General features: G+C 47.4%; 1 protein-coding gene and 2 long non-coding RNA genes across 9 annotated transcripts; 2 read left to right on the forward strand and 1 right to left on the reverse strand.

Moving 5' to 3' along the window:
• The first annotated feature begins 3,377 nt into the window (after positions 1 to 3,377).
• On the forward strand, positions 3,378 to 81,275 carry PFKFB3 (6-phosphofructo-2-kinase/fructose-2,6-biphosphatase 3). 7 transcript variants are annotated; one of them, XR_004916588.2, is made up of 17 exons: positions 54,014 to 54,467; positions 61,812 to 61,937; positions 62,790 to 62,886; positions 63,548 to 63,614; positions 64,145 to 64,219; positions 64,586 to 64,642; positions 66,815 to 66,939; positions 67,629 to 67,836; positions 68,111 to 68,257; positions 68,419 to 68,523; positions 70,090 to 70,219; positions 70,921 to 70,983; positions 71,110 to 71,174; positions 73,005 to 73,178; positions 74,607 to 74,629; positions 76,115 to 77,141; positions 78,612 to 81,275. XR_004916588.2 is itself a non-coding variant. In XM_036090045.2 (17 exons), exons 1-16 carry the CDS (start codon positions 54,392 to 54,394, stop codon positions 77,129 to 77,131), a joined length of 1,581 nt encoding a protein of 526 aa, XP_035945938.1. In that variant the 5' UTR covers positions 54,014 to 54,391; the 3' UTR covers positions 77,132 to 77,141; positions 78,612 to 81,275. The 7 variants fall into 7 exon arrangements, 6 of the variants coding, with proteins under 6 accessions (XP_077931241.1, XP_035945938.1, XP_035945940.1 ...); XM_036090045.2 differs by having other exon boundaries at positions 77,089 to 77,141; XM_078075115.1 differs by lacking the exon at positions 54,014 to 54,467 and adding an exon at positions 3,378 to 3,500 and having other exon boundaries at positions 77,089 to 81,275.
• On the reverse strand, positions 49,657 to 53,890 carry LOC118534300 (uncharacterized). The gene is made up of 2 exons (XR_004916590.2): positions 53,587 to 53,890; positions 49,657 to 50,950 (listed from the first exon to the last, which is right to left on the reverse strand). It is a non-coding gene; the product is annotated as an uncharacterized LOC118534300 (long non-coding RNA).
• A 16,512-nt stretch (positions 81,276 to 97,787) lies between the features above and the next one.
• On the forward strand, positions 97,788 to 98,953 carry LOC118534295 (uncharacterized). Its single transcript, XR_013448495.1, has 2 exons — positions 97,788 to 98,241; positions 98,899 to 98,953. It is a non-coding gene; the product is annotated as an uncharacterized LOC118534295 (long non-coding RNA).
• The last annotated feature ends 44,037 nt before the right edge of the window (positions 98,954 to 142,990 follow it).

Genomic DNA, 142,990 nt, shown 5'->3' on the forward strand with positions numbered 1-142,990 from the left:
AGCCCCGGGTCTGATCGAGTTCCCAGGGGGCCCTCACCCCACAGCCCAGACCCACGCCCCTCTCTGGGTCTCTTAGTGCAGCCGTGACACCGGGAGAACTAGCAACATCCTTATTACCTGAGAAGCTTGCTTGCCATGCAAATTCTTGCACTGCGCCCTAGACTTAACTAGATAAGAAACTGCCTGGGAGGCCCAGCCACCTGTTACAAACCCTGCCCTCCAGCCCACTCTCCTGCCTGCAAGTTGGAGCACCTCTGTCCTCTGGACTCAGTGACCAGATGATGCTATTGATGGTGACCATTCTAAAGTGATGGTAGCTCACAGTTTCCCCTGTGGTTCCAGCCACGAGGAGAGATTTTCAGACACCACTTTGATGCGTTAAGAGCTCCTCAGAAGAGCGGGGTTAAATCAATAGTCATTAGACTGAGAACAGAAATGTCGGCGGACGAAGTTGGCAGTTTGGAGAGTAATGACGAAATGACTTCACTCTATGACTCACACTATATTGTTGACAGCACCTGGGAATATATTCTTGATTTCAAATCGTTTCACTTCTTGCCTCCACGTCGAAAACCAGAATGCCATGTCCCCCTACCTCAGCCCATTTTCCCAACCCGTACCAGGTCCTGGCTGCAATGAGCTCCTTCTTGAGCAAATCCAATTTTTCTTTTAATTTTTTTTTAAAGATTTTATTTATTTATTTTACAGACAGACACAGTGAGAGAGGGAACACAAGCAGGGGGGAGTGGGAGAGGGAGAAGCAGGCTTCCCGCTGAGCAGGGAGCCCAATGCGGGGCTCCATCCCAGGACCCCGGGATCGTGACCTGAGCCGAAGGCAGACGCTCAACGACTGAGCCACCCAGCTGCCCGCAAATCCAATTTTTCACGCCACTTGTTTCTCTCTTGTGCGAACTTGCCGGCGTCGTTCCCTCCCTTGTGCAGAGGACAAGCAGAAACACTCTTCAAGTTATGAAATGTCAACATCAACCCTCGCTGGCTGACTCTGATTGGGAGTGAAAGCACAAATGTCCCAGGATTATTAACAACACCCAACGTCTGAGAGGCTGCTCTCCAAAATGACAGAAACAAGACAGCAACGAGTCCCATGCTCTTGTTCCTCCATAGGATGACGCTCAAAGTGGAGAGATCAGGCTCCGGGGGTCCTAACTGGTTTTCCTCATAACGCTTCTGATACCAAATGTGTGGGGTTTCCACACCAACAGGCAGTTGTCTAGGTGTCCTGCCCTTCTGTTCAATTCTGACCTGACTCCCTGGAGTCAGCACAGACCCCACAGGGTAGGTAAGGGCTCAGTCCCACTAGACCGCCCCCCGCTTTAGATGCCAATACAGCTACTGTGTGCCCAGGTCCCCCCTCTTCTGTCCAACTTGGCTACAAAGTCTCCACAACTTTCCTTCTTTCGGGTTTGATAATTTGCTAGAACTGCTCCCAGAGCTCGGAAAAGTGCCTTATTTGTTATTATCAGTTTATTATAAAGGATAGGACTCAGGAAGAGCTGAACGGAAGAGATGCCTAGGACAAGGTAAAAGGGTAGAGGTGTGTGGACCTTCCATGCCCCGAGCACGCCTGGAAGCTCTCCCAACCCCGTCATTTAGGGGTTTTTGTGGAGGTTTCATTACGTTGGCATGACTGACCACTGGTGATCCGACTCAATTTCCAGCCCCTCTCCCATCCTTGGAGGTGGAGGGGTGGTGTTGAAAGTTCCAGCCCTCTAAGCATGATGTGGTCTTTCTGGCCACCAGCCCTAGCCTGAAGCTGCCTACGTGCCCCTGCCGCCACCAGTCCTTTCATGAGTGTGCACTCTCTTATCCCTGTGCAGATTCCAAGGGTCTTGGGAGTTGTGTGCCAGGAACTGGGGACAAAGACCAAATATGTATTTCTTACTGTATCACAATCAGCCACGTGAGTCCACAAGGTAGTAAAGCTGCCAAATACAAGGAAGAAAGGCCCACCCACCTCAAATTGCATGTCCTCTGGCTTCACTGTGACTCGCGGCTGGACAAGTCTGAGATGTGCAGTCTTGCACACTTTATCTGGCCTTAGATAAAATTTGCTTTCCTTGGCAAGTGAGTCCATGGAGTAAAGTGCAAGTCCACTGAGTGTTACAGTTGTGGCAGGGAAAAGAGCAGAGGGAGTTGACAATCTCTCAATCTGGCACCCCCCCATCCCTCACTTCCTGTTCCTCTTACACAGACTGACACCCCCACTCATGAGGCCTGTGGCACAGAAGCTGAGGTCTGAGAGCTCATGATCCCAATCTCCAGCCAGGCCCATGCAACAGTGTCTTTCCAGAAGGCTCTACCAGGGCCATGTCCCAAGCCAACGGACAATACCTCGTCTGAACTAACAATTCCTTCCTTCTCCCAGACATGGGCTCCCTTTGAATGTGGGGCAGGAGTTTGGACTACTACCCATAAAAGAGAGCAGGCCAGGAAACTGATTCTAAGAAATGATTAAAAACAGACAACCCTCTGGCTCTGACTTTTCAGTTCACCTGGTTGGCTTTTTTCACTACATAGAAAGTGGGGAAATTGCTATTTGCATGAGTGTCCTAAATATTAGATCAGGAGACTGTTCCTAACATCATTTCTTCAAATTGCAATGTAAAATAGCACTTTCCACAGGAATTAACTCTCAGCTAAACAGAAAGATGACCTGCCTTTGAGATACTTGATCCCATCAAATAATCAAGCATTTCTCAGGTGCTGGCCTTTACAGAGGCAAAATGAGTAGTAATGTGAGGAATGGCCTCCCTCCTCTCTCTAGGTTACAGTTCTTCAAGTCCCATTATTTTTATTATTTTTGACATATTTAACGACCTGTGTGTGAGGTGCTGTTCCAGGTTCCCGGGAAACAGCAATGACCAAAGGCGAAAAACAGAACGTTTGTCAGAGGTGGTAATTGCTGCGGGGAGTGGGGGGTGGGAGTAAAGCGGGGCAGGTGCCCAGGAGCGGGAAGGGTTTAGGGTTTTGAACGAGGGTGGCCAGGGAGGCTACCAGAGATGCACTTTGACGGGGTGCCTCCCTCCAGCCCTCATTTCATTTCAGTTCAAGCCAGCCAGCCACTTGAGCCGTCCCCCTGTGCCTGAGGACCGAAACATAAGCGCGGGGTAAAGTTCCCCAAAGCCTTCCGGGGAGGGCGGCCCCAAACCGCCCGAAGGAGCCGGCGAGGGGGCCCGAAGCCGCCCCTGCTCGGGAGGGGGTGGCCCGCGGCCCCGCGGCGCGCCGGCAGCGCAGGGGTTAAGCGGGTTCCGCCGGGCCCGCCCCGGAGGCTGCGCCGCCCGCCTCGCCGCGGTTCCTCCCTCCGGCTGTGACGCGCCCCGCTTTGCCCAAATATGTCCCTTCCCCGCCCCCCCACCCCGCCCTCGCCCGGCGCCCGCAGGCGCCCCCGAGCCGCGGGGCTGGCACTCGGACGTCGCCCGGCCTCGGAGTCCCGGGACAGCCCCGCGGGGCGCCCCCCTCCGCGATGCCCTTCAGGAAAGGTAGGCGCCGTCCCCGCGAGCCCACCGGCCCGGCCCTGGCCGCCCCCCGCGCCCGCACTGCCCCCCGCGCCCCCCGCGCCCCCCGCGCCCGCACTGCCCTCGGGCCCCCCCGCGCGCGCCGCCCCTGCCGCCGCCGCACGTGCCCACGCCGGTGCGAGTGGCGCGACTTGGAACCAACCCCCAGGCGCGCTGCGTTCAAGTTCGCGGTTCTGCTGGAGCAGGCTCGCGCGCGCGGACCCGCGGCCTGGGGGCCCTCGGGGGTGGCAGCTTCGCTGCGTGGACTCCCGACCGCGCACTCCGGCTGGGGGGGGGCGGCGGGGGGGCACGCCGGTGTGGAAGGCAGGTCTGTGTGCGAGTCCTGCCGCCGCGCTTCTCTGCCCCCCCCCCCGACTCTTGGGAAGTCATCTGACCACCCCGGAGCCTCAGGGTCTTCTTTGGCAAAATGGACAGGAATAGGGACGACTGCATGGGGACTGGTGGGACGGTGCACGGAAAAGCAAACAGACGTGAGGTGAGGTGGGCCTGGCCTAGGAAGGTGCCCTCCAGCAAGACCTTCCCTCGCCGGGCCCCCTGCGTGGAGTGCCCCACCTGGCCCTCCTGCAGGCATTCAGGCTCCTTCACTGGGGCCTTCCGCCCTGCAGGGGGTGGTGGGTCGCACAGGGCCTGTCAGCAAGCCCAGATGCTCCTATGGCCCCCTGCCCCGAAAGGGGACCCCCCCCCCCCAGCTGTTGTATTGGGCCTCATTTTATGGGCAGAGTGATGGAGGCCCTGATGCTCCCAAGTCACTGCAGGGCTCGCTGGAATGCTAGCCCGGGACAGAGAGGAAGACTCAATTTCACTTTGCAATCAGAGCTATCTGACTCCTTCCCTGTTTGTTCAGCCTGGGAGGGGCTTGGGCTCCGGTGACCCACTGTCACTTAAAACCCAAGGCTTCTGCACCCCCACCTGGGTACGGTGGCCTGGTGAGAAGTAAGTGAGAGGAGGCCTCCACCCCTCCCGGGTGCCTGGGACTGAGCTGTGTGGCTCTCTCCCCGTTCCCTCCGTCCCTGTCCTCTTGCCCTCTCTTCCCTTCCCTCATAACTCAGATTAATAGGTTAATGCTGTGGTTGCCCGTGCTGCCCTATTGGCCTTTGTCCCTTAAACAGAGGTTGCTAAGATGCCACTTCAAGCTCCTGGTTGTGAAGGTGGATGGTTGGCACTCCTTGTTCTTTGGGGGATGGTGAGAAGTGAGGTGACCGCTTCTGAGAGCCGTCCTCAGTCAGCTGATGACGTTTAGTCCCATGGTTGCTGTCCTCAGTGTCTCCATGATTCCCGATGTAACACTGTGCCCTCGTCTGGAGGTTCCCTCAGCTCTCCTCACCTGACCGCGTTTAGCTGCAGCGGGAATAGGGGTGTATGTGCTGAGTTCACCCCTTCTTCCTGCTTGTTTCCTTGTGGTCTCTGGTGGCAAACTCCGCGAAGGCAAGGATGCCTGTCAGCTTGTCCCAGCACTTGTTGCAGGGGGTGGGGGGTGGGGGTGGGGGGAGAGGAGCAGAGGGGCTTATGCATCAAGGATGAAATAAATACCTGTGCTGCTAGATTTCACTTGATGATTGACAGATCAGGACAAAACATTTGCAAACTACTAAACGTTAAGCTTTTTTTCTTTTCCTTTTTTTTTTTTTTTAAATCTGAAGAGAACATTGTTGCACGAAGGGAAAATGCCATTCCTCCATTCTGTGGATGCCAATTCCTGAAGGTCCCAGGATGTGAGGAACAGACCTAGCTGGGTTTTCTGGAAGCTTTGGTGGTAAACCAGGGCAGAGACTCTGGAGGGCTTCGAGTCCTGGGCAGGGCTTCTCTACTTTATTGAGTTGTGATCTCCTATTTAGAAGGGAGCACGTGTGGGAATTGCAGGGAGACCCGGTTTGTTCAGTATGGTGATGGGACATCATCTGGAGCTGCCGCCGTGACGGGGCCTCAGCACTCTATCCCTGGAACTGTCCAGGTGGTGGGGACTTCAGTGCAGATACTCTTTTATGTCTTTTTGGACTTTGAGCCATCTGAATATATTTACTATACAAAAAAAGTAATTTAAAAAATAGGAAAAGACTTCCCTGCTCTTTGCCCCCCTCACCAAGATGAACAGAAACCAGATGGAGAAGGACTTCCTTCTAGCTAAGCTCTAGAAGGTTACCGCACCGCTCATTCCCTTCCCGTGCTGTTTCTGTGTCCTGACAGGTAAGACTTTGGGATCAGCTTGGTCAGAGGCCTGGCGAAAAACATGGGGCATGCTCACGTGTATGGGGCAAGCTGAGAAAAGGTTAAGAAAGGGACTATTACAAAGGTTTGGGCAGGGTGTAGGAAAGGCACAGAAGAGAGTGTGGAACCCCAGGCATTACCACCCCAGGCCTAAAGGGCCGTGGAGCCTGTGGCCTGATCGGAGCTGACCCTCCCTTAAGGATTCAGGCAGCTCGTAGCCTTCCAGAGAACAAACTGGGAGAATCAGCACCCCTGGCCCTCCCTCCCTCTGACCTCAAGGCATTGGCCCATTGGTGTCCTTGTAGGTCCACGTGCTGGCAGGTGGATCTGGTGAGACAAACAGACAACCAGCTTAGTATTTTAGGTATTGGTCCTGTGTCTTGAGTGTGGGAGGAACGCAGCTGATGTCTCCTGAATGCAGAGTTCGGAGACTGCATGCTGCATCATTCATTTAATCATTCATTCATTCGTTTGTTCATTCGTTCATTCATTCATTCTCTAGATTGAGTGCTTGCTAGGCACCAGGAACACGGACGCCGCTAGTTGAATAAGATCTGGCAGTTCCCTCCCTGTAGTTAGACCTCCATGGTCTGCCTCCCCAACATGGTCCATGGTGCTACAGTAAGTCAGGCAGAAAGCCCCGAGCATGAATGGATGAACAGACGTGACTGAGACCGGCCCGGGCAGCAGCTGACAGTGACCTTCCCCGCACTGGGCAGGTGGGGATGAAACGCGAACTCTCACTTCTTTTCTTGGTCGGTTCCAGGGTGACGGTGGCCGTGGTGTGGGAACAGGGTTGGGTCCTCTGCCACGTGGCTGGAAGAAGTAGGTCTGGAGAAGTCAGCCTTGAGGTTGGTTTGAGTCAGAGGAGGAAATGTGCTGCCGTGAGAACAAGAGGGGGGCGGGCAGGAAGAGCTTCGGCCAGACACCGGGAGGAAGGCCAGGATGGCTGGTGAAAGCTGGGATGAGCTGCGGAGGAAGGCTGGGGGAGTTCTCCCTCTGGAGGCCTTCCCAGGTAGGAGAGGTCAGCCCTTCTCCTGGGATTTGCGTGTGGCTCTGCTCAGAGGCCAGGGTCTCAACGAAATTCTCAAGGGCCCTTTCTGGTCAACAAGTCTGTAACGCTGTCTTCAGAGAGCAGGGTCCCAAGTATTCTAGCACCCTCCCCCACCTTCAGAGGGGACAGGTGGAGGTTCTGCCTGACAGAAACCAAACTAACGTTACCGAGCACCCCCCACACCCCAAGTGCCTTCTGTGTGTGCACTTACCTCCCAACTACCCTCTGATGCCCGTGGCATCGTGTCCATTGTAAAGATGAAGGACATGCGGCTCACGGGGATTATGCAGCTTGTCTAGGTTCCCTCATCAAGCTGTGCGCTCAGCAGGGCTGGGACGCAGACCCCTGCCTCGTGCCTTTCCAGCACGGCCCATGATGGGACCGGAGAGGAGGGGACCCAGGATATGACTGGCACCAGGCAGGAATCACAGAGTATGACAAGTCCGCCGTTAGGAACCAGCTACTTCTTTCACGTGGGCAATGAGCAGAGAGAGACGAAGGTGCCTGACTCGTCTGGATCTTTGAGAGATGGATGCATGCAGGTGGGCCTGCCCAGGAAAACCCCCGCCTCTGCCTCTTTTCAGGCGGCCCCAGGACACTGCTGTCATGGGTGCTGATCCCATAACCCCGGCTGGTGTCATGGAGCTGAGGGGTCAGCCAGATGACAGGCCACGGCTGCGTGCCGGGTACTGAGTTTCAGGGATGCTGAGGGAACAGAAGCGAAAGCCAAGTACCACCGTCGCAAGGGATGCAGGCCCTTCGGAACTCCTGCAATTCAGCCCCTGGGGTTGCGATTTGCTAACCAGGGTCAGCATTTTTGGACCTTAAACCCAGGACCTCTCCTTCTTTTCTCTCCACTTCCCCAGTGGCCGTGCAGAGAGCAGATCCTGAAAAGACAGTCTCCAGGAGGGGCTGGGCACCCACCCTGCACTCTGGGTGTCTGCGTCCGCAGGCTGGGTTGTGGGGCGCGTTCTCCTGCCCCGGGGCCCAGCAACTTACTGGATGAGATTAGGGCTCCTGGGCCATTTCAGAGTTCTGTCCCTGGTGTGACTGCAGCATGCTCCCTGAGGAAGGAGACCCGGGGATGGTGTGTATGAAAATGCCATGGCCCGGGAGCTCGGGGACCAGATAGTGACAGGCCCACCTGTGTCAGGCGCTGGCTGGGTTATCTCAAGCCACTTAAGAGCGTATGGCCTCAGTTTACCCATTTGGAAAAGAAGGTGTGAACTAAGATTCCCTCCAAATCTGACTCAATTTCCTCTAATCATTTGTCACATAGACACTGAGTGTCCCGAACTGCTTGGCCAAGCTGGCTGCAGGGGGCGGAAGAGATCCCCTCTGTGCCTTTGTTCCCAAACGCTGTGCCGGGCACCCTGGCCTGGTCCCCACCAGTGTCTCCAGGAGAGAGGCTACGTTTTAGGCAAGTGGCAAATGACGAGGTCATGGCCCTGTGTTCTCTGGGCTCGGTGTTCCTTCAGCTTTGACTTCGAGAATGAAATTTGTGCCAAAAGGAAGTTGGTGTCGGAGTCTAATTTCTTGAATGTGCATTAGACCCATCTGTCCTATGAAGTCAGTCTGGAAGTCCCTGTCCATCATAATCGTGGGTCTGCTGTTCCTTCAAGTAGCTCCAGGGCTAAGAACTTCTTGCTGATCTTCCCAGAGTCTAGAGTGAGCATCAGTAACAGGCCCTCCAGTGTGGAAGTTTAGGTAGGTCCGTGCCCTACACTGTGTTGACAATCAGTTTGTCAGAAGGAGAGCTTCCCTCATCCCCCGGTGTCCTTGGCCAGATGGAACAAGCAGGCATTCCAGAAGTGTGGTCCCCTGACCTGGCTTTTCTCCCTTGACGTGCAGGGTGCTGAGCTGTGCTGATGCTTTTTGAGGAAACAACTGTGTTCTTCCTTAGGGCCGAACTGCTGTGGTATTTTTACTGTCTTGCTTGATGTACTGAATCCCGGCAACAGGTTGGATTCAGGAAGCCTCCCCCTGAGGCTGCAGAAGTCACTCTCAAGGCTTGGGGACCTGGCTCAGCCCTGCCACGGGAAGACCAAAGTTTCATCAGTCAGTGGGGACAAATGGGAGCTCAGGGAGGTACCCCAAGGAAGTGTGGGCTTCGAAGCAGGAAGACAGAAAGAGAAAGATCTTGGCCAGGAGAAAGATGCATTTTGTTGCCGACAGACTATGGACAGCCTGGGGCCTCGGCACAATGCCCACATGACTCTTCGGGTGACCAGAGGCCGGCTGGGAGTTATGGGTACAGAAGCATTGTTTCCCTATGGAAAAGACCAGACCCCATGGCTCTTCTTCCTGGCCACACATTTGGATTAACCAGGGAACTTTTAAAAAAGTCTGATGCACCAGAAATTCTGATGTCATAGTTTGGGTTGATGCTTGGACAGACATTTTCCTAAAACAGTACTTCTCCCAGAATATATAGCACACTGTGATATTTTGTCGTCTGTTCCATTTCATTAAAAAGGACTCTGGTCTGCTTTCAGGAAATTGATTTCAAGGCCACTAATGGGGAGTAACCCATAGTCTTGAAAGTACCGTTCTTGCGTGACTGACAGCTCAAACTGCGGAGGCTGGGAAGCTGTAAGCCGCATTTCCCAGACTCCCTTGCAGCTAGGGCTCTGAGCGTGATTTAGGGTCTTCCGCAAGATCTGAGTGGTCATGCTCCAGGCTTCTGGCAGGTACTGCTGTGGAGGCGTCCGGCCTCTCATGGGGGCTTTCTGAACCAGGCAGCCTCAGGAGGAAGCAGTGAATCTGGATGAAGGGATGGAGGCCCCACGCACAATCAGTCATCTGCAAGGGCCACATTTCCCTGGGGACATTCACAAAATAACCATTTGGGGGAAACCCTAAGAAAGGGAGGGTTATAGGCTCAGTAGCTGAGGACGTTTAGTAGAAAAGGCAAGAAACACAGCTGGATGCCAGCCGGCTGCCCCTGCCTGCTGGTACCTCTCCTAGCCGGTGGTGTTACTTCAGTCACTTCCGTACGCCCTTCAGTCATTTGGCAAACGTCTGTTCAGCACCCAGTGGACCAGGTGTAGGTGAAGAGCTGAGGGTACCTATGGTGGTCACCATAGGCAAAACTGCCTGCCTCTGTGGGACTTGCATTCCAACGGGGGTAGACAGACAGTAAACAGATAAGTGAGTAAATACAGAGTGTGCCCAGTGGGCTGAGTGCTCTGGAGAAAAATGAAGCAGGAAAGAGGAGGAGGAGGGAGATGGGGGCAAGCGGCTGTTAACTAGGATGGTCACCACAGGGTGACATTTGGGTAGAGACTGAAGGGAGTGAGGAGTGGACCGTGCGCTATGTTAGGAGAGTGTTCTAGCAGGGGGAAGTGTAGGTGCAAAGGTCCTGTGGCCACAGTGGGCTGAGTGTTGGAGAAACATATGGAAGCCAGTGAGGCTGGAGCCGAGTGAGTGTAGGACACCATTCAGAAGGGTAGCAGGGCAGATCCTGTAAATCAAGGCTACTCTGAGGTCTTGGCCTCTTCCTTGGGGTGGGATAGGAAGCCCTTGGAGGGTTTAAGGAGAGGTGTGGCATGAATTAACTTTGTATGATGAGCCATACATGCAGCACGTGGCTGCCTTCCTGAGACTGGACTGTGGGGTCACAAGGGTGAATCAGGGAGACCAGGTGGGAGTCTGTTGGGTGAGTGGTGATGTTGGGTGAGGTCAGGGTGGGGAGGGGCAGGCGGGTGTAAGTGGTTAGATCCTGAATATATTTAGGAGACACAGACCACAGGTTTGTGGGGGATTGGGTGGAGGGGAGGAGAAAGAGTGAGTCACGGAGGACTCCTACGCCCGCTCTAGGTGACCGGGAGAGGTGCCGAGAACACTGGTTGTTTTCCTAAGGACTGTGTGGCCAGCAGGGGTGGGGGCTCGGCTGGGCTCCATGGAGTAACTGTGTTGAGTAGTGGATCTCCCCAGGCAGTGGTTTCAGTTTGTATCCATGGTTCTAGAGGCTGGGGACTCAGCAAGGAACCTTCTAGAAAGATCTATTATGCTCTGGGCCGACTGCAGGACAGATACTTTAAGAACAAACTGGCTTTCAGAATCAGGGTTGATTATTATTGCCACACATAAGGGATTCCTCACGTTTTGATGTGTTTTACCTGTGGATGCTGAGCATGGATACGGTCCAAGCTGGTAGAAAGGCATGTGGTGGGTTTTTCTTGTTGCCAGGGTTTCTGTGTCAGGGGTACCCAATTGCCGGTTAATTTCTGTCCCTTCTTCGGTTTCCTTAGCCTGTGAAGGGCTCCATTGTAGGGCAGGGGAAAACTCCACTCCAGAAAGGCTTCCTGAACAAACAGCCCAGCCACCAGCTGGCTAACTTAGCTTCTGGGCCGGGCCACCAACTCAGCCTGGTTTGCCCCAGATTTCCCATGTTCAGCATGGAAAATCGTGAGAACCAGCAACCCCCTCGGTCCCAGGACGGTTGATCACCCCACCTACCTCCAGCCAACCCTGTGCCACAGGCTCGCTGGCCTCATTCAGAGAAATAGGTTTTAAAACCTCATTAATGTTTGAATAACAAAAGGGAAGAATCCAAGCAGATGTTATGGTCCTGGGCCATAGACTTGAAACTACGGGAGATCCATTTCAAAGCAGTTCTGCCAACAGACGTATAAGAAAATCAAAACAAGAATTTTGTCATCGACTTGCCGCCTCATAATAGCGGGAAAGCAGTCTGAGTCTGCAGATTGGCCGGTTTCTGTGTGAAAAACCTAAAACCTGAATGTCACACTTTTATAATAAAAAAGCGAGTCAGTCAGCATTCACTTGACCATGAATCGTGTTTGCTGAACATGAATGGAGAACAGCAACATGGAACCTACTTCAAGCCAAAACCATGTTTTGTGCAAATCCTGGATTGTATCAGAGCTTTTCACTTGAAGTCATTTGAATGAAGCAAAAGGTCATGTTGTCACTGCGGCTTTATAGGACATTTAACCTTATAAAACTTCAAAAAAATTCATTTTGGAGTGCCTCCCAATAGGTAATAAGTGGCATGACAATAAAATCATAATCCACGCGACAGAAGAACCAACTGTCCCGGGAGGTGAGACAGTCCTTTTTTGTCTGTGGCTATGTTCCTTTCTCTGCCTTCTGTTAGAAGAACCAGGGTTGGTGTTTTTGTTTTTCTCATATTTTTTAAAAATTTAAAGGCAATTAATTAACATATATTATTAGTTTCAGAGGTGGAGGTCTGTGATTCATCAGTCTTATATAATACCCAGTGCTCATTACAACACATACCCTCCCCAGTGTCTGTCGTCTAGTTACCCCATCCCCCAACCCCCCTTCCTCTCCAGCAACCCTCAGTTTGTTTCCTATGATTAAGAGTCTCTTATGGCTTGTCTCCCTCTCTGGTTTTGTCTTGTTTTATTTTTTCCTCTTTTCCCCTATGACCCTCTGCCTTGTTTCTTAAATCCCACATATCAGTGAGGTCATATAATAGTCTTTCTCTGATTGACTTATTTTCCTTAGCATAATACCTTCTAGTTCCATCCACGTCATTGCAAGTGGCAAGATTTCATTTTTTTGATGGCTGCGTAATATTCCATTGTATATATATATACCACATCTTCTCTATCCATTCATCTGTCGATGGACATCTTGGCTCTTTCCACAGTTTGGCTATTGTGGACATTGCTGCCATAAACATTGGGGTCCACGTACCCCTTCGGATCCCTACATTTGTATCTTTGGGGTAAATACCCAGTAGTGCAATTGCTGGGTCATAGGGTAGCTCTATTTTCAATTTTTTGAGGAACCTCCATACGGTTCTCCAGAGTGGCTGCACCAGCTTGCATCCCCACCAACAGTGTAGGAGGGTTCCCCTTTCTCCGCATCCCCGCCAATATCTGTTGTTTCCTGACTTATTAATTTTAGCCATTCTGACTGGTGTGAGGTGGTATCGCATTGTGGTTTTGATTTGGATTTCCTGGATGCCGAGCGATGTTGAACACTTTTTTTATGCATCTATTTGGATGTTTTCTTTGCAGAAAATTGTCTGTTCATGTCTTATGCCCATTTGTTAGGAAGAACCAAATGACTGGCAACACCTTTTTAAAAAATCAGGTAGTGTGGAACGTAAGATAAGGAAATAAAGACATTGAATCTCTTCAGGGACCAGCGAAGTGCAGATGGAGACCACAGTGGGAGACACAATTTTACCCCTACTTGGTTGGCAGAAGGGAAGAAATCTGCCGGTGTAAGGTGTTGGAGAGAGTGGGGGTCAGAAGCGTTTCTGATACATCGTCAGGGGTGTGTAAATTTTGCAAGTGTCCAGGAAACAGTTTGGAATTATCTTGGAAAGGTGGGATTCACATCCCCTGTAACCAGGTGTGTCCTTCCTGGGCATGTCCCTGACAGGAACTTGTGCACAGGCGACGTTCGCCGCCAGAGGAATGGCTCGCAACAGCCGACTGCGCACGCGCGGGAGGGAGGGCGCGCGGTCTTGCGCTGCGGTGCCGCGTGGTGTTTGCCGGCCGGCGGTCTCCATGCGCCCTGCACGGAGAGACAGCGGAATTCGATGTTGTCACGGCCGTTTAAAAAGATGGCAAGACATGAGATGCAGCACAGTACTTTATTTTTTTATTTTTTAAAGATTTTATTTATTTATTTGAGACAGAATGAGAGAGAGAGAGAGAGCACATGAGAGGGGGGAGGGTCAGAGGGAGAAGCAGACTCCCCGCCGAGCAGGGAGCCCGATGCGGGACTCGATCCAGGGACTCCAGGATCATGATCCCAGCCGAAGGCAGTCACTTAACCAACTGAGCCACCCAGGCGCCCCAGCAGCACAGTACTTTTTAAATAAAGTTAAAACGCCTAAAACGAAACAATATGCTTTTAAGCAATACGTACATAACAAACCAGTATTTCTTTTATGAAGTTCAGGGTAATGGTTGCTTCTGTTTGGAGGGAGGCAGGAGCAGGGACGGGGAGCATATATATAGATGTAACATAGCGTAAGAAGCTCGGATGTCAATGGGCTGATGGATTTCTGCTTGTCTGTTACATCGCTTCAACAGATGGTGTAAAACAGGACCACATTCAGGGATCAACGATGGGTGTAAGAGATGGACCGGGGATTATGATGAACCCAAATCTCTGTGCCTGGGGCCCAGAGAGCAAGGAAGAAGAGAAGGAATTGCTCCTCCTACGTGTTAAGGAGATCAGCAGTTCCCAAAGCTGTGTTTTCATCGTTCGTAAAATAGTTGTAAGGCAATTCGAATGCCCTTGCCCACGGTAGTGAGCGGCTTCTGAATGAAATGCTGTGAGAAGAGTATGGGAAATCTCCGTTGTCAAAGTAGAACATAAAATTGTATTTTTATTTTTATTTTTTATTTTTTTTTTTTTTTTTAAAGATTTTATTTATTTATTTGAGAGAGCGAGAATGAGAGAGAGAGAGAGCATATGAGAGGGAGGAGGGTCAGAGGGAGAAGCAGACTCCCTGCCGAGCAGGGAGCCCGATGCGGGACTCGATCCCGGGACTCCAGGATCATGACCTGAGCCGAAGGCAGTCGCTTAACCAACTGAGCCACCCAGGCGCCCAATAAAATTGTATTTTTAAATTTTAATTGCTCGTTTCTATAATTACCAATGACATTTAAGTTTTAACAGAGAAATGAAATTATTTAGAGTCCATGTCAAGTAGTAGGTACTTTTAAATATTAGGTCCTTAAAGGTAGGGACCCAGATTGGATAGATAAGAGACAGACAGACGGACATTGACTGTAAATGCTGGAGTGGAGCCTGGGCATTAGCGTGGCAATTGGCCAAATGCATTTGGTGTCTGTATTGTATTCAAGTTCATTTGATGGTTGTATTGTAGTTGCACGGTAGGAAAGCATCTTTGCTTTTAGGTAATACACATCGAAGTATTAAGAAATGGGGCAAGTTTTATCTTCATGGTTCAGAAAAAAAATAGTATGAATTTTTAAAAACTTAATTTATGTACTATCTTGTATATGTAAAATATATATTTAAAAAACGTAATAACATACCGAGAGAATGATAAAGCAGATGTGGCAAACTGTTAGTGTGAATTGGTGAGTCTGGGTGAGGGATACACGGGAAATGCTTTGTGCCACTTGAAGTTTTTCTGCAAGGTTGAAATTATGTCAAAAGGAGAAGTTAAATCAGAATGAGAGATGCTTGGTCACCTCTCCACCCTCATTGCCTAATCCTGTCCCCTGGTTCCTTTTGCCCCATCCTTCCGTCCTTCAAGGTGCCAGGTCATGGCTTGGGGCCATGTTCACTCTGCCTGGAATATTCCTCCCTCAGAGCTTTGCACGGCTGCTTCCTGCAAAGCATTAGCTGATTCTCACTTCCTCACAGAAGCCTTCCCTGACCACCCAGCTAAGAGCCCTCACCCTGTCCCATCCCTCTCTCCTCAGCTTTCCTCACCCCACGGCTTCTGAGGGTACAGGCAAGAGCACTTTTTATAGATTCATAGACTTATGACCCAGCACTTCTGCTCCTAGGTGTCTACCCAAGAGAAACGAAAATATGTCCACACAAAAAGATACACATGGATTTTCAGAACAGCGTTACTCATAATACCCCTAAAGTAGAAACCACCCAATGGCCATCAACTGATCGATAAATAAAATATGGTATATCCATACAATGAAATATTGTTCAGTAAATAAAAAGGAATCCTATATCTACAAAGCAGACGAGTCTTGAAAGACATGCTCAGTGAAAAAGCTATTCACAGAAGATGGTATGATTTCGTTTATATTTAATGTCCAAAAAAAGCAAATCTGTAGAAATAAGAAAGTAAATTTGTGGTTGCCTACAGGTTGAGGAGGAGGGATGTGGAGGTGTGACAGCTAAAGAGTTCTTTTGGGGTAATAGAAAGGTTCTAAAATTGGGATGTTTACACGACTCTGTGAATATATAAAAAACATTAGATTGCGCAGTTTTAAATGGGTTGACATATCTCAATAAAGCAGTTCCAGAAAACAAACAAAAGGAATTCATCATCCTCCACGGCAGCTGGTTGCTCAGCCTTCGAGAAGCAAGGCTTTTGTCCCCATTTTCTGGAGAAGCAGAAAGATAGAAAGATTTTACAAACTTTGTCAAGGTGGATGGATGACCAGGAGGAAGGGCTGAGGCTGGGACCTAGGTTGCAGGCTCCCTCAACTTCTGCCTGGTGCATTGGGGTCCTTGTCCTTCTTCCGGGGGGGGGCCCAACTTTGGGGGCAGTGGTGACCATGGTTCCCTACCTGAGAGCTGCCCCAAAGCATCACAGAGACCTTAGACAATATTAGAGATGTGCTGGGCAGAGACCTGTTTTCTGGTCCCGTGACGCCTCTCCTTGTCATGTGGCTGTGAACTGGTCACCTCACCTCTCTGGACCTTCATTCTCCCATCTATAAAATCAAAGAATTAACTGGAGTATCTCTTCCAGCTCTTGCATTCTATGATTCTAGAGATTCTCTTTCATCTGTTGTACCATAATTATTGTTTTTAAAAATATACATTTGATTTTTAGCCCCCAAATGGGTGTAGTCATGATTCTTAAGTTAATTTGTGATACATCTAAGTGTTTTTAGTTATCTCAATGGGTCTTAAAAAGCCAAGTTGAATTAATAGCCCTTCTTCATCCCCTCCACAAAACGTGGGTAAGCCTGAGCTCTGGACGAGCCTATGTTGCCAACTTGGGCAAATCATGGCAAGCCAATCTCCTACCATAACATGGCGTATCTCTGCCATGCTCTGGGGTCACTAAATCTTTTGTCCTTAGTGAGTCCAGAAAAGTGGTTCACAGCAAGACCTATGTCACTCTTCTTTTTGTTACTGGCTTACATTTTACATCTCTTTAAAGCTGGGGCGTAGCATATATATAGTAAGTGTACAAATTCCAGGTGGTTTTTATACATATGTGTACATCCGTGTAACCCAATGCCTGACCAAGCTATAGAACATTTCCAGTACCCCCAGAAGGGCTTCTCAGCAGAAACCACTATGCAGACTTCTCTCATTATGAATAAATTCTGCTCATTCTTGGAATTCATATAGATGTATTGTACATTATGTTTTTTGTTTTTTGTTTTTTTACATTATGTATCTTTTGAATGTGGCTTCTTTCCCTCAACATCCCAACTGGATTTTTTCCATGTTGTTATGCATAGAAATCCTTAGTTCATCCTCATTGCTATGTAGTATTCTATTGTGAGAATAGTTGACGTCTTGTCCCTTTGTTTCCTTTTTTTAATTTTTAAATTTTTTTATTTAAAAAATTTTAATCCCAATATAAGTAACACAGTGTTATATTATTTTCAGATGTACAATTAGTGATTCAACACATCATGTCCCTTCTATTGTTGATGGGCCTTTGGGTCATTTCTGGTTTGGGTTATAATGTTCAGAACCACCATGAACATTCTATTTGTACCTGTCTTTTGGTTGGTAAAAGCACCCATTTTGGAATTGCGGGGTTGAAGTGGAATGGTAGCTTTAGCTCCTAAATCAGCCTTGCTCTGGATGATTTTCTGCTCTGTAAACTAGAGACTGTATTATCTATCTGTCTTCCTCAGGAAAAGTTTACCTTCTCGAGATTTTTTTCCCCTTCACACCTTCCTGACCATGTCTTTGCCCCTGAAAACACTGTTTCCCAATTCTTTCCGTTAACTGTCTCATTGCACACTTTTCCCTGTGCACACCCCTCGCCCCCCCAGCTGTGCTCTTCTCATCAGCTCCCTCCTTGGTATGTTTGTGCCGTATCTTCAAGGCCCCCCCTCAAACCACAGTCTGCCTTGAAGTCTTCAAGCCGGAGGGAATCATGATTCTTGTGCTATAATTTGTGTTCATTCTGTCTCCCCAACTTGACCATAAACTCCCTGGGCCAGCCTCGTGCCTGGTAGATGATTGAAGACTGTATGTTCGGGTGATTCATTTATGGGAACATTAATACTTCCGTGCACATAAGATTCCTCAAAGAATATCATTCTCTGACTTGAGGTTGCTTAATTCTCCATTCTTGATGAAAATTTCAAAGTGCATTAGAATCTTATACTATTTCCTTACAACGATCATATCAAAGGTGATCCTTTGATCAGGGGAGCCTGGTCTGCTGAGGAAGGAATAGAAGGTGTGGGGCACCTGGGTGGCTCAATCGGTTGAGTGTCTGCCTTCGGCTCAGGTCATGATCTTGGGGTCCTGAGATTGAGCCCCGCATCGGGCTCCTTGCTCAGTGGGGAGCCTGCTTCTCCCTCTGCCTGCTGCTCGCCCTGCTTGTGCTCTCTCTCTCTGTCAAATAAGTAAATTAAATCTTTTTTTTTTTTTTTTAAAAAAAAGGAATAGAAGATGTGCAGCTTTTCCATACTGGCTCATGGAACTTTTGGCCTTTAGGTCTCTAGGTGTAGTTGAACGTGTAAAATTGTTCAGGTGACTTATTTTGGGGTGCTTTAATTTCATTCTCCAGTGCACCCTTCCTTCATCCCTCCCCCTTCTAACAAGGCACACACTTATTTTTCCAAAGGAGACTACTTTTGGTTCCATGCTGCTTTCTCCACCTTGCTTCGATTGTGTCCTGAGTTATTCTAGTTGGGAATATCCTCCCTCACGATCCCCTAGGGTGTCGGGTGGACATTAAAAATGAAACAGAACCTCTGAGAGGGTGGCCCTGGACTATGCAAGGTACCAGCGTTCAGCGGTGGCGGATCTCCCCTAGAAGGTGTGAGAACCACTGCTGACGCTTTGCCCACTTCCTGTAACAGAAGGAGACACCGAATGCTTAACTTACAGCCAGAAACGCATCGTAGCCGAACTGGCCAAAGGGAGGCCTCGATTTCAGGAGACCTCTCTGACCCACTGAGCCTCCCAATAACCAATGCCCATCATGTTCTTTGATTTGAAACAGAAGTTGCAGAATCTGCCCTCCTTCTTGAAGTCGGTCACTAAAGTGCCCCCTTGCTGAGCCATGTGGCGGTCTCAGGCACTTGCTGTGTGTGTCCACCAGCCTCTGAGCTGCCCTGCTCCGGAGACATGCCTTGTAAGCAGATGGGAAATATTTGTCGGCACCAAACGTTGGATAAAACACCTGGGACGTAGGGACTCACTTGCCACAAACTTGTCCCTTTAATTTCGTATGTATTTTTTTGTGTGTATCTACACGAACATACCAACCTTGACTTGTGTTTGCCTGATGACACAGAAATGCAGTTTCTTGGTCCACCGAGCACTGATTGTGTGTTAGGAAGGTAAACGTGTGCAAGGATAGCTAGAGACTCTTGCCTGGGGAAGTTTTCATTTCTGTCTCTTTCTACTTTAAAGAATGTCAAGCCTTCAGAAAAGTTGGCATAGTGAACAACCTCCATCCCCTAGATTCACCAACTGTTGCATTTCACCATCTTAGTTTCTCAATTGATTTTGTTGATGTTGAACCATCTGGGAAGGAACTGCAGACATCATGACATTTCATCCCTAAATGCTTCAGCATGTTCTTCCCAAGAACAAGAGCATTCTCTTAAATTATCACCATACAGTTATCATCCTAGTTGGAAACTTAGCAGGGACACAAGACCATTACCTAGTTGCCAGTCCATATTTGAATGGTCTCAGTAGTATCTTTTATAGATTTTTTTTTCTTTTTGCATGTAGGATCCAATCAAGTGTCACACATTTATCTAGAAGTCTCTTTTGATCTCGAAGAGTTCTGTAGCCTTAGTTAGTGTTATTTTAATGATACTGATATTTGTGAAGACCCTGGCCACTTCTTTTGCAGGAAGCCCCTTAACTTGCAATTGCCTGATTGTTTTCTTATTCAACCTGTTTGGCAAGAAAACTGCGTAGATGCTGTGTGTCCTTCTTACTGACATTACATCAACAGACTAGGGGGTCAGCTTGTCCCTTTAATAGTGACGTTAAATGACTCTGGTCATTTGTTTGGGCTACTCATAAAGATTACTTTTCCCCTTCCAATTACAGATGTACCTGTGGAGTATCCTTTGGGATCACTCACAAAGTGTGAATCAAGTACTCTGTTCCCAATCATCTTTTATGCAGTGGTTTCAGCATGTATTGGTGATTCTTGACTGAAACACTGATTATGGTGGCTAAAAATGGCAAATTTACATTTCTGTTGTCCTCTTGACATTTATTAGTTGGCCTTCTTTTGTAAAGAGGAGCCTTCCTGCCCACCCTCCCCTTTGAAATAGATTTCATTTCATTATTATTAATAGTAGGAATAGTATCAATATAGATTCAGGGATTTTAAAAATTATTATTGCATGCATTATAATCTATTCCTGACATTATTCATTTTGATGCTCAGATTGTCCCAATTTTGGATAAGAGCCCTTTCAAGCTGGTTGCCATGTCCTTTTGGCACATCCTCCTTGGTTTGTGAGCTCTACCTTATATTTTGGGACAACCAGATGTTCCAGGCTCAGGCACTTCCCCAAGGAGCCCTGGTGAGGTTTAGTGGAGAGTGATAGTTGGAAACCAAGGTCTGGGCTCTGGTGTGCTCGTTGTTCCTGGGGTAGCATCATTTCTAGGGCCTTTCCAATTGACAGAGCTAGGAAACAGAAGTTTTTTAAGATCCTAAGTCCACATTGCTCTTATTCCAGTCCAGTTCCAGAAAGTTCTCCCTCTCCTTTCCCAATTCCATAGGTTGTTTTTTTTATTTGCTTTTTATATTTTCCCCAGGAATTAAAAAAAAAATCTTGAATCTTCTTTACTCCTGGCCTTATTATGAAAATAAAAATTTTCATGATTGATGTCTATTTTCCTTGTAAGTGATGACATTGAGTAGATCATAAATTCAGTGCAGAGGTGAAGGCTAATGCCAAATCTCCTGAGGCTCTAAAAATAGTCTGCTCAGATAGGAGAACCTGGAAGGAAACACAGCCGGGAATATGTTATGTTTTTTTCCATATTTTGCAGTCATTTCACAATGAATGTATATTACTTTTAAAGTAACAAATAGGAATATTTTAAGGCAAAAGAAACCTACATAGGTTGGATGTCAACACCTTGGTCCTACGTGTTGTAAGGAAGGAAAAATAATTTTCCCTTTCCCCTTTTAGATTCTTGGCTGAGACTCTCCCTGCCCCTATAAACAATAAACAGGAAAGAAAAAGCCAATTTTTAAATTATGTATGTGATGTGCATACATTCACGAGCCCCACAAAGATACTAGACTCAAATTGCCAGGCAATTGAGCCTCCTGGACCATTCTGAGCTAAGGAAAGGGATAACGGTCCGGGGCCTCAAAGGCAAGGAAGAATATTCATAGGAGGGTCAGAAGACGAAATGTATGGTAAACAAAGTTTGCCCAGCCACGCATGTAAGTAAGGTGATGTGTGGGCATAGCTGTCTTCCTGGCATAGGCCCCCTTTCCATGTCAATCCCCCCTACAAAAGGATATCTTATACTCTGTTTGCAGAGCTCCTGTGTGTCTGCAGTTTCTCCAAAACACTCCTTATGCCAAAGAGGCATATTTTGGGGTGGCATATTCTGGTGCCCTTCCATATACCTCCTAGGAGCCAGGCACTGTGGGGACCGAGCGATGAGGAGGATGGCAGGTGGAGGGCAGGGCTGGGGGCCTCTTCCCCGGCAGGAAGGTCAAGGAGGGGCCCCCCACCCTGCACGCCCCTGCCCCTGGAACCCAGGCTTCCTGGACGGTGCCCCCGCCCGCGCCAATTTTTGGGTCCCCTGTCGCGGCGGCGCTGTGGGGCACGAGCCGCCTCGCAGGCCGGGGGCGCCACAGAGCCGGCCGGCCCGCCGCTCCCTCGCTCCCGCGCTGAGGTCAGCGGAGCCCTGCCGACCGGCCAGGGGGGCAGGTCAGCCTGGGACGGTCGGTGCGGGGCGGGGCCGGAGGGCGGGCGGGGCGGGGCCGACGGGCCGGATTGGCTGCAGGCGCGGCGCACGGGCCGGTCAGCGCGCGCCCCGCCCCGCCTTTCCGCGCCGCACGCCGCGTTCACGTGGCGCCGCCCCAGCCTGCCCCGCGCCGCCGGGTCTGGCACGTGGGCGCGGCGTGCACCCCGCGCGGCTGCGCGCCTAGTGGAGGCTGTGAGCGTCCCCGCCCAGTGGCCTGTTTTCGTTTTCTCGGCCGAGGTTTTCCCCCCGGTTAGGTCTGAGAGCGGACGCGCGCTGTCAGTGCGCCAGAGGAACTAGGTCGGCAGGTGGCTAGCAGAATCCCGGGCTGGGCGGGGCCGGGGCGGTAGTGCGCGCGGCACAGGAAGAGGGACACACGGGAAGCGTTAAAGGAAAGTCGGAACGTGGGAGATTGCAGAAGAGCAGTGTTTTTATCTTTGGGGAGTAGTTATAAGTGCCCGACGCCGCTTTTTCCTGCTCGGCATCCTGGACAGGATGTTCTGTGTCAGTCACATCAGTAAACAGCCGCCGGCACAGGTGCTTTGAGCCACAGGGTCCCCAGAAACCGCAGCCACGTTCCGAGTGCAAGTTGTCTCAGCTCCTGGTTTGGAGCCCAGACTCACCACGAGCTGAGGACACAATGAATTGGGACTTTGGTTGCCCCTGAGTTTTTTGGGAGGGCTTGGAGTTAACTTGCAGAGAGTGATTCAGCTGGTGGAGGGGCAGGAAAAGTTCTAGGAGGAGTGCTCAAAGAACTGGGGATGTTTAGCCCAGACCAGACAGGTCCCAGGGGCCTGTGAGCCTGTCTGCAAGTGTTTGAAAGACTCGTGTGATCAGATTTGACTGGTCCCATGCCACAGTGCTGGGGACAGAGCACACTGTTCGCGGAAGGTGAATTTCAGGTCAGTTACAGAGACGGGGCAGGAATGAACTTTGTGGAGTTCTCTTCAGGAACCAGGTACAGCTAGGCGTTTATACTTATCAGTAAGAAAATGGGGGAGCTCAGATTCGGATTTTGATGTGCCAGACTTAAAAGCCTTTGCCTTTCATGATGCATTTGTTTTAATGGAATGGGTTACTTTGGGAGTAGTGCCAAACGGTTTTTTCGTGGATGGAACTCATTGCACTAGAGGTCATTCAGCCGCGCTTAGCCATGTCAGGGATTCTCTACCTGGGATGAAGAGGGAGGTCGTCCTGGGCCAGAGGAGGACACCTATCTCTCCAGCAAGTCAAATTTTCCAGCAGGGTGCATCTCTGACCGGTTGTGCCTATGAAGGCTCTCCACCTTGTTAAAGCAATAATCTTGACTTGGAGTTTAACAAATGCGATCACAGTATCCAACTGTTATACAACATTCTTACTGCCCCTTAGCCCTTCCTTTTTTCAAATCTGATGCTTCTTCCCCTTGCCCAGCCCCTCTGCCTAGATCAGACTAAAAGTGGGACCAACACAGTAGGAACTGAGGAGTGCAGGGGTAAGTAACTTGGGCTCATTTCGGCCCTCGAGGCAGCACCAGATCCGGTGTCTGGAAAGGTCAGGAGGGAAGCACCTGGGCTGCTCTGACTCGCTCTGTGGCCCTCCGTGTCTGACACTGCAGACTCCAAACCTGGAGGGCAGATGCATAAAGGAGGTAACCCTCTCTGAAGTTTTGGATTCATTTTATGAAGTAATAGCTTCACACTTTATGAAAAGACAAGGGCTCTTTAGGAATCTACTTTTGCCTCTACTCCATGTATTAAATTGTCAAAAACAAAACCCATAAGAGCATCTCTGGGAGGAAGGTGGGAGTACAGAATGGGTATAAAAAGGCAATATCCGGTTTTTCTTGGCTCTCCAGCAGATCTGGTTACAATTTCTTACCAAAACCCAGCCAGAAAATACCAAACAGCCCTCTTCCTCCGGAGGCAGCATCCAGCCAGAGTTGGTCTCCTCTCTGCCCTCGATGTAATTTTCAGAGATCTAGAAGCTGTCTCTGAAGGCCCACTTACTTTCCTTTCAGTAAGTCTCTGGTGATTACTTCTTAACCTCCTGGGTCTTACGTGTCTCCTTCAGGGTATCAAGGCATTGGAGATCATCCAGGTAGCCACTGCAGCCCAGCTAAGCAGTGCTTAGATCTCAGATTAAGATCTAAGCCGTGCTGTAGAGAAGGTGAAATGTTCCTGTCTGCCTGCAAGTACTCTCCTGCCTTCTCCTCCCTCAGATCCTTCATTAAGGAGGGTTCTTAAGGTGATAGTAGCTCAGTTTGCATTTGAACTGATCTCAGAGATCTGGAACTCAAGGGATGGTACCGTAATGGTGGGCTTTAAGGCATAAACAACTTAGGGAGAGGGTAGGGAGCAAAAGTTCAGACACACTCTTCTTTCTCTGGCCTTTTGCTGTCCCCACCCCAGCATCCTCCTCCTAAAGGGCAGCTGGGGTCAGGTGGCTGGGAAGGGGGGAGTGTGTTGGAAGGCTAGTATTGAGCCCCCTGTCACCCACTCTGGCCATCTTTGTATTAATGGATAAGGGGCAAAGATGGAACCCCCCCAGGCTCTTGCTGCAGCTGGGAGCGAGGGAGGCGGGGAGTTGTGCCTGGGCTCTGCAGTCAGACTTCCTGGGCTCAGACGCGAAGCTGTGTGACCTTGGAGAAGTTCCTTCCCCTCTCTGTGCCTCGGTTTCCTCGCCTGTCAATGGCAGGGTGGCTCTGAGGTTTAGGCCCCAAGCACTCCAAACATGCCTGGCACATGCTGGGTGCTCATAGGCGGTGGCTTTGATTCCTGACTTGAAGGAGCCCGCCGTCCAGGAATGACAACAGCCCTGTGGTTGCTCTGTGTGAGCTTAACTGGGCTGGAAGAGACAAGGATGGGTGGTAAGCACAGCAGCTCCCCTGCCCCAAACGCTAACCTGTCCTCTGGACCTGCCCTGCGGAAAACCACGTGGCGTGCAGGGCCCTGACTCGTGTCCAGGGAACTTGCTGATGGTCCATCCGCCCAAGACAGCCCCTCCCGAAGTGGTCCTTAGCCAAATGCCTCTCCTTCCTGTCCCCAGAGTTCTCTAACAGGGTCCCCCCTCTCGTACTCTTGGCACGAGGTAGCTGGTTGGGTGGCTGATGCGCCTGGGAAACAAATTTTCCCATTCTTTCTTGTTCTCCTACTTGTGGGATTTTTAGTGGGGTGTCTGGTGGCAACAAGCAGAGCTGGATCTCAATTTTAGTGCAAGGAGGAATAAGGCGGCTCCAAAGTGGGCTGGAGCCATTGGAGTTGATAAGAAAGGGTAGGGAGCATCAGCAGATACCCAGCAGACCCAACCCATCTTTCCCTGGGGGTTTTTGATGTTGATCTTGGGCCTTTGTTTCTGTTCCTTAGGCTGCCTTGGGGGTGAAATTGCCCTTGTTGACTGGTGGGCTGGGAGATGGCTAAGGGACAGGGAGGAAGGGGATTGCTTGCTGTGGTCTAGACAAAGGTTTACAAGTATGCAGAGGCTTTTTAAAAATACTAGTGAAAAAATTCCGTATCGTCTAAATGTTGTGCTGCGGGGTGATATCCCAGTAGCTGAGCTCTTACCCACGAAATTGGCCACCAGGCTCAGAAGGATCATGGGAGGACTGGCCCCTGCCTGATTCCCAATTTTGTGTTTTTATAGTTATTTCATGGATGTGCATTTTCTCATACCTTTCCCAGCTTCTTGGAGATTGTGGGTCTAGATACTGAAAAGATTGAAATATCGATTGGTAGTATGTGTGGCTTGCTCTCTGGAAAGACTTTCCCTGTTGCCTATTTGTAGGAACTTTATATTAGTAACATTTTGGGAATCTTTTTTGCAATGACTTTCCTGGACTGCTGTTTGTGGTTGTTTTGAAGTGGTGGGGTTGGGGGAATGTGCCCTGGGGGCCCACCCTCTGGTTCTCTAATGAGGAGACCATGGATTTGCTTTCAAGCAGGAGAATCATGTTTACCGGCTACCAGGGCTCCAAAAATAGATGCTTACCCCAAGACAGGTGGCAGTGGCATGTAGAGAAGCAGTTTAAAAACCTCTGTAGCTCTTGACTGTCACCTTATCTTGAGTGACTTGTCGCATTGTTTGGTGATCTAGAAATGAGAAAGAATACTAAGTCCTTTAACGTAAAAAAAGAAATCCACCTGCCTGACTCCCTCCTATTCCCCTCCACCCCTTGTTTATGTTTTCTTTCTTGCTCCTCCAACGAATGAAATGCAGAAAATACACATTTAAATGGGACTAGAAGCTTTCAGCCACAAAAATTCCTGTGGCTATTGATGATGGGAATGGGAAGATTAGGAACAGAAGTGGGGCATGGGGGGCACCATGCGTGGGGTGGGGTGGATGGAGTGTAAGGAGATGGTGGTCTCGAAGCTGGGTGGATGGGGGGGGACAGAGGGGTAAGAACTTTCTGGAAAGAGGGGATGACCAATACGATTTCCATTAATCCAGGAGTCGGGACAGGCAGGGCATACCTCATGTCCTTCCTCGGCCCCCAAAAGATTACTTGGGTGCAGGAAGAAAATATGACAACTTCCCTTTCTGTTTATTTTAGTGCATCCTTTTTAATTTCTAATTTTTCTTAAGTTTTATGATCGATACGGTATAACAGCACAGAAGCGAATGTTTATGATTAACAACTAAAGAAACGCCTTTTTGGGAGGTAATAGTGTGTGGTCAAAGTTTGGATGCTGCTCCTCAAAGAAATGATGACACAGCCTGGGGACAACGGGGAGGGGGGTGCATGAATGCATGAGACTCATTGGTGATGTTATTACAGTGCAAATTTGTATTCACTGGGCTGAAGCCCCAAATTCTGCATTTGGAACTGACTCAGAAGGAGTGAGATGGTGTTTTCCTCTTCTTGCCGCAGTGTTGCACCTGGTGTCTCAGACCTAGAGGGAAACCCGAAGCCACAGCGCGGTCAGGAACAGATGCTCTGGCATTTTCTTTCCTGGAATGCCTAGCCCTTACTCTTGCCGCGGCAAGGAAGTCCCGCATGCACGCTGGATCAACCAGCGGCATCGGTTCCCATAAGGGATGTGTCACTGTCACATGTCTTGTGATGTTAATTTGCTTCTCAGTCCAGATGGTGTCTGTGGCCCACTTCACAGAGAGGGAAGGTGCTGGGTGCAGCCGGGTGGAAAGCCGATGGCTGGGGAGTGTGGAGAAGGAGATGCGCGGGCAGGTGCCCTGCTGTCCCTGCCCTCTGTTCTGTACCCGGCGGACTGCGGTGCTTTCCTTAGCTTTCCTTGCCCTCCTCTGGGGCGCTGCTGACGTAGGGGCACCACACCTCCTGCTTCTGATGTGAACCAACATTTGCCAAGCACATTTCAACCCTGCAGCTTCCAAGTGACAGTTCTGCGAGGCCACTCTTCTCTTTCACCACCTTGCAGATAAGGAAACTGAGGCCCCGGATAGTTAAGTCACGTGTCTGAGATCATAGGGCTTGTAAGCCGTGCGGCAGGGCACGTTCTGCCCGCTGCGTGCTCAGTGTTCTTTCTGTTCGAATAAAGTAAAAACCTCTGTCCTGGGAGCCAGGAGAGTTCAGAGGCTTGAGTTTTTGAGGACTGGACTTCTCATTTATTCATTCATTCATCGAGCAATATGATGTGTATGGTACCACGTGGTCAGGACTCAGAGATGAACAAAATACTCCGTGGCCTTAAGGAGAGAGAGAAGCGAAGATGCATTCACCAGACTATTGAGTGCTGTGATGGGGTCAGAGTCCCCTGGCCCACAGAGCGGGTGGCAGAGAAGGTTACCTGGCAGTAGTGTCTCTGAAGGGTGAATAATCCTAGCAAGATACAGAAGGGGAGGATGCTACCAGCAGGGAAATCAGTATGCTGACATCAGGAAGTTTTCCTCAATATGACCCAAATAGAAATGATAATAATTAATACATTTGAAACTTAATAGAGATAATCCTAATGACATGCTTGTTAATTGCTGTGTCTTCTTGCCAGACCAGCTGCTTTAATCATTATGAAATGTCCCTCTTGAACCCCACAAATATTCTTTGTTTTGAAATTACTTTGCTCTTCATAGAGCGACTCCCTTTTCTGTTGATTAGTGTTTGCGTGGTGTATTTTACTTTTAAGTATCCACGTCTTTAAAGTGGGTCTCTTAGAGTTGGGCTTGCTTTTTCTTTTTATCCAATGTGACTGTGTCTTTTGATTAGTGTTTAGACCATTTACACTTAATGTAATTATCAGCCGTCTTCAAGCACAAGAACCAAAAGCTCCTTGTCCCTCACTCCTCTCAGGGGAGCAAAGATGGGGGACAGGAGGGGTTGTTCTTCCAGCCTGTTCTGAGCCAGAGTCTGGATTTGGGTTTGGCCTGTTTGCTCTAAAGAAGATTTCCTCAGTCGTGGGTCCCAGGATCAGTGGCCTTCTGGGTGTGGGCCTCAAGGGGCTCAGGTTTGGAGTGCTAGCTTGAGAAAGCAATGGCCAGTAGGTGTAGCCAGTTTAGAAACCACTCTCCCCGCCCTCACACCCACATCCTGCCATGCAAAGCATCCAGCTTTTCCCCTTGTGTCCCTTTCTGGCCTGAAAAAAGCTCACTGGCCTCATGATGACACCTTATAATGCCAGAGAGCTGACTGATTTGCAAAAGGGGTTTAATTCTGTAGGGCACACTAACTCAGTGTAAATCTTACGGTGCTCTGGGCTGTGGTGAGCAGCCCCCCCACGGCAGAAGAAAAATCCCTTCAAAAGCAGAATTTCTAAGTCCTTATCTCAAGCTTACAGTGTAACGGCCAGGGGTGATGTGACACGTCCTATAGCGAAGGGGACTGGCCCTCGTGTGGGAAAGGATGTCCACCTCTGTGTCTGTACCATCCAAATGAAGGGCCGTTCTCCAGGTAAATATCCACATACCCTGTTGATGCACCCTGTCAGTGCCCAGTAATCTTGCAGTCCCACCACTAAGTTCTCAGATCCCTAATGGGACCAGGTCAGTGGGACCCGGCTCCTTCCTGGTTGGGAGGGAGCCACAAGAGGCTCAATTCCCAGTGCCTTAAATTGGAGCTAAAGACCCAGGGTCTGAGGGCCAGGGACACCTGGCAGGGAATGGGTCACTTCTTTAGGTGTGGTTTTCCTGAGGCACAGATGGATTCTTCCGGGTCACCCTGGTGGACGTTGGGAAGCAGGATAGAAATGTCCATTGAGGCACTGGGGACTGGAGCAACTTACAGCTTTGCCCAAGGCCAGAGGGCTTGATGGAGGGGAAGGAACAGAACTAGGGCTTCCCCTGCGGTGCTAGAACCCATCTGCCCTGTCCATCCCTGGAGGAAGGCCTCTACTAATCCTCCGTGTCTTCCCCCTGTGAAGCCTCATTAAGGCTCAGATTATAATCCATTAGGCATCACCCACTCGAGTCATTCAGGTCTTCCCGGTAGCCCCTCACACCGCGCCTCTGCCGCACTCCTCTTCTCTCTGGCCCCTGACCCCATAAACCCCCACTTGTCCACTTCAGAGCTCACCTCACACCCCTTCCTGCACGAAGCCTTCCTTTACGTCTTGTGGCAGGATTGAGCGTTATTCTCGGCGCTTCCACCAGGCCCTTACGCACTTCATAGTGGAAGCTCTGTCACCGCTGTCCTTTTCTGTGCTCCGCCCCCCCCCCCCCCCCGCGTCCACCAGCAGCGCCCACCCCCAAGGGGCGGAGGTGGTCCTCTGTAACCCTTCTGGTCCCAGCGCCGGGCACGACTTCCCCAACCCGGGGGAGGGCTGGCTAAGAAGGCTGTCGGTACTGTCGGCTTTTGTGTGTCTCGTCAACCTGTATTTTCCCACCCATACTCTAGAGGGGTGGTGCCTTGTGCTGGGTTAGACACGAAGACGAATATTCCAGCTCTGAAGAGCTCAGCGTGTGGGTGGGAGCCCACACAGCAGATACCCACTCCCATGCACAGGCTCGAGTCACCAGTCTTTGATGCAACATGGGAAATCCAAGCGGATGGCCACAGCAAGAGGGAGATGCGAATAGTCATGCAGGACGGGTAGGAATTAGACAGGAGGAGGAAGGATTTCGGGTGGAATGCTCGAGAAAAGCAGAAGTGTCCGGGAGGAGGGGCTGTTTGGGGGAAGAAGCAGGTCAGATGACCAGAGTGCAGAGAGGTTGCTTGAGAACCCGCAGTAGAGAATCTGCCACGAAGCCTGAGGGTTTGGAAGCGGTCCTAGAGGAAGCAGGGAGACAGTGATGGTTTCTGAGCAGGGGAAGAACAGAACCGAAGCGTTGTGCTGGAAAACGAGTGTGTCGGCGGTGCACTTGCTGGATTGGAATGCGAGAGGCTGGCGGAAGGGGTTGGGAATGGTGACCTGGGGTCTGGGTGAGGCTGTTCGGGTTTGATCGGAGTGGAGACAGTAGCAACGGGGAGAATACTGATCACGTATGTGAGCAGCACACGGAAGGTAGGACTCGGTGATGAATAAGCCCTGAAAGGACTCGAACTGGCAAGTTGTACAAAAGGAGGGATCAGTGCTGACCAGGTGGGCCTCACTCCAAAGCCCGTATGTTGTCTGCAAACCTCTGGGAGCCTCAGTTTCCTTGTGTGTAAAATGAGGGGATGAGATCCCTGTGACTCATTCTGATTTCATGCTAGACCTGGTCTCAAAGCACAGACCTGCTGTGTTCGTCATTTCGCCGACCCAGTCCTGTTTCCCAGAAGAACCTAGACTTCCCTGACCTCTTCCTGTCTGGCCACATAACCTGCTTTTTCAGTCCAGCGTAGGGACCCTCCGGAGAGCCACAGTGACCGCAGCAGTGGTCTGGCCCCGTCCCGCGGCCAGTGTGTTCTGGGAGTGGGGGTTCTCTTCACCTCCTCCTGCTGCCGGAGGGTCTGCAGTCCGGGGCCGAGGAAGCCAAGGCCTCAGGCCCAGTTGTCAGGGGGATTTTTGTCTCTGGAGCCAGGCTTGCTGACACGGGACTGCCAAGCAGGGGCTAAAGCTGGGCAGGCTGGGGCGAGCCTTCATTTCATGGCCCCCTGGGCTGCGAGCGGCTCCTGAGGCGAGAGGAAGGGCGGCGGCCGAGCCTGCACTTGGCACTTGCTCAGGTGGCTAGTGGGCTCCTCGGCTGCACCCACTCAGTATCCCTCTTCCGCAGCCTTTGTGGGTGATGCCCCGACGCGCGGTCCTCGTGTGTCCTCATGGACCACTTCTGTTTCGTTTCTTTTCAGTTGAGATGGATTGGCCCCAGCATCTCCACCAGACACCAGATTCACCTCTTTGGTTTCCATGCATGAGGGAAAGATCTCTTTTTAGTAGGGAGAAGTATGAAGTTGCTGTTCAGGTGGTGATACATTACCAACAAATTGGGACATTTCATCTCCGTCTTGCTACGTGCCCTCCTCGTTCTTGGCAGTTTTGGGCATTTTAGGGACAGAATGCTAGGGATAACTGTAAAAATCCTAACGTATTGAGCACTCACGATGTGCCAAGACCGTTCTAGGTGTTTGCATGCATTCACTCACTCACACAGATGGGAGAAGGTCCTGATCTTACAGCCAGCATGGCTGGGGCCTGGAGAGGAACTGAGGAGCCCAGAACGACAGGCAGTCCCTGCTAGAGCCAGAACCCAACCAGGGAGTCTGGCTCCTCGGCCCTTATATGTATAGATCCACCAAAGTCACTGTGGAGAAAGGAGAACCACAAACCAAGCAAACCAAAAATAGCTAAACACGGAAACAGTTATACATTTTATGATTATTCGTAAAAGAAGATATATCCAAATGGCCAATAAGTAATGAAAAGCCACTGTACCTCCTTAATTATCTAGGAAATACAAATTAAAGCTACAGTGAGATACTGTCTACCTCTCTTATACTACTCCGTGCCAGAGTGGAGTAAAAGGAACTCTCACGTGGAGGGAAAATTGGTGTAATCACTTTGGAAAACCACTTGGCAGTAGTCCCTGGATGGAGGCAGGCACTATGACCCAGCAAGTCCACTGACCCAGCAATGCCATTGGCACAGTCCCCACAAAAATGCCTTCATGTGCGCACTGAGACATGTACAAGGATGTTGGCAGTAGCATCACTTGTGATAGCCCCAAAGGGGAAACAATTCAATGTACCATCAATGTGGATAAATATGTTGTAGTATATCTGTGCAATGGAATGTATAGAACCATGGTAGCCAAGGAACCTTGGCGGTAAGAGGCAACATGAAAGAGCTTATGAGCAAAATGTTGAGTGAATAAAGCCAGACACAATAGAATACATACTGCCCTATTCCACTATACAGAGACAAACCATACAAACTAATCCGTGTTGCTGTAACTAATCCGGGGGCTGGTGGGGGGGTGGTTGGACTGGCAAGGGGCTCGGGGGGCTTCTGAGGCTCTGGTAAATGACCTAGTTCTTGAGCTGAGCACTGCTTACTCAGGTGTGTTTGTTTTGAGCATTCATGGAACTTTGCGTGTTTATAAGTCTGTTATACTTCAGTAATATGTTTATTTAAAACATGACTTGGGTGACAGGAAGTCTGGGCCCTAGTCCTCACTCCTATTAACTTGTGAGGGCCTCAAGCAAATAAACCTCTGTCTGGATCCGCTTTCTGCAAAATCGATGGCTTGGACCGGACCACGGTTTGCAAATGTCGTAGCCCAGAACCATCTCTGCAGACAAAGCCTTGCCTGAAATCTAAATATGAAACAGATCACGGGGGTTGGGATGACATTGGGAATGACAACAGCCGAGGAGCTGTGGCTGCTGTCTGGGTGGGGCTCGAGGAGGCAGGCAGGAGCACCCCGATTGCATGCTCTGGGGGGGCTGCTGGGCTGCCTTTCCTGCACTGGGAGGTGACTCCAGGCTTCTAGCACTCAGCCTATGTGGACCTACTTCAGCACTTTATTGTTCTGTGACGGCTTCCTATATGACAGATTTCCTAACTCTGCTGTAAACTCTAACAGGGTTGACTGACTCTTTGGTTTTCCTCCTAGTGGCTGGAGAAATTCAGAAGCTACCCGATGACTGAAATGTAGCCATTCACATTTTCGTATGAATTCCTCTTATCAGATGTTCCCCCCTCCTACACATCATAGAGTTCAATGAACTGGAGTTAGTGGAAGTTTTTGATGCAGGGATGGGGTGGGGATGGTGAGAGGGAGACGGAGTAAGATGAGAGTAAGATGGGCAAGAGGAAGGGAGTGGGAAGGAAAAGTAGCCGGATGGGAGGGCAGTGCACAAGTGGAGCAGCATTGAATCCTAATGCCACTTTCTGGGAGAAGCAGGGCCTCCTAAATCACAGGCGCAGCCCCTTCCCCAGGATCTCCACAGGCCAGCTGTCTACGCCCAGCTTGCTCTAAAGTGCAGCGGGACTGGCCTGAGAAGCAAGCTCCTGTCTGGTGGGCTGGAAATGGTAGTGCCGCAGGTCCCCTGCTCGGCACCCCCAGGCCCCCTCGGCACCTCTGCTTGGCTTCTGCCACAACAGGCTGGGACTAGGGAGCCTTGATTGTGGGGCCAGTGGAGGAAGGAGGTGAGGCCCCTTGTGCTCTCACTGTCTCAGCTGGACCGGGCCCAAATGTGGGTGAAGTTTGTCATCCAGTCTGTCCGGGGCCAGGAGGGCAGAGGGCCGAGTCTCTGCCAGGCGGCATACCGCATTTACCAATGCCCCGGGGGCCCTGCTAACTCGGCAGTGGGGTCAGCCAGAGTGGCTCTCTGTCCCCATGAACCCATCCTGGGAACCTCAGGCTTAGGAAGCGGCCGCCGCCGAGCCCTGCAGGTTTTCGAGCCCAGAGCCCAGAGCCCCGAGCGCAGGTGTGTACCTGCGCATGCGCCCAGCGCCGTCCCAGCTGCCCCGGTCCCTACGTGCCACACCTGCCGTGCTCATCGGGGACTTCCAGCCTGTCTCCTTGTGTGCTGCGGGAAGCACTGGGTGCCATAAGTGACCTCCCAGGGGACTTTTTTATCCTATGATAGTGAGCAGGAAGTCCTTTTCTCTGGAAACTACCTAGTAGTTGAGTATCCTAAGGGTTTATCTAGCTTCTTTGAGAAGGCCAAGCGAGTTCTTCATTCTCATAAGCAAAACAAACAAAAAAAGGGTTTTCAAGGCTGCTGAATGGCTGGTCATAAGCCGCATAGAAAAAAAAATTGCAGATGCGGCAGGAACACCAACTCCAAAGTGTTCACTTGTTCTAGACTTGATTTCTTTTTTTTTTTTTGCTCAGAAATCTCTCCAAAATACCTCCAAACTCCACTATGATTTTGTTTGCTGATTGCTTCCCATGCATCTTTCCCTTGCTTCCTCAGCAAGGTATAAAATCTTTGCAGTCAGGCGCCATATATGGAGGCTCCCTCTTCCTGCAGCACCAGCCCGAGGCTCGGTGCATGCTGGTGCTGTGGCTAGGCGTGGTGCAACTGGAGCCTTTATTCAGCTAGCCACTGGACTCGCCTGAGAAGCTTTTAAGAAATTGCACAGCCTGAACCCCACCCAGCAGTTCTGATCTCATTGGTCTAGCATGGGCTTTGCAGACTGGGTATTTTTAAAAAAGTTCTCTGGATGATTCTTACACATCACAGATGTTGAAAACCAGCGACCTGTTTCGTGGTTCAGACTAATCAGTGTTGTGTGTTCACTCTCTGCCACTCTCCCTCGATTATCCAGCATATCAGCCTGGCATCTCAGTTTATTGAAACCCAAGACATAAAAAACCTGATTTAAATAGCCGGGAGGCCAAGTTCTGGCTTTGCATGCGGACTCCAGTGGAAGAAATATTTAGGTGACCAGACTGGGCCCCAGAGGGCTTCCTGGTGAAGTTGTGTCACATCTATCTGCCCACAAGGCCTTCGAGCTCCTTCAGCGCACCCTCATTTGGCCCCCTCGTTGCTTTGGGAGGATTATAGAAACAGTGGCTGGGTTAGTGGGTAATCCATTTAGAAGGCATCCCATGATGGGCTATTTCTGCAGGTAGCTAAGCTCATCCACTTTACACGGATGCCGTAGCATCCAGAGCCCACATGTCCTGATCTTGGCTCCATTTCCGGGGGTGCACGCTGTGGGGAGCCTCTGGCCCCTCTTTGCTACATAATACGTGTGTGATACCTAGTTTTGAACCACGAATAACTGATTATCGTCTCCTGCTTGTGAGGCTCATCATTTTAGGCGGAGCCATCCAACTTGTACAATGTCTTGAGGGTCCCAGAGGTCACGACATGATACGGGGCCGAGCAGTTCAGTTTTCTCGTTCGTACGGAAAGGGCTGAGCTGGTCCAAGTGGCCCTCTAATGAGGGCATGCAGCATCTCAGGGACAACACACAGCGGTCTCTCAGTGATGGGACCCGGTGGAAGAAAGCTCCTTTCAGTATTGTGTCATCCCATTGAACACCTGCAGCCGCGTCAAAACTGCCTGTGGCTAGGCACAGCCATGCTCTGTCCCTGGCTGACCCTGGCGATCCCCAGTCAACCCTGGCTGTCCCTGGCTGACCCAGGAATTTCTCCTTTCCATACCTTTACCCCAACTTCTGGTGTGGGGCTCCTGAGTTCTCTTTCACAACTGTCCCCTCACCAAAAAAAAAAAAAAAAGAGATCAGAAGAATACTTGTTAACTGCTATTTGGTTAGTTGAGGGACTGTGCTCCCGGGCAGCCCCCTCCTCTGGAATGACATGGGAGCTCCCGGGGGCCCCTCCTGCCTGAGGTTTCCTGGCAGACCTTCCTCTTTTCTTGCCCCCTTTCACCAAATGTATATATGCATTCCCCCCCAAAAAAAAGGTTGCATTTCTGGAGGCCAGTAGGGTACAGATCTCATCTGCATTGGAATCCCTGTTATGTGACCTGGTTTAAGAGTTTTACCTCTCTCAGCCTGCGTGTCCTTCTCTGAAAAATACTGACACTTACTTACCAGCAAGTTGTTGGGAAAATGTTTGCAAAATTTGAACACAGGGTCTGGCCCAGAATCAGCGCTCAGTAGATGGTGGCTGTTTTAATAATGACTGCTGTTAGGATTATAAAGTAGTTACTATAATATTACTGTATTTTAATTATTATAAAATATACAGGAAGGCACATACACAAAACAAGAATGAAAATTGCCTCTATTTCAGCCACCTGGATGTATCATTTTTGAGGTGTAGAAACACCCAATAAATTTTAGAAAATCGAGATTCCACTAGCATTACTTTTATGTGTAATTTCCTTGTCACCATGGTTTGCTGTTAGGAGTACACCTTCTGGATGGTGCCTTAGAGTTCTCAAAGAATTCGGTCACATTGACAATGCCACCATCTGTGTCCTGTGCCATCTGTGTGTGCCGGCTTTTATCTTATTCCCTGGTGATGAGTTTCTGGTGACTCACGTTAGCACTGTGCCGTCGGATAGGGTCCTCTTCATCTACGATGGCGCTTTGACCTTGATTTAAGCGCACCGAAATCAAGCGACCTTGATTTCTACGCCCCTGTAGACGGTGCTCTGCCTCTCTATCCCCTGAGAGTTCTCTCTCATTTGGAGTGAGGGCAGCCTTCCTCACACATCTTTGCCAGTCCAGCCTCATGCTTCCGCCTTCTTTGGGGTGTCTTTCCAACTCTTGGGGTGGCGATCTGGGGCATCCCTGGGCCAGGAGGACACTGAGTGACTCTGCCCAGTTTCCAAAAGACCAAAGCAAAGGGAGAACCCCTTCAGAAGGCAGACTGTGATCCCTCCAGGAGAGACCAGTCCCTTGAAGCAGACATAAGCCAGGAGAGGCCACTCCCAAGCCCGCCCAGAGGCCCGTGCCCACTGCCCACCTTGTGCAAGGCCTTGGTGGTGGGTGCCTGACATGCTGTTCCTTCAGCTTCCTCCTCCTGCAGAAGGCCTGGATAAAAGTTAAAAGTCAAGCAGCATGGGAGGGGGTATGCTCTAAGCCACTTAGCAATCATAGGATCTAACTGGAATGGGGGGCAAATTCTTTTCTGAAAGCAAGTTTACTAAGGGTGGAGAGAACAGACCTTAAAAACTTCATTGATGGGGTGAGGAGGGTGTTGGAGGATCGCGTTTGTCTTCCGTCGGGTGTGGCTGGACCAGTACTCAGTCTGAAGGCGACTCCGTGGGGTTCTGAACTCACCTGTTCACAGTGATGTCGTCTTGCTGACTCTCCTGCAAGAGCAGGAGCCCTGGCCGAATATTCTGGCGTGGCCCCAATGAGGCTACTGGTGGGTTACCTTGCTTTCAGGGAGACAAGGTGGCCAAAATCAAAAGTTTTTGGTGGTGTTTTTTATGATATATAATAGAGAAATGATTTTAAGTAGAACTACTCTCGATTACATTATTAACATTTTAATTACGAAGTTCGTATTAGTAAAATTTTGATGAAATTCATGATACATTCACCAGTTAGGAATGCTTTTGGTTGTATAACTAACAGATTACCTGACCAACAGTAGCTTAAACCAGAGGAATGTCATTTATTCTTTACCATAAAGCACTGGTCACACTTCTTACCCCATGCACAAAAATAAACTCAAAATGGATGAAAGACCTAAATGTGAGACAGGAATCCATCAAAATCCTAGAGAAGAACACAGGCAGCAACCTCTGTGACCTTGGCCGCAGCAACTTCTTGTTAGACACGTCTCTTGAGGCAAGGGAAACAAAAGCAAAAATGAACTGTTGGGACTTCATCAGGATAAAAAGCTTCTGCACAGTGAAGGAAACAGTCGACAAAACTAAAAGGCAACCTGTGGAATGGGAGAAAATATTTGCAAATGTCTTATCAGATAAAGGGCTAGTATCCAAAATCTATGAAGAACTTATCAAATTCAGCACCCCAAAATCGAAAAATCCAGTCAAGAAATGGGCAGAAGACATGAACAGACACTTCTCCAGAGAAGACATCCACATGGCCAACAGACACATGAAAAAGTGCTCGACATCGCTCGGCATCAGGGAAATCCAAATCAAAACCTCAATGAGATACCACCTCACACCAGTCAGAATGGCTAAAATTAACAAGTCAGGAAACGACAGATGTTGGCGAGGATGCGGAGAAAGGGGAACCCTCCTACACTGTTGGTGGGAATGCAAGCTGGTGCAGCCACTCTGGAAAACAGTATGGAGGTTCCTCAAAAAGTTGAAAATACAGCTACCGTACGATCCAGCAATTGCACTACTGGGTATTTACTCCAAATATACAAATGTAGTGAAAAGAAGGGGCACCTGCACCCCAATGTTTATAGCAGCAATGTCCACAATAGCTGAACTGTGGAAAGAGCTGAGATGTCCATCGACAGATGAATGGATAAAGATGTGGTGTATTTATACAATGGAATATTATGCAGCCATCAAAAAAATGAAATCGTGCCATTTGCAATGACATGGCTGGAACTAGAGCATATTAGGCTAAGTGAAATAAGTCTGTCAGAGAAAGACAAATACCATACGATTCCACTCATATGTGGAATTTAAGAAACTAAACAGATGAACATAGGGGAAGGGAAGGAAAAATAAGAGGAAAACACGAAGACAAACCATAAGAGACTCTTAATCATAGGAAACAAACTCAGGGTTGCTGGAGGGGAGGTTGGTAGGGGGGTGGGGTAACTGGGTGATGGGCATTAAGGAGGGCACTTGATGGAATGAGCACTGGGTGTTATATGCAACTGACGAATCACTGAATTCTACCTCTGAAACTAATAGTACAGTATGTGTCAATTGAACTCAAATAAAAAATTGAAAAATACATTCTGGTTCAATGGGTTATCCAAATAAAAAAAAGGAAATAAAATTATATCACTACTTATATCATACACAAAGTAAATTCCAGTTGGATAAGCCTTCGGTGGGCTCCATGCTGGGTGTGGAGTCTACTTAAAAATTTTTTTGGGGGGGTCTTGATTTAGCTCTATTTTTAGAATGCGATCCACCAGGAGAAGGAAGAAGTGTCAGGGGAACAGGGAAGGGCAAGGATGCCCGTTGGGATGTGGCAATCCCAACATTGCGCGCACCACACCACGCAAGCAGGCCTTGCGACATAGCGCCAGTTCGCAACTTTCTCCACCGCGGGCTCCCCTCGGCGCGTCCCCGTGGTGCACTTCGCCTACTCAGCAGAGGGTGGTCTGCTGGCCAGTTTCTGTTCTCACCAGAGTCCAGGGGCAGGAACCTCAGCTGTTTGAACCTGGGCTCTTCCCCTCATTTGGAATGTGGGCTGGGGGGCATGTCGTCAGGGTGCGGTGAAAACCCAGGGATGGAGGCCACATCACAGCACGGTCAGGCCCGGAGGAAGTGCATTCAGCCGTCTGAATCACCACTTTGGGGTGGGCTGGGACAGTTCAAAACTTCTAATCTTCGTACATTTGTGGAGTACTTCACAGTCTTTCCGAGAGCGTTTTCATCCACATCTGATCTGATCCTCATAAGCACGGTCCCTGGAGCAGTCCAGTTTCCAGTCCACGGTGGGAGCCCCCCTGGGTCACTGTAATAGGACCACTCTTCATCACACAGACTTATACTGAACACCTCCCGTGTGCCCGAGGCTTTCGCAGGCTCTGGTGTCACCAGGATGAACAGCTGTCCCCGTTTTGAGCTGCTTAGAGTCTGGTAATTATTATTAAGTTTCTATTTATATTTCATCGAGAACAGTTTGGATCACTGGAGAGTGGAAGAGATGCTGAGAGACCATCTAGGCAGCTCCTCAGTGGACGAGGGAACTGAGGTCCAGAAGTTCTGTGGCCTGGTGTAGCTGCGTCGGCCGCAGGGTCCAGGCTCCTCGCGCCCGGACCGGGCCCCTTCCTCCCCCACTCCCCCTGGCTAAGCTTGGGAGATCAGACAAATCTGGTTCCCAGTAGTGGAGAAACGAAACCTAGATCCTCCATAGGTCCCCGAGAACTGCTTTTTGTCATAGTAATTTCGAGTGCTTGGCTCATTTCGATATTTATTATAGGTCCAATGGCGTCACTCCATTAACTTCTCCCTAGAACTGATGCTTTTAACATCACGAGACACCTTCACGCTTTTAGTGGGCTTTGCTGTGTGTGCTGTGTGAAGACCGTGTTACACCGTTTTCAAGCCCAGGAGTGAGCTTCTTAGCCTGGATTGTAGGTTTTCACGGGAACATGACAGTTGCTTACAGATACTGGAGAGCAAGCCTCTCTTGCTGGAATGGGCACAGGCTTGTTCTGTCCCCAGCAGCAAAATGAGAGCCCACGGGGCAGAGTTAGGGGAAGAGGTGTTTGGCTCAGTGTAAGAAAGTCTGGCCAACAGCACTGTCTAAAAAGGGATCAAGCAGCCTGAAGCTGCAGGTTTGAGCTGAGGCTCTCCAGGAGGGCTGTCAGAGAGGGGTTTCTAGATTCAGGGGGGAAATGGCCTGAGGGACATCCGAGGTTTAGATGGAGCAAGGTGAGCTGGTTCATTGCTGGGAACACCTCCCAGTTGCTGCTCCTCATTTAGAGGCTGTTCCAGCAGCAGCAGATGCCCAGGTGAGGGCAGGTGGAACAGCTTGGAGCTTGAAACTCCTTTGCTACCCCTGCCTTAGCCATTCAGCCACGTCTAACCTGCAAGTCTGAAAAATATCATTTAGCCAGGCAGCTAAAAACTGGGGCTCTGCTGTGAAGGAAGACGGGATGCATGATGGTTAATTTTATGTGTTGACCTGACTGGACCAAGGGATGCCCAGATCGCTGGTAAGACATTATTTCTGGGCACGGCCATGATGATGTTTCTAGAAGAGATTACATTTGATGTGAGGGGTGGAGTAAAGCAGATGACTCTCCCCACTGCGGTGGGGCATCATCCTATCCACTGAGGTCTTGAATGGAACAAGAAGGTGGAGGAGGGGTGAATGTGCTCTGTCTGCTTGAGCCAACACATCCATCTCCTCCTGTCTTTGGACATTGATGCTCCTGGTTCTTAGGCTTTCAGACTCAGACTGAACTACACTGGCTTTCCTGGTGCTCCAGCTTGCAGGTGGCAAATCATGGGACTTCTTGGCCCCCAGAACCATATGAGCCAATTACTATAATATCTCTTCTCATACATACATGCTTTCAACCTTAAAAATAAAAATAACCAGGGGCGCCTGGGTGGCTCACTCAATTAAGCGACAGACTCTCAGTTTTGGCTTAGGTCATGATTTCAGGGTCGTGAGACTGAGCCCTGTGAAGGGCTCTGCACTCAGCGTGGAGTCTGCTTGAGCTTCTCTCTCTCCCTCTGCCCCCTCCCCCTGCTTATGTGCTTGCTCTCTCTTTCTTGCAAATAAATAAATAAATAAAATCCTAAAAAACAAAACAAAACCCAGGTAGTTTACCAGCAAAATGAGTTTATTTGGGAATAGCGGAGCAATTGCAATTTGGGACATGCACACTGTGGTAAATCACAGGCAAACCTGGAGAACAAGGGAGGGGAGCATTCTTTTATGGAGAAGAGAGGGGAGTTGGAAGGGCTGGTTTTGTCAAAAGCCCGATCCATGGGAGGAAACTGGGAGTTTGAAGTGTAGTGGCTTCTCATTGGCTAGGCTGTTGCTGGACAAGGAGAGAAAGCTCCCTTAGTCCTCTGGGGATGTAAAGTCCACCTCTTCTTGCCCAGGAATGTGGAGTAAGCTGCCCAGGTGGTGCGTGCTCAAGAGCTCCCCCTTCTGGGCTTCCTGACTCCATTTAAAATGTTTCCCTTCCTTAATTTTCACCCACCCTCCATCACTCCCTCCTTCTCTCTCTCTCCTTCCTTCAAGGGCCCTAACTAATACAGGAAGTAACGAAACCTCCCAAATATGTGATTGATTTCACTGCATGGGGAGGAATGGACAAGGAGGAGGAACCGGGAAACTGTCCATTTTCTAACGTCGGCGCCAGCACCTGGTGTGGGGTTCAGAGAGAGCAGATTCTGTAGAAAGCTGAAGGCTCCGTTTGCACAGAGCTCTTGGCCACCAGATACTGCGTGTACCACGGGCCAGGTCCTCTGCTCTGCACTGTGCATAACCCTCTGTTATAGGTGGTGGGCATTGTCCCTGATTTATAGCCGCATGAAGCCACTGCCGCTGTGCCTGGTGAACCCGCCTGGTGTGAAGTGATTTGTTGGAAGTCCTCAGACTCTGCCTCTCTACCGCCACCGCTCATGCTCTTGCTGCCCCAGGCCTCGGTGGGGAGCTCTGGGCCGACCATGGCTTCTCCAACTATCTCAAGTCTCTTGCATTTGCTTTTCCCTACTCTTCCTGTCATGCTCTTCTCCTTGGTCTAGTTAACTACCCTGTTGTAACTTTAACAGGTTTCATAGCTTCATTTCTCAGCTTTCTTTTTTTTTTTTTAAATTTTTTATTGGTATGTTAATCCCCATACATTACATCATTAGTTTTAGATGCAGTGTTCCATGATTCATTGTTTGTGCATAACACCCAGTGCTCCATGCAGAACGTGCCCTCCTCAATACCCATCACCAGGCTAACCCATCCTCCTACCCCGCTCCCCTCTAGAACCCTCAGTTTGTTTTTCAGAGTCCATCGTCTCTCATGGTTCATCTCCCCCTCCGATTTCCCCCCCTTCATTCTTCCCTTCCTGCTACATTCTTCTTCTTCTTTTTTTCTTTCTTAACATATATTGCATTATTTGTTTCAGAGGTACAGATCTGAGATTCAACAGTCTTGCACAATTCACAGCGCTTACCAGAGCACATACCCTCCCCAGTGTCCAACACCCAGTGACCCCATCCCTCCCACCCCACCCCCCACTCCAGCAAGCCTCAGTTTGTTTCCTGAGATTAAGAATTCCTCATATCAGTGAGGTCATATGATACATGTCTTTGTCTGTTTGACTTATTTCGCTCAGCATAACACCCTCCAGTTCCATCCACGTCGTTGCAAATGGCAAGATCTCATTCCTTTTGATGGCTGCATACTATTCCATTGTATATATATATATATATACCACATCTTCTTTATCCATTCATCTGTCGATGGACATCTTGGCTCTTTCCACAGTTTGGCTATTGTGGACATTGCTGCTATAAACATCGGGGTGCACGTACCCTTTCGGATCCCTACTTTTGTATCTTTGGGGTAAATACCCAGTAGTGCAATTGCTGGATCATATGGTAGCTCTATTTTCAACTTTTTGAGGAACCTCCACACTGTTTTCCAGAGTGGCTGCACCAGCTTGCATTCCCACCAACAGTGTAGGAGGGTTCCCCTTTCTCCACATTTCTCAGCTTTCTGTCTCTCATCTAACTGTCATTGATTTTTTTTTCTTTTTTTATTGAGTTAAAATCACATAATATAAAACCATTTTATTTTTAAAGTTTAATTTTACTTAAATTCAACTAATTAACATATACTATGTTATTAGTTTCAGAGGTAGAGGTCAGTGATTCATCAGTTGCATAGAACACCCAGTGCTCATTACATCATGTGCCCTCCTTCATGCCCATCACCCAGTTACCCATCACCCACCCACCCCCCCTCCAGCAACCCTGTTTGTTTCCTAGAGTTAAGAGACTCTTAGTGTTTGTCTCCCTCTCTGATTTCACCTTGTAAAACCAACCATGTTAAAGTGCACAATTGAGTAACATTTACACATTCACAGTGTTGAGCAACCATCACCTCTGTCTGGCTCCAAAATATTGTCATCACTCCAAAAGGAAGCTCCATCCCCATGAAGCAGGCCCTCCTCCTTCACCCCTTCCCCCACGCCCTGGCTGTCACAAATCTGCCTTCTGTCTCTATGGATTTACCAATCCTAGAGATTTTATGTCAGCAGACTCATGTGATACATGACTTTTTGTGTCTGCTTCCTTTCACTTAGCATAATTGTATGAGTTTGCTTGGGCTGCTCTAACAAACTATCACGGGGGGCTTAAACCACAGAAATTTATTTTCTCACAGTTCTGGAGGCTGGAAGTCCAAGATGAGGTTTGGTGTTTCCTGAGGCCTCCCTCCTTGGCTTGTAGATGACCACCGGCTGGCCGTGTCCCCGTATGGTCTTTCCTCTGTGTGCACACATGCCTGGAGTCTCTTTGTGTGCCCAAATTTCTGCTTCTCGCAGAGAAATTCATCAAGTTGGATTGGGGCCCACCCTAACCTCATTTAATTTAATGACTTCTTTAAAGACACTATGTCCAAATACAGCGACATTCTGAGGTGCTAGGGGTTAGGGGCCAACATAGGGGTTTTGGGAGAACACAGCTCCGGTCCATTGCCTTGATGTTTCAGGATTCATCCATGTTTCAGCATGCTTCAGTACTTCCTTCCTTTTCATGGCTGAAGAGTATTCCATTGTATGGATGGACCACGTTTTGTTTATCCGATACATCCATCCGTTGATGGACACTTGGGCTTTTGGCTCTTGTGAATAATGCTGTTATGCCCACTGTCTCTTTACACAAGGAGGTTCCTGGCATTGGGGGATGATGGGTGGGAGAGGAGAGCCAGGTAGCGTGTGTAATATTGTCCCAGACACTGGGTGGTAAGTGGCTGGGTGCACATTCAGCGTCCAGCCTGCCATATCAGGGTACTGCTGGTGCCACCATCCCCCTGAAGCTGTGCACAGGTGTCTGGCGACGAGCTGTGTTGTTGTGAGCTTGCCGCGGGGACGGTGGAGAGCTGTCAGGCTGCCTGCGTGTTTCGCAGGCTTAATCACTGTCCAGCTGGTTGCACACTATTCTTGGCAACTCTGATCCACGATGATGGATGAGTGATGGCTGAGTAATCATCTTCTTACTGATGAAGAAACAGCCTGAACTATCAAGAACAATAATGCCGGGGGTTGTCCAACTTATCCTCCTTGAACAGACCTGTGTACAATTTATCTAGTGATGCACTCTGAAAATCTTTCACCTTCTGAAAGTCACATAGTCTTTTTCTTAGCAAAAGTGAGTTTTCTCCTGTTTCTTTTTCACCTGTCATTGGAGAGAAAGTGTCATGAGGGTCATGGAAGATCCTTACGCAGGGAGACATCTGGGGTCAGTAGTAGCCATGGTTTCTCTCTACCCAGAGATGTTACATTGGTTGATCTGGGTCTTACCACACTCCTGGATGTTTTCTTCAATCTCTCTTTGTTTTGTATCTGTGTCTATAAAATATCGTCATTGAGAAACTACTCTGGCAAGAAACAAAGCCATGAGTGTTCCCAGGCATATCTCCATGCTGACAATGAAAAGAAGCAAGATGGCAGCGGCAGAGAGAAACCTGGCTGACCCCTCAGCCGTGCCCTCTCAGATGGCTGGCTTGGTGTGGGTCTGGTCCTCAGATTTTTCTCTTTAGAATTGGATTTTAGCAGTGCGTCCAGAGATAGGCAAGCTTTGGGAGACTGAGTCACAAACCAAACTGGTCAGAGAATGGCATGTAAATATAGATTGCCCACTTGATGCATTTCCAACTGTGGGTTGGAGTAGACCATTGAAGGCAGCTCACCTGTGAGTTCTCTGTGAGAGAAGACAAATGGTAATTCTGCGAGAGGAGGTAAGTGGTAGTTCTCTCTGTGAGAGAAGGGGAGTGATAATTAGAAGGCTGCTGTGCATGGTGGACCAGAGACAGGAGAAAGTGGGTTACTGTATTGGCTATTCTCGAAGAGCTAAGGCAGCCTGATACATCGGTGTCTCAATGAATTGTCCATTAATTTATTCTCACTGCAGATGATAACTTTTTTTCATGATATGAGGGGCCCCTACTGCTTCATATAGCTCAGTTACGGGTTCCAACATCCAGCTCTTTTTCTGCCCCACCCCCCTCTTGTTTTCAAGCCTTCGAGAGAAATTTTCCAGAATAAAGCTTTCTGGTTCACCTTCCTCTTTCAGTTTCACAAGGATAAACATTATTTGGGGGAGGTGTGGAGGAGAAATTGAGAGCCAAGTTGTTTGAAACACATCTCCATGCAGGAGCCTGTTTCTTGAGCTGTCATTCACCCCCTCTTCCTTATAAATCCAGATCAGAGGTTCTGGACCTTATGATTATTTCAGGGTCCCAAGATCATTGCCTGCATGTTATAACCTGTTCTTAACACAGCAACCAGAGGCCAGTCTTTAAACAAGTTCTCATTCGGTCAACCTCTGAGAGCCTGCCGTGGGTGTGCCTATGTTCCAGGCACTCAGGATGGAGACATCAGTGAGCATGAATGTATTCATGAATATGGCCTCCCTGTCCTAGCGGGTCATTCGTTATATTGCTCAGTCTTCTTTTTTTATTTTTTTAAAAGATTTTATTTATTTATTCGACAGAGAGAGAGACAGCGAGAGAGGGAACACAAGAAGGGGGAGTAGGAGAGGGAGAAGCAGGCTCCCGCAGAACAGGGAGCCCGACGCGGGGCTCGATCCCAGGACCCTGGGATTATGACCTGAGCTGAAGGCAGGCGCTTAACCAACTGAGCCACCCAGGCGCCCCAATGTATTGCTCAGTCTTCTTATCGCCCTCCAGTGGCTTTCTAGCTTTCTCAGAAGAGGAACCAGCCTTCCAGATGGATCTATAAGGTGCTACTTGATGGGGCTCCACCTACCTCCTCACGTTGAAGCCCTCCCTGTTCCACCCACCCTGGCTCTATCCCACATCAAGATCCCACTCCAGAGCCTTTGTTCCTATTTCCTCTCCTTGGACGGCTCTTACTCCAGATGTCTGGAAGGGAGATCGAAGACGGCTAACATATGGAACGTAAAAGAGCTCAGTGTGTAACAACGTAACGTGGAGATGACGATATTTTGGATTTATGACATTAACTAAAATATATTACTGATGCTAGTTTCACCTGTTTCTTTCGACTACTACAAAATCTTAAGCTAAGATTGTAGCCCCTACGGTATGGCATAGAGATGTCAGGCTATTGACAACCTGGGTGAAGCAACCATTCTGTAAAAATGTATTACTGACAACAGAAATTTGAGATTTATCTAATAATTTGGATAATGTTGGAGACGTAGGAGTATTTCTTCTTTCTTTCTTTCCCTTTACTAATAAATTAGGACATTCTAAGACCTTTGGCAAGTACACAAAAGCCCAAGGTCTCCTTCACCTCTTTTTTCTTTTTTTTTAATGCTGATGCAGTTTCCTTTCACAAAACTGTTACTTCTTTCTTTTTTTTATTTTTTATTTTATTTTTTATTTATTTTTTTTTTTTAAGATTTTTTTATTTATTTATTTGAGAGAGAGAGAGCTCATGAGAGGGGGGAGGGGCAGAGGGAGAAGCAGACTCCCTGTTGAGCAGGGAGCCCGATGTGGGACTCGATCCCGGGACTCCAGGATCATGACCTGAGCCGAAGGCAGTCGCTTAACCAACTGAGCCACCCAGGCACCCTTTTTTAAATTTAAATTCAATTAATTAACATACAGTGTATTATTAGTTTCAGAGGTAGAGTTTAGTGATTCATCAGTTGTATATAACACCCAGTGCTCATTCCATCGTGTGCCCTCCTTAATGCCCATCACCCAGTTACCCCACCCCCCAACCCACCTAACTTCCAGGAACCCTGTTTGTTTCCTAGAGTTAAGAGTCTCTTATGGTTTGTCTCCCTCTCTATTTTCCTCTTATTTTATTTTTCCCTCTCTTCCCCTAACCTCTGTTTTGTTTCTTAACTCCACATATGAGTGAAATCATATTATAATTGTCTTTCTCTGACTGACTTATATCACTTACCATAATACCCTCTAGTTTTATCTTTGTCGTTGCAAATGGCGAGATTTCATTTTTTTTGATGTCTGAGTGATATTCCATTGTATATATATACCATATCTTCTTTATCCATTCATCTCTCGATGGACATCTGGGCTCTTTCCATATTTTGGCTCCTGTGGACATGGCGGCTATAAACTTTGGGCTGTTTGTTCTCCTGCGCCATGGGCCTTTCCTACATCGTAAGGTGAAGGCTCTCCAGATGTGCCTGCTGGAGTACAAAGATGTGTGAATCTCTGCGGGGCTGGCTTTGTTTTCATCTGTTAAGTAGCACCTTCCCTTGTAGGATCATGTGAAAGGTTTTAGGTATGAATCCTCACAGCAGTTTCTGAAGATGATTCTGCGTCTTATTTCCATACCATAGCCAAATTCCAAGTCATTTCGAGACCATCATCAAAAACCACTTGGATTCAAGATTTTGTTGTTAGCATTGTTATTGGGAAGGAAATTGCATGTCCCACTTGGAAGGCGATGGGAGGCTTGAGAGCCTACCGTGAAATGGGAGAGGCTTGGTGTGGGAGAGGCTTGAAAGACTACCAGGCTCATTGAAGATCATGTTTTTTATTCCTTGGCTCATTAGCTATGTGATCACAAGCAAGGAATTGAATATTTCTGAGCCTCAGTTTCCTTAACTGTAAGGAACAAAGGGAGGAGTGAGTGAGTGTGTGTGTGTGCATGCATGCACGCACACTGGGGGGACACTATGAAATTCCAGAGTAATTCGTAATTCTGGCAAGGACCACATCTTACTTGTCCTTATCCTCCCTGGTACAGTGGCTCTCGGTGAATACTTGTTGAATGTGGGAAGAAATGAGAGATGTTAACTTCGTTCCATGTGTCCTCTTGGACTCAGAGAAAAACTGAAGAACCATGAGATGGATATGAAATTACCAGCTGATCTGCCCCCATTATGTGCAAATGTTTCTTACTATTCCCAAGGGACCTCCCCACAGCCTGCATTTACCTACCACCTCTCTCTTCGTTCCGTTTTTATTCTCAGACATGGACATTTTCCCCCTCTGGTCTTAAGTTACAAGCTCTTGGGCGTGGGAGCTTTTTTCTTTGTAATACTCAGCATGAGGCTGGGCACACAACACCATGATGACAAGCTATTTGCCCACCCACTTCTCTGCCCTGGCGGGACCCAAGATCAGTGAGATCCCAGCACAGTTTGCTCCTTGCAGCAGCTGACACACAGTCACTGCTGTGAGTATCTAATAAACGCTAGACACCAGAAGATGGGCAGTGATCTTCTCAAATCGTCCCCCATCCTTGTGCTCCTTTCCCCTCAGGGAAAGACAGGATCAGTGAGGACCTCTTGGAGCCCTCAACTGAACTCTGCACGATTGTCTTTCCCTTATTTTGTTTTAGGCATGCACATTGGGGACAAACTACAAACCCATTGATATTTTCCCGAAGATCTATGCAAAGCCCAGAAATAGAATCCTTTCCCCCTAAATTAAAACACAGCTTGAGCTTGATTCTGTTTTTCCACAGGTACAGGATTCATGCAAATTCTGTTTGTGTATGTGTGTCATTTGCAAGAAGCTAAGATGTTAGGAACATATGCAAATCACCACAGAGTTCTTGACTACCTCTCTGCCAGTTCCCTTCTCCCTCAATGCCTGGATCGACACAATCTGGGTCTTTGTTTTACACAGGATTTGAGGAAACTGAACTCTCACTGATTTTAAATATTTTGTTTTCTTAAAGCTTTTTATTTGGAAATATAAGAAGTTACAAAATAGTTCATAGAGTCCCATGGACCCTTCACTCAGCTTCCTCTGTTGGGGACATCGTACGTGACTGTCAAATATCAAAACCAGGAAATTAACATTGGTATGATCCCGTGAACTGGACTTTAGGGTATCTGGTTTTTAAAAAGCACAAATATTTTGAAGTCACAAGATAATACTTTTAAAACACAAATAGTTTATGTCCTGGTCTTGGGTGAGGAGGTCGACCAGGAGTATAAGATACCCTGAGAGCAGTAGCTAGGCTTGATGCTGGGTAAGAAACACCGACAGGCAGTTTTAAGAGCCTGGTCCCAAGCTCAGGGGCGTGCCCTAAGGAAAGTGGAGAAACACAGCCTGGGCGGAGGGAGATGGGAATTTGCTGTAGGGTTCAGTGGGACTTGGGCAGCCCACTTTTCATCTGTTCACCCAGACCTCCGGCTGTGGCCACTGAGAAACATTGTCACAGCCTCATAATGAGACATGTAAGTCCACTTGATGGGAGACAAGTGTATGATACTGGCAGAAACAAAGCGCTTTTTTTTTTTTAATAGTTGCTTTTTTTTTTTTAAGACTTTTTTTGTTTTATTTGACAGAGAGAGACACAGCGAGAGAGGGAACACAAGCAGGGGGAGTGGGAGAGGGAGAAGCAGGCTTCCCGTGAAACAGGGAGCCCGATGCGGGGCTCGATCCCAGGACCCTGGGATCATGACCTGAGCCAAAGGCAGATGCTTAACGACTGAGCCACCCAGGCGCCCCACAAAGCGATTTTTTAAATAGACTTTATTTTTTGGAGTTTTTGGTTCGCAGCAAAGTTGCGAGGAGCGTGGAGCGCTGTCGTATATCCCTGCCCCACACGTGCACAGCCTCCTGCATTGTCCACATTACTCGCCAGTGGCGCATTTTGACTAAGGATGAACGTGCGCTGACACGTCATCATCTCCTGAAGTCCCTAGTTTACCTGGGGGCTCACTCTTGGTGTTGTGCCTTCTAGGACTTTCGATAAATGTGTAATGACGTGTATCCACCATTATAGTACCCGACAGAGTAGTTTCACTGCCCTGCATCACCCCGTGTTTCTCCTGTTAACTGTTTCTCTCCCCCAGCCCTTGGCAAACCATTGATCATTTTACTGCTCCATAGTTGTGCGTTTTCCAGCATGTCATGGAATCATACCATGTGGAGCCTTTTCAGACTCTGCATAATATGCACAGAGGTCTCCATATCTTTTCATGGCTCGATGGCTCATTTCTTTTTTAGTGCTGAATGATACCCCGCTGTCTGGATGGCCCACCGTTTATTTATCCATTCACCTCCAGAAGCACATCTTGGCTGCTTCCACTTTTTGGTGATTATCAATGGAGCTGCCATAAACCTCCCTGGGCAGGTTTTGAGTTGGGTTTTCTACCCCCTGAGGTGGCATCGTGCGGGCATCTGTGTCTGTGTTCCCATTCATGTACGAGTGACAAACATAAAAAATCACCCTCTCTCTTGTTTTTGGGTGGATGGTGAGGTAAGGCTTTATTTCAGTCTTTTATTTGGTGTCTCATTTCACTCTCTCAGACATGGGATTGTTAAAGGAGCAAATGACGACACGTTGTGTCTAATTAACAACTCCTGATGGCTCCCAGCCTGCCGCAGCTTGTCCTCTCATTCTCTCTCTGGGGAGGAGGTGGGTATGGCATGGTTTAAAGGTTGCAGTCTGGCTAGCTGGCACAAGATCTTGCAAGTGGGGTTCGCTTCTTGCTGTTGTTTAGCCCCGTCGGGGAACGGGGGTAAGGGTTAGATGACGTTGGCCAAGAGGGAAGAGCGTGTCATGGAGAAAACCGTTCCCACCATCTTTCTCTGAGTCTCCGCCTCGCTAAAGAATTCTCTATAAGCACCTGCACCAGGCATTACTGTGCAAGAAGGTCTTTCTCTGTTCTTTTCTGTCCGGCAGCTCAGCGGTTCTGGGCGAGAAGGTCTGAGGTACAGTGCAGTCTTCCCCTTCACCAGACTCCACTCAGCACCCTGGGGTTAAACTGTGCCCATCACGAGTCCCCTGGGGAACTATCAGATATCTGTGTCAAGTCAGGGAAAAGATTTAATAACCGGCAGTCTTGACCTTTGACCTAGTTCCTTAACCCCTCTCATCTCTAAACTTCCCCTTCCTCCATTAAAACAAAGGGCTGACTCATCTGGAAGGTTCCATCTAGCCTTACTTGTGCCCTGGACCATGGAATCTTCCCTAGTACTTGGAGCTGTCCTGTCTGCCAGATCTCATTTTATTACAGACGTTTTTATATCCTCTGCAGCCGTTTCTGAAGGACTGCGCGTCTAATCACCAGATTGGTGACAGGGGAGTTGGTAGAGGATGGACCCATTAGCAGAACTAGGGAAAGAGTTAGGAGGATGTCTAAATCAGTAAACTCTGAACTAGTACATTCTTGGAATTCAGCCGCAGTGGGGTTGTTTATAAACGGTTTTGCAGTGAGGCAATTTTGTCCTCATAGGCACACTACCCTAATGGACTTGAGGGTTGTGAATGCCACACCCGTTCTAGCTGTCCCCTTGCTTTATTCTCAAGCGTGAATCTTCCTTGAACCCCACCTATTCCCACATTGTTTGCACTTAGACCTCAGAAGCTAGGGGGTTAAGTGAACTTCCGTTTGCCTGTTCCCCCATCAGGTGCAGGCGGTGATGAGGAAGAATTTCCTCTTTACTCCGGAGCCATGGACACACAAGCCCAAGGCATTGTGGACATACAGGCAGGGCAAGTGAGGGGTCTGGTGGCTGGTGCCAGTGCTTACTGCCCCCTGCTCTCAGACCTGGACCCTGCCAGACACATTATCTAGGTCAGGACGTTAAAGACGGGCCTCCGTTAGGGAGGACCCCACTCTCCCTGAGCTGAAACCCACAGCTGTTTGCAAGCTTAGAGGTTGGAAGAGTGCCACCTCGCCCCGTGCCCTGGCTGTGTGCAAAAAACCCGATGGGATAGTAGCAGGCACACAACCAGGCACTCCGATTCTTCCGATTCTTCCCGGAGAGGCAAGTGTGCAAGCATGGAGGGGTGCAGCCACTCGCACGCGCACAGCGGGCCCCCTCCCTGACCCCAGCGAACCCCAGCCAGCAACTTTCCCGAGGGCTCCAGCGCTCGTTCGCTGCTGTTTTTCTCTGGATCAGCCCACTCTTGTTTCAAGAGTGGAGGGGGACTCTCCCTGGGGCGTTATAGGGTGTCATCTCTGGCATTTGCTCCCACTGCAGAAAAACAAGTCCCATGCAATGCACTCGGGTTTCTGAACAGCTGCCCGAGCGCCGAAACCAGACAGTCAGCAAAGCTGTCAGAGGGAGAGCAGGGACTCCCGGGGAGGGCCGCGGCGGGGGGAGGGGGGCGGCTGCCCGGAGCGCAGTCGCGACGCGGGGTGGGGGTGGGGTCCGGGGTACCCGCGCCGCGGGCTACGTTGGGGCGCTCGCGGCCCCTGGGCCGGCTGGGGTGCGGAGAAGGGGGGGGAAGGGCCTGGCTGGGCGGGGGTGCCCGGAGTGGGGGTCGGGGACACCCGCGCAGTGGGCGACGCTCGACACTCCCGGCCCCTGGGCAGGCTGGGGTGCCGGGAAGGGAGGGAGGCCCGGGAGGGAGGCCCAGGAGGGGCGGGGCGGGAGCAGCTGTGCCTGCCGCCAGGGAGCGGGCGCGGTCCAGCGGAGCCGAGCGGGACGTGAGCGACGTGTGGCAGGCTCTGCGCAGACTGTTCTAGAGCAGTGTGGATTTCAGGGAGCGCCGCCTTCTTCCTTCCAATCACAGCACAACCTCAGAGTGAGCTAGGCACCTCTGCAAGGCAGGGCACCGCTTCGGTGCTGATGTACGGCGTGCTAAAGCCACATGCGTGGAAGACCACTATGCGGGCGGCAGTCCCTGCTAAAAGCACCCCGGATCTTCACAGGGTGGGCACTGGCCTGACCACACGACTGTCCCATGTCACTAGCTGGTGCAAAACTCCGAGGACCGTGGAGGCAGGAAACACACACACACACACACACACACACACACACACCAAAAAAAAAAAAAAAAAAAAAAAGGCGAGGAAGGGATGTGAGCTGTGCCGGATAAATGTCATTAATTTTAGGGGTTTGCCTAATTAAGGTGCCACCTCCCAGTAGTTTCCCGGGGCTTACAGTCAGGTAATGAATTGCAGGTCGGAATAGACTCTAGTTTTACTTACTCTTCTACTCAGAGAGATTAAGGTATATTGAAAATACTGTAAGTGGTGACAGCGAAGACCAAGATGACTCGGTCCATTTCAGTCCGGCCTCCGGGGCTTTCCTGTCCCCTTCTGGTGTCCAGCCCCTTGGGCCTCTCAGCAGACGCTGGGGGGGGGAGGGGGGAAGACCGGGTTCCAGGTCTTAGGGCTGGGAGCTGGGGGAGCAATGTGCAGCACAAGTCAAGTTTTCTAAGGGATTTAGGAAAGTGGGCGCGGTGAGGAAGGACGACCAGGGAAGCCCCCTCCCCGTGGGTGGCAGGGGTCGTGCTGGATGAGACTCACAGGTATTATCAGGGAGCAGCTTTGGCAAGGGGTGACCCAGAGACCTATGCGACACAGGCGCTCTCGTCATCTCCCTTCTGGCTTCTCTCTAAGGTAGCAGAGACCCCCACCCCCGAATCCCCCAACCTCTCTCCAACCTGTAGCCCTAAGCCCGGGTCTTCAACTTGACTGTGCCTAACCTGGATCGCGTGTTAAGAATGTAGAGTGTTGGGGTCTCATGCCCAGAGAGGCCGAGTCAGTAGGATGCATCCAAGGTAATTCGGCTGCGGGGGTCCACGCACCACACTGGACGGCTCCGCTTCTTTCTTCCCAGCACCAGTGAGGTGATTATTCTGGGAAGCTGTGCCAGTCATCTTTAGAGGACGTAGGAGGAAGCTCAGAGAGTGGGACTTTTCAGCCAGAGCTGAGTTTAGGGCGTCATCAGAGGGATTGAAGGAGCAAGGCGCGCTGCTGTGGCTGACCTGCAGGGGGCGCCAGCAGGTCACCTCCTGGCTTGCCCACCCCCACGTGAAAGAGGGCTGGATCTCGGAGAATGCGTCTCCGCCCCGAGGCTGACGTCTGCGTAGCTGCCGGTCCCGACTCTTAAAAGCCCGGGCGCCGAGCTAGGCATCCTAGCAGAGCTGGAGAGGCGACGAGCGGGAGGCAAGGCTGTTGGACTCGAGCTGGCACCCGGGGACCGCGGCTGTCACTGCGCTCCGAGCATCCTGGTGGCTTCCCGAGTAGACGAGCCCGGCCCTGCGGCAGCTGCGGGTGCAGCCCTAGCACCCTGCCCTCTCGCCGCTCTCGTGGAGCCTCACGCCCCGGACGAGCGTTCGTGATTTAGCACAAAGCACGTTTCCAAAAAGCGCACGGGAGAGCTCCCGCGCCGCGCTCCCGCGCACGCACCCCCCCTTCCCCTTTGTTTCGGGGGTCGACAGGCTGCTCTCCTCCCCAAGTCTGAATTCTTCGCGGGGGGCGGAGGGCCGCCGAGTCTAGGCTGTGAAGATGCCCTTGGAGCTGACTCAGAGCCGAGTGCAGAAGATCTGGATCCCCGTCGACCACCGCCCCTCGCTGCCCAGATGTGAGTGCAGATTCGCGCGGGGGCCGGGCTGCAGGGGAGCGCCGCGCCGCGTGGAGAGCCAGGCCATTGTGTGGCGGGCGCTGGCGGGGCGCTGTAGTGCCGACTCCGCTCCTCCGGCGCGCTCGTGCCGGGCCCGGCGCCGCCCTCCTCGGCGGGTCCCTGCGGGCCGGGGCCCGGCGCTTCCCGCTCCTCCCCGCGGACGGGCGGGTCCCGTAGCTCTGGCCGCGGGGCGGAGACCGCGCGGGCTGGGGCGCGGGCGCTGCGCCTCCTCGGGCCGGCGTCGGGGGCGCTGTGGCCCGGCCCGCCGCCCCGCCGTGCTCCGCTCGGCTCGCCGCGGGAGCGCAGAGGCACTCGGAAACTCCGAGCGCGCCCCGGCCTCCGCTCCGGAGCGCCGGGAGCGGGACGCGCAGAGCCCGGCGGGAAGCCTACGCTGCGCGGACGCTGGGCCAGGGACGCCCGCGTGTCCCCCAGCCGGAGCCGCTCTCCCGGGCGCCTGCCGGGCCAAGTCCCGGCCGAGGGACGCGGCGGGTCTTTCCCCACCCTTTCTCTGCCTTCGCTCCCTCCCCTGCTCTCTGCCTTTCTCTCTCCCTCCTCTCCACCTCCGTTTCCGTCGCCCCTCTCTCTCGCTTTCCATAGTTCTATCCCTTCTCTAAATTTCTATCCCGTTTCTCTCTTCTGCGTAGTTTTAATCTCTTTATATTTCTGTCTGCTCCCTCTCTACCTCCCTATCTCCTCGCTCTCTCCTTTTTTCTTCAGTATATTTTCTTTCTTCTTCTCCCGGCTTCTACCCCCAGTTCCTGTGCTGGGGGCGAGAAGAGAGCTGCCTGGAACCAAGCCTGTGCTCCTGGGGCTGGGGAGGGTCCGTGGATCAGTGACCGCACAGTTGGCAGCATTATGCGCGCGGGTGAGCTACACACAGACACACACACACACACACATACACACACACAATCCACCGTGCTTGAAATTTGCTGGCAGTTCACCTTCCTGCCCTGTCATGGGCCATAAATGCTTTGGAAAGGTTTACCTTTCATCTTGGGCTCTGTCCCTAAGCTGCGGAGAGAGGCACCTATTAAAAGGGTGGTCCGAGTGGTTTGAAGGCAACACCTGCTCTCCAGGTAACGCACCCGGGAGCCTACCGGGTGGAGGGTGGATGGGGTGAGTCGAGTGCTGGGTGTTCTGCCTCAGGCAGGCTCAGGTTACCTGAGAGGTAAACATGGGATCCTGTGTCCAGATCCTCAAAGCGGCTTCTAGGCAGTGACGGTCCCTGAGCGCCAGGCCCCCTGCTGGCCTTCTCTGCTGCCACGTTTCTCAGGGGATGGTCACTGAGGCCATGGTGACATCTTGCCACCTCAGGCTTTGCCCAGGTCTGAATCACCAACCAACAACCCTCCCCACCCCCCGTGCCCCAGACAGGAGGCGGAGAGAGCTGGCTGTGCGGTGCTCCTAGGTCATCCTGGTGATGGGGACCTGGCAAGGTGCTCCGGACACTGGGGGCCGCTCCTCCACCAGCTTACCCCCTCTGCCAGACCTGGGGTTCTCGGGGTCCCAGAAGCCTTAAGAACTGGTTTCTTTGCAAGGTAGCCAAGGGCCGGGGCTTTGCAGGTCTGTTTCTTGCTTTCACATACACTCTTAAATAGCTTTCTGCGCTGGGGCTGACCACAGTATTCCCCGATTGGTAGTGGGGAATGCAGTGCCTTAAATCGTGAGGGAGATGTGGCCGTGGCAAGACACAGAAACAACCCCACCCTTTTTGACTTTTGAATAAAACCAGTATTTCTGGAGCACTTTGTAAACTGTAATTGGTCATGCAAATAAAGGTTGGTTCTCTGTACGTACACACGTGTGTTTGTAGGTAAGTGTGTACACACGTGCACACATTTAGTAGTCCCCCGAGGTTCATGGTGGAGGCGTGAGGTTCCGTGTGGGGGCGCTGAGATTGGCTGGCATTCGCTCAGTCGTGTGAATCGGAGACAGACAAGTGTGCAGCTATGCTTCCTTCCTCCCGGCCTCAGAGACCCATCCATTAGACGCTATCAGTCTGCACGTCTCGCACGCAGATGAGAGATTTGCCTAAAATCCCTGTGAGAACCATTAGAGCTTGGTGTGTGCCTGGGGTGGGGGGGCGGGTGCTAAAGCTGGTGGATTAAGTCTCTTGTCCCCGCCCACTCCTGGAATCCCTCTGTGTGGTTCTGGGGTGTAGTCTCAGACACATTCTTCCTTATAAAAATATCTGCAGCCTGGATATTTATTACATGATCTTATTTCAAGTAGTGGTGTCTTTTTGGGTTTATATAGTCATATTTGTTTCTCAGCAGAATGGGGAAAAGAGGGTATTTCTTCTTGGGGCATCTTTCCTGGTTCCCTTCCCTCCCCCATCACCTTTCACCCCTTCTTTAATGGTATTTGGAAACTTGGAATGATTTTCTTCCTTCTAAACCTGTTGCCATCTTTCTAAGTGGTGTCCTAATTAAGGGTTTTGAGGCAGATTCCTCTGAGCTTTTTTAATTAAATGATGGCATGGTAAACATTACTGTTCATGTACAAAGAACAGTAAAACAACAACAGAAAGTTCTAGATGGGCTAGTTGGACGATATTTCTGTGTCTAACGCACATCAGTTGGGTGCCCTGTTGATACACCCATGTTGTGGCAAATTCTTACAAAACCTGCAGTGTCCTTCAATTGCAAACTGTAATAGGACTTACTGACCAGCATGCAATCGATAAGGAAGTAAATGACTGACTGGTAAGGGCCAGCTGTGCGTTTAGGACACTATCACTCAAAGTTGAGAGCCCCTGTGTGGGAGTCCCGACTTTTTTGGGTGAGGTATTTATCCACTCAAAACCTGAGTCTCTACAATCTAGCTCATGGGTTATGCCCCGTCTCCTGATAGACTTTCATCCTAGTAGGGGCTCAAACCCATGGGGGTGGGGAGGGGGCATTCCAACTTGAAGAAAGAAGGGAGGGGGGATGTTCAGGAGTCGTCCCAACCTTATCTTTGAGGGGCCACTACAGTTTGTAGCAGGGATTCTCAGCCCTGGCTGCATGTTAGAGTTATTTGGGGGAGATTTGGGGGGAAAGAAATCCATAGTGGTGAGCCCAAGCCAAGTTGGAAGTGCTGCAGATGGGGTTTTGGGTTCAGCCACTGGTTGAGAACCGCCAGTTGAGTTTCAGGTGAAGGATTTCAGATGAGAAAGACCTAGGTGAGCCCCAGTTCTGTCCCTCACTCCGTGTGCAGTGGGACCCGTCTTCACCTGTGGGTCTTGCTTCCTCGTGTCTAGAATGATGGAAACCGTAACGACTCCTGCTGACGGAGGCTACTACAGGAAGCATTTTTTACACCCATCCCCTTGTAGTTCATCCTCCCGAGAACCTTGATGAAGCATCCCTCCATTTCATGGGCAAGGAGGCTAAGACGCGGAGAGCTCAAGTAGCTTGGCCAAGGTCCAAGGAAGTGGTGGGGCCCTGCCTCGAACACTGTTTATTTGACTCTGTGCTCTGTCCTCTCAGCTGTGTGGTATTGCTTGCCTCCCAGGGTTGTCAGATGATTCACTCAAATGCCCAGTTCCTCCCTATTGCCGGCAGAGACCGTGTCAGATTAGGAGGGCCATTCGTTGGACAAGGGTTAGTTAGGCATGAGTTACAGCATGCATGCAAAGTAATGGATGATTTGGTATCCAGCAGTGGGACAGAAGAGCTTTCTGGACCTCCCTTCTCTTACCCCAGGGCCAAGTAGGTGAAACCTTCCCAGCGAGCTCTTCTGAGGTGGGGGGTTGGGGGGGGTCACAGAGGCCTTTGTGGGCAGTGCTCGGTTTGCTCTTGCAAACGTTCCTGTAGGTACATGGCCGGGGAGACTCCTGCCGGGACTGTCTGGGAATTGACCCCGTCCGCATCCGCAGCTTGCCCTCTGTCTGAAACACCCCTTCCACTCGTTTCCCTGGAACTTTGCATTGAAGCATGATTACCTGCTTGCGGAGAAGAACACCAGTGACTTAGCATCTTTTGCAGTTGGCATTTTGGTGGGGTGCCTTTGGGTGGAAGGAGGCATGGGAGCAACAAAAAGTGTCTTCCAATGGTTTCTTTTCTGAGCATGGGTTGTGGGCATCGGTGTGGTGGATGAGAACAACTGCTGAGTGCCTGTTGGTGTCCGTGCGTTACATGCTCCCCGAGAGGCAAGTCATTGAATCTGGGGAGTAGGACCGGAACTGGAGCCCTCGAAGGCAGCCTCTGTGCAGGGCGAGGGGCTTTACCCTGGCCCATCCAGCTGACCATTTTTAGGACCGGCCACTCAGGTCGCCCCATCGTCTGCTGCTCACTGCCCTCAGCAGCCAGCGTCTTGGTTGTCACTTGCTTTGCCATATCCGCTGGTACAGCAGTGCGCCTGGCTGTGGACAGTTAGCCCTTAGCTCAGGTGCTCCCCAGGGACGCTGACTCTGACTGCCCAGTTCACACTCACCCCATGGCCATGCCCAGCCCCAACGCCAGGGCTCCACGCGGACGTGTGCGCTGCTTCCTCATGGCGTTCAGCACGCTCCGAAATGACTGCCTCTGTGTGCTATCCTTTGTCTCCTCCCCACACCACCCAAGACCAGGGGCTTGTCCGCGCAGCGCCTGGGCCACATAATGCTTGGCGCTCACAGGGCACCCGGCACGTGTGTCTGTTGCGTGAATGAATGAATGCAATGACAGGAGTTGAGGGTGGGCTCCCAGAACTTGGTGACTTTCTGTGAGCTCTTGCTCAAGTGTCAGCCTTAACCCCGGATGAGGCTTTTTTTAAAAATTTTTATTTATTTATTTATTTATTTATTTATTTATTTATTTATTCTTTAAAGATTTTATTTATTTATTCATGAGAGACAGAGGCAGAGGAGAAGCAGGCTCCCCGTGGAGCAGAGAGCCTGAATGCAGGACTCGATCCCAGGACCTGGGATCATGACCTGAGCCGAAGGCAGACGCTTAATTGACTGAGCCACCCAGGCGTCCCTGGAGGAGGCTTTTAGCTTGAGCTCCATCCCCCTCCCCCCACAAACCCCAGTGAAGGTGTTTACAGTCTGTGAACCCAGCGGTCTTTAAACAACTGCTTCTTTCACCCTTCAGCATAGCAAACATATGTGTATTCCCTTAAACATGCTTACGTGGACCTCTGAATACATCCGAGTATAAAAACTTTGGGGGGGGGTCAAAAAGAAGTTAAAATGTTAAACATTTATGTAAGGTGAAATGAAACACATATGAACTTCTGGGAAAATTTTGTTTTAAACTCCACACATATCTTCCCTAGCCCCTGTGCTGTTGGGGGAGAAGAGGAGAGAGCAGAGTGCCAGGGAACGTGGTAGGAGAGGTGGAAGGAGGCGCTCGTCTTCCGTGGGTTAAAAAGGTCTGCAGAGAAGAAGAAACTGAGGGTCTAGGGGGAACTGAGGCAGGGGCAGGTGATGATAGCATTAAGGCACTTGAGCTCACCTGTGGGTTTAAAAAAAGGGCAGGGAGGGGTGAAGGAGAGTAAGACTCAAAGTTTAGTCAAAAGGTTTCCCTGCTCTGAGACCCGGCCCCTCTCACAGCTCCACCAAATCTTGTGCAAGAAGCCAAAGGAATAGGGAGAATGGCTTCTGCTTTGCCGAATAAGAGAGGGATGATTTATTCGGGTTTGAGGTTCAACTTGAATTCTTGGCTTAAGATATTTACTCTGCCATGTCGTTATGGTTTTTTTCCTCCCAGAGCATCGACTGCCAGGGATTTGTGCATATGATTACTTGGTAGTAGAACTAATCCCCTATTTATAAATTGGTCAGCCTTTGTCTCCACTTACTTGGCATGAGTCCATCAGAAGTATTCCATGCGTGTGCACAGCTGGTGGGGGGGCAGAGAGAGAAGAGAGAGAGTGTGTGTGTGTGTGTCCATTGGCCCTGGCATATTTGGATGCTCTTGGGAGCAGCGGCATGGTGGAGACAGATCCGACTGGTGGAGAGCCAGAGTGGCTTGCGGGAAGGATTAGAGTAAAGGTTGTTTCCAGGCATAAGCGAGAAGACTTTGCTCTTGAGTCACCTGCAGCCGCCACAATGCAAACAGTAGGGTGTGTCTTACGTCCTCGCTGGTTTTCAGGAAGGCCATCACTTTTCTCTTCTTGCCCCTCGGACTCAAGAAAGCCCATTGGTGCTTCTTTGCTCTATTTGCGTACTTCTGCGGGCAGGGAAATGCCTGTTTTCTACAGGCTTGTTTGTCCCCAGTTCCTGGGAGCTGGGGAATCCCAGCCAAGCGCTTTTGTGGCTCCTGAATGTCTCCTGGCCCCTGATGGCCTTTCTTCCTCCTCACTCTGCATGGAGAAGGTCGCTGATGGTCTAAAACATGAAAGAAGAAACAGCCCCCTCTATGCTTTGTTTCCTTCCTCCTTGCCCCCAGCCCACAGGTCCAGGGGGCAGATCCTAGAATAAGATGGTGGGTGTTTGGACATGTCATCTCAGTTTGGTCACAGGCTGAGCATGGGACCGTGTTAGGGCATCCAGCTTCGGGGAGGTGTCCTCCTTCAAGCCTGTGCCTGTCAGTGGCCTGGTGGCTCTCCTTCCTTCCCCATCTGGCACTTGCGTGCTTAGGAAGACACAGAGCCCCTGTCTAAACCTGACGTCTGCCTAGATCTGTGGTGTGATCACAGTAGCTTTGCCTGCATCCATGTGGCCGGTGCCCAGGAAGCAATGCCACGTAGTTGCCCGGGAGAGCTAGCTTGGCTGTGGCAGCCGGCGAGCACCAGGCAGTGTTGCTGGGCTGGGGGTGGGCAGGTGGCTGGTCTCTTGCTCCCAATGGGCGGCCCCTGGCACTCGTGTCACCAGGATGCTGGAGTCACCTTAGAGTCTCAAGGGCAAGACACCAGCCAAGGAAATACTGCACCTTAAGTGTCCAGACCAGGGTTCTTTGGGTTCCTTTCTTAAAACCCAGTGAAAACCTCTTTCCCTGGTGTTTTTTTCTTACTGAAACACCTCTCCTACTGTTAACCTCACCCCCACTGGTGTTGGGCAGTCCCTTCCTTAGGCCCCCCCCATAGTGCTTCTGCTCTGGGGTTAGTAATGGGGTTCCTGGCTGGGTTTAGGGGCCTCAGGGATCGGGTTGGTATTTGGGGTCAGCCCCTGCCATGCATGACCTCAAAGCAGGATGGAGACATATAACTGGGGGGCTGGGGTCTCTGGCCAACAGGGGGTCTTGGCCTCGCTGGACTGTAAAATGCCCAGGGCTTTGAGGTGAGAATGAAATAGGAATTTTTGCAGAATTCCTGAACGTTCACCGTCGGGCACAGGATTTTGTTCATCAGCGTGCACTGCTTCATCTCTCACACCTTTCTTTGTTCTCCCCCTAGCCTGTGGGCCGAAGCTGACCAACTCCCCCACTGTGATTGTCATGGTGGGCCTCCCAGCCCGGGGCAAGACTTACATCTCAAAGAAGCTGACTCGCTACCTCAACTGGATTGGCGTCCCCACGAAAGGTGAGGCCACGGGCCAGGGCCGGGCTGGTCATGTTGATTGCTGCGGTCTTGCTCGCCGACCCCTGAGACCGGGAGAAATGGCTGCCGGGACCTGCCTTGCAGGGCCACTCTGGGGCGGGCCTGTCCCCCGTGGCTGTGGGGGACCCTTTCTAGCTGTGTCACTCACCGCGCTGTGTACGTACCCTGACTTTGTGTTGGGGTGTTTTCCCACCTGCTGCTGTGTCATCCCCACAGCCCTCCCCTCCTTCAAGAAGCCTTCTCTGGCTGCATAGTCTGTGGGGAGCCGTGCCTCTCGAGTTCCAATAGCACTTCGTTGTGACATCCTTCTGACTGTCATAAAGTGCTCCATACCATCAGTTACCTTTTTATGACTGGTCTTCGCAACGACCTGGGGAAGGTCGTGAGGTCGGCCGAACTCCTTTGGGCATGTGCTGTCCCCCATGGTGCCCAGCGCCGTGTGTCACACAGTGAGTGCCCCGCCAGCGCCCGGTGCTTCCGCCGGGCGCAGGCTGCTGGGTCAGCAGGAGAACGGCCGGTCTGGACCCCGGGGGGGCCGTGCGCAGAAATCCTTGCTCCTGTCGCCGCGTCACGCGGTCTCCTGAAGCTGGACTGCACCGGGGCGGCGGGAAAGCAGGCCACCATGAGCAGCGTTGGGCCTGGGGATGCTGGGCTGCCTTCCCGGCTCACGGCCCTGCACGGGGGTCCACTTGCTGGTGTCCGTGTCTTAGCGCCATCTCGTTCAGGTTGGCGTGGGTGTGTTGGCGTGGTTTCCTTTTTTCGAGAGAGTTGCGGATGTGTGTGGCTCCTTCCTCCCCGGGGGTCAGCTGAGGGCCCTTGTCTTTGCCTCCGCAGTGTTCAATGTCGGGGAGTACCGCCGGGAGGCCGTGAAGCAGTACAGCTCCTACAGCTTCTTCCGCCCCGACAACGAGGAAGCCATGAAAGTCCGCAAGTAAGGCCCGGGCAGCTGCGGGGGCCTGCACTTCGGTTTGCTTTGCTTCCTGAGGGCAGGTTCTGTAAGAGAAAGAGGAAGTGGGCCTGTGGGAGGAGGTCTGACCCCGCCTCCGAGTGTATTAGGGTCATAGGTCTCAGCCTCTGTGGGACTCACTCCTTCATCTGCTCCCAGGGGGTCCGGTTCAGCTGACGGTTGACAGAGATCAACAGCCATGTCTCACTGAGAATGAACAAAATCATTTTTGTGGAAAATCTTCTGTTGACATTTGAAAAGGATTTTTTTTTTTTAAGCCCGGGAGGTCATGAAACCCAAGTGCCGTGGTGCCCAGCCCTGACAGCTTTTTAGACTCACCTGGGAGCTTGGGGCGATCCTGAAGCCAGCCCTACCCTACCTAGTGCTGTGGGAATCTCTGGGCAGGACCTGGGCCTCAGTTCTGTAAAAGCTCCCCGTGAGATTTCGGTGTGCAGCCAGCCACGAGAACTGTCTCCCGAGGGTGACTAGCCCCCCGTGTGAGGCCTGTGGGTCCGTGCAGGCCGGGCCTGGCAGTTCAACGGTGGGCTTGCTGGTCGCTCTGTTCATCGCGAGGACTGGGGGGCTGCTTGGCCGTCCCCCGTGGGCTGGTCTGGTCTGAGGCATGCATTCTCTCTCTGTGTTGCAGGCAGTGCGCTCTGGCCGCCCTGAGAGACGTCAAAAGCTACCTGACAAAGGAAGGGGGCCAAATTGCAGTGAGTCTGGGGCCTTGGCCGGTTCTGCCGCGGCACCGTAGCAGGATGGTGCTCTGGAGAGAGGAGGGTGTAGACGCGGGCCAGAGCAGTGCCGAGAGCCTTTGCAGGGACAGGTGCCCCGGGCCTGAGAGTTCGGGGGGGCCAGGGGCTAGAGCAGCACAGGACCCAGGAAGGTGGTTAACCGGGAGCAGACTCGGAGCACAGCCGGTTGTGTGCTCTGCCCCCCTCCTCTGTGAGGGCCCCAGCCTCCGAGGCAGGCTGGACCTGGGGTGGCTCCGCCATGGTAGCCAGGGTCCCTCCCCCGTACCTTGCTGTTGTTCATTTGCTTTAAGTTCTCTTCCCACCTGTCCGGCTGTCCCTGAGTGCCCAAGGCAGTGGGAGGGGCGGGAGGGGCAGGGCGTGGTCTCTCCTGGAACCACATTTTTGGCTTACACCTAGAGGTGACAACTAGGCTGGCCTACTTGTGGTTTGGTAAATACTGTTCATCTCAAACTTGGGCTCTCTTCACTGCCCTTCTTTCTCCCTATTAGGTTTTCGATGCCACCAATACTACCAGGGAGAGGAGACACATGATCCTTCATTTTGCCAAAGAAAATGATTTCAAGGTGAGCCAGACTTCTTGTCTTGCTCTGGAGTATGCAGGAGCAGGGAAAACAAGCACCTCAGGGATTGGCTGATTCCCGTGTCTGGGGCACCTCTGCTCCATGCCTGGTTCTTTACCTCCCACTGCCCTTGTTTTGTAGCCTACAGATTGGGCCTTACTGGTGGGGGCCCTGAGGGGTTACCGTGACTAGGAAGCAGGGAGGGTGAAGGACTCGGGATTGAGCAAGTGGTTCATTTTATGTGTTGGGTATTTATAAATGGGGTACTTCCTCCTCAAATGTGGTGATGACATCACAGTGACACCAAAGTCAGCCCTTTGTGTTAATCACATTTGTTGTTTCCTAACTTTTCGCTTTGCTTTCTTCCAGGTGTTTTTCATTGAGTCTGTGTGCGATGACCCTATGGTTGTAGCCTCCAACATCATGGTAAGACCACACAGGACCCCACTCTGGGGTGGCAGTGAGAGAAAAGTGGGGAACCAGATCAGGCCCAGAGCAATAACTAGACACTGAGAGCGAGCTGACTATCCCAGCTTGTTGGTTTTGTCTGAGAGGTGGGATCCAGGAAGGCGGGAAGTGCAGAGTGGTATTTAATTTAGAAGCATGTTCTGTGACCTGGACTGGCTTTATCTGGGGTCCTTGCAGACATTTGGCAGAAGCAGTCTTTGCGGGACATAAGAGATAAAGCAGGGGACTGGGAACAGTTTCTGTGAGTGGCAGTAGCTTGGCAGCCGGGTGGGGACAGGGCTGCTTGGGACAAAGGGCAACTTACCCCTCCAGATGGGAAAGGAGACAGCGCGGGCTGGACTCTTCAGCTGTTAAGGTCCTTAATCAATAAGAATGATCGAGTGTTGATAAAACTCCGTAGGACGCAGCCAGAGTAAAAGGCAGAACCCCCAAGAGTGGGAAGAATGGAGGTAGTGAAACAGTCTTCCTGCCTTTGCATCTGCAACATTCCCTTCTCCTCTCCAGTGCCGAGGGGGAGGTTTACCCAGATCGGTTGAGGATAATTGGCAGCTTAATTTAATTAATTCTTAAATTTTGCCACTCGAGAGCAATATATCATAAATGGAAACAGTTACCATGAAGACTTTATCACAGGTCACCTTCTCAAGTAGATAATTTTTTCTCCAGCTTAAATACATGAGACCAAGATGTGTCTCTAATGAGAAGCAGGTCTGATGCTTGCACAGGGAAGGCTCTGGTTTGCTGTACACAGCGTGTGTCTTTAGAGGGTTGCTGAAGATTCACTGGCTTCTGGTATTGGAACTTTTCTCCAAGGTAGTGGGAATATTTACAGGCATTTCTAAGAAATGAGTTCATATTTCAGGAAGGGCTATTCAAATTGTGGAAGATCAGTCCGGATTAGTTTCAGCGCATCCAAAGGAAGAGGCTCAAACTACGGGGACGTAGGACAGAAGTTGCTGTGATCTGAACAGAGGGTTTTGCTGTGTTTCTCCGGTTTGGTTCTCCTAGTCCCACTTGGTAGCGAGGCACAGTGCAGGTGCACGATTAAATTTTCCGCAGCGAGCAGTCCCCACGTGCTCAGCTGGGAGCTCACCACTTATCTCGTGCTCTGTTAACACATCTGGTCATTTGCCCCATTTCAGAAATCCGTGGCTCTGCTTAAGCCCGGAGGCAGCTCTGGAGCTTAGGCCTTCCCACTGCGCTCTTTGTGGCGGCCGTGCTAGGGAGAAAGGGGTTTGGGAACTTAGATCGTTTTTCACTGTGGTAAAATATACGTAAGACCAGATTTGCCGTCTGACCCGTGTAAGTGTTCCAGCCGTGGCATTCAGCACGCTCACATCTCCGATGCAGCGGTCACCCCCCCGATGGGCAGAACATTTTCATCTCCCCAGACTGAGACTCTGCACCGTGAAGCACCTAACTCCCTACTGAACTCGGGTTTTTGAAGAGTGTCGGCCTCTCTCGCAGTACTAGTTGTTGTAGAGGAAAAGAACACCTGCATTAACAAATTCTGAGTTTCCCTCAAATCTGCCCGATTGCTCAGACCTATCACTTATAGGAGATGGCGGGTCCGAGGGTTGTTTCTGCTTCACCTCCTTCCCAGGAGAGCAAACCTTCGAAAGGACAGGGCGTGTGGGCTAGGTGGAGAAGTACTAATTGGGGACCAGTGACAAGCACGTGCTGCCCCATATGGGTGGTGGCAGGAAGAATGGTGCCTGGTGTGTAGGGCAGGGCCTCGCTAGCTTCTCCAGAGCGTGCCTTTGCTAACCAGCCGCCTACTGTGCTTATCCAAAACTCGAGCTGAGGGTTGGCGGTCTGGTGGCGACCTGGCTACTGGGTTGATCTGAATCGTGGCCCATTCAGATGTGTTCATTAGAATCCTTGTGGGTTTCCTGTCTCCATCCTTCCAGGGAGCGATCCTCTGTCTCCCGTGGGTGCTTTCCCAGTGTAATCATCCGGCTCTGACTCAACCCCTGGTATATTTCTTTTTTTCCTCTTAAATGCCGGGTAGGATCATCATTATTCTGAGCTGCTCTGTACTTTCCCTATTTGCAAGCCCCAAATCCTGCTTCGTCTAAGCAGAAAGCCTTCACAGCGTGATTCATCAGCTGCCTCTTTGTGGTGTTACAGGAAGTTAAAATCTCCAGCCCGGATTACAAAGATTGCAACTCAGCAGAAGCTATGGACGACTTCATGAAGAGAATCAGTTGCTATGAAGCCAGCTATCAGCCCCTCGACCCCGACAAATGTGACAGGTAATTCCTAAGAGATGACCGTTTTGAGTCCCCCACTTTAGTGTTTTCTTCCTGTCCCCACAAAGCACTTGCTCCTGGATACTTTCATCAGTTCTCTTTTAAAACATCTTTTGAAAACATCCTTGGGCGCCTGGGTGGCTCAGTTGGTTAAGCGACTGCCTTCGGCTCAGGTCATGATCCCAGGGTCCTGGGATCGAGTCCCACATCGGGCTCCCTGCTCAGCAGGAAGCCTGCTTCTCCCTCTCCCTCTACCCCTCCCCCTGCTCATTCTCTTTCTCTTTCAAATAAATAAATAAAATATTTTAAAAAATAATAAAAAAATTCTCAATTGCGTATTCAGTGTCAATGTTTCAGGTGCTCACTATGTCGAGGTGTGGAAGGTGCACATCGAGCCCCATCTTCCTCTTGTCCCTTTGCTGTGTCCTTTCTTTTCTGTTCTGTTCTCTTGCTTTGCTGTCCCCCTCTTCTGGGAAGCATCGGCCTCTTGACCACGCCCTGCACACTTATTCTCTGTCTCTGAGACAGCAGACTCCCATCCGTGCCCTCACAGAGCTCACAGCCAGACGTGGTGGTTTTGTTGGGGCTGAGTCTCTGTGACGGGCCTGGGGCCCTGGGGTTCACACGCGGGCCGGCTGGGCTGGGCTGTGCGGTCTGGGGACTGCGGGTCAGCTGCTTGCCTTCCTGTGCAGGGACCTATCCCTGATCAAGGTGATCGACGTGGGCCGGCGGTTCTTGGTGAACAGAGTTCAGGACCACATTCAGAGCCGCATCGTGTACTACCTGATGAACATCCACGTGCAGCCCCGCACCATCTACCTGTGTCGGCATGGCGAGAGCGAGCACAACCTCCAGGGGAAGATCGGAGGGGACTCGGGTCTGTCCAGCAGGGGCAGGAAGGTAGGGGGGAGCAGGGGACAGGGCGGGCTGCTAAGGGATGGGGTGTGTCCCTGGGTGTGTAGTGCACGTGTGGCAGGGGGGTCCCCGGGTCTTCGGGGAGGATGTGCCTGCAGGGGCTGCTCCTCAGTGGCTCCCGGGCTCCTCCTCACTGATCTGATGACAGCAGAGCAATGTCCCTGCCGTGGAGTGGGACGAGTCCTGCACTGCTTCTCGGGGGGTGGGGGGGCAGGAGCTTGAGTCCAGCGTGTGTCCCTCTTTTCCCGTGCCCTCTCAGTTTGCAAACGCCCTGAGCAAATTTGTGGAGGAGCAGAACCTGAAGGACCTCAAGGTGTGGACAAGCCAGCTGAAAAGTACCATCCAGACCGCAGAAGCCCTTCATCTTCCCTACGAGCAGTGGAAGGCGCTCAACGAGATCGATGCTGTGAGTGCCGGGACCCGACCTCGGCCGTGGGAGGTGGGGCGCGGGCGCGAGAGGGCAAAGAGGAGGTCTCTTCCCACTGAATCTGCCCGAGATGAGGGCCCTTGCAGACGTGCACGTGCTGTGTTGAGCGATGCGCGGTGACATCTGGGTGTCCCCACCAGGGTGTTTGCGAGGAGATGACGTACGAGGAGATCAAGGACACCTACCCCGAGGAGTATGCTCTGCGGGAGCAGGACAAGTACTACTACCGCTACCCCACCGGGGAGGTACGTGCGCTGGCGGGGCCCTGCGCCTGCTCTCTGTGTGTGACAGCCGGGCCCAGTCGGCTCCCTTCCTGGCGACGGGGCGCAGTAGCCGAGGGGCAGAAGGGCTCTGCATCCAACCTCCCGCGTACCCCTTCCGATGCTCGTTCCTGGTGCTCTCAGCTCCCATCCAGTCTTCCTAAACCGATCCTTGTAAACAGCTCCAGGCAGTACAGTTGTATTTCCCCGTGAGCAGCCGCCAGATGCGTTTCTCTGAAGAGTACGTAGTGATGTGGGAGGCAACGTCAGTCGGGGCGATCATTCGCTCGGCACGAGGGACCCCCCCCGCCGGCTGCAGGCGAGGTGGCAGCATGTGTCATCTCAGGTCATGTGTACTCACTGAGTCGCGGCCATGTGTGGCCTTGTCTGGCCGAGCGAGCAGGGGACGGAGCCTCTGGAATGCGGGGTGCTCTGGGGGTCTGCTGCAGGCCACCGGGGACACTAGTGGGTCCTTGCTGTCTGCAGGCTCTCGGTCTTTGTCCTGCTCCATTCCCTCCACTCCATTCCTGCCCTCCTGTTGTGCTCAGGGCGCTGACCTCCTCTGTGGCCCTGGCCCCCGTTCTTGGAACCTGATTAGTAAGAGAAAGCGGGGGAACCACAGAGGGAGAGGCGTGAGTGGGAGCCGTGGTGGTCCTTTTTATTTTTATTTATTTATTTTTCTTAAAGATTCTATTTATTTATTTGAGAGAGAGAGAATGAGAGACAGAGAGCATGAGAGGGAGGAGGGTCAGAGGGAGAAGCAGACTCCCTGCCGAGCAGGGAGCCTGATGCGGGACTCGATCCTGGGACTCCAGGATCATGACCTGAGCTGAAGGCAGTCGCTTAACCAACTGAGCCACCCAGGCGCCCTGTGGTGGTCCTTTTTAAAAGCCACCCATCAGCCCCTTCTTTTTCAGTTTCTTTTTATTGAGAGGAAATTCACACAATATAAACTTCCCCATTTTAAAGTAGACGATTCAGTTGTGGTTAGTGCACTCACAATACTGTGCAACCGTTACCACTAATTCTAGAACGTTCTATCACTCCCAAAAGAACTGGCAGCCTGTGACCCCCACCCCCAGGCCCTGGCAACCACGGATCTACTCTGTGTGTCTGTGGGCATGTCTCTTCTGCATAGTTCATAGAAATGGGGTCGTATAACACGTGGCCTTTTGTGTCTGGCGTCTTTCACTTAGTGTTAACGTGTTCAAGGGTCCTCCACGTCGTAAGCGTGTGTCGGGACGTCATTCCCTCCCCCATGTGGAGGATCAGGGAACAGCCGTGAGAGAGAGAGGATGGTTTACGTTCCTCTCGGAGGACTGCTTTTCCACATCCTCACCCACAGGGGGACAATCTCCCTTTTCTAGGAAGCCAGTGGAGGTGGGTCCCCCGGCGCCCAGAAGGGATGCGCCACGGAAACACCACCGGCTGTAGATCGATTCTCAGTTGATTCTGTGTCCCCTGGTTTCTGACCACAGGAAGGCATGGCCCCCACCCTTCCCTACGTGCACCTCTATTCCAACGCAGCATCCCTGTCTGTCTGTCTTGCAGTCCTACCAGGACCTGGTCCAGCGCCTGGAGCCGGTGATCATGGAGCTGGAGCGCCAGGAGAACGTGCTGGTCATCTGCCATCAGGCCGTCCTGCGTTGCCTCTTGGCCTACTTCCTGGATAAGAGTGCAGGTGCCGCCGTCCTCCCAAGCCTCCTCGGGATGGTGGGGGCGATTAGGAGCCAGTCGGGCTCCCCAAGAGGGAGGAGGGAGACTGGCCTTGGAGTGTGGGGCTGCTGCAGACCAAGGCCTTCCCCACCCAGGCCACACGGGTCATCTGTTGTGCTGCTGGGTGTTGGGGCAGGCCTCCTGGCCCAGGGCTTCCTGGCCAGCCCTCGGGAAGGCCTTCAGAGCACGGTTGATGCACAGTCTGGTGGGCTTAAGGGCTTCGCGAAACAGCCTCCTGAAAGTCCTCAGCTACTCACATCTCAGGGGCTTTGGGCGGGGGGCCGGGACAGCGCTTCAGCCCACCTCTAAAGAACAAAGCACCCAGAAAATTCATGAGACTTAAGAGACTTAAAATTTAAGCCTGTGTCTACCCAAGCTTCACCCGAATCCCCATGCACCTAAACTGGGGAATGACTTTTGAACTCTAACGCACGGCGTGAGGGCGGGTTTGGGGTTGGTTTTGATCGTGTTCTTTTGGCTAGGGGTTTCTCCTAGGGCCGCCTGCCTTGAGCAGGAGTGGCGTGTGTGTGGGGTGGGGGGCACGGAGACACGCTCGGCCAGGACCGCGAGGGCGCCGACGCCGTGGCCGAAGCTCTCCCTGGGGACCTGCAAGTGTCTGTCCTCAAGGCTCGTGTCTCATCGTGAGGCCCTTTCTCTTCTTTTCAGAGGAGATGCCTTATCTGAAATGCCCCCTTCACACTGTCCTCAAACTGACACCTGTTGCTTACGGTGAGTGTGGTGACGCAGCCCCTGCCACGCCCTGCTTCCCTGGGACAGTGGCTCCTGGTGGCTCTCGAGTGGACGTGGCCTGTCCCCTTGAACTGGAAGCCAACCTCTGTCCCCACCCTCACGCAGGCTGCCGTGTAGAGTCCATCTACCTGCATGTGGAGTCTGTGAGCACGCACCGGGAGAGGTCAGAGGTGAGTGCACTCCGGCTTCCCCCTCCATCCTCCATCCTGGGAGGGACTCTGGAGTGACAGGGCCAGAGGGTGTGAGCCCCGGGGAGGCCCCCACGTCACATTACCTGTAACTGCGCACCTGCGTCCTTCAGCACCGGGTTCTCGCTGAGGGAGTTTGTTGGAAATCGGCCGGTCTTTGTGACTTTCTCCCCTGCCTTTCCTTTTCATTTGTGTGTTCCTGCCCTGTCTCTGTATGTGGCTTCTTGGCTTTTTCTTACTTTCCATATTTCCCCCCCCGCCCCCCATTTCGATGTAACCCAGGAAATGGGTATTAAAGCGGAAGACACATTCCGCTCTTGCAAGCATAACTAGCACAGCCAATGTCTTCCTTTGGGGCGACTGAGACGCCTTTCCCGTTTAGAGTGACTGGTGCAAACGGGATTAGCAAATGCGCTCAGTTGTCTGCGGACGCTTAGGTGCAGAATTAGCAAGAAGACGAAAGTTGTGGCAAGGGGGTGGTGGGACTGGAGAGGCGGTGTGGTTTGCGAAGTAGGGACTTCAGGGACCACTCGGTGAGTGGAAGGTTTCTTCAGGAGACCCCAGGCCTGGTGGCATCTGATTTCCCCTGGGGAGGCCTCACCCTTGGGGGGGCAGCCAGGTTGGAGCCCCCACGGGCACAGCAGTCCGCTGCCCGGGCGTGGTTGGGAAGGAACATTGGACTTACTTTCCACCGACTATCTGTCAAACCACAGCGCTTCGCCAGTTGACCCTTTTCTCTTCCACGGAGTGTGATGTTCCCGTCCGTGCAGGACACCTACCTCCCTGTTCCCAAGGAGCTTGGCCACAAGATTTTGGCATGAAAGTCCCAGCTTCCACCAGCCGTTGCCTGGCTGGTTGACCAAAGGGAAAGGAGGATGGGCAGCCAGGCTTGGCCCTGTGGCGGCCCCCGCTTCTGAACGTGGGTGGTGGGGTGAGGAGCGGCCTCCCAGCCCGACTCCGCCAGCGAGGCTGGGCCTCCACTGGGCTCCGATGGTCCCTGAGCACCTCGCTGTGTGGAACTGGGGCAGTGTCTTGAGGGAGACTGACCTCTGCTCAGGCTCCTGGGCTGCAGGCTGCAGAGTCCCGGGGCCTTGGGACAGAAGTCCTCGCTCCTGTTGCGTTGTCACTCGATCGGAAGGCTAGTGTTTGGCCCTGGCTTGCCGTTTCTGCCCACCTCCGATTTTCTGCCTCTTTGCTCTCCTGGCGGGGGTTGAAGCTTGCATTTCTTGTCCTAAGCCGGGGTGTAGTAATGGAGAGCAGGAACCATCCCGTATCTACTGTGCGCACCCTGGCTCGCGGTCAGTGGGGGGAGACCAGACCCGGCTCCTCCCCTCTCCCCCTCCTTGCTGTCCCCTCCGTGGTGACCTGAGCCTCACACTCAGGCCTCCGTTCCCCTTTCTCGGATCTCTCAGAGGCTGGCAACAAGGTTCTTTCCTCTGATCTCATTATCTGCTGTCCCTGAATGACTATCCACAGAGTTGGTCTTGCTGTCCGTCCCTCACCTGCTTTGTGAACGTTGCGTTTGTCCGAGTGGGCGTCTTGGAATGTTTCGGGAAAGGGGCTCAGCACATCCTCCCTCGTTCTTGCCAACTGGGAGTCACAGGACAGAATTGCAACCCCGTGGTCCCAGGGTCAGTCACCGTGGTCAGTCTCGAATCTGTAAAATCCAGAAGCAGAGAAATGTGTTTTGTTTGGTTTTGGGGTTTTTTTTGTTTTGTTTTGTTTGTTTGGGTTTTTTTTTTTTTTTTGGCTTATTTACCTCCCCACTCCTTGTAACTGTCGCCTTCTCTCTTTTGTCTTTGTCTCGCTTAGGATGCAAAGAAGGGACCTAACCCGCTCATGAGACGCAATAGTGTCACCCCACTAGCCAGCCCCGAGCCCACCAAAAAGCCTCGCATCAACAGCTTTGAGGAGCATGTGGCTTCTACCTCCGCTGCCCTGCCCAACTGCCTGCCCCCGGAGGTGCCCACGCAGCTGCCCGGACAAGTGCGTTGACCCCTTTCCTTTCTCACAGTCAGTGTGGGGCGGGAGGAGAGCCCCCCTGGGGGCAGCGGTGGCCTCAGACCCAGGCCTGCGTGTGCGGGTGGGGGAGGGAGAGGACATGGGGATCCCCCCCCCACCGAGGTTTGTGGCACCCTGGGGTCCTTCCTTGCTGACCACGGCTGCGCGCGTGCACGCCTCCTTTCTGAGCAGCTGTTCTTCCCAGGGCAAAACGGGGCAGAACAGGAGAAATGGCCAAGTGTCTGGGTCCCACTCACATTCCCGAATACTTTTTTTCTCAAACAAAATTGAAGACAAAGGCCTAGTTCAGAAGTCTCCCTTCGGCTCTGGGTCGTTGGCCACGCGTGGCCCGAGGACATCTTTTCTGTCCCAGGCCGATGGCCGAGGATCTTCCTTCCGTGCTTCCTTGCGCGGTCCCCGTTGTAGAAAAGCATGTTCTCCAGAGCCGGGATAGAGCCTGGGCAGCCAGCCTCGCAGGACGGGCTGGGAAGAGCGACTTTTCACACAACACGGATGCCACATAACCCACGTAGTAAAGACGCTAAAAAGCAAAAACCCAGCTAGATTTCACTAGTTTAATTTGCTGTGAAGATGAAAAGCTGATGGATGTTGGCTCTTGGGCATTAAGACTTATTTTCAGAAGAACATCTTTTTCTCAGTGGCAGCCAGGACTCTTTGCCAATACGGGAGACCTAGAAATTCCCAGGCACAGATTTGGGGGCCACCTCGAGATTGCCCCCCACCTCCACCCACCACATCTGGGCTCTTCACAAATAAGTCACAGGCTGGATCTCAAATCGGATTTGAGAGCTCAGTGCCGAGGCCCCCGAACTCTTGCTGCGTTTCCCCTGAAGCTCATTTAAATCTCGTGGTGTCTGGACTTGGCGTTGTGGGGCAGAGTGCCGGGCAGCCTCAGGCAGGCCACCGAACCACAGCCTCAGTTTTCCCGTCTGTGGAAAGGGGAAATAGCACCTACTGCAAAAGGCGGGTCAGACGAGGTCGTTCGCGCTGAGCGTCTTACACGGTGGTGGCCGCCCCGGCACCAGCTGTAAGATGTTACCGTGTCCTTTTATGAAAACCGAGAACTGAAGTGGTTTGTGGGTGACATTCAGTTTAGGCGTAAATTGTGGGGTCACGGTTGGAAGTGGAGGTTGCTGCCACAGATACTTGGGGGGACTGGCCTGGGTCGGGGTTGGGTGGCATGCTGGTCACGGAGGACGCGCGGCTGGGGCGCCCCCGACTCTGACAGGACAGTCCTTGGAGGCTGCCAGGCCGGATCCTCAGGAAGTCTGGAAGCCATTGGGTGGGGCCAGGCTGGTCCCAGCAGACGATGTCCTGGTTTCAAATGACTCGGGGCCTGTACCCTGTCCCTCTACTGACTTCTCTCTCTCTCTCCACTTTTTCTCTCTGCAGCCTTTGCTAGGGAAAGCCTGTTTGTAAGTATTTTTCTCTGAATAATTTTGCTCCTCGCACCTCTTTCTCCTTGCTTGCCAGTTTGGCCTCCCGCCTGATAAAATGTGGAGGACGATGACAGTTTTGGTCATACCTGACAGAGAAAGACGGCCTTGGGGGAGGGGGAAGGGGATTCATGAATTTTTAGAAAAAGATGCAAGAAGCAGTGTGGCCCTGCTGTCTCCTGTGCGTCCTGCTGCCCCGCTTGCCACAGCTGCCTTCCTGCACGTCCCTCGGGGTCCTCGTTACTGTTAGTACTTGCAGTGGGCCTGGCTTGACATAAACCTACCTTTTTCCCTCGAATCCCATTTTGGCGCCAGGCTAGGTCTTAATGCCCGATGCATCATCTTTTAAGTTCTGTGCCTCCTCTAGGAGAGGCCTTTCATGTTGAAAGGAAAAGTAACCCAGGGCCTCATCTGCAAAACAGAGGACAGGCTCTGCGGGGTGGGGGGCGGGGGTGGGGTGTGGTGGGCCTGCAACCCTGCAGGCTCTCCCTTCTGTGGAGCAGAGACCCACTCCCCTGGGGCCTCCAGGACCCTGGCTCTCTGGGGAGGTCTGTTTGGGAACCATTGCTGTGGATCTGGTTGTCCCATACCAGCATCTGTTTAGCCTTAATGGTCACAACCAGCATTGGGTGCAGCGCTCGAATCAGACCCATTGGTTTCCCCTGTCCTTCAGCCGGAGTTCTGCAGGAAGTCTCTGGTTAAGTGTCAGCCGGAACAGAGCAGCTGCTAGATAATTCAGTGTGTCCACTGCTCCGGTGGCCCCCGCCACGGAAGGAGCCGAGGCCTTCCATCTTGGAGTTCCATTAACAGCTGCCGTGATACACCCCCTGCCCCAACCCTTCCGGTCACTACCTGCCCATCCTCCCTTTTGCTGATTGGGTGACCTTGACTAATTGATGCAGAAATGGAATTGGCTTGAGGAGTCCAGCCTGTGAGCTTGAAAGTGTGGCTTGTTCTTGGAAAGTGGTCGTTTAGCATCATGCTGGGATTAGGGGGCCCCACCTGCAGCGAAATCTATTTTGCGATGCTTTACAGCTTGCGGAGAATGGGCTTGCTTGCATATATTCCGTGTCTTTCGGCCTTAATAACTCCAGGAGGTCTGTAGGGCAGTTCTGTCCTTTTTTACCAGATGAACGAGGGTAAGGACCTTGCCTCCGGCCGTCCAGCTAGTCAGTAGCAGAACTGGGACTTGAGTGGGTCTGTCTCCCTCTCCTGAAGGCTGCCTGCCTTCTCTCTGCTGGCTTCTGGGAACGGTCAAGGCACTGTTCACCTACCGCTGACCGGGGCACCCGACGTTTGAGGCCCGTGGGGCACTGCCCAGAGCTGCTTGGATGTCCTTTCTAGCTCTTGCAGCCTCTCCCATGCACCTGCTCTCTGCAGCTAGCGTGTGTTTACTTACTGGTGGGCCTGTCCATGAAACTCAGTCTTAAAGACAATCTGTCCCTGTCTGGTACCTCCTTGAAGCCAGGCGTTGTAACCGAGTGCTTCTAGAGCAAGAGTTCTCCTGGTGTGAAAACTAGCCTTTGGATTTGGAGGCTTCTACTTTTGCATCTGTGCACATCCTGTTCCTTTTGAGCCATGGCCTGATGTTGCCAGGAAAGACACCTTCCTGCTGGGAGGGTGCCCCTCGGGCACATCCTCCCCACCTTCTAAGGTTGAACTTGCCTGTCTCCGTGGCTCATAGTGCCTTTGGCTAGAATCCCTCCAGTTCAGCAAAAGTGTTTCCTCTGGACCCGTCGCACCTGCACCAGCGTCCAGCCCCACCTGGGAGTGTGAGGCCACGTCTGAGATCGCAGATACCCACTTTTACTACTCAAGTCAAACTGAGCCCGGTTTGGATCTTGGTTTTTATTACCCTCCATCTTTGGACTTCTGGACAATTCTAGCACTTCTGCTTCCTCGTCTGTAACATGGAGACAGGAACAGTACAAGGTGTTTTGATCATGAGAATATAGACGTGGAGCTTAGCAAAACGTCCAGCACATAGTCCGTGCCCGGCGGACACTAGCCGTTATCACGGGACAGACGGTGCCCTGTGCTTTGCCGGGATGCCCAAGGTGCTTGGGTTCGCGCTCCCTCTGCATTTGGATGCCCCCCTGTTCCTTCTGCACGGGCCAGTGGGGTTTCTTCTCATGAGCAGCAGGAGCACCAGGAGACTGGGGAGTGGGGAGAACCCCTGGGGGCTTATGGGTTGTGGCCTGAGGACACCAGAGAGATTGTGAGATCGTGGTTTCCTGGTTAAACAGGCCCGCCTGCCGGGTCGGATGCCGCGTGCTGCCGTCCTCCCCTGTGGGCGGCGCTAGTGCTCTGGGCAGCAGACCATCGGGCATCCTTGATTTTTAAATTTCAAATGCACACAAAAAAGAAGATACTACTAAAGATGTTTTGTTCTGTTCTTTTCCAACATGTTCTTCCCTTCCCCCCACTATGCTTGAAAGACGAACTGTTTGTCACATTTTCTCAAAGTTTTCTCCTTACTAACCTTGGAAAGGTAAATGGCTCGGTGCATGCCCCTCTCTGTCCCCTCCACCTCTCCCTGAGGCATGGCATCTCAGCCTGTCCGGGCATCTCGGTCTGTGTGGAGACTGGCCATTGTCAAGTCTGTGACTCATACACCCCGTGCCGGAGAACACGTGTTTTTTTAAGAGCAGCACCATTGTCTCGAGGTCCTCTCTCTCTCGTTTCCTCGTTTCCCTCCATATGGCCTGAGCCAGGGCACCATGTGTGAGTGATGTGACGCGGCCCATGCCTGCACTCCCCAGTGTCATTGTTGCATTCGTCATCATCCGTGGGTGTGCGAGGTCAGAGGGCCGGGTGGAGCCAGGAGCTGCAGTGGGGCCGGGCGGCGCCTCGAGCTCCCTAAGTGGCGCGCTGCAAGGCTGCGAGGTCCTCCCGGGGAGACCCCCACCCACAGACACCACCTCACGTACCTGTGACCTGAGGCGGCGGTGGCCTGGGCTGAGCGGGGGCTGCGGGTCCTGCGCGTCTCTTCTGTCCAGGCGTCCCGACCGTGGGCCCTTGGTTCTGCACGGGAGCGGAGGGGGCCGCCAGGATCCCTGCACCCCTGTGTGCCCGCTTCCGCTCCCCTCTTCCCCCGCCCCCTTCACATGGCCTGGGCAGAGACAGGAGGGGAAAGAGCACTTGGACCAACTGTTTCCTTTCTTGGCGGGGCGGGTGGAGGTGAGGCGAGGAGCGTGCCGTGTGCCCTGGCAGCTGCCGTCTGGCCCCAGCTGACTGAGAAACAGGTTTTTAAGGGGGTTTTGATCCTGGTCAGCGTCGTAGGTAGGGGTGGGACTTCCAGCGAGGACTGCTTTTGTTAGAACAGGAAGAGAGCTTTAGTGACACGCGTCCTTCCCTGCCTGGCGTCCTTGCCTGGCTCCTCCCCGGTGCCATCCGTCCGGCCAGTGGCACCCATGTTCTGGGTGCCCGGCCCGTTCCTAGAATCTGGGGTCCAAGGGCCGGACGCGCGGTCTACTTGAGCAAGTTGGGAGGAGAGTCCTTATGCTTCGTTGGAGGGCCCCTGGCCCATCTCCTGCCCGGCTTTGGGCGGCTGGAGTCCCCTGGGGGCGGGTGGGCCAGTCTCCAGGCTCTAAAGGGCCGAGGGCTGGAGGGCTCCTTAAGTGCGGGCGCTCGGTGTTGCCCGGAGCTCCGACCCACGAGAGCTGCCTGTTCTCCCACGCCTCCTAGAAGCAGGTGCCAGGCCTCTGCCCCGAGGGCCCTCGCCCGGCCTTGCCCAGGCCCTTCTGTGGGGTGATGCTGGGCTTAACTTCCACCACGGCCCTGGAGCCCACCTGGGCCTTCTTCCACCCATTTGGCGATGACGCTCTTCTGGGGTCGTGCTCTTTGTCTGAGGGAGGGACGTGGTCTCCATCGCATGGCTTTAGTCTTTTTGGCTTTAGGAAGCCTCGTGGACAGGAAATAATAATTCCCTTTCCTCGCCCCTCTCTTCTCCTGGAAACAGAACATGAAAGGCACCCAGAGCAGCATCGACTCCAGGACACACTGAGGCCGGACCCGGCGGTTCCATTCCAGTTCCATTCCTGCAGCTTAGTTAGTGCTTTTCCCATCTACCCAAGGCCAGCGATCCCCAGGACTTCTTCCGGAACGGGGTGGGTGGGATCGAAGAGGGGCCTGCTGGTCAGAGAGAACCGGGCCACCGACCGCGGCAGGGCGGCCGAGACCCCAGGAGGCCTCTCCCGGGGGCGTGCGTGGGGTCCGTGCCCTCTCCCTGGCCTCACTGACCCTCCGCACAGCTCAGGATGATGAGCCGTCGAAGAGGAGCTGGGAGAAGGCCCCGAGGAGGGGATGTTGGCCTCCACGCTGTTTTGTTTTGTTTAGTTTCTATGATCCTGACCTGGTATGTTCCCAGCTTGGGGAGATGACACTCGGTCCCAGAATCCTAAAGTTAAAGGGGGTCCTAGATCTCAGTTGCTGAAGAGGAAGGGATGGTGGCAACCTTGGTGAAAACTTTTACAAGGCTCTTCTGTGCCTCGTGGCTCAGACGTTGCCTCGTGGAGGAAGGATTCAGGCCTGCACGGGGCTGGGGCCGGAGGTGCAGGGAGAAGGCTCTGAGCCAGACGCGCCTGTCTGATCGGCAGCCACCTGCCGCGGGGCCACACGCCTTCCTTCCTGGGTCTGCGTTCTGCCTCTGGAGATGCTCAAGGACAGTCTGGCTGTGTCGGCAAAAGGAAATATTGTTCCAGAAGAGCCCCAGGGCCTCCCCCATCCCCCTCCCCCCCGAGCTGCTTGCTCTTGCACTTTTTTAACTGGCAGAAGGCGGGATGGGAAAGTTGCACCTTCTCTTCAGGAACCTCGATGTTTGGGGTTCGTGCCCTTGGAGGCTGGAGCTCGGAAAGCATGTGGGGAACGGGGCATGCCCATGAGATGAGCTCAGAGGGACCCCAGTCAACCAGCGGGCAGCAAGTTGTTCGGATCCTTGCAAGACTGACCCGGGAGATGGAGCAGAGATGATCACGGCTCTGGCCTCCTTCCTTCAGGATGTTCATCGTCTCCCTGTGCTTCCCACGTGGGGACGGTGGCCCAGCCGAGACGTCCCCTGCGGCCGCGTCCTCCAAGAGGCTGTCTGTGGTCTCCTGACGGGACTGAGCTCAATCCTGCATATTTTTGTGGAGCATCTGCTATACACCCAGCACGGTGCTGGGTTGCTTTATTCCGAAGAAGAGAATGTCCTCGCTTGCCTTTGGCTCCTGTGGCATTTTTGGGGGTGGATCAGACCAGGGCTTGTGGGACATGTGGTTCTGAATACCTGTAGTTTCTGCCTACTGGTTTCTCCTTGCTGCCTCCATGGACTGGGGATGAGCAGGTGTCCTGAGGCCCAGAAAAAATGATTTGGAGACTCCGTGGTAGAATTTGCCCAAATGACCCTTTGAAGAATCTCTAAAAGCTGGTGCCAAAGGTCACTTCCCTTGCTTGCCCTCTGCTTTCGAGTCTGACAGTCTCGCCCCTCTAAGCTGACGAGACATGTACCGGGAGTGGGGTCGGGGTGTGGGGGTGGGGGACTCGGACATCCAGAGCGGGGACTGGACAACGCGTGTTTTTCTGGTTGGGGTTCAGTGGGACATTGGGACATGCTTCCGATACCATACAATCAAGTTCGTGGGTTTCACACCGAAACATTCAGGTCCTCCCCCATTCTTCCCCAGTTGGGCACTTTGCCCGAAACGATGTCTGTGTATCTGTGTTCCTGTGTGACCGAAGATGGGTTATTTTCCCTTTCCTGCCGTCTTGAGTCTCGTCAGACGGCAAGTGTGTGTGCACAAGCGTGTGCTTGTGGGTTGGTCGTATTTTTAGACAGAGGGGCCTGCAGCTCTGCTCTTGAGAACAGCTTTCTTAAGTCCCCCTTTCTGGCCTCCTTGTCATGCTGGCTGTCAGAGCCGACTCTTGAGTTTTGACCCTTCCTACCGATCCACCTGGGGCTGTGTGTGGGTGCCCTCCCCCGGCCGCCAACTGCTGAGGTCAGTACCTACGGAAGTGAACATCCTGAACACTTGTTTGTGAGGGCCCAGATGGGGCGAGAGGACATAAACATGGAAGAGGAGAGAGACCCCAGAGAGGTCAGAATGCTTCCCGACTGAAAGCCGGGATCTGACTCGAGGCGCTGGACGAAGCGTGTGTTTGAGCTGTGGTCATAGGGCTACTGATACTCTATCACCTCTCCCCCCTTACCCCCCAAAAAATATCTGGGACCAATTTTGTTAACTCAGCATAGTTGTTTTTGGGTGGGCTTACCCCCTGTCCTTACTCTGTCCTGAGACCACGGGCGAAGCTCGTCATTCGCGGGGAGAAGAGAAACAACCACACCAATGATGTTTTCGTTTGTAATACTTGAAATTTATTTTTTTATTATTTTGATAGCAGATGTGCTATTTATTTATTTAATATGTATAAGGGAGCCTGAAAATAGAATGCTGTATAGATCGGGTTTAGTTGTTCGTTGGTTGGTTTGGGGGCCTTTTACGTGTGACTTACGACTTTCTCTGTGTTCTGTATATTGTCAGAATTAATGACCTGGGATGAGGGTGTGCCAGCTTTTCAAACGGGATGCTTTTCAGAAATTTGTATATTTTGCAGTCGCCAGAACAATAAAATACCTGGTTGAAATACACTGATGAAGTGCACCTCTGATCCTTTTCTGGGGGGGTGGTGGCGGGGGGGCTCGTGGGCAGAGGAAAGCGTTTAGTTGACCCTTGTGGTCAGTGTACCAAGTGTCTACCACTGGGCTCTTGACTGACCTACCACCCATCCTCGTCCTTTAAACGGGACGCGTGGGTACGGATTGCCGACGTTGATCCGTACAATACGGATGTCCCTTCCCCGCGCACAGACCGGCCCGTGTGTGCGCCCTTGATCCGGAGCCCCTTCAGCAGAAGCGTGCTCACACAAGCATGGCCGCACGTGATGGCCCCGGGCAGAGTCACAGGAAGGCCTTTGGTGTTAGGTTCTGGGGTCCTTTCACGTCCCTGCCCTTCCCCCCACCCCATTGTCGCCCCTGTCATTTCTACAGGGAAAAAAAACTCAGTCGAACTTCTCAGGCCACTCCGCCATGCCTGAAGCGAGGTGTTTGACTTGAGTACCTTCGTCTCTATAGATGAGACCCTCTAATGCAGGCAGGGCTGGGGGCTGAATGAGAAGACCCGTGGCCCCCGCTGTTACACGCCGGAAACAGACCTTGCTCCCAAGTTAGTCTTTCTGCCTCGCTGACGCTTTCTCCATCTTAGCTGCCAAGAGACCAGGAGTCAGCGGTTTGGCACCTCCATTTTGAAATGACTTCCGAGGTTCTCTGCAACCGGCATGGTGGACAGAGCATTTTGGTCAAGGGCCTCGCCTGGCACTCGGAGCACAAACACCCACCGAGGGCTGGGCCTGACCCACACATCAGGCCAGCCTCTCAACTTCAGAGCCCATGGTGGAGCGCTCGTGACGTGTTGGGTGCGGGGCTCAGGGGAGCGGCCTTCACAGATGTGGATCTCTGCCCCTAGATTGGGGCCGATCTCTCAGGTCATCTACCAAGGAAATTAGAAGGGGGTCCTGGAAGAGGTATGCAAACTTCAAAGCCCTGGGCCTACCAGGTGGTGGGAATCTGCAAGTATCATGACCTTCTGGGCAAGCTCTGAGATGCATGTGTGACCTTGGGTCAGGGCTATAATGACAGAATAAATATTGACGAAAGGGTGACCAGGTAGGCAAGTGGGGGGAGAAGAGGGGCAGAAAGCTGCAGGAAGGTGAATGCCAGAAGGAAATTGATGCATTACTGAGGTCCTAAATACGAGCCAGACACGCTGTGGCTCTTTGTACCTTGAAAACCACAGTAGGAATTCCCCTGTAGCAGATAAAGTCATTATGCCAAATACTAACTGCTGCAGTGCTGAAGATTTAGTTAACCGTGTTCAGTGATCCTTAGGGGTCCCCCAAGGGGTCAGTCTGTTACTGTCATGCCTGTTTTAGGGATGCGGAATTCGAGACTCAGTGAAGGTAACTTAGCCCTTATCTTGGCAGGTAAATTTTAGTGATTCTAATCCAGGTATCTGGGACTCTAAAGTTTGCGGCTTTAACCATTATAGAATGTCCCCTCCACGTCTCCTCGGTCTTTCCCCAGTAATGTGAGTTAGTAGCGTTAAGCTGCTTGCCTGTCGGCTGGGAGGCATGGGCTAATACCTCCCAGCTGGTGGTCAGGTGGTCAGGTGGTCAGGGTCTTTAGAGAAGTCATCAGCAGCCTATCAGGAGAAGATGGGAGCCCTGGCCCAGTTTGTGGAAATCCCCAGGTAATCTCCAAAATCTATCTGCAGGAGTTCCTCCCAAGAATTTTACTGGCACTTCCAAGAAGCAGCAGATGCACTGTGCCATAGAGGGTGGGAGGCCAGGGAGGGGTGGGGAGTGGGCAAATGGGAACTTAGGAGGGGTTTACCTCTGAGTAAACAGAGCTGGTGGCCTCACTCTTGGCAGGGCTGGGCGGTACCTGCATTCCTGACACTAGACGCTCCCCACCCGCGGTCCGGACCTGCTGGTGGGGGCAGCCAGCCAGCCTGACTCTCGTCGCACTTTGCCCTTGGCTCATTTAACATTTTTCTCACCAGCAGTGTTGGGAATATTTAATTGGGGATTATTTAATAAGCAGAACTGGGAAAAATAGTCCACTATTTGAGAAGAAGAAGCTAATTAGATCATAGCATTGCACCATCCATTTGACCTAAGTGTTAAAAAATACCAAACTGTTAAAAAGGAGAAGAAAATATTGGGTGGACAAAAATCAAGCTTATAAGCAGTAAAAGAAACCACAAAGGAAATACTGATTCCACTATGTAAATATTTTAACTTCAAAGTCATTAACAACCATTGTGAGGAAAAGGAAAGCAACATGCTGAGGAATTTTACAATAAATCTGACTCCCCCCCCCAATTATCCTAAAATACAAATTGGAAACATATCCAGAGTGATAAGGAAAACACAAGAGACTCTTCTAGATTCCTAAAGGCTTTTATTTCATCTCTACCATAAACCTCTACAATCTTTTAGACTAAAGACAGGGCAACTGAAGTCTGGTGGAGTTAAGTTCTGAAGGTTGTTTTATAAACTTCTACTTGAGCTCACATTTTTCCACACAGCATGAGTGGGCTTAGATCGGGATTTTCTCAGCCCGTGAGCAGGTCTTTACGGTCAATGCATTGATGGTTTGGGTAATCTTTTCAAGGCACTGGTTTCAACCTATAGGCTCTGACATACTTCTAAGACCATACTAAAAGAGGACCCCCATGAAGACAACAGAAGCACCTCAAAACGTGGTACTTCTGCCACTTAGGACTAAAGAGGATTGCTTGCACACTCCTGGAGAGAAGTCTTTGGAGATATTCAACAGCTCGTGTGCCAATGGCAGAAGCCTTATGTCTTTTGTGCGCAGGGATCGTTAGCCAAATAAGATTCAATGCACAGGGGAAAGTGCAGATTGGGGTGGGCTGGGTGGGGCGACTATAAGAAAGAAACCTAATGGTGGTGGGGAGGAGGGTGGGCTCAGCGGAGAGGTGTTCCCCATATACAACATGCTTCATGACGTTGCATTGTCAATGAATCCTCGATGCTGGGGTTGGATGGGGGTTACAGGTAAGCTGTCCCTTTTCAGTTCCTGGAGGCCTAAACTAAGCTGCAGGCATCAGAGTGACTCTACCTCCAACATGTTGGATTAACTGAACAAAAGATGCCTCACCTGGATATTCTGGCAACTACATTTGGTGAGTAAAGAGGCAGAGAGGATATTTAAGGCCTGGGTGGGACTCAGTTCATTTCCAAGTCCTGACTGTGTGGTAGAGTGGGGGGCTGGGGCGAGGGGAGGCAGGCAGCCTGGTGCGATGAATTGACCAAGCAACCCCAGGCTTTGGAGACAGACGGTCTTGTGTTTATCTCTGTCCCACCACATTCCAGATGTGTGGTCTTGGACAAGTTACTTCATGTTTTTAACTTGTTTGGCATTCATAAAGTGGAGAAGTTCATACATTTTTTATTATAAGATTCACCATTGATTTGTTAACTTCTCATGCAAAGTAGAACAAACCATATGCACATCCAATGCAAGACAAAATTCAATTTTTGGATGTGTTAAATGTAGACAAAATTTCTCCTTGGAAGTGAAGAAATACCATAATTACTTTTCAGTCTTTTCATGAGGACCAAATCATATAAATGAAGAGAACTTGACAGTTCCTGGCAGGAGTGAGCACCAAAGTGGTAGATATTAATTTAGTAATGTGCACTGGGTGCTTTAAATGCAAAGTAGATATTGTTATTCCCACTTTACAGTTGTGGAACTGAGGCCAGGAGAACGTAAGGATCCTGCTTGGGTTTGCTCAGCCACAACTGGGGGTAAGCCCTAGGTTTGTCAGATTGCCAAATCATGTAGCCTAAGAACCACACAGCTGAACCAGGCCCTGCTGGATGAATCACCAACCACAGGACTGAGATTGAGTCCCAGGTTAATTAGTGAGCAGGCTTTTGTGTCCTGGGGCTGTGGAAAGGTCTGTGTGCGTCCAGATGAAGAGCAGATTTTCTTTAAAGGGCTGTGATTCAGGATGCTTGCAGAGCCTTGAAGACCAGATGTCCAGTGTCCAAGGTTCTGTGTTTTGTCCTTCCTACCTCTTCCAAACAGAGAGTGTAGATCAGCATCTTTGGGGGTACCCTATTCCTGGGTGTCCATGAAGACTTTCCCAGGGGTATACATGCATACGTAGTTTTAGGGGAATAGGGTTCCAGATCCTCAGCTTCCATATTCACTCTTTCTAAAACAGCCTGAGAAGTTTGCTTACCTTCACAATTGCGATGGCCTTTCTCTGCTTTGCAAACAGAAGGCAAACCCCTCATCCACCCCCAAAACAGTTACTATAGTGCATTGCCAGGGCACCTAGCAGAGGGAAGCTTCCTTTAATGATCAACCCCTGGCACTGTGAACCCCCAGGGATTTCTTTCCTACCCTGGCTGTCTATTAAAGGTAAAGTTCCGCTACTACTGGAATGTTCGGAATTGAGAACAGGTAAAGTACTATAAATTAGTGCAGCCAATCCCCAACTTTCTGATCTCAAGACTCTTTTACACTCTTAAAAATTATTAAAGACTCCAAAGAGCCCTTGTTTATATGGGTTACTTCTACCCATATATAGTGTATTTGAAATGAAAACCATGAAGTTTTAAAAAAGTACGTGTATTTAATAATTTATTTTGAAATAACAAACTCATTACAGGTGATAAATAACATTGTATGCAAAAAACTGATTTTCAAAATAGGAAATACGTAGTGAGAAGAATGGCATTTATATTTTTTGTAAATCTCTTTCATGGCAAATTCTTATATCTGATTTGGTATTCCATCTGTTGTGATACATTTATTGCTTGTGTTGAAGTATATAATGAAAATCTGGCCTCACACAGATATGTAGATGAAAATGGGCAGAGTATATTAATTCCCTTTTCGGATAATCATGAGTATTCTTTGATCCTACACCTAAAGTGGACAGATTATAGTTTTTTAAAGTTTTGTTGGGGCGTTAGATCTGAAATGGTATCAGTGAACTTTTCATACTCTGTTACATTAAAATTCATTTGGTTGATCTTGCTCTTTGAATTGATTTTTCATCCATGCATGATTATGTAACATCCAACATAGGTCATTTGGAAAATATTGGTTCACTGAGTTATGGAGATCTTCTAAATGTTGACACATTTCAAAATGTAATACTAAAAAATCATATTGATTTAATATCCCTCTGATCTCATCAGAATAGTCTTAAAGCATTGAAAAACTATCAGTCGTGTAATGATAGATATGTTTTCTACAGTTCCTGATCTTTATGTGAAAACTTGAAATTTCCAACAAATACTGTCAGTTGTTTTCCATAGTGATAACTCATTGCATTTTTGAGAAATTCTAGGTATTATTTTTATAATTTAAACCCCTCCTTTTTTTTGTAAAGTGGAAATCTGATAATTCCTATGCATAAATCCTTTCAATGGCTACCCATTCATTTCCCACAAAAAAAGGACAGGATGTTAGCATGACAACAAAGTCCCCAAGCCAAGGACCCTTCTGCTTACCTCTTAATCCCTCTCTCATGACCTCCAGGCATTGTGATCCCAACTGCCACCATCCTGAGCCTTGCACTCCATTCTTGAACCTCTTCATTTTCTCCTCTCTCTGCCTGGATCAATCAGAGAAAGACAATTATCATGTAGTTTCACTCGTAAGTGGAATATAAGAAACAGGACAGAAGATCATAGGGGAAGGGAGGGAAAACTGAATGAGAAGTCATCAGAGAGGGAGAAAAAACATGGGAGACTCTTAATTGTAGGAAACAAACTGAGGGTTGCTGGAGGGGAGGTGGTTGGGGGGACAGGGTAACTGGGGGATGGGCATGAAGGAGGGCACGTGATGTGATGAGCACTGGGTGTTACACGCAGCTGATGAATTACTGAACACTGCATCTGAAACTAATGATGTACTATATGTTGGCTAATTGAATTTACATTAAAAAAAAAGATACATCCATTCTGTTGAATAAATCATTGAGCAGTTTAATGGCAGACATAATGGATGGATCTTTCCTCTCTTTTTTGGTATTATATACATCTACCTCTATCGCTACCCAACACTTCAATAAATATATGACTCTAAGGAGGGACTCCAAAAAAAAAATAAAGATAAAAACGAAACTTAAAAAAAATTACGATCCTTACTTTACAGAGTCATTGTTTGTTTGGACTTACCCAGGATGCCTGGGTTCTGGGGGCAACTGTTCAGTCACTAGCTATTAGAATAAAATCCATGTAATTAAGGGAATATTCATCAAGCACTTCCCATGTGCTTGCTGCTAGGGGGCTGGGCATTTGCCAGCTAGGACCCCTAGATTTCTTATACATAAAATGAAGAGCTTAGACCAGTGTTTTAAAAAACTTTTTAAAAGAGATTTATTTCTTTATTTGAGAGAGAAAGAGAGAGAATCTTAAGCAGAGTCCCTGCTGAGTGCGGAGCCCAATGCAGGGCTTGATCTCACGACCCTGAGATCATGCACTGAAATCAAGAGTGAGATGCTTAAATGACTGAGCCACCCAGGTGCCCCTAAAACATTTTTATTTTTAAATATTTTAGATTTACAGAAGTGTTGCAAAGATAGTACAGAGAATTGCCGTACACCCCTTATTCATCTTCCCTAATGTTAACATCTTACAAAAATATGGTACCGTCATCAAAACTAAGAATTAACATTAGTACAATACTAGTAACAAAACTACAGACTTTATTTGAATTTTCCCCAGTTTTTCCTAGACGAGCTTTTAGGTTTCTTGCCAGCTTTGCAGTTCTTCGATTTCCATGAACGACACGCCTTTCATTACCCGGAATATTAAGCCCCTAATATTCCTGCCTGGGTGGGAGGCGGTTCTCTCAGTTTCCACCTGACCTGTAGGCCAGCATCATCCCGGCTCACATCTTCCTCATATGCCTTAACTACTGGGGGAAGATTTCACTTGGTTCTTTGGGTGAAGCCTGCAGATTGAAAATATTCTCACTGTAATGCGCTGAAAAGAGTTTTTTGAATAGCACATTAGGTGACTGCCCAGCCTGGAGGGGTTCAGTTTTCGTTGTTCCAGGGAGGCTTTCCGATATGACTTGGGAGGGGGTTACCTCCACTGCGTGTCTGCGGAATGGCTGTTATAGGCAAGACTAAGGGTTGTACGTATCAGAGCTAGAGAACATTTTCAGACTTGGTGGCTCCTTTCAGAGCTAGCCATCTAATGGCTTTACTAAGGATGCTCAGGGCCGTAAAGTTCCAAAACAGATAAGGTAGCTGCGTAGAGAAGAAAGCAAGAGCTTCTGAGAAAGAAAAAGAAGGAGAGAGAGATTCCTTTAAAAACCGCATTGTAAAAAATAAAAAAAATAAAAAAATAAAAACCACATTGTGATGTTTGGAAATGGAGCAGCCACTGGTCCCAGGACAACAAATTCAGCATCTTTTGTCCAGCTCCAAGAGTCAAGGGAAACTTGGTCCAAGACTTCTTTACTTTGTTATTAAACCCCAGAAGGCATCAGTGGGTGCAATTTCTGAGGAATGACAAGTATAGAGAGAGCAAGAAGAAGGGAGAGGTAAACCCCCTGTGACAGCTTCAGAGAAACCCTCCCTTCCCTTTGAAAGGAAGCAAGGACATGGCCCCTCTGAGCAGGCTGCACTTTGGGTCCTGTCATTCAGATGTCCTTTGCACATGGGAGCCATAGAAGCTGGGACATTTTCCTACTGCGGCCTATTCTCTCTTTCTAATTCACTTTGCATTTCCTCACACGGGGGTGGGGGGGGGAAGAGGGTGTGACATACATTGTTATTCGTCATTTCATAACTTCAGGGCTTGGGAGTTAAAGTGTTGGCTCATTGTTTCCTCTGCTCATCAGGGGACAATGTGACCTCGGCTCAGCTCTTTGGGCCTTTCTGGGCCTCAGGTGCCACACGAAGAGCATGACACCAGGTCCCTTACTGGGACTAACAAAGCACCAGACACAGGGAGGCTAAGTGAAGCACATTTAATGACCACCAAACTCGGTTCTCCAAGGTAGCTGGACCACCAGAGGCCACAGGAGGACGGGCTTGGTCAGAGGGGAAGGGAATTTCCAGAGACACTATGGTCTCCCTGGAGCAATCTGCTTGCTTACTCCGTTTCAGAAAGACATGAACTATATTCCAATTGAGACCATGCCCAAAAGTGTGGGCACAGTACCTGGGAAAAGCTGTCCTCAGCTGGTGCTCTGGGTCAGTTGGACCCCAAATACACCTTAGCCCCAGTCAAGAATCTGGGCTTTCTTACCCAAGAACAGCAAGCAGATTATATGTGGACAAGTAATTCTTGGTCTTTTAAATCCACAGCTCACAAATGATTAGGGCTGAACGAGAAGCTGCAAAGGGCAGTTAAGGACAAAGGCCTATTACACTACTGTCTGGGGCCCCCATCTCTCCGGGATGGCGCTATGCAGAAGTGCGAAGAGCAGGGTTAAATCGGGTTCCTTCGTTCGTTCGTTCGTTCATTCATTCATTCATTCATTCACTCACTCAGAATTCATGGAGTTCCTATTATGGTCCAACACTGTGCTACGTGCTAGGAGGAACTTTTGTAGGAGATGCAGGAGAAAAGCATTAGTTCCTATCAGAGAGAAGGGTAAACACATTGTAATATGAGCTTTTTCTTCTTAGGAGCTTAGATTCTTCGAGGGCTGGGAGCTTCAAGGTGCTCTCGTTCAACTCCACGACTTAACAGATGTAGAAATGGAGGTCCACAGGGGGAAAGTAATTTCCAGCATAGGAGCAACTGGGACGAAACCAACTTGACCCCCGATCTAGCTCTTTTTTCAGGTGAGAGTCATCTCCCCAGAAAGAGAGAGAAACCAGTGCCAGATGCAGAGAAGCCAGATGCAGCTGCTCCCACAGCGGCTGAGTTTCCTCCCCCACCTGGAAGCTGACTCTTCTCGCTCTTCTCCAAGACTCTCCTCGAGATCCTGCAGCCTCCTGCTTCCCGAGCTCGGCCTCAGCATCCTCCTTGAGTGCTTCGTGATGCTAGCTGTTTACCCTGCCAGACCCAAGCTCCCGAGTCTCCTGTTTAAAGGGTGGATTTGCCGTGTGACTTGCACCACGAAACTTGGGCAGTATTTCCCAAAGAAAGGCCTGAAGGAGTTTACGCTCGCATTAAAACCATGGAACACGCCCTTTAATCTCAGAGCAGACAAGCCCTTAAAAGAATGGCAATGAGAAGTTCTCAGAGGCTCTAGAAGGCTAGAGAAAAATACGTCCGTTTTGCAAAGTTGGGTGCCAAAAAGACCTCTTGGGATGGCAACCCAGTGGCTGGCGAGGTTACCTCTCCCTATGAGTCTGAAATTCGAAAAGTCCCAAACAAGGGAAGAGAGGTCTGAGGCCGTTATATAGACAAACCAGAGGCAATCTGCTTGTCTTCATTCATTGGAAGTAGACACAAGGTGTCTAAATGGTCGTCTTCATGCTCTGCTGGGGTAGCAGCGGGTCTTACCTCTTGGTATAATGTCATGGCGGGACCAGTGTTTCCGGGCGGAAAAGTCCAGTTCAGTCTCTGAGGGAGAAAACATGGTCGGCTCAATAAAAAAGAGGCAACATTTCTTTGACTTTGGGGTCCAAACCTTGCTCTAACACGGAAGGGCTTTGCATCTCAGACAGCCTGATTTAATTGCTGAACAAAGCTCTCTTCTTTCCATGTCTTCTAGGTTGTCCAATTTGCTGGCATATCACATTGTCTTCTTTGTGGGGAAGAAGGAAGAGGGCTCCAACAATTAGCCCTCTCAAAATGTAGGTCTATAAAAACAACTGAGAGGAAATAGGCAATGACAGCCATCCGCCTACTGCTTTGGGCTAGTCCAGGGGAAGGCAAAACAAAGGAAAACACATCTAGTTGGTTCAAGAGTTCAGCTCTCCATTAAGAGAAAAAAACTCTCTCTCTTTTCCTGGCCAGTCCAGTGCTCTGTCCCCATTCCACTGCTGTGATGTTTTCTCTTCCAGACCTTTCCTAATTGAACCTTTCTAGTTTTGACAGGGCTATGTCATATCTCTTCGGCTGTCAGTTTGGATGCTCAGACGGTTCTGGGAATCACTAGAAGCAAGAACTTGATGTTCTTACCAGAGAATGTATGAGAAATGGTCCCAAAAAACAAATAGAAGTACTATCTGAATGCCTACTATGAGTTAGATGTTTAATCCTAGAACATTGTGCTGAATCTTCTCCACAGCTTTATGAGCTAGTTCTGTGTTCGTTTTTCCATTTTCCATTGTTGAAAACAAGACAGCAGACCCTAAATGGAATCACTTGTGCTAAGGCCCACGTCACCAAACCAAGACTTAACTTAAATACAGTTTGGGCTCTCCCAGAAATGGAATCCTAAGTTAGTCGATCAGGAATCTCCTGATCAGCACTAGCTAGGTCATGTGCCTGATAGACCCCTGCCCCCTCCTAAGGAAAGTGACTTTGCAATAAACAGCATGTTTTTTGCCTAGTATAACCTTGTTCCCACTCCATTTTCCTATAAAAGTCTTTCATTTTGCACAGCAACTCGGAGTTCCTGTCTATCTTCTAGATTGGATGTTGTCCTATTTGAGTGGATTTTTGTGCAAACTCTCAAAAATTGTAAGAGGCCTCAGTTTATCTTTTAACAACATACATGAGAAAAGTCTGGCTCAAAGTTAAATAATTTGAGAGGTTGAATAATTTGCCATAGAATGCACAGACTGTCATGGGTAGAGGGTGAATCAAACCAGGTAACCACGGTTACCATGTGGCCGTAAAGCACAATGTCTTTGTTGTTTTGCTGGATCCGACTTGATTAGAGAAAAATCAGTGAGTTTACAGAAACAGGAGAAACCCTGTGGGAACAATCTTGTGAGATGGGAAAATGGACCTTTTCTTTCATTTCTGTTCATGTGCTGTCCCTGGAAATGTAGTCACTTCCATTCTCCTGGGCCAGTAGTGTAAGGTATGAATTTTTCTGGCTTGGAAATGCCATTTTCTCTCCTTTACTTGAAGTATTATATTTGTAATTTTTAAAAAAATGCATTTTGTTCTTGATGTTGAGTTCTGAAAGACTAACTCTCTCAGGAATGTGTTTAATCAATCACCTTGAGAACATTTATTGAATCCCTACTACATGTAAAGCACTGTCTTTATTTATTTATTTACCAACCACTTTAACAGTTTTTTTAAAATTTGAGTATAATTAACACACAATGTTATATTAGTTTTGGGTGTACAATATAATGATTCAATAATTCTATACATTCCTCAGTGCCCATCAAGTGCTCATCATTAATTCCCTTTATCTATTTCACCCCATCCCCCCACCCACCTCCCTTCTGGTAACCACCAGTTTGTTCTCTGTATTTAATAGTCTTTTATGTTTGTCTCTTTATTTTTCTTTATGTGTTTTGTTGCTCAAATTCCACATACAAATGAAATCATTTGTATTTGTCTTTCTCTGAGTGACTTATTTCACTTAGCATTGTACTCTCTAGCTCCATCCATGTTGTTGCAAAGGCAAGATTTCATTCTTTTTTATGGCTGAGTAATATTCCATTGGGTATATATACCATGTCTTTTTCATCCATTCATCTATTGATGGGCACGTGGGCTGCTTCCTTATCTTGGCTATTGTAAATAATGCTGCAATAAACATAGGAGTGCACATATCTTTTTGATCTTGTGTTTCATTTCCAGTAGTGGAATTACTGGATCATATGATAATTCTATTTTTAATTTTTTATAGAACCACAGTGGCTGCACCAATTTCCATTCCCACCAACAGTACATGAGGGTTTCTTTTTTTTTAATTTTTAAATTTTATTTTATTGTTAGTCACCATATATTACATCATTAGTTTTTGATGTAGTGTTCCATGATTCATTGTTTGCGTATAACACCCAGTGCTCCATGCAATACGTGCCCTTCTTAATAGCCATCACCGGGCTAACCCATCCCCCCACCTCCCTCCCCTCTAAAACCCTTAGTTTGTTTTTGGTTCGTCCTCCCCTCCGATTTCTGCCTCTTCATTTTCCCCTTCCTACTATCTTCTTCTTCTTTTTTTAATATATAATGTAGTGTTTGTTTCAGAGGTACAGGTCTGTGATTCATCAGTCTTACACACTTCACAGTGCTCACCATAGCCCATACCCTCCCCACTGTCCATCACCCAGCTACCCCATCCCTCCCACCCCTCCTCCACTCCAGCAACCCTCAGTTTGTTTCCTGAGATTAAGAGTCTCTTTGGTTTGTCTCCCTCTCTGGTTTCACCTTGTTTCATTTTTCCCTCTCTTCCCCTATGATCCTGTCTTGTTTCTCAAATTCATGAGGGTTTCTTTTTGTCCACATCCTTGCCAACACTTGTTATTTCAAATTTTTCAATTTCTTTCTGATTCATACTGGAAGGTTGTATGTTTCTAGGAATTTATCCATGTCTTCTAGGTTGTCCAATTTGCTGGCATATAATTTTTCATAGTATTCTCTTACAATTCTTTGTATTCCTGTGGTATTGGTACTTATTTCTCCTTCATTTCAGATTTTATTTGAGTCCTCTCTCTTCTTTTTTTAATGAGTCTGACTGAAAGTTTATTAATTGTGTTGCTCTTTTCAAAGAATGAGTGTCTGGTTTTGTTGATCTGTTCTATTTTTTTTTTTTTTTAAGTCTCTATTTCATTTATCTCTGCTCTAATTTTTATTATTTCCTTCTTCTACTGGCTTTGGGTAAAGCACTATGTTGAATGCTGTGAGAGATACAAAGATGATCTATACATCCCCTGAGCCCTCAAAAGTGGGAAGGAAATAAAATAGTTTAACCCATAAAAGTCTAACCTAAACCATAAGAGATCATGTGAGCATGTTGACTAAGCCAGTGCTTCTTAATTTTGGCAGCACATCAGAATCACTTGTGAACTTTACCAAGTGCTGAGGTCTGGGCCTTACCCACAGAGGTTTTGTTTTAATTGGCCTGGATGCCCCTTTCCCCCTGCCTCCCCATGGTTGTTCTTTCAAGTTTCCTAGGTGATTCTAACATGCAGCCAAGGTTGAGAACCATTGAACTACAATAACCCAAACTATCTTTTCCAACTCTCAGACTGCATGTCTAAATTGATGTGAGGAAACCTTGGAGGAAACCACCAAATTAAATATTTTTATCTCAGTGAATCTTCACAGGAATTATTCATCACCTTCCCTCCATCTACTATGGCAGACCCATCCATCCACCCACCCATCCCCTTTGCCTCCAGAATGAGGTGCCATCTGCATTCACAGGGAGGAGATCCTTGCCCCCTCTACAATTTAGTTGGTAGACTAGTTTGAATCCATAGTTCCCAATAGCTTTTTCACAAATATGTGTTTGTGAGTTTATCCAGTTTTCTTTTTCTTCTTCCTCTTTTCCAGGTATTAGGGTGGGTGGGTGTCATGGTCTCTTCTACATTCCCCTAGGAAGTGGAATTCTCTTAGGCACTGGGAAGCCCTGCAAAGGGAGGCATGCAAATTACCATATGGGAAGATTCATCTGGGGGCAAAGGCAGGATGAGTTAAATTTAGGAGAACCAGGATATGGGCACGAGGGAGGATGTTGTAAGAATGGAACGGAAGTTGACAAATGAGAGAGATATGAGAGAAAAAGCTTCAAGTTGTAGGGAAAGATTCAAACTCTTTCTAACTCCAACGCCTGAACTATTTAGTCCGTATCCTTTGTGTAATTTGCCACAGGAAGCTACTCCCCCTGCTGAATGGCTAATATAGAAATAATGCTCTTTGGCTTCAGCTGTTATCCTGGTGTATTTGTAGGATATACTTTTGGCTCTTGGGACTCCTACATTGAACTTCATTTTATCTGAGAATGAATGAGATAGTTCAGAGCACTTATGCCAAAACTCATGGTATAATTGGTAACAGCTACCCAGAACATCCTCTATAAAAGTCTCCTTTGTGACTTTTTTGGTGTTGTTTGTGGTTAACAGTAGTGTATGCTTTCTGATTGGTAATTGGATAAGTAAGCATGTATGATGTTTGTTTTAAAAAGTTTATCTCTTCCAATTCAGTGATTCAGCTCCTAGGAATTGGTCCTAAGACATAAATGCAGACAAAGATTTATATAGAAAGTTATTTATAATATGGATAAATTTAGAAATGATTATCTTACATTAAGGAATGATATAATATACACATATGTAAAATCATGTATATATGATTATAACAATAGCTGAAATAACTAAATAGCCATCAATATGGAATTGGTTACAAAACTATGATATGGTCATACAATGGAAAGCAGCAACAATTAAAAATAATCAGATAAACATACATGTGCTGATTTGAAAAGATCTCTAGTACCTATTATTGTGTTGTATTGTGTCATTTATGTCCTATATATGCTATTTGTATATGTTATGTGCTAATGCATAGAAAAAACCTTATACATAGAGAAGGATATATATCAAACTGTTAATGGAGGTAAGTTAGTTTTGGAAGTAAAGTGGGTGGAGATGATCAAGCAGGACCTTTATGTTTTACTTTATAAACTTCTATATTTGGATCTCTTACAAGGAGAACAATTACATCCATTACATATATAATTAAAAATGGTAAAATCTTGGGGTGCCTGGGTGGCTCGGTCTGCTTTCGGCTCAAGTGATGATCTCGGAGTCCTGGGATTGAGCCCCACCTTGGGCTCCCTGCTCAGTGGGGAGTCTGCTTCTCCCTCTGCCTCTGCCCCTCCCCCTGCTCATGCTCTCTCTCTTGCGCGCTCTCTCAAATAAATAAATAAAAAATAAATAGTAAAATCTTAAAAAGTCTTGACTTTTAGTTTTCTTCCTATGTATCTTCTCTTGAAGGTTGGCTGCTTATTGCAAGATAAAAAACAAGTTACCTTCTAGAAATCTAAAGTGGTTTCATAAAATTAAACAAATTGGGCAATTGGCTTGTGGGGAGCTGGCTACCTGGTGAGGTTGCACACAGGTGCGTTGAAGTGGATGTCTATGGGTGGCAGGATGTGGTCTCCTAATGCAGACAGATTTGCTCCAGGTGAGGGTGACACAGTGTCATCACCAAACACCCAGGGGTGGGATGTGTTCTGTGACGTGAGTTGTTAGCTCAGAAAAAGCACCCCCGTGCTTCGTTCCCACATTCTTCTACCTGGGTCTTGGTGTAGAGAAGAGAAAGCAAAGGTGGGGCTATAGCCTGGTGGGGGTTGGGTAGGGGAGAGCAGGGAGGGCAGTTGGTGCTCCCAAGATGAAGGAAAGAACACAATCTTTAGGCAACCTTTAGTAAAAAGTAGCATGTCTCACTTGGGACCAGGAATAGATGGTCTTTTTAATTCATGTACTTTCCTCTTTATCCCCTTCTGATGATTCACTCGAGCCAGTCAATCTACCGTGTGCTCCTTCCCATTCAGGAGTTGAAGAACAGAATTGCTGCAGGGTCTCTGGCTCACCCGGTCCAGCCCCTGGCTGGGGGGCAGTACGTAGACAGCGGGAGAGGTGACCTGGACGTCCAGACACAGAGCTCACACTCCACCCAGCAGACTGCGGGCCACACTGGTCTTCGACTGCATCTGCACTTCTCTGGTTCTCTGATGATACCTGCCTGAGAGAACCACGTTCACCTGAGACGGAGAGGAGCCTCGGAGACAGACGGGGTTTCCTGGTTCCATGGCCAGTTGGCATTTTCTCAGATCAGAGTCAGTTGTGTAAAATAGAAGTGTGCTTTTTGTGCAGACCAATTGAAGATGGTTATTTTCTATTAACCTGGCATTTTTTGCCGTTAGTTCTCTTGGGCCCCGTTTATAACTTCATGGGGAGGGTTTCCATCTATTTATAGCTCCAACCCCTATTACATGAAATAACATTTAATCAACCTCTTTTAAGAAAATCAATCAATTTTATTTTACTTTTTTAAAATTTTTATTTATTTATTTATTTATTTATTTATTTATTTATTTATTTGACAGAGAGAGACACAGCGAGAGAGGGAACACAAGCAGGGGGAGTGGAAGAGGGAGAAGCAGGCTTCCTGCGGAGCAGAGAGCCTGGTGCGGGGCTTGATCCCAGGTCTCTGGGATCATGACCCGAGCCGAAGGCAGACACCCAACGACTGAGCCACCCAGGCGCCCTGAAAATCAATCAATTTTAATGCAAAAATGCAAGATATATGTTTTGTCTGGATATGATTCTTTCAACAGGTGTCTCCTCTTACGGCGGTGTAAACTTGAGAGAAATAAAGAGTAATTTTTTGGTGTTGTTTTGGTCAGTGCCAAAACACTGTTGCCAGGTCGGGCAAACAGTGGGCAGGCTTTGCTGGGAGGCCAGAACTAGTTGGATGTGTGGATTTCATGGTGTGAAGGCCCCATGTTTTGAACGACGTCAGTCTGGCTGACAGTGCTCTAGGTGCTCGGCCCAGAGGGGCGGCTTGGGAAGCCACAGAAATGGACGTACTGACACTTCCCCTTCAGGACCTTTTAGCTTAGCTAAGTGTGAAAAAAGACATAAAGTGACAACAGCATTCTATAATAATAATAATAATAATAGCAGTAATCGTAATAATAATAAAAACAAAGTGTTGTCAGGTGGTCAGAGGGACCTTGACATTCACCCACGTTCTCTCTCGTGTTCCTTGTGTTTCTAATAACATTAGCAATGTATTCTAGTGGAAAGAGCCCCAGGCCAGGAATTAGGAAAGAAAGCAGGCTGCAATCTCTGACTTGCCGCTTAAATGGCCTGCTTTGGGGTAAACCACTTAAACTCTGAAAACTTGTATTCTGCACCCCACGCCTTCACAGTCTGATCGCCGGATTTCCTTCTACCGCCAAGTGCTGGGCCCTCAGCACTTACTTTGTCTTTTGCTCTTTGCTTCAGGACCAAGAGGATTTTCTGAAGAAGATTTCATTCTCCCCTTCATGGATGGTTTGGCCCAGCATCCAGCCAACCAGAGGAAGTGAATGGCCTGGGACTAATCGAGGATTTTCTTTTTTTTTTTCCAGGACAGGAAGGGGTGAGTCAGTAGGAGACTGAGAGGTGAGGGTGAGTCAACCTGTTTTAAGTTTGTCATCCCTGATGAAAAAAAAAAGATAGGGTCCTTGCTAGGATGTGAGTGCTAACACCCAGGGGAGATGGCTGCGTGTGTATCCAGCTGGTCCCAGGGTTGGGTGCTGGGAATCCATCTGCAGTGTTCTCTCCTATTCCACGTGGAGGCTAAGCGGTCAGGCAACCCGGAGATGCAACCACCACATCTCTTCTTACCCCCCCCCCCGCCCCGCCCCGCCCCATGGCTGTGTTGTAAGTGGACTGACTTCCTTAATCACCCTGCGCAGCGGCAAGAGTGAGGTGGGGCTACTGTCAGGCATGTTGATGGAGATTTGTCATCCTGAAACTTCACTTGGGACTATTCAGTGAGTGGAAATCCATAGTCAGAGATAAGGGGGGGCCTTTCAGACACTGATAGATCAAATTCACCCTCGAGGAGAGAAAAGGAAGGAACCAGATTACTGCTGCCTTGGGTTTCGTGCCAAGAGAGAAGGATGTGGAGGAAGGCTCGACTCTGGGGATTCCCTGGAGAGTAAGATAGTTTAGCTCATTTTTAAACGTTTCCTAAACAAGAGTTCCAAACAGATTTCCATACGTCCTAGCCGTTTGTTTCAAAAAGAAATATTCAACCCACTTGGAGCCCTTTCCTTTCAGGAATTCCCAGAAAATTTCCCGGTAGTGTCAATAAATGAAGTCTCTCCATCATCAAGAGCTCATCTTTTTTATTTGGGACCATCCAAGGAGTTGGAAAAAGGTTCGACACTGAGACGTAAGACCCCTTAATTTCTCAGACAAAGGACTCTGAGTCATTGATCTGAAAATACGTCTACACCAGCCTCCAGGGAGGGTGTGTGATAATAACCATTGATTACTTAGGAATCTGAGAGGAGGGTGTTTCAGGAAGCAGTGTGGGCTGAGCTCTTTGATCCTAACTTAACTCCAGGAAAAATAAACACATGCACTGAGTCATTTATCTTCAGGGTTGCTAATAAAGGTAGTGGGTTGCTGGCAGGAGTGTTTACCTTCTTATTTTTAAACTATGATGGCAGGAGGCAAGACAACTGACTTGACCACCAAAGCAACTGGGAAGAGTAGCCAGGTGGGGGACCACGAAGGACTCTATTGTAGGAGTAGTGTGCAAATACGGTGTAGCATGGTCTGGGATAGGGAAATTCAGAAATAACTTGAAAGTCCATTAATAGATTAATTAGGTAGATGATGGCACATCCTATGCCATGGAATATTGTGTGTCATGAGTCATCTTCCTGGAATACACTCTGCAGCGACAACTTGTCTGCATGCGATTTGTTATGATTTATTACAGAAGTGTTCCTACGAGAACGTAGGAAGAGGGAGGCAGGAGTGGGAAAGGGAAAGAAATCAAGTCAGGGAGTGACTTCAGACAAATCCCAGCACTCACCTGATCCCTGTGGGGGAGCTCTGGAGTATAAATTGTACCAAGTATAAATTGTACCAAATTGTACCAGAGGCAAGGGTCTGGGCTTTCATAATCCTACAGCCCCTCCTAGTTCTCCATGTTAACAGGCCAAATGGCTCCAGAAGCTCAAGGGCAGGCCCCAGAAAGGAGCTGCAGGTGCTTATACCTAAAGAGAAGCACACATAAGCCAGGGGATGGACACGCACTGAAATGGTGGAGGGATTGGAGGGTTTGGTTAGTGTCTGCTTTACTCTTCAATTATTGAAAAGAATGAAGTGCTAAGTCCTTCCATTGAAAGTTATTTATGGTAAACACTGACTGAAAAAGCAAGTTAAGAAGTAACATATTGCAGAGTGTTTCCTGGCACCAACCAATTCTCCAATACCAGCTGGGTATCCAGTGATTCAATCCAATTCTGGAGGGAGTGTTCTGTTCTGTCAGTGAAAGGGCTCAGTCCCACAGGAGCCCCCACTGCAGTCCCTGGTTGTCAGCTGTCCTTCTGGCTGACTGGCTACATATTGGGGCTCCCAGGACCCCCTCCTCAAGTTTACCAGTTTATTATAAAGGATACAGCTCAGGAGCAGACAAATGGAGGAGATGCCTAGGACAAGGGATGCAGGAAGGGGCATAGGAAGGGGCATAGTTCCCGCTCTGGGTGCACCACCCTCCCGGCACCTCTGCGTGCTCACCGACCTGGAAGCTCATCAAATCTCATGCAAGAGTTTTTATAGAGCTCAATCTCCAGCCCCCTCTCCCCTTCCCCGAGGTTGGTGGATGGAGCTGAAAGTTCCAGGTCCGTAATCACTTGGGACCAGCCCTATCCCGAAGCTATCTAGGGGCCCTACTTGTGTCACCTCGTTGGCATAAACTCAGGTGTGATCAAAAGAGGTACCTTATACATAATGAGGCGCTCCAATTGCTCAGGAAATTCCAAGGGTTTTAGGAGTTCTGTTCCAGGAACTGGGGACAAAGACCAAATAGATTGTTTATTATACTATACATATATATTTTGATATCATTTTTTTTAATAAAAAGAAATGTGTGTCTGTATGCATGTAAAGAAAAAAGTCTGGAAGGAACCAGATCCAACTGTTAATTGTGTTACCACATGAGGGACTAGGAAGTGGGGCTGGAGGGGTAGGAGGAGATGTTCAGATTTATGAGCAAGCATATTATGCTTTATAATAGGAAAAAAATAAAGCAATGTACAAGACCTCTGTCATGTGACAATAGCATGTGCCTCCGTAGTCCATGGGCATCTCTTTCTGCAGTTCTAAGAACCAGACAGGCTTACTGAGTGAAAGGGACATAGTGATTGCTTGGTGCATATAGTGATGTTTCCCTGCAATGAACAAAACTTTGAAGTCTACAATTACATACAATACTGGACTGGAAATTGTGGCTTCAGTGGTCTCCATTCCGGATGCCTGTTTGTCATTTTAGGCTTTCTTAGGAAAACATGTGTTTAGCCTGGTGCCTCTTCTTCATGCTTGAGTCCCTATCCATTGGATGTTCATTAGTTTAGCCTCTCCTCCCCATGGGGGTTCTGTCTGGGTGGAAAAACTACTCTAATACTCTGCCTTCAACCTGAATTGGTAGCCCTGCCAGACGCTTAATTTGTAGGTAAAATCAGCTCTCTTCCCCCTTGATGGTAGGTATTATAGATCCAGGTTGATATAAGCCCTTCCTCTGGCCAGTAAACAACCAAGAAGAACCATGAAAAGATCTGCAAAAGTGGTCACCAACATCCCTGTAATCACAAAGCCTGAAATAAAAGCTTGCGTATGGTGTTGTGTTAAGTTCTGGGCAAAGACAAAATGTGTGGAGAAGTCTCTTCACTTTGGAGCTGCAAAATTTGCATCAGACCAACTCTTGTTTCAATTTATCCACCCATCCTCCAGTCCATTCATTCATCCACCCAACCATCCACTCACCCACCAATCCACTCACTTACCCATTCATCCACTCACCCACCTATCTTCCCATCCATCTACATACCCATTCACCCACCTACTTATCTACCTGCCTATCCATCCATTCACCCATCCATCCATCCATCTACCCATCCATATTTCTAATAATTAATGAGGGACTCTCATGAGCCAGGCAATGAGGTAGGCATTATTCCTAGTCTTTGGCATTTATCTATTGCAAACACACTTAAAGCTCACCTCCAACTTTTACCTACAGCCTTTAGCATATATAAGAAACCATTTCAGGTCCTCTGACTGCTTCCCATTAGGGTTTGTTTTCTCCTAGCCCGGGGTTCATAGTTACTTCTGTCTCTCAGTAGTACTTTACCAGATAGCAACTATCATGTACTGAATGCTCATTACCTGTCAGGTACTTTGCAAAGCTCTCTGTACACCCACCTTATCTCCTTTAATCCTTACAGTGATCCTCAGAAGTGTGCATTATCTACATTTTCATCCTCTTTATTGTGAAATACAACATATATAAAAATGGTGCCCCCTAAATAAAGTATGACTCTATAATTTTTTTGAAAAGCAAAGTTGTATATATATAATGAGGTGAAAAAAAGAACATTGCCAGCACCCAGCACCTAGAAGCCCTCTGTGTGCCCCTCCTTCAGTGCTGCCCATTCCATACTTTCTAGAAGTCACCACTATCCTGATATATATGATGATGACCTCTACTTTAAAAAAAAATAGTTTTACCATGTAAGCATGCATCCCTAAACACTATAATTTGGTCCTGCTTGTTTTGTTAAACATAAATCATATTGTATGTTTTCTTTAGTGATTTTGTTTTTTCCCTTGAACATCAAATTTTTAGGATTCACACTTACTGTTACATTAGTTGTATCCAGTTCTCTTTCCCATTTAGTATTTTATTATGTGAATATAGCACCATTTATTTTCCAATCTACTGTTTTGGGACACTTGTGGTTTTCCAGTTTTTGGCAATTATTAAAAATGCTGCTGTGAACATTCTTGCACATGACTTTTGGTGAAAAGAGCCTGCATTTCAGTTGGATTTGCCAATAGGAGTGAAACTACTTGGTGGCTGGCATGTGTTGAATTTTGGTAGGTGATGCTAAACAGTTTTCCAAACTGGTTGTACTAATTTACACTTCCAGCCACGGTATACCAGTATGTTTGTGGTACTGCATCCAGTCTTTCTAAATCCAGCTTTTCTGATCGTTTGTAGTGATATCTCTTCTTGATTTTTAATTTGCATTCCATTCATACAAATTAGGTTGAATCCCTTTTTGTATATTTTTGGACATTTGTCTATCACCTTTTGTGAAGTACATTTTGAAGTCTTTGCCCCTCTTATCAGCTTTGTTGAAGTATAATCACCTTTTAATCCTTTAAATGCTATCTTTCAATATTTTCAATGTCATTTAACTCACCAAGCTTTTCCTTTATGGTTAGCACTTTTTGTGTCCTGCTTAGGAAATCTTTCCTTACCCTGAGGTCTTAAGAATCTTCTTGCTTGTTATTGTATCAGTCATGGCAGAGTTAGGAGACAGAAATGACACCATGTGCAACAGAGAGGATTTAATAAGGAGAAATGGTTACATGGATCTCAGAGCCTGAAGACAAAAAAGGAAGCTTACAGCAACAGGGAGATAATTGCTTCAGAAAACAGGTGGTGCCTCTAAGACGAGGGGAGCAAAGAGAAGAGCTGGTGTTACCAGACCCTGGAACTCAGAGAAGGGATCCCACAGCAGTCCGGGAGGCAGGTGCAGGTGCCATCCAGCTGCTGCTGCTAGCTCCCAGGGGGGCGTGGTGGGGTGGGCTGAGCTGGAGGCTTGAACCAGGTGCTGTGGGCATGAAGGGCTGCAGCTGGAGAGATGTGTGCAGAACAGCACGCAGAGCTGAAAGGAGGAAGACTCTTCAGTTTCTCCCGTCTCTCAGTCTCCCTCTTGCAGCCCCTAATGTAGAATCTAGCAGGAAACCAACTGGCAAAGGAGAAATGTAGAGTCCCAGCCCCTGAATCACCAAGCACAGAACAGAAGAGTAGATCTGGAGCTGAGAGACAATAGCTTAGTAACTGGCACAATAATCTTCTAGAAGTTTTATTATCTTGCCTTTTACATTTACCTTCAGTCCTCCTGGAATTGATTTTTGTGAATGGTAGGAGTCTAGCCTCCATCGTGGCCCCCACCTCTAATTGACTCAGTATCACTTAATTGGAAGATCGTCTTTTCCAAATTGCTCTCCAAGGCCATTTTGTTATAAATCTAGAGGGTCCGTTTTAGATTCTCTATCATATTCCATTGATTTATTTATCTAAACTTGCACCAATATCACCTTAATTAATGTAGCTTTAAAATAAAGTTTGGTATCTGATAGAGTACATCATCTCACTTGGTTCTTATTTAAGATTGTCTTGGCTAGTCTTGACCCATCAGATTTCCATATGATTCTAGAATAAGCTTTTCAATTGTCATAAATATCTTGCTGGGATTTTTATTTAGACTGCACTGACTCCATAGATAACTTTGAGAAAATTGACATCTTTACAGTATTGGGTTTTCAATCCATGAATATGGTTTATTCCTTCTCTTATTTCAGTTTTTAATGGTTTCTTACCATGATACTTGGTGCTCTTCTGTTAGAGGGCTCACACATGTTTTATCACCTGTAGTTTTAGGTATTTGTTCTTTTAACTTTTTATTTGCAATGATTTCAAACTTACAGAAAAGCTGCAAGGATAGTACAGAGAAATCCCTTATTCCCTTTACCCAGATTCAACATTTGAAACATATTTTGCCATATTTGTTATTCTCTCTCTCTTATTCTTTCTATAGATATATATCATTTTTTTTGTTTTCTAAATAATTTGAGAGTAGATTGCACAAGTCAGGCCCCTTTACCCATTAATATTTCCATATGTATTTTCTAAGAACGAGGAGAGTCTCTTATATAACTACGATACAGTTCTCAAGTTCAGAAATCTTAGCTTTGACTTAATTCTTCCATCTAAAGCAGTTCACCTTCCAATTTTGTTAGTTGTGCTAGTAACATCCTTCCAGCATAGAACCTAGTTCAGAAGCACACCTTGCATTTCATTGGCATTTTGTGTTCATCTTTGATTTGGCGCAGTTCCATGGGCCTTCTTTGGCTTTCATGATTCTGACAATGTTGAAGACTACAGGCCAGTTTCTTTATTGGATGTTTCTCAAGTTGGATTTGTCTAATGTTTCCTCACCTTTAGATTCAGGTTTTGCACCCCTGGCAGGAATATTTCAGAAGTAATGCGTGTCTCTCTCAGGATATTCCACCTGAAGGCACATGATGCCTACCTACCTCTGATTCATAATGGTTTTGGTCACCCGCCCAAAGTATTGTTCAGTTTTTCCACTGCACACATATTTTCTTTCCCCTTGAAGTTAATAGGCAGTCTGGGGGAAAGCAATGAAGCCCTGAAAATATCCTGCACCTTGTTAACTGTGTCCTTTAATTTTAGCATCTGCTGATGATTCTTGCCCAAACCAATCTTTGCTGTAATGATTACAGAAAGGTGATTTTCCAGTTCCACACTTCTTCCACATTTATCATTCAGCATTTGACTGAAAGGAGGGTCAGGAAGAACCCTCCTTTCTCCCTCATTTATTTCTTTGTTTGTTTCTCTGCTTTTTATTTTATGGGCTCACAGATTCCTATTATATTCAATGATTTATAATCCATTACTGTCTTCCTTCCTCCCCTCCCCTCTCCCCTCCCCCTCTCCTTTTCTTTCTTTCTTTCTTCTTTCTTTCTTTCTTTCTTTCTTTCTTTCTTTCTTTCTTTCTTTCTTCTTTCTTCTTTCTTTCTTTCTTTCTTTCTTTCTTTCTTTCTTTCTTTCTTTCTCTCTTTCTTTCTTTCTTCTTTCTTTCTCTTCTTTCTTTCTTTCTTCTTTCTTTCTTTCTTTGTTTCTTCCTTCCTTCCTTCCTTCCTTCCTTCCTTCCTTCCTTCCTTCCTTCCTCTCTCCCTCTCTCTCTTTTCTGATGCTCAAATTGTCCCAAAATTGGGGTAGTGAGAACATTGTTAAGCTGGCTCCTATGTCTTTGACATGTTTCCCTCTTTTTTTGAGCATTTCTTTACTTTCTGACCCAAGAGTTCATGCTCATCTGTGCCTTACCTGTCTCAGCGATGGAACAAGCCATGTCTCCAATAAACCCTTGTTCCTGGATCTGGATGGAGGACTGTTCATTGCTCTTTCAGTGGCCAGGGCTAGGATAAATATACCTGTGTGTGTGTGTGTGTGTGTGTAAATAAAACTATACACTGACTATAACATATCTGCATGTATATACTTATAAGAAACATAAGTTTACATTGATATCTCCAATTCCAACTGAACCCATGGATCACCTTGCCATCATACAGGACTGCCTACATAATTTGTGGAGGCGGGTGCAAGATGAACTGTGGGGACCCTTGTTCAAAATTTATCCAGAATTTCAGCACCAGAGAGCACTGAACCAAGCGAGGGACTCTTTTCACACAGGGCCTGTGTGACTGCCTATGTCTCACACATACAAAGTAGGCTCTGTCTTCATCATTCCATGTTTGTATCTCCCTTTTTCCATAGTAAGAATTCCCACTGGCAATATCAACACATTTACTCAAGGCTTTCTACATCATTTGGGAACCACATGCAAAATGAAGGTGCCAAACCCTTTGTTCAAAAAGGGAAAAAAATGTCATGAAAGGTACTAAAATATAAAGCATGCTCTTTTCTTTTGCTATCTCCTGATTTGCTCTGGTGTTTTTATCTGCTATTTAATCTCATTTTAAATAAAGAAAAAATTAAATTTGAATTATTAGAATGAATTCTACTGTTCATCTTTATATCACAATGGCAATTTTAAGTGCAAATATAAGAGCATTTAACTCCTGAATGAAATCCCCAAAAATCACATGATGAATATTTCCTAGTTTTAACATACATATGTATTTTGTTCTTTGGAAGAAAATGGGATGGTTGTACAAAAGTAACTCCACTGTTTCTATTCCACTTCTAGATATGCTCACATTCTAACAACACTTGCTACCTTTGGGTTACTGATGAGTGAGGAAGGACTGAGAAGAAAAGGCACTCTGGGTTGTCTGTCTCTCCCCTTCCCTTATTGTCATCATTTTCAGCATATGTGGTTGGTGAATGGAGGGAAGAAAGATTATGCTTGGTCGTTAGCCTTTCCTAGGACAGACACACTGCCTTCTGTGTGCAGTCAAAACAAATTCTGGGTCAAACAAAGTGTGGTCTCCTGGGGCTCTCCTCTTACCTACCCGATTGTGGGCATTACACACTTTCTTTGCACTTTGAGCCTCCCTGAATTCCCATGCGTGATGGCATTGGTTCAAAGATAAAATTGTGAAGAATTTCAAGATAGGGACAACAGAGCTTTAAATCAAGTGCAGCATCCTTCTGAGCACAGAGCCCTGTGTGACTGCACAGTGTACAGGACTCCTGTTTTTCAAGGATTTTCCTAAGACTCCCCTTCCCACTCTTTACTCCCAAGGTCTTGAAGCCCCAGCAGAGCTCCGGCAACAGCTTTGTTGTGATTAGGTGCATATTTCTCTGCATAACTTGAAGTTCTTCCTGATTCTGGTAATGCTGAAGGCATGTGTGGTTTATTTCCACTCCTTGATGATCTTAGGCTATTTGGAGGAGATTATGTGGAGAGTTTTAAACTCAAGTGTCTGCTGTTATCCTACAGATTAGGATGTGTGTGTGTGTGTCTGTGTTTGATGCTATTGTTAAAAATAATCTTTTTCTTTTTCCAGAACAAAAGACTGTTTAATCAAAAACATTTTCTTTGGACTGGATAACACATTCACAAAGATCAAACATAAAGAGATAAAGGTATATTAAAAATTTCATTTTCTAATTATTTACTGCGGTTATGTAGAAATAACTGATTTTTAAAAAATTATCCTTGTACCTCCAGACCTTGCTAAATTCACATACTAGCTCTCAATAGTTCACCTGTAATTTTTTTGACATTTTACGTAAACCAATTATGTAGTCAGGGAATGATGACAGTTTTATTTCTTTATTTCCAATTCTATCCTTTCTCCATTTTTCTTGATTTACTGCTATTAGGCCTTCTGGTACAGCATTGAATAGAAGTGGTGATTGTGGGCATTCTCAGCTCATTCCTGATCTCAGAAGGAAAGTGTGTAATTTTTCTACCTATAATGTTTTTTGTAAATGCTTTTTATTTTTATTTTTTTTAAGGATTTTATTTGTCAGAGAGAGAGAGAGAGCACAAGCAAAAGCACAGGAGTGGCAGGCAGAGGTAGAAGCAGGCTCCCTGCTGAGCAAGTAGCCTGATGCAGGACTTGATCCCAGGACCCTGGGATCATGACCTGAGCCAAAGGCAGACACTTAACTGACTGAGCCACCCAGGTGTCCTGTTGCTTTTTAAATATAAAAACAAAGAGTTAGCTTCTATTCCTAGTCTTCTATGAATTTTTTTTTTTTAATGATGGATGTTGAATTTTATGACTTTCTACATCTATTGAGATGTCATGTGATTCTGACCGACTGGTTTTTGATGTTATGCAAACCCAGCATTCCTGGGAGGAGACTAATTTGGCTATAATGTGTTAATTCTTTATATATTGTTCAATTGGTTTTGTTTAAAATTTTGTATCTGTGTTCACGAGTAAGAATTGTCTGAAATTTTCCATTCTTGCAATATTCTTAAGAGGTTTTGGGTCATGGTCAAAAAGCAAGTTTGAGATTGCTTTTTTTCTTTTCTTCTTCTTGGAAAGAGTTTGTGTAAGAGTTGCATTATTTCTTTTCTGAGTGTTTGGTGGAATTCCCAGTGAATTCATCTGGACTGGGACTTTCTTTTCGGGGGGTTTAAATTATGGATTCAATTACTTTAATAGTAACATGACTATATTTTCTACTTTATTGTGCCAGTTTGGGTAAGTTTTATTTCTCTGATAATTTGACCATCCATCTAACCTTTCATAGGGTTGTTTATAATACCTTCATAGTATATTTCTGTGTGGCATTTGCAGTGCTACTGCTTTTTCATTCCTGATTTTGTAGATGTGTGTTGTTTCTAAGCACTTTGAAGATACCATTCTATTGTCCCCTGTTGAAAAGTCGGTTGGCGTTTTATTTTTGGTCTTTTTAAGATAATACACATTTTTTTTTCTCTTGCTATATTCAAGATAGTCCTTTTGTCTTTGACTTTCATTGGTTTTATTATGATGTACCTAGGGATGGGTTTCTTTTGTTTATCCTACGGGAGTTCTTAGGGTTTTCTGACTGAGATTTGATCTTCACCGTTTTTGGAAATTTCTCAGCCATTCTTTCTTTTTTTTTTTTTAAAGATTTTATTTATTTATTTGAGAGAGAGAGAATGAGAGACAGAGAGCTGAGAGGGAGGAGGGTCAGAGGGAGAAGCAGACTCACTGCCGAGCAGGGAGCCCGATGCGGGACTCGATCCCGGGACTCCAGGATCATGACCTGAGCCGAAGGCAGTTGCTTAACCAACTGAGCCACCCAGGCGCCCAGCCATTATTTCTTAAATATCACATTTCCGCCACTCTCGTCTCTCCTTCTAGAATCTTGTATGCACATTTACCAGACTTTCTCAGGGCATACTCTGAGTCACCTTTCTGTTGTGCTTCCCATGTTTTTGTTGCTCTGTGCCTTATTACTATGCTTTACTTTTCCCCTGTATATTTTGGTTTACTAATTTTCTCTTAAACCTGTCTATAGAATTCTTAATTTGGGATATTGTATTTTCAGTTCCAGAACTTCCATTGGCCTTTTTAAAAGAAATAATTTCCATTTCTCTGCTGAAATTTTTAGTCTTGTATTTTATCTCCTTGAGCATATGAAGCATTTGACAGTTCGTGCTTGTTCATTGGAGCCCCTGAGTCTTTTTCCCACTGTTTACCACTCAATGGTCTAGGATGATTTAGACTTGCCTTAGGGAGTAACACAGCAGTTAAGGAGTTGGGGTGACTGAGAGCAGAGAAAGGGAGGAGAAATAGGTCCAGTGTGTGGAGGGAAGAGGTAGTAAGGCTTCACCACTCCTAAGAGGAGACATCAGGCGGCTTGTATTTCTGGCCCCTGGCTGAGTCCTTTATACCCACACAACTTCAGAAGTCAGCAAGCGTGTCAAATGCATAAGTTGAGAGGGTCACCTAATGTGACAATGGGCAAATTTTCAATCTACTTTTTAAAAATTGGTTGTTTAGAGACTTGGGAACATGGGACAAGAGTCCCATGTTATAGCCCCCAGTGTGCCTATGACCTGACAAGTTGCTCTCCTTCTCAACATGTCATTACTGTCATCTCTAGAGGAGACAATAATCCATATTTTTTCCTATTTCAGATGAAAAGTACAGTATGGACGATTTTACTCATTATGCTACCATGAAAGTAATGTTTCTGAGGTAACAGTTTGATCGTGTCATCCCAGTGATCAAAGCCCTTCAGTGATTCCCGTTGCTCTTGGGCTTAGTGACAAACTCGCTCAGCACAGCTCATCACGTACCTGATGGCCTGGCCCTTGCCCACGCCCCTGGCCTCATCTTAGACCATTTACTCCTCCAGTCATACCGACTTTCTGAAGTTCCCTTGACCTGGCCACGCGCTCTTCCCTCGGAAGGCCTTTGCACTTGCTGGTGCATCTGGCTAGTAAGCGGCCCTCTTGCCCCTCACCCAGTTAGCTCCCGATGCATCTAGTGTCATGTCCGCAGGGCAGTCTTCCTGGTCTGCGACCAGCTCGAACCCCAGTGAAATGCACTCTTTAGACCGCACACCTAGCTTCTCCGTCATTGGGCTCCCAGAGTTGCAGTCTTACATTTATTGGTATGATTATTTCCTTCATGCCTACTCTCTTACTAGACTTCGGCACCGGGGGGTAGGCACCCTGCCGGTGTTTGCTCATCACTCCCCCCCAGCATTTAGCCCATTGCCTGGGGATAGGAAGCTCCCAATAAATGTTTGTCAAATCAATGAAGGAAGGAAAGCAAGCTTGCTAATTTCATTAATTTCATCCTAACTATGGATTTTGCTGGTTTATTAACTTGTTTTTTGAAAAGTAGGTTGGGCAAGAAGCATTAGGAACAGATTCAAATTGGGAAGAAAAAAAAAGTGAAAGATTGGTCTTTAAATGTCCTTGGCTACAAGTAATTAGTATTCAGCCACTTCCGCCGTCTGGAACCTGGTTTCAAGTGCCAAGAGAAAATGTGTTAAGAATTTAAACAGATTCTCCTGGAAACACCCGTGCAATGCAGTTTGCTAAGATATATCGAAGGAGGCTGTATGGATGAAAAATCTGTTCTTTATATGTTTGCTTTTTTTTTGAACTACAGGCACTGTAATGAGGACTTACCAGGGTAGGGGGAGGGATGTTGGTATTTTCAGGAAATGGTATTTTCACTCTCCTGCTGTTTGCTAATGAGCCGAGGGAACAGAGAGACTAGTCGTGATCGCCACTGTGTCCGGTACCGGGGGCTCTAGGCGTCAGCGCTGTGTGTCACACCTCGGAGAAGATAGGACTGAGAACTGAAAAAAAGTGTCATCTTTTAGTTGATTTCCTGGTTCCTGCGTGACAGTCTGGGAAGGCCTCTAGTCACTGGAGGACTCTGAATGCAGCCTGCTGGGAGCGTGGGAGCCAAGAGGCAGGAAGTCAAACTGTAGACATGGCTTGGGATGACGGGATGAAACCGCATGGTCACAGTGCTTAGAGACAGGCTGGGAAGCCAAGAGGACTTTGAAAGTAACAAAGCCACATCCAGTAGTTTATACAACCCGCTGATTACACAATGTTTGAATCAGCCGGGTCTGAGTTCCAGTCCCGGTTCAGTACTGATTGAACAGAACACTTCGACACCAAATGTGGGCTTTTTTCCCCCTACAACAACCTGTTCTCTCTCACCACCTGGGTGTCTGCTGATTCAATTAAATTCTGACACTCTCTGCCTGGGGTTAGCGCAGACCCCACGGGTGAAGGGCTCAGTCCCACAAGACTGTCCCCCTCCTTCTGATACCCTTTGCAAGTGCTAGGTTGTTACCTGTCCTTCTGACCCACTGGCTCTAACGCTGGGGGAGTCTGCCTCCTCAGGTCTGATGATTTGCTAAAACAGCTCACAGAACTCAGGGAACACAGTTTACTTGCTATGACCGGTTTGTTATAAAGGAGGTGACTCAGGAACACCCACTCAGAGGGGAGACATGCCCAGGGTTTGTGGGAAGGGGCGTGGAGCTCCCGTGATCCCGTCACCCTCCCAGCACCTCTCCACAATCACCCACCACGAAGCCCATCTCCTTGTTCAAAAGTTTTTATGGAGCCCCACCTGCAGTCCCCACTGCCCTACTGAGGGTTCCATGAGTAGGGCGGAAAGTTCCCCATCCTGAAGGCCCCATCCTGAGGCGAGCTAGGGGCCCCACGTGGGTCACCTCATGAGCATAAACTCAGGTGTGCTCAGAAGGAGCGCCGTATGAATAACAAAAGGCACCCCTGTTACTCAGGAAAGTCCAAGGGTTTTCAGAGCGCTGCCCCAGGGATAGGGGACAAAGACCGAATAGATTTCCTATTATGCCACAAACACCCTCTAGCTGTGTGATGTTGTATAAGATGTACAACCCTTAGCCTGTGAGTCTCTAAAATGGAGTCACTGTGTAGAATAAATGAGGCTGTGGACATACAACACTTGGTAGGAAGCATTAAAGGAGTCAGGGCGGTATTACTGACCCGAGAGCCTCAGGCCTTGTCCGCAAAGTGGGTCTGTAAGGCACGTTGCAGTGGGCTTCTGCTCCCGTCCTCTGGGCATATTTTTAAAGCTAAATTTAAGTGAACTTGGGTAAACTTGAAGGGGAGAAAGTGCTACAAAAGGGCATAGGCTATCCGAGAGGTGGGTGTGGGAGTGGGAGAGGCCTTCGTTTATTTGCTGAGCAAATATTGATCGGTGTCGGCCCTGTTTGGGAATCTGTGCTTAACACGGAGAGTACGGTGGTGGGAAAGCTACACAGTGGCCCCTGCCCTCATACTGCTTCTGATCTAGCGGGGAAGACACAGATGCAGCAATCGTATGCTTCATTACCGTTGCGTATGCATTTAGTATGTGGTGAAGAAGTGCAAAGTGCCCTGAGTTCGCACCACACGGGGGCTGTCACCAGTCTGGTGGACTTTGGTCAAGGGCTGATGGGGGCACTGCTCAGAGGTGATAAATGTCCCAGATGTCACTTTAGGACTTGCAGGCAAGAGTCTCCCCTGTTCCCTGCCTTGACTTCAAGCTGTCTAGGCAGGTGATCATTCTGATTGTCCCAGTAAGACATGGGAGTGCTGGTTTCTTAACTAAACGCTGAGTGACCGTCAGGTTTATGGATTCTGGCCAGTACATCGAAATAGTTCTACCTGGATCCCAGCAGCTCTCTGCTTTGACTGGTTTCCATCAGACTTGTTCCTCATCCTGGGTTTGTGCATGCCGATAGCTACGTGGAAAGAGTCCATTTCAACTCTCTTGAGAACAGGGTCAGACGGGGGCAACAGGACTTCATGTTTGGTTAATAAGCCTGAGGTCGAGATTCATCAGAGAAGTTCTCAAAGAGAACATAAAGGGTGAGAAAATATTCTCATTTTCCCAAAGTGTTCAAATGTCTTCCGCGTCGTAAGTGCAGTCAGGGTTGCAGGCATTTTCTTGGGGACCGCCAGTGGACTCCCCGTGCCCCATTGCCCGCCACCTTCTATGCAGGCTGCACGTGATGCTGCAGGTGATCCTAAGTGCTGCAAAAATTACAGATGAGGCAGGAAGCAGCTTCCAACAGAAAGTAAAGAAACTGTATCACAAGTGGTCCCCGTTCCTCGTCTGGGGCCAAAGTACTGGCTGCCCGGTAAGTGAACCATTTTGCATTCTGATCGGTCCTCTCAGGCCTCGGAGAGTGTCTGCAGGGGGGAGATTTGCCATTTACCTATGACTGCACAGCCCTTTACGGTTTACGAAGCACTCTAAGTCCTGAACGAGGCATTGGGAAGCCTGCATTCGACTAGCATTTTTCTCAGGTGCTCTGCTACTCTGGGCCTGAGACCCCTCATGAAGAAAGCAGGGAGATTGGATGACAGTATGTGTCTGTTGTGGGTTGAATTGTGTTCCCCCCCAAAAAACCGTATGTTGGAGTCCTAACCCCCAGCACCCCAGAGTGTGGCCTTACTCGGAGATAGGGTCTTTGCAGAGGTAATGAGGTTAAATGAGGTTGTTAGGGTGGGCGCTCATTCAACATGACTGGTGTCCTGACTAACAGAAAATTTGGACACAAGGACCCACACTGAGGGAAGACGACGTGAACAGACACAAGGAAAACCCATTGTCTACAAGCCAAGGAGAGAAGCCTCAGAAGGAACCAACCGTGCTGACCCCTTGATCTTGGGCTTCCAACCTCTGGAAGCATGAGACAAATTTCTGTTGTTCAAGCCCCCAGCCTGTGGCACTTTACTCCAGCAACCCTAGCAAACTAATACGATGTCTTTATGCTTTTTCCTGCCACAGACCCCTTTGGTGATATAAGGTTGACCCTGGACCCCTTCTCAGAATAATGCCTACATGTAAAAAGTATTAAACCAAATTACCAAGCATGTTTATTGAAACACAGTTATCAAAATACCAAACATTTGTGAAGAGTAATGTACATGCAACTTGAATATTGGATTAAATGGCAAGATACTGTGGCAAGTCTAAAACAACCATAAATTCTAAGTAGAGATGAAGGGTGGATGATATTTCAAGATACTTGCAACAACCAGAATGTGACGTGAACATATTATGGTTTTTATTGGTTGCAAGCACAGATGCTGCTGATGGGTGTGATACCTACATTCATAGTTAACATGCTAAATATCCATTGTCGGTCAGCGGAGCAAGGATTTTTTAAAATTTTTTCATCCAGGTGCACATATTCCTGGACTGGATGACCTCTGAGGCCTTTTGAGATCTGTGATTAGGGGACTCTAGATTAATTCCTCCTGGAGGCTAACGTCTGTGGCTTCTCGCCTGGCCCCACTAACCCTCCAGCTGGGTCTTGGGGACTTGGTGCCAGGGGCTGGTGGTCATGCCACACCCCCCTCCTTTCTGTTGTCACGGTGGCAGGGCCTATTTGGTTCCTGGAAGTGGCCCCCTTCTCAGGCGCAAGCACCCAGGTGCTCACTCTGGAAGCCTTCTCTGCATAGCTGGCTTGTGACTCAGCAGAGCCGCCTCAGTCATTGCTGTGTGACTCAGCTAAGCCTTCCTGGGGTCCCGCACCAGCAGGAAGTAGCTGATCGTCTATCGCAGAGACCGTATCCTTACCCTTGTGATGGAACCAGTGGTTGATGAATCATGGGCCTCCAGTCAGCTGGTCTCCACTCACACACCGCTGACCCCGGGCTCTGGTCTCTCTGGGAAGTTTCACATGAGCTCATCTCATTGGTGCAAATAACCACACACTCACTCTCCCCTTCCCCATACAGGTTCTTGTCACACCAAAAGGAAACCTCTGTTTGGACCTTGTCGTTTGAGTGGAAGGATTACATCACCATAAATAGAAACGTTCTCTATTTGAAGACCAGGGAGGATCCTGGTCTTCGAATAAACACAGAGGTTACCTTTGGAGGTACCTGGGTGGAATTTTGGAGGTGTTTGGATGGAATATTACAGTGTTCCACTAACTCTTTTATTTATTTATTTATTTATTTATTTATTTATTTACTTACTTATTTGAGAGAGTGCGTGAGCATGAGTGGAGGGGCAGAGGGAGAGAGAGAATCTTTTTTTTTTTTTTTTTAATTTTATTTATCTATTTGACAAAGAGAGAGAGAGCAAGAGAGCACAAGCAGGGGGGAGCAGCAGAGGGAGAGGGAGAAGCAGGCTCTTCACCAAGCAGGGAGCCCGATGTGGTGCTCGATCCCAGGTCCCTGGGATCATGACCTGAGCCAAATGCAGACGCTTAACGACCTGAGCCACCCAGGCTGCCCGAGAGCGAGAATCTTAAGCAGGCTCCACACCTAGTGTGGAGCCTGGTGCCAGGCTCAGTCTCACGACCCTGAGATCATGACTTGAACCGAAATCAAGAGTCAGATGCTTACCCAGCTGAACCACCCAGGTGGCCCAGTGTTCCACTGATTCTAAGACACACCTCTTTCATGCTTGGATATCTCTGAAATCAGGATGTTTCTTACAATTCCTGGCATTTTGTATTTGACAAAATGGGGTGCATAAAAAGACAGCCTGTTAGGGACGTAGAAGATTTTCGTGAAAAGGAAGACCAACACTAATGCCCACCCAAGAGAAGGCTTTGGTCACCTAGAGTAGGTAGCCAAATGCTACCTTAATTTTTGTGGGATTTTTGACCTTCGAATCAGGTTCATGGGTGGCATATTTTATATATAGATAACAAACAGGATAATTCTTCAAAAAGAAACTTGACATGGGAATGGAAGGAGTTATTTATTTGTGTGTATGAGTCATAATGTGTTTTAGATCATACTTTAAAAAATGTATAAAAGTACAAAATGTGTGTTTGTGGATCTATTTAACAAAAAGATTAACAAAAAGCTTCAGCAAAAACCAAAAATCTCTATATATGGGACTGTCATTTAACTGCTGGTAGGTTAGTTGCTTGTTAACAGCTGACTTAACTATTGACTATAATAATGTGAATTTGAGTTCTGCCAGGGACCAACAAAATCTTTGCTTTCTCAGGGCAATGGCCTGAGGGCAACGGCAGAGTTGTTACAGCTCCTGGTGGAGTTAGTCTCCAAAAAAGGAGAATTACTTGCATAGCAGTTAAATTTTTTTAAAAAAAATTTGAAATCCTTGTAGGTTCAGGGGGGTTGCAAAACAAAAGGCACAGGGAGGTCCTTGTGCTGTTCACCCAGCTTCCCCGGATGGCAACATCCTACATGACTGTGGTACAGTATCACCACCAGGGTCTTGACATCAGTCCACAGAGCTTATCCAGATTCCCCGTGTTTTAGATGCATTCGTGAGTGTGTGTGTGTGAATGGTTCTGTGCAATATTATCACGTGTAGATTCCTATAACTCACCAGGGTCAGTCAGTTCCATCAACATAAGGCTTCCCCAAGCTACACCCACCTCCCGTCCCTAACCCCGGGCAACTACTAACCTGTTCTCCATCTCTAAAATTGTGTCATTTCAAGAATGTTACATCAGTGGAATCACACGGTGTTTAAACTTTTGGTTGACTTTTTTCACTTGGCATAATTCCTTTGAGATCCATCCAAGATGTTGCATGTATGAATAATTCATTCCTTTTTATTGCTGAATAATATTCCACGATGTGGGTGTACCACTGTTTATTTAACCATTTATCCACTGAAGGAAATTTATTTCCTGTTTTTTTTTTTTTCTCTTATGAATAAAGCTGCTTTCTGCATAGTAATTTGAAAGGTAAAAAATGATACTGCCTCCTAGACCAATAGTTTGCTGAGGGCAGATTGCATTTTATACACATTTTTATGTGCTTAATATAGTGTTTGTCTACACATGCTCAATAAATGCTTAGTGATGGAATAGATGCAAAGCAGCCTTTTCAAGGAGATAATAGGGGGTGGTTAAAATCAAAGATTTAGATCCAAACTAGAATTTGGGGCCTGACTCTATCACCTCCTGGCTGATTTAATACAGACCTCTGTTCCTCATCTGTAAAATGGGATAATTCCAGGTCTGCTGCTGTAGGGGTGTTGTGAAGACAGGCGTGAAGCTCTGAGCACCTGTTATTCCGCAAGTGCTTAGTCAATTTCAGCTGTTATTACTGACTATCCATAAGCAGATCATGGATCTAAATAAGATCATAATAATGCATTTGCTGTAACTTTTAATTGCTTTTATTCTGAAATTCTTTATCGTTTGACTGAAGATGCACCATTATATACATGATATATATGCAAATTTAAATTGTCTTTATGTAGGGACGCCTGGGTGGCTCATTCAGTTAAGCGTCTGCCTTCAGCTCAGGTCATGATCCCAGGGTACTGGGATCGAGTCCCGCATCCGGCTCTCCGCTTTGCGGGGAGCCTGCTTCTCACTCTGCCTCTGCCCCTCCCCCTGCTTCTACCCCTCCCCCTGCTCGTGCACGCTCCCTCTTAAATAAATAAATAAAATCTTTTAAAAAATAGTGTTTATGTATACATGAACATTTAAAATATCTTGTGTCTTCTTTTTGAAGTGACAACTCTTAACATTATAGCGTATAGTGTTACGAACATCAATGGTCAAATATCTAACATGCATATATATGCATATTTTTAGACATTTGGAAGTTTGGAAATGTTCTTTTCTGCGCAGCTGTTCAGGGGTTTCTATCAACCTTGGGAAATGGCATCTGGTCTTATAAAATGGGCTGAACAGATTTTATTTTTCCCTTTCCATCGTACTATAAGCAGCAAGTGTCTTGGTTCCTTTTTTTCCTTTTCTTTTTCAGAAATTTCATTGCTGTCTGAACACTTAGAGAGGAGAGGCTATCTCCTCTTGTCTGCTTGGGCTCACAGCCTGTGTGCCTGGGGTCACGTTCAGGGGGAGTGTCTCTCCAGTGACCTCCTGGAATGTCATACTCAGTAAAGCCCTGAGTCATACAGAACCTCCCTCCAGACAACATGAGGCAGCAATTAGAAACTAACCATTAACTAGCTACAGGGGCAGGAGGAGGTGAGGAAAATTTCCAGCTATTTGACAAATAAAGACCAATGATATTTACCATTGCATAAATGAAGCTAGAGTCAATTGGCTTTGACATGTCAAGGCCCTTCTGTGAGGGAGGTGCGCGAAGCAGCGTTGGGTTTATAAAGATTACTTTGTCATCGTGCTTGATCCTGCCAGGAGGCAGTGTGTGTAAGAAAGGGTGTTAAGAAATGCCTCTTGGAGGAATCTGGGATTTGCAGGTGGGTAGAATAGCCAGATATGAGAGACAAAGGACCCCAGAGCTTTTCTCCGCTGTCCATATCACACACCAGCCCCACCTGACTAGTTACCTTCCTGCCATGGTACCTTTGCTCAGGTGCATCTTCTCCCTAAAGCACCCTTCCCTGGAGAAATTCTACTCATCTCTCAAGACCTACCCAGTGTCACTTCCTCTGTAATGCCTTCCTTACCTCTACCAGACAGAATCAGTTGTTTTTTTTTTCCTCTGTGGTGACAGCCCATTACTATATTTATATAATTAATCATAAAAACTCTAATATATATAATAAAAATATATCTTTAGCCTATTGATGAAATGGAATATATTAATTAATTTTTGAATGTTGAGCCAGCTTTGCCTACCTGGAACCAATTCCATTGGTTGTGGTGTATAATTCTTTTCATACATTGTTGGATTCAATTTTGCTAATATTTTGTTGAGGATTTTTGTGTCTATGACAGATAATGGTCTGTCATTTCCTTGTGTCTTTGTCTGGTTTTGGTGTTAGGGGAATGCTCATAGAATACTTAGGAAGTGTTCCCTCTCCTATTTTCTAGAACAGATGGTAAATAATGAATATGATTTGCTCCTTAAAAGTTTAGTAAAATTCACCAGTGAAACTATCTGGGTCTGGTGCTTTCCGTTTTGGAAGAGCATTAATTATTGAGCCAATCTCTTTAATAGATAGAAGCCTATTCAAATTGTCTGTTTCTTCTTGTGTGAGTTGTAGTGGATTGTGGTAGACTGTGTCTTTTAAGAAATTAGTCCATTTCATCCAAGTTATCAAATTTGTGGGTATATAGCAATCCATAATATTCCTTTATTACCTTTTTAATGTCCATGGGACCTTTGGTGATGATGTCCGCCCTTTCATTTCTTGTATTAGTAATTTGTGTCTTATCTCTTTTTTTCTTGGTTAGCATGACTAGGGGTTTACCAATTTTAGTGATGTTTTCAAAGAACTACCTTGTGGTTTGATTTTTATCTATTATTTCCCTGTTTCTGATTTCATTGATTTCTGCTCTAATTTTTATTACTTTTTTTCTTCTGCTTACTTTGGATTTAATTTGCTCTACTTTTTCTAGTTGCCTAAAGTAGAAGCTTAGATCATTGATTTTATATATATTTATATATATTATTTAAATTCAATTAGCCAACATATAATACATCATTAGTTTCAGATGTAGTGTTCAATAATTCATCAGTTGCATATATATATATATATATTTAATATATGCATCCCATGCTAAAAATTTCCCTCTAAGCACTGTTCTCACTGCTCCTATAAATTTTGATGGGTTGTATTTTCATTTTCTTCAAAACATTTAAAAATTTTTCTTTAGTCTTCTTCTTTGACTCATGTGTTATTTAGGAGTCTGTTGTTTAATCTCCAATTATTTTGTGGTTTTTTCCCCAACTGTCTTTCTGCTGTTGATCTCTAGTTTAATTCTACTGTGGTCTGAGAGCATATTTTATATGATACATTTTCTTGACCCAGAATATGGTCTCCTGGTGAAGGTTCCATGTGAACGTGAGAAGAATGTATACCCTGCTGTTGTTGGATGAAGTAGTCTATAAATATCAGTTACATCCAGTTGACTGATGGTGCTGTTCAGTTCAACCATGTCTTTACCGATTTCCTGCCTGTTGGATCTGACCATTTTTTTTTTTTTTTAAAGATTTTATTTATTTATTTGAAAGAGAGAGAGAGAGCACATGAGAGGGGGGAGGGTCAGAGGGAGAAGCAGACTCCCTGCTGAGCAGGGAGCCTGATGCGGGACTCGATCCCGGGACTCCAGGATCATGACCTGAGCCGAAGGCAGTCGCCTAACCAACTGAGCCACCCAGGCGCCCTGGATCTGACCATTTCTAATAGAGGGGTGTTGAAGTCTCCATCTGTGATAGTGGATTTTTCTGTTTCACTTTGCAGTTCCATCAGTTTTTGCTTTATGTATTTTGAATGCTTCATTTTAGGCACATACATGTTAAGAACTGTTATGTCTTCTTGGAGAATTGACCCTTTTATCATTACATAATGATCCTCTTTATCTCTGATAATTTTTCTTGCTCTCAAGTCTGAAATTAATATAGCCACTCCAGTTTTCTTTTGATAAGTGATAGCATGATATGTCTTTCTCTATCCCTTTTCTTAATTTTTTTTTCCTGTGGTAAAAAATATATAACACAGGGGCACTTGGGTGGCTCAGTCAAGTGTCTGCCTTCAGCTCAGGTCGTGATCCCAGGGTCCTGGGATTGAGCCCCACATCAGGCTCTGTGCTCGGCGGGAAGCCTGCTTCTCCCTCTCCCACTCCCCCTGCTTGTGTTCCTGCTCTTGCTGTCTCTCTCTGTCAAATAAATAAATAAAATCTTTAAAATACATATACATACATATATATATAAAACACAAAATTTACCCTTTTAACCATTTTTATGCAATTCAGTGGCATTAAGTACATTCACAATATTGTGCAACTATCACGGCTATTCATCTCCAGAACTTGGAAAGAGAAACTCTGACCATTTAACGATAACTCCCCTGCCCCCACCAGTTGGTATCCTCTGTTCTACTTTCTGTCTATATGAATTTGCCTATTCTGAGTACCTCACATAAGTGGAATTGTTCAATGTTCTTTTGTCTCTGACTTTTTAAAATTTATAACATTTTCCAATTTTATCCATGTTGTAACATATCAGAATTTCATTCCATTTTAAGGCTGAATAATATTTCATTGTATGTATATACCACATTCCGTTTATCCATTTATCAGTTAGTAAACATCTGGGTTGTTTCTACCTTTTGGCTCTTGTGAATAATGCTCCTATGAACATGGATATACAAGTATCTGTTTGGGTCTCTGCTTTCAATTCTTTTGGGTATAAACCTTGAAGTGGACTTGCTGGATCATATGATAATTTTATACCTAAGTTTTTAGGAACGGCCAAACTGTTTTCCACAGCAGCTGCATTAGTTTGCATTTCCTTTTCTTTTTCTTTTAATATTTATTTATTTGAGAGAGAGAGTGCGCATGTGGGGAGGAGCAGAGGGAGAGAGCAGAGGGACAGGGCAGAAGAGTGGGAGAGAGAGAATCTCTAGCAGACTTCCCACTGACACAGAGCCCAGTGTGGGGCTCGATCACATGACCCTGAGATCATGACCTGAGCTGAAATCAACAGTCAGACATGTAACTGACTGATCCACCCAGGCGCCCCTAGTTTGCATTTCTACCAGAAGTACACAAGGGTTCCAATTTCTTCTCCATCTGTTTACTTTTAATCTATCTGTGTTGGTATATTTCAAGTGGGCTTCTTGTAGACAGCATGTAATTGGATGGGTTTTGGTTTTTTATTCAGTCTGACAGTCTTTGTCTTTTAATTGGTATATTTAGACCATTCACATTTAAAGTAGTTATTGTGATTATTATGATAGTTGGTTTAGTATTTACCATGTTTGTAACTGTTTTCTATTCATTGCCTCATTGCCCTTGGTTCGTTGTTTCTTTTCTTCCCATGTCTGCCCCTTTTCTGCCTTCTCTGTTTTATTTTTTTGAATTGAAGTATAATTGAGATGCAATATTATGTTAGTTCAGGTGTACAAAATAGTGATTCAACATTTATATACATTATAAAATGATCACCACAAGTGTAGTTGCCATCTGTCACCATACAATGTTATTATAATATTATTGACTATATTCCCTATATTGCACTTTATATCCCCCCAGTTATATCTTTTATAACTGGAGTTTTGTACTTCTTAATCCCTTTCACCTGTTTAACCCATCCTCCCCTGTCTCCTTTGGCAACTGCCAATTTGTTCTCTGTATTAATGGTCTGTTTCTGTTTTGTTTATTCATTTATTTTGTTTTTTAGATTATACATATTAGTAAAACCACATGGTATTTGTCTTTGACTTATTTCACTTAGCATAATACCTTCTAGGTCCATCTATGTTGTCACAAATAGCAAGATTTCATTTTTTTTATGGTTGAGTAGTATTCCATTATACATACCACATTTTATTTATACATGCATCTATTGATGGATACTTACGTTGCTTCTACATCTTGGCTATTGTAAATAATGGTGCAATGAACATAAGGATGCATATATTTTTTTGAATGACTTCTCTGGTTTTAATTGAACACTTTGATTTTATTTTTTCTCCTCTCTTAGCATGTCAATTATACTTTTTTTTTTTTTACTTCTTTTAGTGGTTGTCCTAGAGTATGCAATCTACATTTACGACTAATTCAAGTCTAATTTCAAACAACAGTGCTGCTTCACTGTTAGTACGAATAAACTTATAACAGAGTACTCCCAATTCTTCCCTCCTGTCCTTTATAATGTTGTCATTCATTTCACTTATCTGTAAGCTATAATCACCAAATTCATTGTTGCTATTATTATTTTGAACAAATTATTATCTATTAGATCAGTTAAGAAGATGTAATTTTACCTTCACTTAGTCTCTAATGCTCTTCCTTTCTTTTGTATATTTGAGCTTTTTACCTATATCATTTTTATTCTTTCTGAAGAATTTTAAAAATTATTTCTTATAAGATAGTTCTACTGGTAACAAATTTCCTCAATATTTGTTTTTCTGTAAACATCTTTATTTCTTCTTTACTTTTGAATGATAATTTTACTAGATATAGAATTCTAGGTTATTTTTCTTCCAACGCTTTAAATATTTCACTCCACTTTCCTCTTGCTGGCATGGTTTCTGAAGAGAAGTCTGATGTAATTCTTATTCCAGTTTGTCTGTAGGTAAAGTGTTTTTTTTTTTTTACCCCCCCACCCCAGCTTCTTTCAAGATTTTTTATTTTTCTTTGATTTTCTGCAGTTTGAACATGATATACCTAGATATAGATTTTTAAAAAATATTTATTCTGGTTGGTGTTCTCTGAGTTTCTCTGAGGATCTCTGGTTTGGGATACGCCATTTTTAGGAGATTCTCACCTATTATTACCTCAAATATTTTTCTGTTCCTTACTCTCTTTTCTTTCTGATATTCTCATTATGTGTACGTTATGTTGTTTATAATTGTCCACAGTTCTTGGATATTCTGCTCCACCTTTTTCATTATTTTTTCTTTGCTTTTCCATTTTGAAAGTTACTATTGACACCTCTTCAAGATCACTGATTCTTTGACCATGTTCAGTCTACTGATGAACACATCGGAGGCATTCGTCATTTCTGTTACAGTGGTCTCAATTTCAAGCATTTCCTTTTGATTCTTTTTTAAATGTTTCCATCTCTCTGCTTACATTACTCATGGGTTCTTGCATGATGTCTGCCTTTTCCATTAAGGCCCTTAGCATATGAATCATAGTTCTTTTAAAATCTCAGTCTCATAATCCCCAAATTTCTGCCATATCTGTGTCTGGTTCTGATGCTTGCTTTGTCAGATTGTGCTTTTTGCCTTTTAGCTGCCTTGTAATTTTTTATCGGAAGTCAGATATGATGTATCAGGTGAAAGGAACTGAGGTAGGTAGGCCTTTGATGTGAGTTTTAGGTCTAGTTGGCTAGAAGTTAGGCTGTGTTTACTCTTTACTGTAGCTGTGGTGGCAGAGGCTAAAATTTCCTCTAATGTTCCTGTTTTTATGTCCCCTGCTGACTTAGGTTTTCCGTCCCCTGCTGACTTGGTTTTCCTAAAGACTTATTAAATAGGGTCTGAGGTTTGCTGCTGCTGCAGCTCCTGCTGCTGCTGGTGCTTCTTCTTCTTCCTTCTTTCTTCCTCCTCCTCCTTCTTGTTCTTGTTCTTCTTGTTCTTCTTGTTCTTCTTCCTCCTCCTCCTCCTCCTCTTCTTCTTCTTCTTCTCCTCCTCCTTCTTTCTCCTCCTCCTCCTCTTCTTCTTCTTCTCCTCCTTCTCCTCCTTCTTCCTCCTCCTCCTTCTTCCTCCTCCTCCTCTTCTTCTTCTTCTTCTCCTCCTCCTCCTTCTTCTCCTTCTTCTCATTCTCTTCCTCTTCCTCCTCCCCCTCCTCCTCCCCCTCCCCCTCCTCCTTCCCCCTCCCCCTCCTCCTTCCTCCTCCCCCTCCTCCTTCTTCTCCTCCCCCTCCCCCTCCTCCTCCTCTTCCCCCTCCCCCTCCTCCTCCTCTTCCCCCTCCCCCTCCTCCTCCTCTTCCCCCTCCCCCTCCTCCTCCTCTTCCTCCTCCTTCTTCTTCTTCCTCCTCCTTCTTCTTCTTTCTCCTTCTTCTTCTTTCTTCTTCTTCTTCTTTCTTCTTCTTCTTTTCTTCTTCTTCTTCTTCTTCTTCTTCTTCTTCTTCTTCTTCTTCTTCTTTCTTCTCTTCTTCTTCTCCTTCTTCGAGTAATCAGCTGTTATTATACAGGAACCCTACAGATGTGGTGGTGAGATATGACCAATAGTAAGTATTCTGTAGTCCTTCAATGAAGTCTCATTCTTTCCATGAGCCTGAGCTGGATAGTTCTCTCCCTCCCAGGCTTTGGTAAAGCCCCAGTTGGCAAGACCCTGATAAATAATTTCTCTTGAGGGCAGGCCTTGTTAATGAGAATAGAATGTTTTCCCTTCCTCCTGTTGGAAGAAATAGGGGATTTTTTTTCAGATCTTCACAGTGAGAACTTGGCAGGATTATTGGAGGTAAAACTCATAAAAGTATGAGAAAATTCCTAAGACTGGGTCCCATTAGAGTTTCTGATTCTCCAGTTTGTCTACATTGAGCCTCTAGCAATCAGTCAATTAAAGCTTAATGTGTTCCTACAAATATTGGCTCCAACTGCAGGTTTCTGCTTTTGGGCTTCTGCTCTCAGTGAGCTATGATTTTTTTGTATTTGCCTATCTATCTGTCCAGTTTTGGGGACAGCTGTTTGCCTTGTGACCTCAATTTTCTGACTCTAACAAGACTTTTTGATCATGAGTCTGCTCAGCTTTTTTTCTTGTTGTGAGGCTGGTGGTGATGAGTTCTAACTTCTTTACATGTTGGACTGGAAACAAGAAATTAACCTTTTTCAGTACAGCTTAGTTTGGGGACTGAGATTACCTGCTATAGACTGATGTCTGCAAGTATTGTCAGAAACTCCCTGGCAGCTATTCACTTCATACAAGGGACTTCCATACCTAGTTTATAGGAACCTAAGGCAGAGGGATGATTGGACTGGACCTCACCTGTACATGATAAAGGTGTAAGGAAAACAGTAACACAATCTTGAGATGAAATTTGGGTCTCCTGTCACTTACCAGGCTTCCTTGGGCAAATTAAGAATTTTTTGGGGGTGTGTGTGTGTCTGAGGGCATCCTTTTGTGTTCCACTAGAGTATGATCTAAGAGTAAAAGTTAGGCTGAGTGCTAGAATGATGGCCTAGTGTTCCCCTGCCTGCTATGCATTTGCAATAGTTGACATGCATGAAGGAAGAGCCTTTCATGGGAGAAATTAGTTTGTGCAGATTTCTGGGAGAAAATGGAATATACCACTTGTTCCCAAGGTAGGACACAGGGATGTTGTCTGACTTCAGGGAGACAGCAGGTAAAAGATAAAAAGACTGCATCTGTGTGAATCAAGGACAGGAACAGGGCTGCTGTAGGGCCCAGATGACAAAATGAAACTCAGAATCAGGAATAGAGTTGTCAGTGAGGTGTCCTTCCTATTCTTTGCAGACATTTTATGGATGCAGCACAGTTGGGTGTGGTGTGGTGATACCATTGGAAGAAAAATATTTTCTGCTGTAGGAGCTCTGGCAAGATGCCGCCATGAGGGTGCATGGAGGACAGAATACAAGCAGACCTGTTTCTGAGTGTGGGCACTTGTCTCGGGTCATTTGCATTTGAGCAGGAGGCTTGTTATGTGGGTGAGTGCTCCCTTGATGATGAGGTATTGGAGGCTGTGTGAAGTTAAGAATACTTTTGAGTAGGCAAACCTTTCCTTCTCACTATATCACAGATGGGGCCTCTTTCATGTCTGTAGGTATTCTGGCTCTAATACCTATACCTTCTTTTTTGTTTAACAGCTGAGTCAGAGGTGTCCCTAAAGACCAGGCTTTCTTCCCTCCGCTGACTAAGGGCATCAGTCTGTTCATCTGTCAAGAATGTGGATGAACAAATGTAAATTGCATTTTCAAACCAAAGTGGCTCTTAATAATTGGGCTGGTACCGTAAGTCACTATTTAGTTAAGGAACTTACCAAAACAAAAAGAAGAAGAGGAAAAGAAAAGACTTCTTGGCTAGCAGTCTACTTATCCCTCTACCTACAGGGATACATTCTGCCTGTATTTTTCAGGAATGGTACGTGCTTTCAATGATGACTATGTTGTTGCTATAAGAACCTGCTCTTGCTTTTGTCTTTAGTCAGAAACAGATAGGATTTATACTTGTATGTCTATACTCTACCCTTTTCTCCCTGACTAGGATTTATGGGCAGGTGTGAGTCGGCTGACCACAGAGGGTGGTGTTTCCATAGTTGGGGCAGAGAGAGATTCCCTGGAATGCACGGAGCCACCTCATGGTGCTAATGTCATGAACTTGAGTCCCTCCCTGGCATTGATCATTCACAGGCTATTATTCCCTCTGTTAGGGCAGATAAAGGATAGTACTTTACCTCTCTTCTCTGATTTCACTACTTGTGCTCCTCAAGCAGGAATCACTCAAACTTGTCTTCCCAAGAAATTGCCCAGTCTTACAGGCTCTCTCTGTTTCCTTGCCTTAGAACCCCTTCCCCCCAACCTTGTTTCCTTCCTATGATGCTTTGCAGAGACAGCACCTTTTTTCCTAAAAACTTTGATTCCTGACCAAGGCTAAAGCCTGAAAATGAGTGTTTTTAAAAACATTGTGGTAAAAAACATACAATACAAATTTACCACCCTAACAATTTTAAGTGTACAGTAACAGTAACCATATGCATGTTATAGTACAACAGATCTCCCGGACTTTTTCATCTTCTAGCATTTCATCTAGCACTGAAACTCTATACCCACCAAAGAGCAACAACTCACCCTTTCCCCTTCTCCACATCCCTGAAAACAACCATCCTCCTTTCTGTCTCTGTGAATTTGACTACTCTACCTACCTCAATAAGTAGGATCATGCAGTATTTGTCTTCTTGTGACTGGCTTATGTCACCTAGCATAACGTCCTCAAGATTTGTTTACGTTGTTTCATGTGACAGGATTTCCTTTTTTTTTTTTTTAAGGCTGAATGATATTCCATTGTGTGGATAGACCACATGCCACATTTCTTTTATCTGTTCATTCTTTGATAGACACTTAGGTTGCTTCTATATCTTGGCTATTATAAATAATGCTGTAATGAACACAAGTGTGCAAAGATCTCTTCGAGATCCTGCTTTCAGTTCTTTTGGATATATACCCAGAAGTGGGAGCACTGGATCAAAAGGTAGTTCCATCTTAATTATTTGAGGGACCTCCATACTATTTTCCACAGTGGCTGTACCATTTTATATTCCCATCAACCATGAAAATGTTTTGATTATAGCACTTTTTAAAACTGAAACTGGGTTTGCCTGTTGGTGGGTGTTGAGCCAAAAGACAAAACCAAACCAAAGGATAGGAAAAGGAAGAGTTTTACATGCAACAAGTAAGAGAACACCAGGGATAGTTGCCAAAGCCAATCTCCCTGAATAACGAAACAGGGGACATTTTAAGCTAGGGATGCTTATGTATTCATGTAGGGGCTTGTGCAATGGGAACTACAGCATGGAACTGGGGCAAGTCATCTTAAAGTGACTGAGTCCAGCTCAAAGTCAGCATCATCAATTCTCTGGCTCCATTTGGTCCAGTATCTGAATGTTCAAAGTGGTTTAGATCCTGCAAAGATAACTCAAGAGTGTGAGTCAGGCCAGTCCTCACTTCTGAGAGGGTTAGGTTATCTCCTGGCCTGAGAGAGAATCTTAAGCAGGCTCCACACTCACCGCGGAGCCCAGTGCAGGCTTGATCTGGCAACCCTGAGATCTTGACCTGAGCTGAAATCAAGAGTCGGATGCTTAACCAACTGAGCCTCCCAGGTGCCCCATGCTGTTTTCTTATTAACTGCCACCAGAAGCCCATGCTGCAGCAGAGCCAGTCTTGTGATGCAGAGTGGAAGTCAGGAGTTGTGTACAATAGGATTTGATTTCTTCCTGGATTTGAGTTTTGGAAGCCTTGGCTTCTTGAGGGCATTATGCTATAGGTAGTAAAGAGAAGCTATTGCCTTTGAGAGAAGGGTAATTCCAAGAATTGGAAGGGGACAGGAATCTGTGTGTCCCATGAACAGGGGGATCCTGCTCTTCTCTCTTTGGCAACATCTGGAAAGGTGGGAAGACCATTGAAGGGAATGACCATGTGGTGCACCATGGAGGCTGAGCCCTAGCAACTGAAGTTATCATCTTGATGCAGATTCCTCTGCCCAAGGTTGGCATGGAAGCCACAGGCTACCAAACTCCAATAGGCCATGTGAATATGAATAGGAGATGAATATTTTGCTCTGTGTGTGTCTTTCTAACCTTGGAGAAGGTGTTGAATGGGAAGAAGCATCCACAATTGGACTTTGTACTATCTCGGTGAGCTGGAGTTGACTTTGATTTAAGGAAATAAAGTAATGTGATGATTCATGCATATCTAGATTGCAGGACTAAGACTTATTCCTAGCACATATGTAAGACATCTAGCAGTTCCTGGATGTTTACGTGACTTGATAAAGATTATTTTCCTTCACTCTTACTGTAGGTAATGGTCAATGCATAGTCTTTGATTGTTTGAGGTACATCCTTAAAAAATATTGAGTGTTGATCAGAAGTTTTTTTGGAAATGGACTTGTTCTAAATATATTAGGGAAGCACATCATTTCTTAAAGTGAAGAGTCCTTGTTTAAACAGAATTGTGCTAAGTGGCCGGTTAGCTCAGTTGGTTAGAACGTGGTGCTAATAAACAGAATTGTGCTAATCTGGATTTTCAGATACTTAATGTAATAACAAATAGATTAAAGAAAGCTCTCCCCCTCACCCCTTTTTTGAAAAGCACTGGTTGATGTAACTGAGTGACAACTTGACTTAGTTGGACAACAAGTCTGCCTTAAATAGCTGCTCAGCTCAAAGGTCTTGTGTGGGAATTGTCCTAACGGGGGCAAGCCACAGCAGAAATCACTCCGTCATGATGGAGTGATCATCATCACTCCATCCTGATAAGGGAGGCTGCACTGCAAATCACCCCTGTGTTACGATTAAATTCCAGGAAATGAGAGCTCACAGTATCCCCATGCAGAACGCTGGGTGGTGGGCCACCTGCTGTGTTATCTGCTCTGGTGAATGATTAATGACTGACCAACATGACAGGTGCCTCATGAGACTGTTTAGTGACTGGAGTGTCACTTTGCTCTCTCCATTCCCTCATGGGACAGGGACAGAGAAGCGTGCTGATTTTATTACTTATACAAAGGTAACATATTTGTGATTTTTCCACACCTGCCTTCCTTTTTGGGTAGGAAGCCAAAGCAAAGAAAGAAAAAACATTCTTGGTTTTAAAATGATCTTTCTTTCTTTTTTTTTTTTTTTAAAGATTTTATTTATTTGAGAGAGAGAGACACAGCGAGAGAGGGAACACAAGCAGGGGGAGTGGGAGAGGGAGAAGCAGGCTTCCCGCGGAGCAGGGAGCCCGATGGGGGACTCGATCCCAGGACCCTGGGACCATGACCTGAGCCGAAGGCAGACGCTTAATGACTGAGCCACCCAGGCGCCCTTAAAATGATCTTTCTTAACTTCTGAACTGAAGAAGTCATGTGTGGAATTCAGAAAAAACCTTGGGCTGTTGGAAGAAGTTTTGGATATCACATCTATCCAGTACCCTTTTTATCTATAAAAATGAAGCTCCAGGTGATGTGGCACTGTGACATGCCCCAGGTAACAGTGGAACAGGGCAGAGACTAGAATTGTTCCTCTAAAGGCTGGTCTGGCACATGCTGATAAAATCAAGCATCTGGAGGGCCTTGTAAAGCACAGATATTTTGTTTTTCAACAACAATTTACTCATTAACTCTTAAAAAATCCAGCTTAATGTCTTTAAGGATTTATGGACCACTATAATATTACAAGAGTAATAAATATGCCATGTATTGTGTAGGCAACACATTGATTTGTTTACAAAGCTAGAATAAATCTAATACAAAGAACTAGAGGGAGGAGGAGGAGAAAGGAAGTAAGAAGAGACTGGTTTCTTTTATAGAGAAGTGGAAATTCTAATAAAAGTACAATATAGCAATATCCCACCATACAATGATGATTCGATGTTAAAGAAAGCACTGATGATTGATTGACTGATTGATTGCTTTTTTATTTAAATTCCATTGGCCAGCACATAGTGCATCATTAGTTTCAGATGTACTGTTCAACAATTCACTAGTTGCGTATAACACCCAGTGTTCATCACATCACATGCCCTCCGTAAAGCCCATCACCCAGTTTTAATATAAAAACCTTTATAAATGTAAATATCACATAGATGGGTCTAAGACAAAAAGCTCATGACTTCAGTAAATGCTAAAATAGCATTTATTTACTCTCGATTAAAAGAAATCTAGAACATGAGAAATAAGTGATCATAGTGAGTTGTAGCCAGCAACAGAAGTGAAGTGTTCATTTCTGGGCCAGGCTTTGAAGACACAGGTGCACCTCCATGCTCCACATTCCACTTGCTGCTGGCTGCATTCGAATGAAAAGGAGGGTCCAGAGGATGGTAGAGACACAGGATGGAAGGATCCTGGGTCCCTGAATTGCCTCGTGGAGCAGGTGTGAACAAATAGCGCTTGCTTTGATCAGTGTTATAAACAAAAGTCAACCTGTGTTGAGTTTGAGTCATTATGCATTCAGGTCAATGTATTACCGTAGTTAGCCTATTTCTGTGTTGTATCCCACGTCATTTCTTCAGGCCTCTGTTCCAGGACACTTAATCTCTTCATATGCTACTACAATTAGATTCTGATTGTATCTAATAGGCTCCCTAACCCCTCAAAAATTTTAGTGTGAATTATTATGCATTCTTCCATTTATGGAATTTTTGTCTTTTCAAATATGCTTGGTCATTCCTTATCATCTCATGTTCCTTGATTTTTGCTTTCAAGCTTCCATCGATTTCTTTAAGGATAGCCAACATAGTTGAAAAAAGTGTTCTGTATCAGGTAATTCCAATATCTAGGAAATATTGGCAAGTCTGATTCTGCTGCTTGTTGTTTTTGCCTGCTTTCACACATGGTGCTTTGCTTTCTTTTGTGTTTAGAGATCCTTTTATTGAGAGTTGCTGATTTCCCTGGTTGCTTTATCTGTGGGATTTCTTTGAGGTCTGGGTTGAAATGCATCTCTCTAGGGAATATCTGCTTCTGCCAGTTACTTGGGAGTGCCATCAACCTTGACCACTTTAAAGGTTTTATTTTTTTATTTATTTGACAGAGAGAGACACAGAGAGCACACAAGCAGGGGGAGCAGCAGAGGGAGAGGGAGAAACAGGCTTCCCGCAGAGCAGGGAGCCCGATGTGGGGCTCGATCCCAGGACCCTGGGATCATGACCTGAGCCAAAGGCAGACACTTAACCCACTGAGCCACCCAGGCGCCCCAACCTTGACCACTTTAAATATAAATATTGAAATGAGACTTTTCAGATCACACAGGTAACTTGCAGTCAGACTCAAAACACAACTGAAATCTGATTTCTGGTAAAACTTCTTTTTAAGAAATTTTTTATTTTATTTTATTTAAGTTCAGTTAAAGTTTCTGGTAACAACTTCTTTTTTTTTTTTTTTTTTTTTAAGATTTTATTTATTTGACAGAGAGAGACACAGCAAGAGAGGGAACACAAGTGAGGGAAAGGGAGAAGCAGGCTTCCCGCTGAGCAGGGAGCCCAATGCGGGGCTCCATCCCAGGACCCTGAGATCATGACCTGAGCCGAAGGCAGACGCTTAAGGACTGAGCCACCCAGGCGCCCCTCTGGTAACAACTTCTAAAGGCAGATTTTTCTGTCCTCTCCACACAGTGCTAAGGTCAAGATAAGCAAGTTTTGTTGCCTTTCTTTGTATGTATTAGGTTAGTTTCTCCTTCCTCTTATTCTGGTAATCTGTCCTTGGGTGTTTGGGGGTGGTGTGTGTGTGTGTGTGCGCGAGCACATTGGGGGTTGGGGGGAGGGGCCAGTTTTTGTGATAGACTCTACCGTGAGCATGCCTTGAGCTTTACCTCCTGTCCCCAGGCCCTGTGCCTCTGCCAAAGCAGAAACTCAGCCTATGAGTGGGATTTCATGTTGCCTTACCTCTCAGATGTGCATTTGAAAATAACCTGTTGAATGTTGAACCTAGCCTTTTGGTTATTTTCACTGGGAGGGTCTTTGGGGATATTTCATTCTCTAGACCACTGCAAATGGACTGTTTATGCAGCTTCCCCATGGGTTTGTGGGCCAGGCCAGAGGCAGTGATGCGCAGGGGCTGGGTAGCTCAGATCAACAAGTAGCTGAAGTCAGGTTTGCTTCTCTAAAATGTAACATCTTTCCCTACATGTTATGCCAAAAAACAAATAACCATACAACACCCCCCCACCCCCCAGAAAGATGAACTGAGATTGAGTGAGTAGAGGAAGGAGGTAATGCCTTCATTCCTACCACGGAGCCTCTGTTTAGTGGAATAGTTATTTTTCAGGACTTTGTACTGGGAATGCCCTGTCCTCAGCCTGTAGAACAGTGCAGTCTCAGGACTGGCCAAAGATGAGGACACACTCACTTTTCTTCCATGGGGCTCTTCCAGTAGGAGGTGGGATAACTGAGCTGTAGGGCAGTAAAAGCAGTAATCAGGGCAACTTTCCCAGCTCTTCAGAGTGATGGCTAAATTTGTGTCAATTCAGCCAGGCTACCGTGTGCCCAGATATTTGGACAAATATTATACTGGGTGTGTCTGTGAGGTGTTCATGGATGAGATTAACATTTAAATGGTTGGAAAGCAGATTGCTCTCCATAATGTGGGTGGGCCTCATCCAATCAGTTGAAGGCTTGACTAGAACAAAAGGACTGACATCCCCCAAGCAAGAGAGAATTCTCCGGCAGACTACCTCTGCACCATCAACTCTTTCTGTTTCTACAGAAGACAGCCTTCAGACTTAAACTGGAATATTGGCTCTCCTGGGTCTTCCAGTCTGACTGCCCACCCTGCAGATTTTGGACTTCCCAGCGTCCATGATTATATGAGCCAATTCCTTATAATAAATCTCTTTATATTTATACATCCTATTGGTTCTATTCTCTGGAGAACCCTGACTAATACATCCAAGATATACATGGGTACCATGGATGGCCCTAGGGATAGGATAATTTCAAGGCCCTGAGAATAGATCAGCTTAAAATGGCTTGCTTCTTTCTTTCTTTCTTTCTTTCTTTCTTTCTTTCTTTCTTTCTTTCTTTCTTTCTTCCTTCCTTCCTTCCTGTCCTAGATTATTTGAGCTGTTATAACAAAAATACTATATGCTAGGTGGCTTATAAATAACAGAAATTTATTTCTCACGTTTCTGGATATCAGGAAGTCCAAAATCAAGATGCCAGCAGATTTGATGTCTGGTGAGAACTGCTTTCTGGTTCATAGACCACCATCTTCCTGCTCTCTCGTCACATGGTAGATGGGGCAAGGGAGTTCTCTGAGGTCTCTTTTTAAAGAGCACTAATCCATTCACAAAAGCTCTGCTTCATGATGCCATCAGGCCAAAGACCCACTTTTTAACATCATCACCTTGGGGGTTAGGGTTCAGTATATGAATTTTGGGGAGATACTAACATTCAGACTACCTTCCTCCCTCCTTTCCTCCTTCCCTGATTTCTTTTTTTTCCTTCCTTCCGCCACAATTACATCTTGTACCACCTTGGCCATGGCAGAAATTTGATAATCCAGATTGGGAATCGGAGAGTCCACAATCTGGTGTGACAGCCCAACAGGTGATGAAAATCCTTACAATAGATTTTCAGTGGAAAAGCTACTGAGGAGGTAGCATGACGATTTGTTTCGGATGCTACTGACTTCACATATAGCCTTTTCAACATTCTTGACACACATCTCCCTAAAACTCTTAAACAACGTCAGGGATAGAATATACCTCCCAGGAAAAAAAAAAATCTTTTGTTGGTATAAGTTCTAAATGGTTGCCATAGTTATGGCTGGGTTTTAATCATGTAAGTTTCAAGTGAGCAGATTTTTATTACTTCTTTGTTCATAAATATTGTTTTCCATGTGACAGTTATTCCAGAGAACTCCCAGTTATATAGTCACCCTCCAACACACATGGACATGGCTACCCACCTTTGTTTCAGGAGGAAGTTTGAAATAGTCCAAAACCATTCTGGCGCATTTTGAACACGGTTACTGTCTCCGGCGGCTACCTCACTACATATTCCTATATTTAAAGATTTTATTTATTTTTAAAGATTTTTATTTATTTTTTGACAGAGAGAGAGAGACAGCGAGAGAGGGAACACAAGCAGGGGGAGCCGGAGAGGAAGAAGCAGGCTTCCCGCCGAGCAGGGAGCCCGATGTGGGGCTGGATCCCAGGACCCTGAGATCATGACCTGAGCCGAAGGCAGACGCTTAACGACTGAGCCACCCAGGTGCCCCCATATTCCTATATTTAAACCGGTTCAAATAAACAAGGACAGCCAGTGATTGGAAAGGTAGAGAAACAGAACTCAGGTTATTTCACTGTTGTCTGTGACCACCTGGAATTATTCATCAGTGTTTAAAATTTAAATCGGTAAAACTGTGTGAACTGGGAGGTATATCATTTTTGCTTTGCAAGAGGAAATTTTAGCTCAGGCGTGAAATATTTTCCTGAATTTGGTAATATCCTTACCGTGAAACCTTCATTTTAATTGTTCACTATTGCTTTTAAAACTAAAGAACGAATCAAGAGGTTAAGTGTTAGTGATATAACTTAGTAGTTGCCCACATCATATCTTTTGCAAATGTCTTGATTTTATTAAAATTTACTGATTGTTTTTATAACTGGATGATTACAGACAGAAAGTTCAATATAAGGAAAATGTCATGCTCTGAATTTCTACTCTGGCCTTTATTATTATTAATCACTTAATTTCATGATTATCCCTAAAAATAGGTTTATAGAGTGGGGATAGGGGTGGGGTGTTTTAAATGTTCTGCTCCAGGTAGTGAATATGCCAGATCTACCACCATTTATGATTCCCCAGGGCCACGGGCTCCCTCACGTCTCTGCTATTCCTTGCATGTAAGGTCCTTCTTGTCTTGCAACTACAGACCCAGTGCACACATCACCTTCCCTGTGAAACTTTTCTGATTCTGTTGCACCCAAATGATCAATCACTCCCTCTTTTTTTGCCTTTACTGTTCTTTGTACACTAGTTTCTTCTTGCATTGAAAGTCCTGCATTTTAATGATTTATTTGTAAATTTCTCTGCTACTAGATGGTGAACTAATTAGGAGCAGGGATTGTAGTCCATTCATCTTAATATCCTCAGTTCTGAGTCTAATCCCTGGCATATTATGGGTGCCAAATAATCACTCTTGGAATGAAGGATGGAAGGAAAGGAAAGGAGAATGACGTGGCTCTCGGTAGCTATTAAGTTAGGCTTGGCTTGGAGACTGTATTCTTTATGCAACTTTTTTTCTGTTCCTGGAGCTCAACAGCTCAACATTCCCACCCCCTCCCCAGTTCGTTCCCCCACCACTGCCACACACATGTTCCTTTCCCTAAGGTGAGGGGTAGGTGGAGTGGGTGGGACAGGTAGGGGTGAGGGTAGAGAGGAATATGATCCAGACTTCTGGACATTATACAGAGTACCTAAAACTCTGGCTGTGGGATGGTCACTCTCTTTTGAGAACTGAAGCTTAGGATGAGTTTGTTTGTGAACAAGCATCAAGAATCATCTGAAAGACAAAGGGCTGAGTGCTGTCCCCTGGCAACTCTTTCCATGAACTTTGTGTTCGGTGAGTGAATACTTGCTGTGGTCTAACATTATTCTAGGCAAGGAAAGAAGCCTATGTTCACTATAGAAAGATTAGAAAATACAAAAGGGTGGAACTAAGATAAAAAAAGTCCATTGTCCCACTGTCCATAGATAATTACCATTTCATCTTTGGTTGATATTTTTTATTTGTCTCTTCCTCTCTGTGACTCTGTGCATACATGTGTATGCTACACAAAGGGAACCATAATATACGCCCTGTTTTGTGACCTAATTTTTTCCCACATAACAATGTATCATCAACATCTTTCCATGGTATTATATACTCTTTACAGTATTTTATTTAATAGCTGACTAGTATTGCTCTATACAATTATATCATGATTTATTTAACCCACATTCCATTAATGGATGTTTAAGTTCGTTTTAAACTTATTTTTACTGCTGAAGAACAACACCTGTGCTGTTTATAATTATAGAGGAATCCTTATGGAGGAATCCTTAATCAGACCCTTCAGGTAAATTCCTGGAAGTGGAGCTGCTCGATTAAAGGTTAAGAGTTGATAAGCTGCAGGTAATAGATGAAAAGGGTTCATATGGGTTTGTTACTGTACTATAATAAGAAGCCTGGCCTGGAGGTGGGGGATTCCAGGGTCAGTTCCTGCCCCAGTGAAGCCACCAAGGACCAGACTCTCCCTTCTTTTATGCTGTCATCTTTGTGTGTTGGTAATGTCTCCTGTCATAGGTAATGACAGATGCCACAGCTCAAAGCATTGTGTACTCACATGGCAGAGCCCAAGCAGGAAGGGAAGGGCCCAGGGCGAGGGACTTTCCCTTACATTGTCCCCTCTGTTATTAAGGAGGAAAAGCTGACATAGAAGCTCCCAACAAACTTTCTCTTGCATCCCATTAGCTAGACCTGGCTCGCCTGCCTATCTCTAGGCCGGTCAGTGGTAAAGGGGAATGAAATCACCCTGACTGATTTACTTCAAACATGACAAATCTCTGGGGCTTGGCACAAACTGTCAGAACCAAATCAGGTTCCCCAACGAAGGAGGCAGGGGGATAGGCTGCTAGCCTCCAAGGGTGGATGCCATTACAGATGTTCCCCAACTGGAAACTTCATCAGGGCCCAGTGTCTACTTTCTTATCACCACTGCCAACAGAGGACTTGGCATGTAATGGGGGCTTAGTAAAAGATTGACTGAATGAAGTCCTTCTTGGGGCACCCTTTAAAAAATATTCAAAAGAAAGGCTAAGAGTTCACCCAGAGTTTTGTGGAAAATTTCAGATTCCTGAGGTGGTGCCTAGCTTCTTCTACAATCTCTTGCACTGAATTTCTGTTCCAACCTTATCTCTATCCTCAACTATTTATTGTGAAAATTTTCACATTTAATACCTGCTTTGTCTACAAATGTATAGAATATTTACGTACATGACACTTCCCTCCTAACTACTTTACATACATCTCCTATTGACATCATCTTACGGTAATTACAAAACCATCATGTCGTCCAAACCAATAAGAAGTCTTCAATATCTTGGGGGCACCTGGGTAGCTCAGTCAGTTAAGCATTCAACTCTTGATACCAGCTCAGGTCAGGATCTCAGGGTCATGAGATTGAGCCCTATGTCTGGCTCCACACTGAGTGTGGAGGCTGCTTAAGATTCTCTCTCTCTGCCCCAGCCCTGCTCACACTCTCTCTCTTTCTCACATTAAAAAAAAAAAAAAGAATTCTTCAATATCTTGTAAGATTCAGCCCATATTCAAATCTCCACTCATCTCCCAAATATATTTATGTATATGTTTTATATATTTTTTGAACTGAGATCAAGCAAGGGTCATGCATTGCATTGTTTTTGTGTCTCTTTAATCTCTTTTGTGCCAGAATAGTCTCCCCACTATTTTTACCCCCATGACAGTAACCTTTTGAAGATACCAGACCAGTTGTCTTATAGAATGTTCTAAATTCTAGATCTGTCTGATTATTCTTTGAGGTGTCATTTAACTTGTTTCTCTATCCCCAGTATTTTTTTGTATACTGATTAGGTTCAGGTAAAACATTTTTGGCAAGAATAGGTGATGCTGTGTTCATATTGTGTCATACCCATTGGCTTATAATGTCAGGTTGTCCTACTATTAGCAATGATAGATTTGTTAAATTTCATACTCCAAGAATAGGGTCCAGAGTGGTTTTCTTCTTTTCTACTCAACAAAGGACCATCGATACAAATTTGTGCATATATGACAGAATTTACATGTATATAAATAATGGACTATATATATAATTATATATATTAGACTATGATGCTAATATTTGGGAATAATAGAATGGATTTTAGCAGAACACAGAAAAAAAGAAATAGCTTAAGACTCAGTACTGGACAGCTTCTATATGTCACAGGGATATCCTCAGCAGCAATCTTTTACTTAGTTATCCTTATTGCTGTATTTCACAACCATGAACTCTATTTTTTTTTTTCAGGTCTACAAGCCCTCCCCCACCTCCCTTCCCCAAACCTTTGAAATTCTCACTAGGAAAATAACAAATTCATGTTGCTTTATTATGCAAAGCCATATTTTCTTTCTAGGTCATCATCAGGGGATTTTTACTTTTTCAGTCAAAATAGCCCATCAAGGTATCGCCTTAAACAAAAAGCCATTAATTCCAATGCTCTATCCATAGAAACAGGAAGAGCCATCAAAAGATTTGAAATTTGTTTTCTTTAAAAATATTTGATCAACTTGAATAATTAACATAGGCATATGTTTAAAACTTTTAAATGTATGAAAGAGCTTACAATATAAAATAAGACTTTCTCTAACTCCTGTCTTTCAACTTCTTGCCCTAGATTCAACTACAGTTGTTAGCTTTTTATATATCTTTTCAGAGATATTTATAAACAGGCAAATATCTACAAAATGCATTCTTAATTTTTATATATAAACATAGTTTACTATGTATCATTCTCTCTATTTTGTTTTGTGTTATTCCATTTTAACTTAATATATCATGGACTGCTCCATTTATGCAAATAGAGCAGGTTTTCTTTTTAGTGACTGTGTAGTATTTCATTCCATTGTTTGGATGTATTATCTAATAAGTTCTCTATTGATTACCATTTATGTTATTTGTGATCTTTTGTTGTTACAAACAGTGCTTTAATGAATATCTCTGTACATACATCTTTTTGTATTGGTACAATTGTATCTGTAGGATAAATCCAAAAAATGGTATTGCCAAATTATGTTGGGAGACAATTCTCTGTGGGTCTCTCATGTTTTACATGTCTTGTGAGTAGAGGCACTCATGACTTTTGTTTCAGATTACCTTTTCAAAGATATTTGTATAGTAAGCAGCCTTAGGAGACAGAGATAGTGTCTCCTTCTGGAGCAAAGACAAGATTGTTTACTGTCCAGTGTGACAAAGTTAGTGTCTCCTTCTGGAGCAATGGTCAGGTGCTCTTACTGCCTATTCCAAAAGGTTCCTTTAGCTTGGGATTTATTTTCTGTAATGCAACCCCAGGCACATGCGTACGTTACCTGACATTTATAGCCTCATGGAATCTAAGGTTTGGGGAATGAATGGAAATGCTGCTACTCTGGAAGCTGCTATTGCTGTGAGTAGCAAACTATCATTCATCTCTGACCCAGGAGTTTTGTGTCAGCATCTATGCTGTGCCAGGCTGACTTGATAGCTTTCAAGGGTAAAATCTCAGATCCATCACAGATTTTGACAGTTTTGATGATGAAGGTGGGATGCTGACAGAGACGTGGCCTTCTGGAATAGAAAAGTTGAAAGCCTCATGTGTTGATTAACAGGATTTGACAGAAGTCTATGAAATTAGTAGCAAAATAGAGTAGGACAGTCTCTGAGCTTGGTTTATGGACATCTCATCTCTGTAGGTGGTGCAACAAAAATGACCTGCAGCTATTATACAGCTGGTTAGAAGGTAGCCTTGAAAGACAATAGTGAAGGAAAAGTCTCCCAGCGGGCAGAGCTTTGGGTGTTGAAGCTGGTGGTTGCCTACTTTGTGCTAAGGAGAAGCATTCTGAGGTTAAAATATTTGTTGACTCAGAGTGGATAATGGCATTGCTAGCTTACTCAGTCATGGAAGCCTAAAAGGAGAGATTGGGGGAGGAGTGGAATGAAGTGTGGAGATAGTTTTATCACATGTTAACACCCCCCGGGGAACATCCACCTTAGAAGAGGCATCGATGCTTTGGCCAGTTGACATTGGTCTGATGTCAGTGCTGGTGGCACATGAACAGGGAGTCCATGGTGGGAGAGATGAAAGCTATGCATGGGCTCATAATTATGCACTCCTTTTACCAAGGCTGATGTAGTTACTGCAACTCCCTAATATTCAATCTGCCAGCAACAGAAACCAATGCTGAGCTCTTGATTAGGATTCTGCTTTGAGGAGACCAACTGGGTGGCCAGTTTACTACACTGGGCCCCTTCCATTATGGAAGGGCCAGAGGTTTGTTATAATAGAAGTAGACACATATTCCAGGAATGGGTTTGCCCTTTGTTCCTGCAGGGCTTCAAGTAGCACCACTATTTGAGGGTCCTAAGGTATATGGCTATTCCTCTGAACATTTGGGTACACTTTTTTGTGTGGACATAACATTTTTCCCCATTGTGTCAAGAGTTGTGGTGTCTGGCAAGAAATTAAATAGCTGTGTCTCACTTTGTAAAGGTCACCAACCTGTTAACTCATCATACTATAAAGGGGTAGTTGGGAGGGGGATCAAGCTATGAGGATCCAAGGATACGTGCATTGTACAACATCACACATATACACACGTAGCAGCACAGCCAGTGTAGCTAAAGGTTAAAACCACTTCTAAGAGGTGATCTCAGGGTTATTCTTACAATCAAGGAAGAGAGACAGAAGTCAGGGTGTTGTAGGTTCACAAATGATACTTCAGGGGAATGTATAGACATAAATTTTTATTTCTCTGGAATAAATGACCAGGAATGCAATTTCCGGGTGGTATGGTAAGTGAAATATATTTTTCCTGGCTACAGAATTCTTGATTGACAGTTTTTTTCTTTCAGCACTTAAAAATGTCAATCCATTGTTTCTGGCTTGCATTATGTTTGTTTTATTATTTTATTTTATTTATTTTTTTTATCTTGCTTGGGGCTTTTGAGGATTCTTACATCTATGGTTTGTGTATTTCATTATTTCTGGGAAATAAGCCCCTTTCAACAACAACTGAGTTTACATTAATTAGGAAATTTCATTTTATGATAAACCAGTAATCTAGTAAGCAAAATATTTCTCTGAGTTCCTTGAGCCACTCAAGCAAATTAATTGAACTCAAGGTGGGTGTGTCCTTGGGGGGAGGTTTGTTGGAGTTTCCAATCTATAGCTGGTCAGTCAGAAGCACAGGTAACAACCTGGACTTGTAATTGGTGCCTGAAGTGGTAGGAGGACAATCTTGTAGGACTTAGCCCTTAACCCTTGGGATCTGACCTATCTTCAGGTAGACAGTGTCAGGATTGAGTTGAATTGTAGGACACCGAGCTGGTATTGGGGAATTGTTTGGTGTGGAACCTTCACCACCACCACGACCACCACCACCACATACATTAGAACTGGTATCAGAATCAGAATATAGTTAGAAGTTGAGATGGAGCTGGGTTTTGTTATGGCTATGATTACCTTCAGTGCATCACTAATTCCAAGTTTCTCTAGAATTTTCTTGTGCTTTTATCTGAGGTGCTGGAGGGTTTTTCCTCAATGACTTTATTCTACCCTCAGATTTCAGCTTTCCCTATATACCTGGACCAGGGACTTCTGTCCCTTTCCAAGTGGCTTAAGATTTTTGTTATGTAGGCAGAGAGGTTTCAGGGAGACTCTGTGCCTTTCTCACAGAGATGGCTACTTTTCTCCCCCAAGCCTATGACACTGAGGGGACATTTACTCTGGTCTTCTTTCCTGCCTCCAGTATCTCTCATGAATACACCATAGAGATCCATGGAGGACACTGTGGGTAGGTGCAAACTCTTTGGGTCTCCAACACCTGGTATTCTATATCCCCATGGTAGCCCATATTCATTTTATTTTAGCATTTTGTTAAAAATCTAAAATTCTTCCTACTTGCTGGTGTGATGACTGAGATCCGTTTCCTGTTGGAGGCAACTGTCTTTCCTTGGATTTTAGGCTATTTCTTTGGCCTACAATGTAATCACTCTATGGGTTCAGGAAAAGTTATGCTTTTAAATTTTATTCAGCTTTCTCTTGTCAGAGTGACAGCAATATTTTTTTCTAGTTTTGTGGGAGTGGAACCTCCTTATAGAGTGTTTGAGTCACTGTCATGGGATCCCATGTAACACTGTGTCAGACCAGAGCCCCACTTTCATCAGAGGAGGTATGGATGTGGCTCCATGACATGGGATTGCTGGCTGTATACATTCCACACCATCCAGAAGCTGTCAGCTTGACAGATTGTTGGGATGGACTGCTAAGAGGCCACTGAAGTTCAGAGGCAGTGCCCTGTGTGGATAGTACACCAT

This window comes from Halichoerus grypus, chromosome 6 (assembly GCF_964656455.1).
Source record: "Halichoerus grypus chromosome 6, mHalGry1.hap1.1, whole genome shotgun sequence".
Lineage (NCBI taxonomy): Eukaryota > Metazoa > Chordata > Mammalia > Carnivora > Phocidae > Halichoerus > Halichoerus grypus.

Bases quoted from the DNA above. Each gene is read 5' to 3' on its own strand.
- PFKFB3 (XM_078075114.1), top strand. From the start codon at position 54,392: ATGCCCTTGGAGCTGACTCAGAGCCGAGTGCAGAAGATCTGGATCCCC. The intron at 63,615-64,144 runs GTGAGTCTGGGG...TCTCCCTATTAG, and splicing joins AGGAAGGGGGCCAAATTGCA to GTTTTCGATGCCACCAATAC. The intron at 73,179-74,606 runs GTGCGTTGACCC...TTCTCTCTGCAG, and splicing joins CCACGCAGCTGCCCGGACAA to CCTTTGCTAGGGAAAGCCTG.